General features: G+C 41.6%; 3 protein-coding genes and 1 long non-coding RNA gene across 7 annotated transcripts; 3 read left to right on the plus strand and 1 right to left on the minus strand.

Annotated features, from left to right (window-relative positions):
- Positions 1 to 39,055: 39,055 nt before the first annotated feature.
- Positions 39,056 to 90,175, plus strand: lingo3b (leucine rich repeat and Ig domain containing 3b). Of its 2 annotated transcripts, none has more exons than XM_026149594.2 (4): positions 39,056 to 39,527; positions 80,036 to 80,645; positions 81,399 to 82,142; positions 82,286 to 90,175. In XM_026149594.2, exons 2-4 carry the CDS (start codon positions 80,091 to 80,093, stop codon positions 82,853 to 82,855), a joined length of 1,869 nt encoding a protein of 622 aa, XP_026005379.1. In that variant the 5' UTR covers positions 39,056 to 39,527; positions 80,036 to 80,090; the 3' UTR covers positions 82,856 to 90,175. The 2 variants fall into 2 exon arrangements, with proteins under 2 accessions (XP_026005379.1, XP_026005380.1); XM_026149595.2 differs by lacking the exon at positions 39,056 to 39,527 and adding an exon at positions 72,953 to 74,883.
- A 5,764-nt stretch (positions 90,176 to 95,939) lies between these two features.
- Positions 95,940 to 97,041, plus strand: LOC113010802 (uncharacterized). The gene is made up of 3 exons (XR_013903460.1): positions 95,940 to 96,313; positions 96,502 to 96,564; positions 96,916 to 97,041. It is a non-coding gene; the product is annotated as an uncharacterized LOC113010802 (long non-coding RNA).
- A 2,733-nt stretch (positions 97,042 to 99,774) lies between these two features.
- Positions 99,775 to 116,850, minus strand: onecut3b (one cut homeobox 3b). 2 transcript variants are annotated; one of them, XM_026150735.2, is made up of 2 exons: positions 114,707 to 116,850; positions 99,775 to 104,700 (listed from the first exon to the last, which is right to left on the minus strand). In XM_026150735.2, the coding sequence occupies exons 1-2, from the start codon at positions 115,797 to 115,799 to the stop codon at positions 104,324 to 104,326; spliced, it is 1,470 nt and encodes a 489-aa protein (XP_026006520.2). In that variant the 5' UTR covers positions 115,800 to 116,850; the 3' UTR covers positions 99,775 to 104,323. The 2 variants fall into 2 exon arrangements, with proteins under 2 accessions (XP_026006520.2, XP_080149500.1); XM_080293374.1 differs by lacking the exon at positions 99,775 to 104,700 and adding an exon at positions 108,073 to 108,536.
- A 10,352-nt stretch (positions 116,851 to 127,202) lies between these two features.
- On the plus strand, positions 127,203 to 135,504 carry LOC113011278 (organic cation/carnitine transporter 2-like). 2 transcript variants are annotated; one of them, XM_026150744.2, is made up of 10 exons: positions 127,203 to 127,742; positions 127,937 to 128,040; positions 129,006 to 129,160; positions 129,933 to 130,104; positions 132,194 to 132,335; positions 132,519 to 132,613; positions 132,740 to 132,954; positions 133,054 to 133,236; positions 134,256 to 134,391; positions 134,702 to 135,504. In XM_026150744.2, the coding sequence occupies exons 1-10, from the start codon at positions 127,365 to 127,367 to the stop codon at positions 134,772 to 134,774; spliced, it is 1,653 nt and encodes a 550-aa protein (XP_026006529.1). In that variant the 5' UTR covers positions 127,203 to 127,364; the 3' UTR covers positions 134,775 to 135,504. The 2 variants fall into 2 exon arrangements, with proteins under 2 accessions (XP_026006529.1, XP_026006531.1); XM_026150746.2 differs by lacking the exons at positions 129,006 to 129,160; positions 129,933 to 130,104 and having other exon boundaries at positions 127,226 to 127,742.
- Positions 135,505 to 136,227: the final 723 nt, after the last annotated feature.

Raw genomic sequence — 136,227 nt, forward strand, 5'->3', positions numbered from 1 at the left:
TCAGCAGTACTTATCCAGGATTTTTGAGGGTCTTCTCTGTACAATGGGTGCTTTTCCGTTTATTTTCCATCCGCTCCTTGTGGCATTTTCAGAGAAATTATTTCTTTTTTTAAGCCACTTAACACTGACCTATGAATCTGTCAAGCATAACAAAGGTACCTAACTCACGGGATGAATTAGTGTTGAGTCTACACATAACAGAAAACAAAAAACAATGCTAGTAACAACCAATTGTTACTAGCAGAACCCATTCCAAAAACATATCATTTGTTCCAATTTCTTTAGTTGAATAATACAATTTGTCAGGGAAAAAATCCTTATTTTTCACCAACAAGGTGACTCCTAAAGGCCAAAAACTTGGTGTGCAGTGTCTCCTTAAGAAATGAGAGAAAAGAAGGTCTAAAAGGTCTAAAAAACAATTTACAGATAGATAGCACAGAAACTGTAAGTCATGATCTAAGAAACGGGGGAAAAAAACCTTCAAAAATCTGACAACAGGAGCTGAGAGATGAATCTGGCGCTTCAGTCGATCCATCTACTGTTTACTGAAGCCTCATCAGAAATGATCTCAGCAGAAGAAATCTCTAGAACTACTCTTGAAGTCTTTTTAAAGAAATCATGAGAAACTGTACCTAAGAGAGTTCAGGCTGGGTTGAAGAATAAAGGCTGTCACACCAAATTTTGATTTCAAGCTTGTCAGATTTGCACAGACTCCACTTTTACTTTTTTTTTTTATTTCAATGTATGTTTCCACACGTTTCAGTCAATCACTGCACCTTTCTCCCATTTTCCTAGCTAAATATATAGACATGAGGAGTGACTCAAGTCTTTGCACAGTACTGTATGTTCAAGTAAATGTGAAAAGTAGGCCAATTCTCGACATTGCAACTGGCAGCAGAAAGCGTTCAGCCATATCACATATTGCCTGTCAATACTGAGTTTTTAACTTCAAAACAAACCTTCTATATATGATTCATAAAGCCACTTTATAAATAATTTATAAATAAAATGTATAGAGCCAGAATGTCTCGGGTGGAAAAAGGACATTTTTGAATGGAGAAGCATGAGGATGTTTAGGCAACATAAGGCTTTAGATACAGGATTCTTTGCTGTTGCGCTTTTCTTGTCTGATTTGTGTACACATCTGCTGCTGCTTCATGATTTGATCTTTTTTTTTCTCCCCCCCCCCCAAAACTAACATGGCCACCATTTTTCTCTTCTTCCTTTGAGATATTTTACCCTCCATGCTCCTTGATACGTCTCTCCCTCCACCATGTTTGTGTGTGAGCAGCCTTTTAGTCGGCCCCCGGTTGTCAACTGATTGCAGATAATTACAGCTATTTGACTGCAGCATTCACAGCCAGTCCTTTCTGGAGGCACTTACAGAGGGAGAACATGCCAATCAGACCCTTAACTGCCTCTGGGGATAACTGCAGACACAATGGCACAGTGAATATGACAAAATGAAAATCATATATTTGACTTATGTGGGTGCTATCAGGCATTCACACATAAAGCTGTCCAGCATGGACCCAGTGAACACCTCAGTATTAAAACACCAAAGGTTTACATTAAAAAATGCAGTATTTACCTCCTGAACATTAAGTGTGTAGCTCAGTGCTACAACTCATTGAATACTCCTTTTTTCAGGCATATTTGAGACAGAAATACTTCTTTATGGTATCCACCCTTTAAATGAATGTCTTGATTTAATATTGAAGACTCTCAACCAGGCATAATTTGGAGGTGGCTTCAATGGAAATTGAGTCCTTTCACAGCCTAGTTTTGAGGAGTCTGCCCCATTCTCTTCCACATTATGAACCTAATCCTGGTTTGAAGGAATGTAATTGTTCTCGAGCTGTCGTACATTAGCAACATGCCTCTCAGCTCGACTGCTATATCCAGAGCAGTAGGAATGAGTCAGACTCGTTATGATGACAGCTCTCCTCATCTTTCTCCTTCTCCCTCTCTTTCTCTGACACTTTTCTCTCTTGCTGTTCTTTTTCATCTTTGCTCTTTGTCTTCCGCATCCTCCCTCCCTCGTTCGTTCTCCTGCTTACATAAGCTCCGTTGTGCGCAGCGACAGCACAGACTTGAGAACTCATAACAGTCCTCACTCAACAGGAACACCCCTTCTGTCTGTCTCCTTGTTTCATGGGGAGCAATGACAGCTGCACACTTGACCGCGGGCGAAAGTAGATAATAGCAAGAGAGATCAAAGCAGAAAAGCTAACACAGACCCATGCAATTTTTTTTGTCTCCTCTGCATCCCTCTCTAACATAAACTTCTTCTCTCTGACTCGCACTTGACATACATGAGGTACATTAGTTTCAAAGTGCGACCAAAAGTTCAAAGCAAAAACTTGTTCTTTTAATGTTTGGATTTTATTCAATGTATGATTTATTAGACTGTCAGACATTGTCCCCATGATGAAAGGATGAAAGGAGATACAGGGTCTCTAAAAGGTTGAAAGCACTAGGGGTACAAGGACATCCACACTCTTCTATGAATCTACCAGAAAAACAGAGATGGAAAAAGGATTTGTCACAAAATGATAACAGTTAAATCCAGTGTTAGATATTATTGTATCTTCTAACATTCATTTAGCCGAGTTTCCTGTGTTTAAACAGCGCAAATGGTATAAATCATCATCACCAAATCAAGACTACTGCTTAGTTAAAGAAAAAGAAAAGAACTTATATACTAACTGTGTTATTGAGAAGTATCATGCCTCTTCTTTTCATCATTAAAAAAAAATGTTTCTCAGTCTCACCTCATTTTTGTACATATAAAGTAACTTTGGTCACTGACTACAATGGCAACAAATCGCAAGAGGAAAACATTCATCTCTTCTGTAACATTTCTCTTATTATATCTTGTTAATATATTATAATTAGATTTAGTAGTCTATGTAGTTCTGTGTAAAACTAAGTGCAGCTCATGATTCAACTGCTTGTAGAATCAGCTTTGGCAGCATTAACTTCAATTAATTGTTTTTTGTATGGCTTCTCATTTTGCTGTGGAGGAATTTTGGCCCAGTCGTCTTTACAGTGTTGCTTCAGTTCATTTGTTTATGCACAGCTTTGTGAGGATTCCAGCATTTCAGTGAGGTTCAGGTCTGGACTGTTGCTGGGCCATTACAACACTTTCTTTTCTTTTCTTTTCTTTTCTTTTCTTTTCTTTTCTTTTCTTTTCTTTTCTTTTCGAGGCACCCTGTTGTAGATTTCCTGCTGTGCTTGGGATCATTGTTCTGATAGATTGTTGGACATTTGACTCAAGAATACTTTGGTATAAAGAGGAGTTTGTGGTTGACTCAGTGACTGAAAGGTGCTCAGGGCCTGTGCCTGCAAAACAAGCACAAATCAGCACTCCTCCAACACCATGCTTGAGGTGTTTGTGCTGACATCCTTTGTTTAGTTTTCTCCACATGTAGTGTTGTACAACATCTCCACTTTGGTTCATTCTGTCCAAATGAAATTGTTCCAGCGATCTTGTGGGTTTTTTGGGTTTTTTTTTTTTGCTGTCATGTTCTTTTTTGAGAAAACAGGTTTTCTCCTGCCAACATTTCCAAACAAGCCATATTTGCTCAGTCTTGTTCTAATTACAAAGCAGCAGTGACACTGACATGACACTGACAGAGGAAAAAAAGCTTCTGCTGCTTAAATAGATCACCAAATTGGTAAAGTTTGTTTGTTAGTTTGACATGTTGGCTGCTTATGCTTATTCGTGGCATCAGAAACGAGCAACGACACATTACTGACATTCCTTCGCCTGTTGATTTGTATTTGAACTTGATAGCAAACGTTGGCATATCCACATCATTTTGGTTTCTGCCCAATAAATGTTTGGGTGTTTTTTAAAATCTGTTCTAATTTGGTTCTTGTGTTCTCATCGACTAAATTCAAATACTTATTGCTTTAATCACTCATCGTGTCGATTCTGGCAGAAAAGTTTCTAGTATGCCTCCGATGCAGGTGATGAGACCAAAATCCCAAATCTCTTCTAATCAGTATAATGAGGACATCTGAGCACAGAGCAGCTGCAAACATTTTGTTCATATGAGCAGGTGAGAGCTGCTTTAAGACACGCTTGGAAAGAATATGAATCCATACACAAGCAAGGATTAAAGGATTTCTCTTTCACTGACACGATAATGTTGTTCCCTCTACATAAACCCCATGAAAGTCAGTATCATGTATGCAACTGAAACAGCTTGTTGAGTACTTCCAGTTCTTTGGTTATTTAGTTGTTTTACAGCCAGGACTTGCAGGATGGCAAGAATACTGAATACATACACTTTTTGTACCCTGACAGGATCTTTTTCTCTGTCTTGCTCCTCTATCACTGGTCTCGGTTTATACTTAAGGGCTGTGAAATGAGGCAGCCGAAAGAAAAAAGCAGGAAATAGATGAACTGCAGAGGGAAAGATGGCAGTAAGTATGTGATTAGTGAACTGCAATGTGCTCCTGGTCTCCTTCAGGCTTGTATTGTCCTGCAAGTTTGCGTTTCAGATGAACACACACACACACACACACACACACACACACACACACACACACACACACACACACACACCAACAACGCTTTAGTGATGCCAAGTTTTATTGCCTTTACAGCTGATCATGTGTTGTTATTGTCATGGTTCGTTGTGTGGCAGGCAGGAGAAGGACCCAAGATGCAGACTCACAGACACGGGGATAAACTTAAAGAACACAGCTTTAATGCTGGCACGGTAGAATACAGGACATACAGAACTAACTGGGAAAAGTAAACTAACACTCGCGGGAAGACACAGGAAGATCCACACAACATGAGGGAGAACGCGACGCCGAACAGAGGAAGACGCAGACAGAAATACACAGAGGGTTAACGAGGAAAGTGGGAACACACGGGGAACACAGGTGACACAAATAACCATAACGAGACAGGGCGGGGTGAACATAACGCTGACGGGTACAGGCACAGAGGTTCAGACAGGAGGAGAGAGAGCACGGGAAGAACGCAGACATAACGGGCTGGGGAAAACATAGAATAAGGCACGAAGAGAGACGAGGGCTCATAAATACACAGAGGGGCACACAGGGGGTAAGAGTCACGAAGGGAAAACACATAAGGAACAACGTAACAGATCAACCCAGGAAGCATGGCCTAAATAAAGAACAAAATACGAAAATACATGAAAACTAAGAATACTGGGCCCACATGGCCCAGGACCATGACACCTATGCCTTTAGGGTGACCTTGTAACGCAGTAACCAACCAAAAATGTTGCAATTATTCACACCTATCTTATGATGTTTTTACTTCTCTGGTTCTCTTTGTTTATGTGCACTGGGCATTTCAAGTTGCAGTAAAAAAGTAATGCGAGACCAATACAGGAGGGGGGATATGTGACGGCTCTGTACCATATGTATATTGGGACGTGCGCTTGCTTGTGTATTTCTGCAGTGTGGACCTGCAGCTGGCGATAAGCGGGTGATCAATGTATGCCTCGTAATAGTAGTCCAGCACTGTTTCCATTTCAGCTCTGCGTAGGAGTCCCACGGCAGGTACCAAAATAAAATAAGATTACCATTTATTTTTCTCAGTGCAGTTAGAGTGCAGTAATTAATGCGAACCTGAGCCTCATTTATCAGTGTTTTCTTTTCTGTATGCATGAAATGTCACGAGGCTTGACAGAGCACTTGTTAATTTGTAAATATATCATAAGATAATTAGTGCCTGTGTGAAACAGAGCCCAGAATTACCTCCACTTGTGACAGAACTATACATCTTTCTTCAGATATGATGAATTATGAAACAAACACAAACTGTCCATATTTTCATGCCAATGCTTTGCCGAGACCTGTGTTGAGGCAATCATTTACTGCGTATGTGCTCTCTGTAACAATGAGGGCTGTCTCAGCTGTGACTGGCTGTGCTGCTTTGGCCCTGGTCTCAGGTGGTAGGTGGTCTTGCCAGGCAGAAAGCAGCCTGGTCTACAGCAACACACATCATCTATTCCTCTCAGTCTCATTTGCCGCTGTGAGACAGTGCTCTCGTCACTTACCTTTCTCCATCAGCCGCAGTGATTGGCTTATTATCAGATGTCCTGCACAGAGAAAGAATGAGCTATGCATCACTGCACCTATCGCTACTTCCAAACACTCTTATGAAGATTTGTACACACACACACACACACACACACACACACACACACACACACACACACACACACACACACAGAAAAAAAGGCGCCCGTCTTTTGTAGTTTTTGATATGTGTGTCTGCACGCGCGCCTTTTTTGTTTCTGTCAGATATGCTAACCTGGCATGGCACACTTATATGTGAGTACATGGCGTTGTTCACACGACAGAGTGAGAATTTCACAGATAATAAAAAATGCCTGTGCTAATGCTTCAACACAAAACATGTTTATTGTCATAGTTCCATTAGGTGCCTTGACAGTAACTCACATTAAAGACCAATATTACATGTCAAAGGCAGTTTACAAGTCATGGTTAGCTCGAAAAAAATGTCTTCAGTGGCTCTGGGGTAGCTTTCTAAAGCCTCGGGGTGAAGAATAAATGATGTTATTATCAGGGGTAGCTTAACGTGGACTTTGAGCCTGCACGTTTGTAAAGGAAAGTCAGCAGAGTTATAGTAGTTTTGCTTTTTATGACTAGTTTTTATTTTTATAATGTAGTTTCAGTTTAGTTTCCAGAGTGGACTTCAGCTTATTCCGTATTATTTGAAAATGTTTAGTTTTACTTTAGTTTTAAATTACATTCAGTCTTAGTTTTAATCTTTTTAAGCATTATTGAATAAAGGGCACACGTTAGAGGTAAAATTTTGGAAAATCAGTACAGGTATTACATTTAAAACACAGAAACATGTTTCATGTGTAGTAGAAAGCAGAAATAAAATAATTAAATACTTATGAATTGTGAAGTAGCTCTTCCATCCACGCTCGTCCCAATTGTCATAGGCATAGAGATAAGGTGAGCGGGTGGAGCACAATATACAGGACACCAGTCTATCAGAGGTGAAGTAGCCTGCTTATGAAATATTTGCAATAGGCATAAATACTGTATTTATATATTGAAGATTAGTATACAAAAGCATGCTTGCAGGTGCAGTCCCCAAACACTTGATCCAAAGTAAGCTTTAAATAAAATTAAATGTGCACAGACTTGTGTTAGAAACTAACTGATTTGTCCTTGACCTCAAATGTGGTTCAAATGGGTGTGTTCTGTAATTCTGTAGCAGCTTTACGTCTGTTTAGCGTGTGAAATGTATCAACTGCCGCCTGCATGTTCCCTAGTGAAATTGCTTGCAGCAAACACTACAGAGCGCATAAGTGAGTGAAAGAGTGGACAATTTAAACATACGCTTTTTTTCATTGCCAAGCTTGAGGTCAGTCAAGGGTGGACACAAAAAAAAATGAAAAAAAGAACAAGAAAAAAGAAAAACAACTATATGTTTAATACACTGCAAGCTATGGATATACCAGGATGATGGTAGAATGACCAATGAGTTAAGTTAGAGTTGTGTTGGCCTGTTATAATCCTTTCAGCACTTAGTTGGTGTTGACATTTTGCAATTATTGTAAAATGCAATGATTTTTGCTTTTATGGATTTTTTATGTCTTATTTTATGTATTAAAAAAATCACCCATTCTCAAGTGTAATCAGGGATTAAAGTGAGATTTGGCAGGTGGAGGATTGGGTATATAGCAGTGCTGGAAATAAGTCAGAATAATTGGTGAGCGGATTTTTCTTTATGTACAGGCTGTGATCAGCTGGACTTTTCAGCTTCTCTGAGTTCCTGCTGCTCTATATGGATTTAGCCAACTGAATTCAAAAAGATATAAGAGGCTGTTACATGAACTATAAACTCCCCTCTATAAAGCTGGTATATAAAGGTGGAATTCAGTGAGCGACTAATGTGCATTTAAAGGGATTTCTGCTGCTCTTTATGTAACCTAACATTGATCGCGATCACTTGCAGAGAGCTACAGAAAGACCTAGAATCAGCAGGTACAATTGTTTCAAAGAAAGCAGTAAGTATTGCACTCATGGCCTGTATCCGTGCTCAAAAAGCCATTGCTGAAGGCAAAGCATGTTGAAACACATTTAAAGTTTGCTGAACAACATTTAGACAAGCCTGTGAAATACTGGGAGGATATAGTCTGGTCAGATGAGACCAAAAGTGAACTCTTTGGAAGCTATAATACACACCATGTTTGGAGGTCAAAAAGCACTGCATATCACATCAAACACACCGTACCAACAGTAAAGTTTGGACTCAGGAACATCATAGTGTGGGGCTGTTTTTCAGCATAGGGCACAGGCACACTTCATATAACTAAAGAAAGGACGAATGAAAAATGTACCGAGACATTCTTGATAAAAAAAAATCTGCCAATATCTACCAGAGTGATGAAGATGAAATGAGGGTAGAGACACCAATTCCAAACACACAGCCAAGAAAACTCTGAACTGGTTTCAGAGAAAAAACTAAAGCTGCTGGAATGGCCCAGCCAATCACCTCACCTGAATCCAACTGAAAATCAACTGAAATAATTAATTGAAAGAGGGTTTTGTATAATGTATTTCATACATTTTTAGTAAGCATGTTCAATACTTTTTCCTTGTGTCATTTCTCATTATTGCACATAACTTAATTTATAGACATCTAGGGTTATATGTAAGACTCTGCTTGGATTTGATTGCTTAATTAATTGATTTAAGGTACCAGAACCCTGTTCTGGATTGTTCTGCTACACTTTTAACCTCTGGTTGTAATAAAACAAATGGAAACTGCAATAGCTTTAAATGTGCACATTGCATGCCACCACTTTCACTGTAATATTGTAACAATCAGTTTTAAGATGATATTGGATCATGGCCTCTAGGGGGGCTAAAAGTCAGGATATGCAGTCATTTGAGTTAGTTTCATTATAATTTGTATTCATCTGTCTCAGCAGAAATTGAATGCCTCTTTAGACTTCTGAATGTATCTAGCAGCTACATGCATGTTCATATCACACAGACTATGACTGTATCCTGCTTGTCTGCAGTCTTTTAAAGTAAATAGAAGCTATGATACTACATTACATCATGAGTGAGTTAACAGTGCAGTCAAATGTACAGGGAACCAGCTGTTAGTACCTGTCTGTTTATACAACAGTATGCAGTCTATAGGCTTACACGGCTCTTCACTTGGCTGAAGACCACATTTATCATTAGTTAGTCTTTCCTGCAAAATCTTTATGTAAAATCATTCTTAAACTATAAGACAAGCAGTAAGAGTCTGTGCAATGTATTAGCTGAGCTCTACAGGAGGGGTATCTGCGGCAGACAGAGTGCAACGTGCTGGAATAATTTGTCTATGTTTTGAGCTTGAACTGACTTCAGCTATAGTGGGAGGACAGAAAGTCAAAGACTGAGAGAGAAAGGGTGGTGGCATAGGCTCCTTCTACATATTGGAGTCAAGGGGTGCTGAGATTAGTTTGTGTGTGTGAGTGACTATGTAAATCTGAGAGAGAAAGAGAGGCTGTGGGTGTATTGGTTTGCCTGGCTGTATAGGTACAGATATATTTTTCAGCCCGAGGTGAACGAAGGTAACCACCAAAAGCCTTTAAAAGTCTCCTACATTCCTTCTTCTTTATCCTCTTTGCACAATCCTTTCATTTTCTGGTCTCTCCACCATCAAGTCTCCAAACGCACTCTAATTCTGCAGCCAATTTCATATGGCATTTCTGCCAAAGTCTCCATTTTCCCTTCACTTCTGCCCACTCACTTGTCAATCCCCCTCTATTTCATGCTTTATATATTCTGATTTAGACCTTCTACCAGGCTGGTTAATCTCCTCCTCTGATGTTCCAGTCCACACCTTTTATTTTCCTGCTTTGAGGATCTTTCCTGTTTCTCTCCTTCATCCTCTACTTGCCTCTCATCCTGACCTCTTCTAACCTTGCTCTAAGCTTTAGTCTTCCTTTTGTAAACTCAGAGACTTGCTTCCAGTCCTTAAACAGCATTGAACTGCATTGCTTTTTAGAGGGCTAGAAGAGCTCTAGGCTATGTGAGGATGAGTTTAATTTGTGTGTGTGTATGCAAGTGTCGGGGGAAGTTGTAAGTGTTACTCGTCATGATTAATGTGCCATCATCTCCTCCTCCATGCAGATCAGACATCATAAGAAAGGCGTCACAAGGACAGGAAGTAGAGCAGCAGAAAAGTGGAAGTGTTTTAATAAGAGACATGTATTTTACCTATTTTAGAGAGAACATTGCTGATACAGTACTGTGCAAGTGATTCATCACACAGGACAAGTGGGGATGTATGTGATCAGTGCTAAATTCAGTCTGCACCATGGTAGTGTTGAAACATACAGAAAAAAAGAAAGATCCATACATCAGACAATTGATTCAAGTGAGCCAGGGATTACATGAACAGACAAAAAAAGAAGAAGACACTAGATAAGGATTAGGTAGAGGACATGAAACTGAATATGTCAGGGCTCTGTGTGCGGGCAGGCAGAGAGGAGGATCCAAGCGCAGGACTCGAACACAGAATTGTAAATCAGAACCTCAGCTTTATTGCTGACATGAAAACCAAACGTGAAGTGACGTGAATACAGAAACCAAAGAAACACACAGGCATAATCTGAGGATACGATGCAACACTGGGTTGAGGACAACGCAGGGCTAATATACACAGGGTGGTAATCAGGGAATGGGTAACAGAAGGGAGACACAGCTGGGGGAGATCAGGGCTAACGAGACGGGGGAGCTAAGCTGCACACACTAACATAAGACAAAGACTTTCACAATAAGACAGGAAACAAGAAACCACTAAACAAAGATGCAGACACGACACAGAGACAGACTAGACACTGAACAGAAACTGCAATACACATGAGAACCCAAAACCTAAGAACTGATACCTCACCAAGAATAACTGAAACAGATCTATAATGATAATAATAAACAAAGCACCAGAACATCAGAAAATAATTCATAATGCAAAAATAGACCAAAATATAAGAAACTCAAAATGCTGGGTCAACACTGACCCAGAACCGTGACAAAATATACTCGACCGCTCCTGCATTTCCAAATACCACAGTTTCCACTAACTTTACAACACTGTTCTTCAAAATCTCGAGGTAAGGCTTAAAGATTATAGTGCAGGAATCACAGCTGGTTATGGACGGGTTTTTATTACAATATCATTAGCCATAATGCAATTTTTCAAAAACTTGAATGTGGTTTCCTGACTCTAAGTATTAACAGAGTTTCTGTATGCAGACACAATAAATAAAAATGCTGGTACAGAATGTTACCAAGGGTTTTGCAAAATCATCAGATAACATTATTCTAGCCTGACACATTATTCCTCTCAGTAAGGCTGATCTTACCCATTATCAGGCTGCCATAGAGCAAAACAGTGAGAGACTGAGTAGAGGAAGAAGGTACTGGTTTTTAGTTTATATCTGCATATACACTTTGACAGGTACAAGTGCTGAAGTGTTGAATCTGTTAATGCAAATATCTCATTAGCAAATTATATGGCAACTCAGTGCATTGAGGCATGCAGACATGGTCAAGATAACCTGCTGAAGTTCAAACTGACCATCAAAATGGGAAAGAAAAGTACTTTAAATAACTTTGAATGTGGCATGGTTGTTAGTGCCAGACTGGTTGGTCTGAGTGTTTCACAATCTGCTGATCCACTGGGATTGTTGACTACTTTAAACTAACAGGAAGGGAACAGTAACTCAAAGAAATCACTTGCTACACCAATGTATGCAGAAGAGCATCTCTGAATGCACAACGTATCAAACCTTGAACCAGTTGGGCTACAGCAGCAGCAAAAGACCACACCTAAGAAAGGGGAACTAAGGCTTCAATTCACATCGGCTCATGAAGTATTGGCTAATTGTCATGAACAATTAAGGCAGCTTTGAAAGCAAGACAGAGTTCAACCTAGTACTCGAATGTTGGACCTAACAAAATGGTAAGTGAGTGTAACTCTTCACCTAAATGATCTGAACCCAGTATTGAATTGTGAGTGCAGCTGCTTAGAAGAGGGTCAGCTCAGATCTGAATGCTGTGAGTGGCACCTTGTCACAGCATCGTTCACAAATCTAAAAACTTAGTAGTAATTAAATGGTTGGACATCAAGTCAGTACACTGTAACAGCATTATTTGTACTGCCAAATTTGTAGATTTATGAAATCATCTTGATTACCAGTCTAAGGAGCTTGGAAAGAAAAGCGTCTGGACTTCTTTAAGTTGCTTGAAGACGTTTCACCTCTCATCCAAGAAGCTTCTTCAGTTCGAGGGTAAAATGGTGGAGAGTCCCAGATTTAAGCTTGGGAGTAACCCACCAAGAGGGACAATGGAGCCCCTAATGATCCTCTACCTAATTACATGAGCCAAGGTGTGAAAATGGGTGTAGGTCACAATCAGAAAGGGTTTCGGGTGAGCTCATTGTGAAACCTAGCCCCACCCTATCATGTGATTTCCTGATGTCAGATGGCCCAGGATGTAAGTGGGCGTTAAGGTGTCTGGAAAGGGATCTCAAAACTGGATTATAGATGGCAGACAGTTGTTGTCGTAAACCACCGCCTCTGTTCAAAGATGGTCGCTCACAGTGGACATAAATGCTTTTTTTACTCCTCTTTCAAACCATCTGTCCTCTCTGCCCAAAATGTGAACATTGGCATCCTCGAAAGAGTGACCTTTGTCCTTTAGATGCAGATGGACCGCCGAGTCTTGTCCCGTGGAGGTGGCTCTTCTATGTTGTGCCATATGTTTTTGTGAAGTGGCTCTTTGGTCTCTCCAATGTAGAGGTCTGGGCATTCTGTACAGCATACACCACATTGTTAAGTTTGTGTTTAGGAGTTTGGGACTCTCCACCATTTGACCCTAGAACTGAAGAAGCTTCTCGGATGAGAGGTGAAACGTCTTCAAGCAACTTAAAGAAGTCCAGACGCTTTTCTTTCCAAGCTCCTTAGACTACGATGACCTGGATGACTGAGAACCTTCACAGACATCTTGATTACCACATTATCTATACTTGAATAGTACAATCTAATAATGATGAGAAAATGACTGATCAGATTAGGGCAAAATTAAGATTGTGGTTACATAGAAACACACATCTTGAGTTGAAGAATAACCAGTGTCGAGCTTTACTTTTTGTATATATACAGCACTGTCAGTGGTGCTGAACAATGAAATTACATGTATCATCGTGAGGTACAGCATATGGAATAATTTGTGTGGATATAAGATTTGATTTGGGGTTTGGAGTTCAATAAAGAGGCTACCCAATCCATCACTGGAGCTACACTTGAGTCCTGTCTGCATGTCACAACATCCATGTTTGCTTGTACTGGTGAAATACGTTCTATAAATAAATACATAGTACATGGTGATCATCGCTCAAGAGCAGTTCGTCTTGTAATTGGAAGGTTGCCGGTTTGAGTCCCTGCTCGGACAGTCTCGGTCGTTGTGTCCTTGGACAAGACACTTCACCTACAGCCTACTGGTGATGGCCAGAGAGGCCGATGGCGTGATATGGCAGCCTCGCTTCTGTCAGTCTGCCTCAGGGCAGCTGTGGCTACAACTGTAGCTGCCTCCACCAGTGTCTGAATGTGAGAGTGAATGAATAGTGGAATTATAAAGCGCTTTGAGGGTCTCGAAAAGCGCTATATAAATGCAATCCATTATTATTATTATTACACAGGCGAATTATAAAAAGAATAGAATAACTACACAGTGATTTGTAGTTGAATAAATAGGCTAAAAGATGTTTAGGCTTTCATAAACCTGGTACCAGAGCTATGTGGAGAATTTTGTTAGCTTTAATAATGTGGATTGTATTTATTTCTGCTGAACTGTATTAATTAAGTCAAAGATGAGACACTACACACAAAAAAGTGTGTGCTTTCAGCCCTACATTTATTTTAAAACTCCTTTAAAAGGGAGAAACCTCAGTGGATGAATGTTGTGCTTTGTGATAAGGGTGTTGAAGAAATAATTGCAATTCCAGCATCATGGAGGTTTGGGCTTGACTCCAGGTTACACTGCCTGCTAGGACTGCAGAGCAGGTGGATAAAGGGTGATACAGACAGGAAAAATTAATTAAAAATCTCTCTCGTTGCCTTTTTCCTTTTTATGCATACATAACTACTCACTGCTTATGACCACAGGGTTGAGAGGCACAAAACTGGGAGGAGGGCAAAGAATGAAAGGTTAGAGTGGGGTGCCAGAGAGAGAGATGCTGAAATAGAGAAAGAGGTGGAGAGGTAGTAGAGTGATGGAGGTAAAAGATTAATGACAGCCTTTGCTTAAAGGCTCCCATGTAGTTATAGGTGCGAGTGCGTGTGTAAATTTTCTGCTAAAGCATGTCGTGTTTCTCTGCATTACTTTATTTTTTATTGTATGCAGTATTTGCTAGGAAATTTACTGCTGATGGATGTATTAGCCAGTGTAAATGGCAAAAGAAAAGGCAGTCTAAAAATAGGAAACACAGAAAAAACACAACCAAGCAGAATAAAAATCTTTAATATTGTGCATATTCATACATTTGTATGTGATACAGAATATTTTAAATATGAGGAATTTTGAGCCAGACATTACACACACCATGTCTGATTAGTGTATCTAGTGTATTATTTCCTTGGACGCTAATGTCCACGAACCTGTGCAGTATGTGGTCACACATTGGTCCATTTGAGTTTACTCTGGCACTGCCTAGATCAGTTTACTTATTATATTGATCAAAATACTACACAGTAGTGCCTATAGTGGTGCTATCGTCTGTCTTGTGTTCACCCTTACTTCTTTACAACTTCCGCACAAAGAGAGAGAGGTGTCAGGTCGCTGTGTAACAGCTGTAATAGAACCCACAGCTAAACAACATTGTTCTCCACTAAAGTATTAATGTGCAGACTAGTGTTTCCGGTCCTCACGAGCAAGGGTGGGAATGTTTGATAGTCTAGCTGATCAGTTTCACACTTACATCTCAAGACAGTTTTCCCAGATAAATATTATTTTCTCTACTTACCAAATTTATATAGAATTAGGTCTATTATTTGTTGGACAATGAGACTCTGTACACCACTGCAGTGAATTTTGCATCAAACAATCAAAAATTTACCTGAAGTGCAGACTTTCAGCTTAAATTCAAGAGGTTTAACAAAAACTTTGTATTCATTTTTTAGGAATTACAGCCATTGGTATTCACCCATGGACATCACTGAATCTGTTCTGTACTTCCTGTTTTGATATGCTCTGCTAGGTCAGCCACCTTCAGTTGCAGCTTGTTTGTGGATCTCTCTGCTTTCAATTTTGAAAAGCATGTTCTGTAGGGAAGTTGTTGTGTTGACACGAAGTAGCTGACTTGGCCACTAAGGAATGTCTTATTTCTTTGTCTTGAGAAAATCTTGGGTTGCTTTTGTGGTTTGGGCCATTCATACAAATATTCATTTGTACTGTAGCCCTGTACTAGTGGCCCAGTTTTGCTGGCAGTTGTATTTCCCCATGCCATAACATTACCTCCACCGCGGCTGCGTGCAGCGGGGCTAGGGGAGGGTCTGTGCTGACGGACGTGGGTTACTGACCTGGTAGCCTGGCTGCCCCTGGGTGGGTCCGGGATGGGCGTGAGGTTCTGGGGGCGCTCCGTCTCTGGGCTGGGGCCCGGGCCGGGCCTCGGGGGCTTGGGTCCTGGTTGGTGTGTTGCCGGGGTTGTGGGCGGGTGGGTGCATGGGGGCCCAGCCCTGGAGCAGGGTGCCGCCGGTGCATCGAGCCACCTGGGGGGCTCTTCAACTGGTGGGGAAGATTGTCACATCTTGCAGGAGCTCTCCTCTCCTCAGGGGCTCTCTCTGCAGGAGGGGGAGACACAGGAGAGGTGGAGGAAGATCTCAGCCTGGGTGTTTATTGTCTTATGTAGTCTGGAAGATGAGTGGATGGTGGGGTGGGTGCAGTTTTCTCTGTGGTGGGGTTGGGTGGACTGTCCCGGGCTCTGTGGGGCCCTGGTCTGGATGGGCCTGGGCCCCCTTTCCCTGGTGGGTCGCGGAGTATGGGGGTGCCCACTGGGGTCAGCGGGGGAGCTGGCCCCAGGGAGGGGTCACTTGCCCCTCCCTTCCTTCCCTCCCCATCTCCAGCTGCCTCCCTCTTCCCGCTCCACCACAACCACCCACACATGCAGGGCCTTGGAGTAGGGGTATGTCACCAGGGTGCAGAGGAGGCTACCCCCCCCCCCCCCCCCCCGTCCCCTTCTGGCTGCCTCTGCCTCAATTTTATCCCACAACTTAGACATTCACATTACTCACACTCTCATCACACATACATATCGGATCTTGCGGGTGGGCACGATACACCTCTCTGGGGACATCTTAGGCCCTCCAAGGTTTGGAGGCCTATCTCCACCCACCACCACTTCCCCTGCCAGTGGCGGACTCCCTCAGACATCGGTGCGTTGGTGGTTCTTTGTGTCCGGGGATGGGCGTCCAGGTACACACCGGCTCACTCCTTGGCGGCCGCTTATCGGGGCCTGGAGCCTGGGGCTCGCTCGGGCCACTTCGGAGGTGGGGTGCCCCCGGCCTCTCGGCCTGGGGCTCGGTCACTCAGGCACAGCTGGCTGCCGGCGGAGCTCACGGGCGCGTCACTGCAACTCCCCCTGGCTTCTGCTCCGCGGCTGCTGAGTGAGCCCTCATCTGGGACTCTCCTCAGCTCTTTCTGGGACAGTGGCGCGGCTGCCCCTCTGTTGGTCTTCCTTGGTCTCTTGTGTTCTGGGGGCCTCTGGATGTCTGGAGTTTTGATCTCCTCCATACCTGCTTCATGCCCTGGAGGACGGGGCTGTGGCCCCCCACACCCTCTAGCAGATCATTACATGAAGGAACCTTTTGAAAAAACAAGCGCGTCCATGCTCACAGGTGTACACACGGGTGATCACACCCACAAACTACACCCTTTTTGGCTCCTACCTCAAAGCACACTGTGTTCTGTTGATCTTATGTGCTGCACAATAATGTTTAATATTTAGTATTTACTGTCATATTCCCATATATCATTGTGATGTTGTTTATTCTATTACTCTTGTTCTCTTCTGCTTGTTTTCTTTTTGCTTTCTCAGCAGGTGATCCAGGTGATTGATATATGCATTTTTTTTCTTCTTTTTTTTTCTCTACCCATTCTGTTGGTTTTTGTCTTTTGCCCTTCTCCCCCGTCCCTCTTCTCAGCTGTTTCTCTTTCCCTCTTTCTTTCTCCCCTTCTTTCCCCCAGTCAAGTCTGTCCCGTATTCAGTAAGTGAAAATAAAATAAACAATAAAAGGTGAATCAAATGGACCATTACGGCAAGGCTGGGATGGTCAATTTGGTAAAGTAAATCCGTTGGGCATCTTTCTTTGCCTTTAGACAACAATTCTGATGGCAAAAAGAGCCAAACGGGACAGGCCAAAAAACCCCAAAAAAAACCCAAAAAACAAACATTACCTCCACCGTGTTTGACAGATTATGTGGCATGTCTCAGATCATGAGCTATTTATCTGCTTTTCCGTATTTTTCTCTTTCCTTAATTTTAGCACAAGTTCATTTTGGTTTTTATCTGTCCAAAGAATATACCGTATTTCAGAACATCCTGGGCCTCTGGCAAAGGACACAAGCCGGTGGAGCTCACATATACCACACCAAAGGGGTGGTGAGAGAAATATTTTAATTATATTTTTTGCAAAGCTAATCAAACAAATACACTTATAAAGATTTACCAGTTCATGCACATTCACACAAAAGCAACAAATATGCAGAATATTAATATCCTAAAGCATTACAACTCTTTTTATTACGTTATTACATCTAAATATCTGTCTTTGAGATGCACCATAAATACTGCTGGTTTGTTTTCTCCTTAGTGTTATGAGTTTTTCAATTGGAAAACAATTAAAATGTCTTTTACATCATTGTTTAAGTCCATGTGCATCAATCCTCTTCCAGACAGCGAGGATTAAAATAATTTTTCTTTTCCTTTTTCCAGCTTTACCACACTTATTTTTCTTTTCTTTTTTTTCTTTCTCTTTTTACATTTTGCACAAGTGCAAATGGAATAGCATTTTTCAAATGGAATAGCATTTTTTCCTATTCCATATTTAATACCTAAACCAAAATTATCATCAAAGTGGAACAAAAAAAAGACCTGTACATGTACACGTGATCCTTGATGGTTTAAGCTACTTTATATTTTACACAAGACTCTTAGAATATTCCCAGTGGCAGTTTTTTTTTCACAGTTCATATACAAATAGAGCTCATGTGCTAATGAGGTTGTAGTGTCATTTTCTGTTATGATCAGTGATGTAGTCTCAGGGCTGGACTGGCATTTTGACTAGAGACCTGCCCACCAGGTATTATAGGAAAAGCCATAAAGCCTTTGAATGAAAATGAACGCTGTTGTGACAGTGATGTACACTGTCTTGTTGGTATAGGTATGATTTCTATACATTTTACATCAGATAAAAACTTTGGTTGTAAGACTCAGATGATTATTTATTAAAAGCTAGATATTTTAAATGAGAATGAGAAAGTATTTCTTTGTGCCCACCTCTCCCTGTTAATGCCCCACCTGGCCCCCCTGGGAAAACTTTGCTAGACCCGCCCCTGCATAGTTACCAGCTGTCAGCTACTTAGAAAAGGATCCTGGTGTTATTTGTCTCTCAGAAACAGTTCATAACTTCCCTTCAACTCATTCATGTCACCTAAAAGGTAAACCTGTTTCTCCATCACCTGTTCAGCTCTGATGATTCAGTAAGGACATCTCCTGGTTTCATCTTCATGTTTCCCTCTCATCACATAACCAAACCGATATCATGACCAGCAGCTTTACAGCTGTGGCTCCAGCAAACATCAGCTGATACTAGAAATTAATATTAAATAAATTCTAAGAACAGCTGATCAAGCTTAAACGTGCTGCTGTTGTTTAGCGTGACATCCGCTGGTTTCCTCTTTCTGGCGCAAAGTGGGCGATAAACAAACAAGAGAGAAAAGCTGATCATTGATCAGTTTCATGATTGAAGGAGAAACAGGAGAGGGAGGGGGAGAATGAGAGAAGAAGAAACAGCTGTGTAGCGTAAAGACAGAATAACTCCAGCTTTGTGTCTTTTTCCATCCTAGCTGAAATCCGGGACAAACTGTGTTCATTTTCAGCTCAATACGAAACGCCTAATATTTTCTCTGAATACGAGACGATTCCGTCTTTTTACTTTTTACTTAGCTATGAGTAGTCTAGAAAGTTCAAAACTTGCTTCTCTATCATGATGCTAGTGAGTCATGGGTGTATTATTCTGTATAATACTAGTTTTGATTTTAGGAAACAAATCAAATGGAAGGGTGAAAATGAATTCATTAGAATGGATATAAAACTTTCCACCCACAGAATGCAAACCTTAAATGTAAACGCAGTATATTTTTGTGCACCTCCAATACAAAGGCCTTTTTTTTGGTATGGCTGAGAATGAAGCTTAGAAATGATGCAGGCTCTAAGAGACATTTGGTTTGTTTTTAATGCAGACATGGACAGCGTGTGTGTGTGTTTTGTGTGTGCATGTGAGAGTGCTTTCAGTGGGTTTTTAATCAGGGCGTCACGCTCTCAGTCCCGATTAGGTACAGCAGCAGGGCTCTCCAGCCGGCTGCTTATGAACAACAGCACCCTTTAATAAGCAGATAATGTTCTGACACTCGCAGTCTTAAAGAAAACGAACAAGTCTCGCTCTCTGATGCCCTATTATCCTCTCAAATCAGATCGATGCTGAGAGAAAATGAAACCCCAAAATAACAGGAAGGTGAGAGAAGCCTGAGGCATGAGATGTGTCCTTTCACCTAAAAAAAAGGGGAGAACAAGAGAATCGAATATGAGGAGCAACCAATATGATTCAGCATTGTGTCCTCTGGCCTTCCTCATGTCACAAGCTATTTTCAAAGATCATCGGATACGCACACACACACACACACACACACACACACACACACACACACACACACACACACACACACACACACACACACACACACACGCAAACTGCATGGGATGCAACAAACTGCAAGAAATGCACGGTCATAGTAATTGTGTTTTTCTGTTTGTGCATCTGCACTGACAATATGTGATCCTCACACTTCATTCCACATGTCAAAAGACATTACTCTTGTTGGTTCCCATTAATTGACTCATTTTTCTTTCATTTTATCTTTAGCCAGCGTGTGCAAGGACTCATCTCCGGGCTCTGCTCCCATCTATTGGAGACATCTTGGGGAACAGAAAAGGGAAGGTAATGACGATGAATATGCGCATAAATTACCTTGCCGTATGTGCATCTTTTTATAAGCAGAAAAGTTTCACGTGTGGGGGGAGAAGTGAATAGTTTTGTTTTTAATGTGACAGCATTTTAACCGTAGAGGTTGGCAATATGATATATGAGGACAGGTTTCATAACAAAAGAGAGAGGGTGACTATTCAACAACTGCTCCATTGTCTTGGCTGTATGATGATATTCATAAATACAATTCAGCACTAGACACAATAGATGTAATGTGCACCTGGGCATCCACTCAGTATCATACAGCTCAGTCAGACCTACTGCGAAATGAGAAAACTCCAGCGAGTAATTAGAGCGTAACGACACCGAGCTGGTTTAAATGCACTGATAAACTTCTTCTCTCGCTACATTGTTACCAGCTCATTAACCTATGTGTATTTGTCTTTATACAAATAAGCAGCAACATAATGGATACCTCTATCAGAAGCTCTTCTCTGTGACCCAGTGATACAAATAAAATAAATTATTTGAATCAATTCTCATTAAGACATCTTCAGCCTTGCCTGCAGCTTTATGAAGCTGTACTGTGATATACAGTATCTAGCATTGACATGCTAACATCCTTGCAGTGAAAACACACATATTAGGAAACTAACACCTGCTTATTAGCACTACACGCAAACTGCAGGAAAGACACAAATGATTTTCATTATTTTTTCCATTTTTACCATTATTTTTTCAGGAATTATATTCATAAGCCAAGTTCAAAATGTAACCAATTTTCATATTATTATTATTGTTACATTACTATTCCTTGATAGTGCAGGCTTCTTTACAGTGTGTTTTTTCCCTGTCTCCCTCCCCTCAACCCCAATGGGTCACAGCAGATGGCTGCTCCTCCCTGAGCCTGGTTCTGCTGGAGGTTTCCTCCTGTAGGGAGATTTCCTTCCCATTGTCGTCAAGTGTTTGCTCATAAGGGGTCATTTGATTGTTGGGGTCTTCTCTCTATTATTGTAGGTGTATCTGGCCCAGGGACATATATGATGATATGATGACTCAAATAGTTTGCCGTGTCCTAATTTTCTTATTGTCTTGATGTTAGTTATTTATATAAAAGTAGATGTTGTAAATCTTTGACTCAATGCATAATCGTTAGCTTAATTATGTTAGTGGCAAAGATCTAATATCAAGGAAAAACAATAATCCTTTTTTCTTTAGAAACTGGTAGTTGGCCAACTGGTAAGGGAAAATATTATAATTGTAGTATATCATAACTGATCCTGAGTAGACAACTGCAGGGTTTTTTCCCCGCAAAATTATGACATCATAAAAATGCGACTTGTCATTTGCAGTGCTGAACCTGATCCCACATTAATTGTGTTGATGTAGGAACAATACCAACATGAGGATATCAGATTGAGCATTCTTATAGGTTCTTTATCTTACAATAGACAATAAACTGTCTTGAGGTGATTTGTGATTTGGATCTATTTAAATAAAGTTTAATTGAATTGAATTCCAAGTTGACAATGGCTGGAGTCATCAGGCTCAGACTGTGAAAGAGGGGTTCAGCCACTTTCACACATGGATTGGCCACCACAGAGGCCAGACCTTAACCCCACTGGAAGTGTTGGGGATGTCCCAGAGAAGATGTAACTTTCCCACCATCAGTATAAGATCTTGGTGAAAACTTAAGGGAACTCTGGTTGGAAATAAATAGCTTTATTAAAATGAAAGCATGCTGTCATCAGTCAGGCTACAGCACATTTGTGATAAGTTGAGATAGGTCCCAGGTAATGTAATGTATAATGTTTATATACATTCACGGTAAACTCAGAACACTGACAAATTGCACCTGAATCAAAAATAAATATTTAACATCAAGAACTGATGTAGCACATCCTTGGGATCATTATTTAGGACAAGACATTTTGTAATAAAATGCTTGGCTAGCTACCCAGAATTTTCCTATTACCCATATGGTCTGGAGCGACTATGTGATGGAATACTGAATGAGCAACTGTGACAGATGCCCTGTTTATGGCTCTGAATGGAAACTTCTGATTCACGGGGAGTTTGCCTTCTGCCTTCTGTTCATTCCTGCCACAGTTTTTGATAATAATGTTATATCAGCAGGTGATGTGAGGCAATCACCCACAGCCCCACCGCTGACCTGCTGACACTCAATCACTTATATACACACCAACGTTTTTGGAAGTGATGATGTATTACCTATTTCAAGTGGCAGAATTGAGATGTGAAAGGTGACGCAGACGCTTAATTCATTCTCCTCTCGCTCCATGTCTCCTACTGATGAAATCTAAACACATATCAGAGGAAAGTGCTGCTCGGCTCTCTGCAGTGGCCTCGAGAGATTTTTAGATTTGATTGTAAAGTTTTAATTATAGCATAAAAGACCTCAGTGGATCTACTAGCTGACTCCATTTTCAAGCTGCTGTTTCCTTGTTACATTTAGAGGGCCCTTGGCTCCCTGCTGGAGTCCTGACCATCAGCCTTAACAGTAAATTAAGAAGCAGCTAAGCTTTTCTCTTTGAGGTTGAAACTCACAGTGCTTCTTAATTTATTCCCATCTATGTGAGTATTTTGAGGTAAAAAAAAGAAAGGAATATTATGATGCAAAATGCAGGTGTACTCTCTGAATTTGATAATAAGTTCATAAACCTGCATTTCCTTAGGGCAGCCGGGATGGGATCATGCACTTTGAATTTTGGCTGATCAGGCTTTTGTTGTGGATTTATTTTGATATTGTCAATGCCTAGCAAGTTCAATAAAACCAACAGGAAGGTGATAAAGAAGTAAACAAAACACAATCTGTGCGTGCCCACACAGTGCTGAGCAGAAGTCTAAAGGTTTAGTTGCTCTCAACTAAAAATTCAGAGACAAAGCTGCTGTTTTCTCAAACATGTCTCCAGAGAATTAATCTTAATTACTTCGCAAATTTCTTTGGTTTTTTTCTAGGATGATCTTGGTCAGCTCAGTGACTGCAAGGTGCACAGGTCCTGTGGCTGCAAAACAACCCAAACTTATCACCTCCCCTCCACCATCATGCTTAATGGTTGGTAAGAGATCTTTGTGTAAAATATGCTGTGTTTGGTTTTCATGAAATGTGGTGCTGTGCATCATGGCCAAACATCTCCACTTTGGTCTCATCAGTCCAAAAGAACATTGTTCCAGCAGTTTTGTGAGTTGTTCATATGTAGCTCTGCAAAGTTAAGCTGCGTTGCCATATTCTTCTTAGAGATGTTCAAACAAGAAAGCTTGTTTACTCTTTTTCCAATAAAACCCAATTCTGAAAATGCTAAAACACTATTTTAAAGGTAAACAAAACCAGAATGCAATAATTTGCAAATCATAGCATTCAATATAGAAAACATTTTAAATATTTAAACTGAGACATTTGACTATTTCATGAAAAAAAATATGAGCACATTTTGAATTTGGTTGGTCAACATATCTAAAAAAAAGGGGACAGGGAGCAGAAGGCTGGAAAAGTAAGTAATAGTAAAAAGAAACAGCTGGAGGAATGTTTTGCAGCTAATGAGATTAATTGGCAACTGGCAATTAATAATTAACATTAATTAACATAACTGGGTCTTGGAGCATTTTAGAGATGCCGAGTTTAGATGGGTAGAGGTTCATCAATCTGCAGAAAAATTCTATATACAAAATTGTGGAACAATTTCAGAATAAAGTTCCTTAAGTGAAAGTTGTGAATATTTCATTATCTACAGTACGTAATATCATCAAAAGATTCAGAAAACCTGGAGAATTCTTGCAAGGCGCAAGGGACGAGACTGAAAATCTTTGACTGATCTTCAAGCCTACAGCGCAGCATTAAAAACTGACATGATTCTGTCGCAGAAATCTCAGCATGAGCTCAGGAAAACTTCCAGAAATCCCTGTCTGTGAACACAGTTCACTGTGCCATGATCCAGAAATTCTGCCATCTTCTCTGAGCCAAAGCTCATTAAAAATGGACTGAGGCAAAATGTAAAAATGTTCTGTGGTCAGACGAATTAAAATTTGAAATTGTTTTTGGAAAACATGGACGCCACATCCTCTAGACTAGAGAGGAGAGGGACCATTCGGCTTGTTATCGGCACTCAGTTCACTCAGTTTTGAATCAGCCTGCCTGGAGCCCAGGCATTTCACCAACTGCAAACATTTAGCACGCCATGAAACAAAAAATATGACAAAGAAGAACAGTAGACAAGAATGGGACAACATTCATCTCTCAAAAGTCCAGCAGCTGTTTTTAAAAGACATCAAATACAAAAAGAACTTGTTTTTTCTTTAAAATGGTAAGATGGTAATTTCTCAGTTTAAATATTTGATATGTTTAGAGATTAGAGATTAATTAGAGCTTAATGACCAAAAGATTAATGAGCAACCCAAGTGTATTATTATAAAAAAAAATGAAACAACTACGTTTAGAATTTGTACAACAATATTTTTTTTTTGTAAAACTCTACTTTCAGTGTGTAGTCATGTGGCTGGTGCCCACAGACAAGGCAGAGGCAGAGGCTTTAAAGTAAACGGAAACTTGCTGTGTAGGTCTGTTTTAGTGTTACTCTGATAAGTAATTTGAAGGCCTGTGGGTTGATTAGTAAAGACAGGTGGGCTAACCGGTATTTAGGCCATGCAAGACCCAGTTTAGGCCTGTGTGATGGTGAAACCGATGCAAATGAGCTTTTAAGCTGTAGCTAGTGAAACGGCATTCTCTGGAGCTACTTCATTTATCCCCTCATCCTCTCCTAAGCTGGGGATCCAGACAGTCATTGGAGGCTCGTGCCTGAGTTTTGGGAAGCGACGGAGTCATCAGTGACACAGATGCCCTGATCTTCTGTCCATCAAAGCCTCTGTTTTAGGCCTGAAATACGCTCATCTCCCAGAAGCTATGCCCGTCACTGTCTGGGCTCCCGTCAGAAATTTTCTGACTAAGAGCCTTGCGGTCTGCAGTGGCACGATAACAAAAACATCTCTTCCCTGTTAGGCTGCAAGCGCCTCTCCCCTCTCATGGTAAAAATAACATCAGGCCCAGAATATTAAAGAGGGAATGATTTTTTTTGTGATATTTATCGTCTGTAATTGCATTGCCACACCTGATTTTGTGTTCTTTCTGTGTAGCAAGTGGCTGCTACTAGTGGATTACAGTTGCCATGGTTTCTTCTGTTTTGATCATTCTTATATAATGTTATTGGTGACTGGTTGCTGTGAAAAATGAGCACACACACACACGGACGCACGCACACACACAAGCACACACACACATTCTCAGTTTATGTCAGTAAATGTTGCTAACCACCCCCACATTCTTGTCCTTCCTCGAAGAGAGCAGCCCGAGGACAAACAACAGCTCCTCTCACATCATCTTCCTCTCTCCTATACTCATCACACCCTCTGTCTCTTTCTCTCTCCTTATCGCTCTCTCATTGCCTCTCTCAAGTCTTCCCTTCTTCCAGTTTTATTGTCACCATTTTCTCTCCTCCCCTGCCCCACTTCTCCTCAATCCACTTTATCTCTCTCAGTCATAGCTGCATTGATTTTCACAGGGCCGCTCCCCTGTCATATCTCCATATCTCTTAATTCGCACACATTCCTTGTCTCTACACCTTGCAGATTTGTTTTCATTTTAACACAAACACACACCACCTCATGCACACACACAGTCTGGTATCCAGGACACATTACAATGCCTTGCATTCATTTTCTCTAGTCTTACTTTAACCTTTTCCAGAGCCACTACTTACCTAACCCTGACCTTAAAATATGTCTTCACCCAATGGGAACTTGTTTTTTGGCCTCAGAAGGCAGACAGGTCATAATGGGACTATGTAAACAGAGTTAGGTCCTCACATTATGAGTAATACCAAACTTGTGTGTACACACACACACACACACACACACACACACACACACACACACACACACACACACACACACACACACACACACACACACACACACACCAATGTCCATTTTCTCTATCTTCAGCTGTCTAGAGCCAGCCACACACACACACTGTCTTCCCCATCCAGAGATCATCTTTTTCTACTTTTCCATCTCTCTCCTCTAAAGTACACAGCATCTCCATCCCACTAAGCTCTCTTGTCACCCCCCCCCCTTTTTTTTTTTTTTTTACATTTCCTGACACTCCTTTTCATTTCCCCTCTCATCACCTGTCTTTTCATGTCAGAGCCGCTTGTTTTGACTTTCTGTTGGAAGTCACATACACTGGCTCTGACTGCCTGCTGATTCTTCTGAGCGAGGCAATGTGCATTTGTGGAGCCTTCAGGGCGCTCAAGAGCTGCTGAGTGTTTGTGGAGCAAATTGCTGATGATGCCTTTTACTCTCACTGATGCTATCACTGAGAAACACACAATTTGTGCGAGTGTCATTCTGTAAATTTACGTTTATTATGTTCTTTAAGTTTTTAGTGTTCATGGCCCCTGGTTGGTTGCTATGGAGGTAAATGGACAGGCGATGTTACTACATTTTGAAGCATTTAGTTTTACCTTGTGGACCATCTTATTTCCATCTTGTTTCTTTGGAGCTAGAAAAGGCAATATTTGGAGAAAATGGGTTGAACTTAATTCGCTTGGTTAACAAGATGATTTTCTATGTACCCAGACATCTGCTTATTAGTGCTACCATGAAAAATAAAATCATAGATGTTCATTATCTAAAAACTTTTGGTGCACTTAACTATACAGCTGATTATTTGAAAAATGTTCCAAAGTGCGTCATCGAGCACGACAGAGAGTTCCTGTTCAGTGAGTCGAACAACATGAGGTGACACCTAGCAGACAACTAGCCGCCTAGTTGGCACTGAATGTGCCTACACCGTTAACCATGCATAAAGTTAAGCCTTAACACAAATTAATTAGGGGAATTATATGAGACTTCACCTAAAACTTAATCTGCTGATCCAGAACATGTTAACTAACACGGTAACATTTTGGTATCTGTCCATATGTTTGCAGACATTTGCTCAGCAACTTGTGACATCAATATACTATTGATAATTATACATTCTGAGGCAGATCTGATCATTTATATAGTGCTGTGCAAAAGTCTTCATCCACCTCTCTTTTCTTTATATTTTGTTTCCAACAGTCAGTCTTAAGCAATAGTTCTCCAGGCCTCCTGGAGGTCCTTCAAACTTTTTCCTTTGGAGGTTGGCTGCCTTTTTACTGATTTTTAGCCTAATCCCTGTACCTTACCATTTTCATTTTGTTTGTTTGTTTCTTGTTAAACCACTTAACACTGCCCTATGAATCATTCAAGCATAGAAAAGGCACCAAACTCAAAGTATTATGTCCACACATAACAGACAACTTAGCAAAGAGACGATTTTAAATTGTATCTTTAGGCACTTTGTTGCTAGCAGCTTGTCACTAAAACACGAGTGGTTCACCTTGCCCCAACAAGGTGATTCCCTTAAACTTGGGATATCTTCGCATGGTCTGCAGTGTGTCCTTTAAAAATTGCCAACGCTGGACTCGTGGAAGACAAAAGAAGAAGTGGTGGTCCAAAAAAGTATCTCCAGCAGATAACCAGTATCTGAAAGTCATGTCCTTAAGAAACAGGAAAAACAAAAACCTCCAAAACAAACCCAGAAACGTGACCTGAGAGATGCATCTGGCCCATCAGTTGATCCATCTACTTTTCACTGAAGATTCATCAGAAATGGTTTCAGTGGAAAGGTGGCTGTCAAGAAGCCATACTTAAGGAAGGAAACAGGGAGGAAAGGCTGAAGTATGCCAAATTACACAAAAAGTGGACTGAAAATACCAGACCCCACATATCAACATTCCTGAAGAAGTATGGCAAACATCCAACATCCAAAGAAGAGCTTTGAATATCCTTCAAGAAACCCGGAGAACTATTCCTGAAGACTTGTCACGGTCCTGAGTCTGTGGACTCAGTGTTTTTCTGTTTGTATTAGTTATCTTTGTTTTCATGATGTGTTTTGATTCTCTTGGGTTTGATTTCTGTCACTGTATCCCCTAGTTTAGTCCACGTCTGTTCAGTTTCCTGTTTTACTTTGAAAGTCTGTGTACTATGTCAATGTGTTGAGTTTTGCCTCCCCTTGTCTTGTCATGTCTGATGAGTCCCAGCTGTGCTCTCCTCCTGTTTCACATTCCCTAATCACCTCAGTATGTATTTAAGCCCTGTGTTTTTCCCTGCCAGTTGTTGCGTCCTCCACGTTTGTTGTGTGTGTGTGTGTGTGTGTGTGTGTGTGTGTGTGTGTGTGTGTGTGTGTGTGTGTGTGTGTGTGTGTGTGTGTGTGTGTGTGTGTGTGTGTGTGTGTGTGTGTGTGTGTGTGTGTGTGTGTGTGTGTGTCTGTCCATGGTCGTCTTCCTTCAGCATCTCCTGTCTAGTTAGTTTAAGTTGTTGTTTATGCATCGTCCAAAGGTGACTCTCCAGCAAATAAAGCCGTCGTTTAAGTTAATGTTTTGTCTCAGAGTCCTGCACGTGGGTCCAGCCACTGACAGCCACACAACTCACCGTGACAAGACTACTTAAATAAATTACAAGTAAGCTGCTAAGAGAGTTCTAACAGAGGATGAAGAATAAAAGTGGTAAAATATTGATTTTTCAAGCTCACTAGAATTGGACAAACTCTTTTTTGCCTTACATTCTGTATTTCCATCTATGTCTCCACAAGTTTCAATAAATTGCTGCTCCTATTACATAGCAAAAAATAAACAAATAAGGGTTGGCTCAAGATGTTTTGCACATTGTTGCGCCCCTGAAATCAGTTTCACAAAGCCAATTTGTTCTGAAAATATTATGGTTTGAGAGATGAAACCATAACAGGAGCAGATGACGGTGTTGAGAGTCCACTGCGAGGCATAAATTATTGTTATAGTACTTTCAGACCGAGCACCTGGGCAACGTATGTAGCTTTGTGCTTTCTGCTCAAAGCACAAAAGGGGGGGGGGCAGCACATGTTTGAGGTTTTAGGCTGCTTTCTAGCTTACAGGGAGTCATTAAATTTTTCAGGGGTGCAGGACTGTATTCAGCTGTGTACTGGAGGAAGTGAGTACAACTATTCAGGATAAAAAGCTCCCAGTGAAACAAGCAGACAATGCCTTCCAACAGCAAACTGGCACTTCCTTTTATCAGGATGATCCTGGTTGACTTGCTTTTATTCATTGCAAATATTTAGTGTCGTTTTTAATGACAAAGAGTTGTCACTTTTATCACTTGCTGTTCTCTTCAGTCTTGCAGAGCACCAAACCGCAAGCCGTGACTGATTAAAAAAAGCATAGATGAACACAGTTAGCTGCTGAAGAGCCAGACTTGGTATGAGACCAAAAATGAGAGAACATTCATCAGGTGTGGAGAACATGGCCATGTGTCAGCTGGATGTGTAATGGCTTTGTCAGTGTGCCATTACAGCTTTATTAAATTAATAATAAATCAATGCTTCAACACTTTACTGCCAAGTGACCAAAACAATCAGTTTATGTGTTGCCCTGTTCGTGCCAAAGAGACTAAATCCATTATGAGAATTTGATTTGAACCACACATAATTTAAACTCTAACACTCAAAGTGACACAGATCAACTATATAGTTTAATGTCATTTCCTGCAGCAGCCATTGTTGTATACATGATGTGAAAGCACACTGCACAAAACGCTTCAGGCCCATCTGAAGCCGCATGGCAAAATTCTGGACACGAGCTAAAGTGAGAGATGAGGGCATGTGGCGACCCCCGAGGGACCCGCGTAGAAGATCAGTCCATCAAAAACATAATTTCTGAAGCCTGCCTTGTCCCACCTGAACAGACATCCTCATCACTTTTTAGTTATCTTCTCCCTCAACCAACATTTGTTCCCTTCTTCCTCCCATTCCCCCCCTTCTACCCACTCATATCACATCACATTTTCTTCCGATTTTTCTCCTGCTCTCCTGCTCTTTAGACTTATATTTCACACTGTACTCATTCACAACACATCACATAACCGTTTGATGTATTTCATACAACTGTCCATCGTCCCCTCTCTTCCCGTTTCCCCTCTCCTATTTATCTTCTTACCCTTCAATTTCACTGTTGCCTTCCTCCTGCCCCTCCTCCAATCCCCCCCCCCATCCACCTTTTCCTCCTGCTCGCAACCCTGCTCACGTCCAGGTCTGTTTCCACTGATAAGACTCTCAGTGGCACCCACACACACACACATACACACACGCACACTAGAGCAGATAACAGTGTTGTACTGCCGACAGCATCACAGTTACCCGCTATTCCTCTCTTCCCTAATTTTGTTGCTAATGAATGGGCCATCAGGGATTTTTTTCTCTCTCAGCCAAATAAGAGCAGCAGACATGCAAGAATGAGACGGGCAACACGGAGAAGGTGAACAACAGAGGACAAAAAAAGTTACCCTTTTCTCGTAAATCCATTTTGTTTTCGGCTGCACCCAAAGCAAAGTTATTACCTGCCATGGCGTGGCTGGCTCAGGTACAGAGCAGAGAGTAAGCTGCCCTCTCTCAGACACAGGCTGAGCCACAGGGCAGTCAGTTTGTTATTGTTAGACACAAATAAAGTGTTTCTGTCTGAGAAAAAAAAGAAAAGAGACTTTTCTAGATCAACCACTGATAAACACAGGTGTGGACTAGCGCTAAATGTATCACCCACTTGTATGTATGGCTTTTCGCTGCTTACACATTCAAACATCTGCATTTCTTTGAGAATACGTCAACAAAATGAATTAATATGAAACTGAAGAAATACTTTAATTTCTTCTGATTTTGTTTTATTTAAAAATGTCAAAACTGTTACGGAAAACATAATTGAAATTGCAATTAAGCAACAAGCCTTCAGCTGTGCACTTTCTGCTTTAGGTTGTTCTGGCAATGTAGTTTCAGCAAAGGCTAAAAAAATAGAGTTGTTCAAGATGAAGCTGTTGACCAGTGGCATGTCTTAACATTTAAAATAAAGTCTTCTTAACAGTAAATTCACTCCTTCCTATATCTTTTTCTGCTAAACACAGAACCCACTGAAAAACAGGGTCCTGAAGGCTTGTGTTAGCCATAGCTGAGTTTTGCGTGGACTCTTAGTTTAGTTCATACCACACTAGAGTTATATTTGGAAGAGAGTATAAAGTACCTCTTAATGTAGACATATGGATTCTTGTGCACAGAGACTCTGTGAAAACTTAAGAGCTACATCTCAGGCTCTACATGCCTCAGTTAGCACGTTAAACGCTACCGTGACATGACAGTACAATTAGAAAAAGACTGAAGAAGTATGGCTTGTTTAGAAGTGTTGCCAGGAGAAAGCCTTTTTTCTATAAAAAAAACAAACAAACAAACATGCCAGCACAGCTTGCATCTGAACAAATTACAAGACAGATGAGACCAAAATGGAGATGCTTGGTCATAATGACCATAATGCACAGCACCACGTTTGGCACAAACAGCGTAAACACCTCATACCAACTGTCAAGCACAGTAGTGACGAGGTTTTGATTTGCGCTTGTTTTGCAACCACAGTATCTGAGCACCTTGAAATCACTGACTCGACCATGAACTCCTCTGCATACCACAGTATTCTAGAGTCATATGTGAGGCTGTCCATTCAACAGCTAAAGTTTGGCTGAAACTGGGTCTTGCAAAAGCATGAACCAGTCAAAGTCCAGACTTTAACCTGATTGAAATGTTGTGGGGGATCTTAAGAGAGCTGTGGTAATGTAATGTTGTATAGAAGAGTGGGCAAAACGTCATCCACAATGAAGAAGAGCTTGTTAACTATGAATCAGATAGCCAGTGGTTCAATCCTTGGACCTTAGAGTAGGGGGTTGATCTGCACCCCAATTTTCCTACGCCCCTGTTTCACACACCCTGCCACGTAAGGGGGGTTTGTTTTTTTCTGCCTGTCCTACCTTAAACATTGTCAGACTGTATACCGCTTATGATGTAATAACTGAAATAACACAAACAGAATTGAAGAAATAAACAGATAAAGCCTGAACAAGAGGAGCCTGTAGAGAAATTATAGAACTGATCTTGGAAAAGAAAAATGTGTTTGGCACAGTAGTGAATTCAGATCAAAATTCAAATTGCAAAAGCTGCCAGACAGGACAGGATTAAAAACAAACTAAAAAACTCACTCCTTGTACAGATCACTGAAACAGAAGTGCCAAACTATGTTTTTGTGTTGTAGCATTTCTCCTTTTGTTGCTTAGTTACGTAGTTGGGTTTAACACATTGTTTTGCTTGGTTTTGTTTCATGTATGGATTAGGTAGCACTGTTTCTTCAAAGATAGTTGGATTTTTCTGTTGTTTGCTGGCTGTGGTTCATGTCAAAGTCCTCTGCTTTCAGTTACTGGCATATCATTCTTGACCAAGCAGATATTAATAAATAATAGAGTAATAGAGTGAAAAAAACAAAAACAAAAAAACCCCAATGTGAGTTACTGGTAAAGTCTTACAGAAAAACGATTACTTCCAATTATTTATGCTAAAGGTGGTTGTAACCCTAAGCTATTAAATTATTGAACTATAATGGACTTGGAGAAAAAGAAGGACTTGACCTTTGCTTACCGAGCAATAAATGTGTACATTTTTAACACATAAGTCGCCATGCTTTCAGACTTTGACATCCCCAGTATAGAGTTACTTGATGGGAAATAGCTCAGGTAATACAAGCAGCTGGTGGTATTTTTGGCAGTGTACCACAGTCACGGATAAAAATTCCCCCGGCTTTTGATGGTCAGCTTTTTGAACAGACTGAAATGTAGAGAAGTTGCCAAACACAACAGTAATGGACAAGGCGGTGATTAGTTTCATGACACAGCTGCTTACAGGGGTTATAAAGACTGGAACACACACAAACACAGAAGAGACAGCTAATATATATTCATGTTTAATCAAATCTTCTGTTTTCTGTAAGAAGTTGCTCTTGTTGTGGAATTAATTTGCATATTTTGGAGTAAGCCTAAGCCTGTGATTCATGCTGTTAGCCTGAATCATTTCCAAGCGAGATAAAAAACCCTGTTGGGTTTGAACATCAAAAAAATTATGCTAAACAGCTCCATTTATTATATACATTCACCTGTATTTGGCTAGTTATACCTTCCTTGCAGTAGCTTTTAGTCACACCTAGCTCCATTATGCAGGTTTGGTTTCCACCCGATAATTCCTTTTATATTTGTTCCAAGCCATCTGATACAATGATGTCTGACCCACGTCCCACCTGCACTCAGAATTCAAATGCCACCGTATTCTGTCCAAAATGTCAGTGCAACTTAAATTCCTCCCAAATGTGGGCTTTCGAGAAAGAAGACTGTCACTTGGGTTCAGTGTGTCACCCACAGCATTTGTAGTCTTAATGCTAACACTCTGCACCCACTGTGACGGCACATTGTGCACATATCACTGTACAACAACATGAGTGTATCCACCGCTGTTTAAGGCAGACCCAAGGAATAAATTCCACAATTTTAAGTTTTTAATTTTTATTTTTTTATTCTAAAGAAGAGTGTGGTGTTCATAAAAGGTGGTAAATCTGCAGCCATCAGTCTTAGCTAGAACAATTTGTTGGAGTGAATAAATGCATGTGGAGACAGGAAGTATCTCCTCTCGATTTTTACAGTATTTACCAGATAAACAAAGCGGATCAGGATGGTTTTATGTGGAAAAAATAAAGAAAATCTACACAAAATGTATCAAATTGTTCAATAGAACATAAGTAAGCTTGGCAACTGACCAAAACAAAACCCAGGGCAAGGCTTGTGGCTACTGGGGAACTAGCCAGCAAATTTATAATGAAGCGCTCCACTGAACTCTCTAAGGAGAATCTATCCCTGTCCTATATACCCCACTTACACCAGGATCAAACCATGTATGGAAATGTATCAGTTAACTCATGTAGTTGACATTTTCATCCAAAAACAACATAAAGACATTCAAATGACCATTTCTAGACTTTTCCCACTGAAACACAAACATTAAATCTACTCATTATATCTTTATATAAAACAGTACTGGTTACCCCTCTGTTTGAATTCAGCTTGGTACACTCCAAAATCCAAAACACCTGAAGTTCCTGTTTGAAAGTCTCCATCTTCACCATGGTGGTAATGTGGAGCAGAGCACAGGCTACAAACACTTTGGGAATGTAGCCGAGGAACAGTTGGCATATACTTAATACTCAATAGTGTTGGCTTTACACTCACATCTTGAAGATAAACTATTCTGCAAGCTTGATGCGCCAGAATAGGGCTAAATGAGAATACCTCTGTAGCAGCCTAGAGTCTGTAGAGGACATGGGTTACACAGTGGCAGTGATTAAATGTATTACAGAGAAACATTTGTTTGTTTATTCTCTGGTTTTATGTTGAACCATTTGCAAAACTGGAAGATTGTTCATAAAGTACACAGCAGGAGAAAAACACAACCTGCTCTGGTGTTTCGGCCAAGTGACACACATTTGGCTGAAATACAAGCAAATGATATTTTCGCAAGATGTCATTCTATTTATCTGTTAAGAAGTGTATAAAAATGAAATAACCTCTTTATTTAACAAAACAGTTACATAGCTGAGAAACTTAAACCTTAAAAAAGAAAACAACTTATGGCTGTCTGTGACAGGCAGACGACCAACCTCGGCTCGACGTGTGCTGCATATTTACTTAGTTTAATTAGTTTCTCCGTCATCAGATGAGAGCAGTTTTATGCCGACAGTCACTATAGCAGAGGAAATATAGCTAGGTTTTATTCTTAAATTGTAATTTTGTTACATACATGTTGTGTCTTCTTGGGCCTCATGCAAACAGGTTTAGAGATCTGTTGATGATCATTTGGCAATCCCAAAAAAAAAGTCGTATTCCCAGACTTTTTGATGAGCAGTGACTATGACTTGGGTGAAAAGTCTACACCAAAAAGCTTGGGATTGCTTTGGTCACTAGCAGATGGTTACAGTTGCACATATTTTGCTTGAAACACGTCAACTTGTCTGCAAACACTGATTATGTATTCTCTGAGCTGTAGCGAAACTTGAAAGCAGTGTGCAAAAAAAAAAAGACAGAAATGAAGGAAGCCTTACTTCTGCTATCAACACACATAAAAAAGCAGACTTTTACTTTTAAGGCAGACATTCCATCTTTCTGGATTGCTTTGAACTCACAGTTTCTCCACCACTTGCCTAGTAGTTTATGAGTGTTTGCAGACCAGCTGGCCTCTTACATGCAAACTATTGGTCACCGCAGAGACCTATAATAATGAGGAACATTAAATAATTCAAGCTTTCAAGTCAGTGAAGACTCTTTCACAATTTTAAGACATCTTGTTAATTCAGAGAAAAGACTCATTTCTTGTCAAGTAAATGCAATACACTTGCATAGATATCATAATAGTATCAATTGACACTACAGCAAGTATTAGAATTACTGGAGAGTCTTTACATTACAGTATATAGCTCCTTGAGGAAAGTGTTGCTAAGGAAGGAAGAAAAGAATCCATCCATCTATGCAGTCTAGACAGAAATGCCCAAAACTCCCTGTCCCCAGCTACCTCCTCCAGCTCACCTGGGGGACACTGAGGTGATCTCAAGCCCGAAAGCAGGGAAAATCTCTCCAGTGTGTCCTGGGTCCACCCCGGGGAGTCCTCCCAGTAAGACATATCCAAAACACCTCACCCAGAAGGCATTCTGGTTAAAGAAGAATTTTTTTTTTAGTTATCTATAATATTATCTATAATGTTTTTGGGGGTTCAGCAAAGGAAGAACACGTGATCTGATGTTTTAATGTATGTGTGTGGGCAGGCAGGTCAGATTGGCTGAGAGGTGGGAGTGGTAGGTGTTTGCTGGACTTGGCCTCCACCAGGCATCATGACTTGCCCAACCCCTGGCCTCGGGGTCGCAGGCCAGACTTCTCCTTTCCTGTGATGAGCTGTCAACTGACCTCAGGGGCAGTCAGGCTCGAAGAATGGGTTTCTGTGTGTGTGTGTGTGTGTGTGTGTGTGTGTGTGTGTGTGTGTGTGTGTGTGTGTGTGTGTGTGTGTGTGTGTGTGTGTGTGTTTCAACCTCAGTTCCCTGTGATCTGATCTACCCTGACAAGGCAACAGGACTGAACAATAAAAATGTCTATTTTCCTCCTCTCTCATTCGCTCCCTCTCTCTGCATGCTCCAGGCAAAATGGGGGAGGTGATTAAAAAGAACAAACTCACTGGAAGAATGACATTTCATCATAAATCCTCTTTTTGTATATTATACTCACCATTTGTCTTTAATCAGGAGCAGCTCGGTGCATTTGGTATAGAGCTGCTGCAGCAGGATGCAACACCTTCATGCCTTTATTTTAAGATTTAAAGGTCACCTTTCACATTCCCACTGTTTAGCATGATGAATTGCAGTTGTTCCTAGGTCAATGCTAATAAGAAGAGGAGATTGGACCTCTGCACCGAGGGTACTTGAGGCTAGGTCTCAAAGAATTTGGAGTTGGACTTTTCACAAATGCAACTCTAGCCCAAAATGACATACAGTGGGGCAAAAAAGTATTTAGTCAGCCACCGATTGTGCAAGTTCCCCCACTTAAAATGATGACAGAGGTCAGTAATTTGCACCAGAGGTACACTTCAACTGTGAGAGACCGAATGTGAAAAAAAAATCCATGAATTCACATGGTAGGATTTGTAAAGAATTTATTCGTAAATCAGGGTGGAAAATAAGTATTTGGTCACCTCAAACAAGGAAGATCTCTGGCTCTCACAGACCTGTAACGTCTTCTGTAAGAAGCTTTTCTGTCCCCCACTCGTTACCTGTATGAATGGCACCTGTTTGAACTCATCATCTGTATAAAAGACACCTGTCCACAGCCTCAAACAGTCAGACTCCAAACTCCGCCATGGCCAAGACCAAAGAGCTTTCGAAGGACACCAGGAAAAGTATTGTAGACCTGCACCAGACTGGGAAGAGTGAATCTACAATAGGCAAGCAGCTTGGTGTGAAAAAATCAACTGTGGGAGCAATCATCAGAAAATGGAAGACATACAAGACCACTGATAATCTCCCTCGATCTGGGGCTCCACGCAAGATCTCATCCTGTGGGGTCAAAATGATCATGAGAACGGTGAGCAAAGATCCCAGAACCACACGGGGGGACCTGGTGAATGACCTGCAGAGAGCTGGGACCAAAGTAACAAAGGTCACCATCAGTAACACACTACAACGGCAGGGAATCAAATCCCGCAGTGCCAGACGTGTTCCGCTGCTGAAGCCAGTGCATGTCCAGGCCCGTCTGAAGTTTGCCAGAGAGCACATGGATGATACAGCAGAGGATTGGGAGAATGTCATGTGGTCAGATGAAACCAAAGTAGAACTTTTTGGTATAAACTCAACTCGTCGTGTTTGGAGGAAGAAGAATACTGAGTTGCATCCCAAGAACACCATACCTACTGTGAAGCATGGGGGTGGAAACATCATGCTATGGGGCTGTTTTTCTGCCAAGGGGACAGGACGACTGATCCGTGTTAAGGACAGAATGAATGGGGCCATGTATCGTGAGATTTTGAGCCAAAACCTCCTTCCATCAGTGAGAACTTTGAAGATGAAACGAGGCTGGGTCTTCCAACATGACAATGATCCAAAACACACCGCCCGGGCAACAAAGGAGTGGCTCCGTAAGAAGCATTTGAAAGTCCTGGAGTGGCCTAGCCAGTCTCCAGACCTCAACCCCATAGAAAATCTGTGGCGGGAGTTGAAAGTCCGTGTTGCTCGGCAACAGCCCCAAAACATCACTGCTCTCGAGAAGATCTGCATGGAGGAATGGGCCAAAATACCAGCTACTGTGTGTGCAAACCTGGTAAAGACCTATAGTAAACGTTTGACCTCTGTTATTGCCAACAAAGGTTATGTTGCAAAGTATTGAGTTGTATTTTTGTTATTGACCAAATACTTATTTTCCACCCTGATTTACGAATAAATTCTTTACAAATCCTACCATGTGGATTCATGGATTTTTTTTTCACATTCTGTCTCTCACAGTTGAAGTGTACCTCTGGTGCAAATTACTGACCTCTGTCATCATTTTAGGTGGGGGAACTTGCACAATCGGTGGCTGACTAAATACTTTTTTGCCCCACTGTATACCTCACCATCTGATTCAGATGTAGCCACAGCAGTGAATGGCCCTTATCATTTGTTATCAAGCCCATGCACATTGTCAGTTGGCACTTTCCTCTACCTGCTGGCACCCTCGCAAGGCTGTTATCATTCAGTGCAATCAGTGATAAAAAGAGAGCAACCTAGATGATGTAGGAAACGACTACGAATCGTGTAAAGGAGTAAATTAAAATACTGGCAAATTGAGCTCGGTTAACTGTGATTTACATGTACAACCCATGTTTGCTGGATTATTAGAAAAGTCTTAGAATTACCTTTAATATTACTGTTTTCTAAATGACTGCAGTACTAGCAGTAGTAGTAGGAGCACTACTAATCCTCTTATCTATTCTTACAAATACATCTGCTGTTTTTCTGTCTTCTAATCTTTGCTGTCATTCTTTTTATTCTTTATCCAGCCCTGTTGTTTAGAGGCTCCCTCAGCCATACGCTCGGCAGCACACTGAATTGTGAATCCTAACAGCCTGAGCAGTAGCAGATAGAGAGTGACTGAGAAAAGTGAGGGAGGGAGGGGGTTGGGGAGAGATAAAGAGCGAGAGAGCAGCGAGAGAGAGGTGAGAGAGAGAGAGAGATGAAAAGCATGCTAAACGAGAGAGAGGCGCTCATACTGAAGGAGGCAGAGGCAACAGCAACAGCACGCTCCTTTCCCCATTCCTCCCTCTCTTTTCCTCATAATCCCACAGCCATACCGGAGGGAGATGAAGGCTACCCTGACCAGCTGATGAGGACCGGCTGAAAGAGAGAAAAGTCTCAGCGTGAGCCCCCCTTCTTATTTTGGGACGTTAATCAACAAGGAGTGAACGGAGGCGCGTACACACGAGCGTGCCTGCGGGAGGGAGGGAGGGAGGGAGGGAGAAGGAGAGAGAGAAGAGGGGGATGAGTGGTACGTTTGGTACAGCTGCTGATGCCAAGGTCTGAGAGTGAGACAGACTGAGGGAGACCTGAGGCTCGGAGGGCTCGCACGTGCGGAGCGGCGTCAGAAACTTGCGGGCAACGAGAACAGGAAAACAGATTCACATACGCACACAGCTGGACAGATGAGGAGGGATCAGGGACCACGCTTCAGCCCTGGGTATGTTAACTTGTGCAGAACACACGCGCGCACACACACGGGCATGTACATCTTGTCCTCAACAGCCACTGTGATTTTTTCAAATAGAGCGCAGACACACTTGAAATGCAACAGTACACGTTTGCTGGGCTTAAGGGTTGACGACTACCCATCCTGACAAGGCTCCCTACTTGCCCTTAGATACTTGCAGGAAAGAAAAGAGAGTGAACAAGAGAGGTTATGTGTGTGTGTGTGTGTGTGTGTGTGTGTGTGTGTGTGTGTGTGTGTGTGTGTGTGTGTGTGTGTGTGTGTGTGTGTGTGTGTGTGTGATCATGCTTTCTTACTATCGCCTATCTGAATTGTGCACTCAGCTAGAGGTATTTAAAAAGGCTTCACAAGCTGACCAAGTGATGAATGTTAATAAACCTTCACTGATGGAATGCTGTCATGTTTCACATCGCCCGACTCTTCTAGTTATAACATCGCTCATTACATTACCTACATGAGTTATGCGCTCTGCTCACAGTCTGCAGTCTGTTTTTTTATCTGAAATGATAACCTGGCTGAAAAACAGCTGAAGTGAGGACTTGTTTGTTCACTCTGGTCTGAGACATGAATAGCTCTACTTTACCCATGCTACACTGCAGGATGCCATGTGTGGTAACGTGTCATGCGTGGTCATGTGTTATGTCATGTTGTGGCAGGGGGCATATGGCAATGTGTGTGTGTGTGTGTGTGTGTGTGTGTGTGTGTGTGTGTGTGTGTGTGTGTGTGTGTGTGTGTGTGTTGTGGCAGGGGGCATATGGCAAGTATGTCTTAGGTGCTTTAGCTATCAGCCCCCCCCCCCCCCCCCTTTTTCTTTGAATCTAACACCCCCCGCCTCGTTCTCAGTCTCATTCCTTTTCCACCATCTTCCTCCTTTCTCCATTTCCAATTATAGACTGTCACCTCTCTCCCTTTCCTCCTGATCCTATCTCCTGTTTCATTCTCTTGCTAAGCAATTACCTTTACCTGAATCTTCCCCTCTGGACATCATGGCTGGCTGGTTTTTCTGTCTGTCTCCTCAACAATGAAAGTGAAGGATAGGTGGTCATTTCATGGCCATTTTTTAATGGTTGCCTGAACCATGAGCAAAGGAGCAGCAGTGAAGCATGAGCACACAAGCCACTTCATGTTAATACCACTCAGATAGATCTGGAATAGATACATAAATATGAAGCTCAATCTGGGAGGAGTGGGGTGTTCAGTGTACAGATGAATTATGCCTCTAATCATGGAATCAGCTCATTACTTCCTGCTCCTCATTAACTTGTTTGGGTTTCTAACTTTATCGCTGCTCGGTCTTGTCTTCCTGAAAACTAAACAGGAAAAAGAACTCACTCAGACACTGCTGGCAGGCAGATAGCTCCAAGCATACAGGCAAACTTGCTGTTTGTGTCTGAGAGTTTTTTCTGCACTCACGGACTCTTCAGCTACCTCTATTCCTGTTGCTTTACCCTCTTTCTATAATCGCCACTGGTAATGAGCCAGCCTTCACACACGTATACAAAGACATGCACTTATTCCCACCTTCCCACCATCAGTATGACCCTTTAAGTGCAGACGCTTGCCAACTACCTGAAGCATAATATCGCTGTCCTCTCTGCTGCCAAGTCTGCGTAGTGTGTGAAAAGACCAAGACTGGAAATGAGACACTGTTGAATCAATGAGAAGTTAGATAAGAGAAAGAGAATGTCACGAATAGAAGGATGAAGAAGGCAAGCGCGACATAAAATTAAACAGGAGGAGATTAAAGTGATGTAGTGAAAGGCTCGTCAGAGGGATATTTAGGACAGAAAGGGCCGAGAGTGTGACAGGAAAGTGGGAGAATGTGGGTGGAACTGTTTGGCCTCTGTGTTGACAGGTGCTTATTGCAGATGTGTTTTTCCAGTGAGTGGACATGCTGGCAACGTGATAGTTTTCAGCCACCCGTGGGGAAGAAGGTGATGAAAAAGAATGAAGAGGATGAGATCATTGCTGGAAACAAAATCTTTACAAAAGAAAATCGTTTTTTGTACAAGTTGTATTTTATTTTAACTTTTTTTCCCATTATTCCATGTTATAGTAGGTGGGCACAGAGCTTGTAAAGAAGACAACTGACTTTCCAAACACCTTTATTTAGTGGTAGAAGCGAGCTTATCTGAAATGTCTGTGATAAATCCACATTAAAGAAAAAGACTTATTCACCCACATCTATGCCAATTACCATACTTTTCCGAGCAGACGTGCTTTTGCGAGTTTGACTGTTGTGTGGACATATGTCTGTCTGGAAGGGGAAACACTGAGCACTTGAGAACATTGTAAGGTTTACATGTAAAAACTAATATTGTATTTAAAAATTTACCACAAGCTTCTATGCTCATTACTTTTAAATATATTGCCTTTTTAAATTGGTTGCTTCTTTTTGAAACACCCTGTACTCTCAGAAAATAGAAGTTACTCCTCCACACATGTGAGACTTTTTAACTAAACCTAACATAGACCTGAAAGAGCTGAGATCAGAATGTTTAATGAACATGAATGCCTATTTTAAGCCTTACAACTCAGCATTATTATGTGTGGGCTGGGTACCTTTGACATTTAAACCAATACCGGAACCAATTTGATTTATACTCTAAAAAGTACCAGGTTCCTCTACCCGGCCCCAATTTCTCATTCAGCTCATTTACATCAGCAGCACACTTTCCTTTCAATGAACAAGCTCTTTTTTTTTCTTTTTTTTTTTTCTTTTTGCCTGTCAATGAACAAGCTCTAACGTGACCTTTAGCACTGGGCTAAAGATTTCCTGGAGATGGTAGAGACCAAAACTGGAGCTAAAAAGATGAATTTGTCAGATGGCTAGAAAGTGTGACTGTAAGTGAATGACTGTGTTTCTCTGACACTGAAGAATCTGTACAGTTGTTTTCCCTCCAGGGTGGTCAAGGTACTAGACTTTCAAACTCAATACCAATATCCAGGAAAATACTCAATGCTTGATACAGTTTTTGAAAATTTTGACCCCATCCTGCAAGAACAGAAGTAATTGCAAGCAAGTCTTATTTTGAAAAATTGAACCAGACGCTGCCTGTATTTTAAAACTGACCTCACAACTGGCTTTAAAAAAATACGAAACACATTTTGAAAAATTATTGTAAAAGTAGAAAAGTTTATCATCTTGTTCACATCTTCCCTGCAGTGTCTATCTCACCCACTGTTCTCACTGCTCCACCTCAGTCTACAGCTTTTCTCCTCAGCTCTTCAAGACTGAAGTTGTCTGATTCGGCTGCTGTGCTCCAGATTTCTCTCTTTATTTGCTTGGATTAGTTCTCCACACATTCATCTATGGTTTTCTTGCTGGTCTGCACAGTGAGAAACTTCTGACTGTGCCCATTCTCCACATGTCCGTAATCTGCTCTGTCACGGCTCAATATTCCACCCGTGATCTGTTCAGCCTACAGTAATTATTTATCTTTTATTTAACTAAAGTCAACTAGCTACCACGTTAAGGATAACAGGTGGCTAGTGTGGCTATTGGTTAACTGCTAATAGTTAGATGGCTAATATTGACATGTGCACTTCCATGCTGTTGAAACGGGACCTTTACAGACCTCTGATAGTGTTTCAGTGTTATGAATGTCCAGTATTTCACCTGTTATTGAGGGGAAGAGCTTTGTGTCTACTTGTTTGTGTGAAGTTGTTTACACTGTTTGTTGTAAATGAGTGACTCCGGTATTAATTTTAGCATTGATTAATATCTGAGTATCGATTTTTATTTGTCATGGTGAATTGGATTAAAGGACTCAGGTGCAAGACTCCTTGCAGAATGACAGTGGATTTATTTACAGTGAAAAGGTGAGTTAACAGTTCGAGTCTATAATCCAAAAAGGGCAGTGCAGTGATACGGCGACCTCTCCTCACGGTGACAGTGCAGTAATAATCCACAACAACTCCTGGTGCCGGCTCCTCCTCCAATCCTTGAACCCTGGAGGCAGATGAGAAAAAACACACGCTCAATAACGAAAACGTCCTCTCCTTCACAAACCGGGTATGCTAATCATGACTACGCTACCCGGTTTAGTTCAACGTTCCAGCGTTGGTTGTGACTCAACCGCCCCGTTAAATACGTCTGCGCTGGCAAGGTAATTCTGCACAGGTGCGATGATTCTAGCTTAGGACACTCCCCTCCGGTCAACTGCCGTTCCGTGCCACAGCTTCCGGAAGTACATGTTCCAGCAGAAAAACACATGCCCAGGATGGAGAGGAGAACACGACACAGTACACACAAACACCACAACAAATTGGCAAGACGATCAGTGAGGACCGTCTAGCCATGACAGTACCCCCCCATTAACGGGAGCCCCCCGGCGACCGACCAAATTTGTCAGGGTGCCGGCGGCGGAATTCCTTCACCATAGCATCATCCAGAATCGCAGACCGCGGCACCCAAGCACGCTCTTCCGGACCATACCCCTCCCAATCCACCAAAAACTGGAAGCCCCTACCGCGACGCCTGGCATCCATAATCCGCGTGATGGCATAAGCAGGAGCGCCGGCAACAACCCGGGCGGGTGGCGGGGGCCTGGAAGGCGGGCACAAAGGGCTGGTCCGGACCGGTTTCACCTGGGAAACATGAAACACATTATGAATCCTCATGTTGCGAGGAAGGGCCAAACGAACAGACACCGGATTCAACACAGCTTGGATCGAAAAGGGCCCAATAAAACGCGGGGCCAACTTCTTGGATTCAGTTCGTAAGGGAATATACCTGGAAGAGAGCCACACCTGCTGTCCAACACGATAGGCAGGGGCCGGAGTGCGGCGACGATCGGCCAACCTCTTATTCTGCGCCGTCGTCCTCAACAGAGCCGCCTTGGTGGCGCGCCACGCCCACCTGCAGCGTCTCATATGATGCTGAACAGAGGGAACGGCCAGCTCACCTTCAGTGATGGCAAGTAATGGTGGCTGGTACCCCAGCGACGCTTCAAACGGAGACACGCCAGTGGCTGCCGACGTGCTGGAATTGTGGGCGTACTCAATCCAAGCCAACTGGTCACTCCAGGTGGATTGGTTCGAGGAAACCACACAGCGTAACATGGTTTCCAACTCCTGATTCGCCCTCTCCGCCTGACCGTTCGTCTGAGGATGAAAACCTGAAGACAAACTCACACGGGCCCCTAGTCCTGAACAAAACGCCCTCCAGACCCGGGAAGTAAAATGGGGGCCCCGATCAGAAACAATGTCTTGTGGAATCCCATGTAACCGAAAAACATGCTCGGTAAGGAGCCGAGCCGTCTCTAAGGCAGTCGGGAGTTTGGGCAACGCCACAAAGTGCGCCGCCTTGGAAAAACGATCTACAACAGTTAGTATGGTCGTGTTACCTGATGACGACGGTAGACCAGTGACAAAATCCAAAGCAACATGCGACCAGGGGCGCTTGGGGACTGGCAGAGGGTGCAAGAGACCGGCCTGGGGGGCACTGGGGGTCTTATTACGAGCGCAGATAGGGCAGGCCGCAACGTAGCTCCCACGATGCAAGTGGCGGGCAGAATGGGTCTTTGCTTCTCTCCGTCATCCGTGTGTGGTGCAAATTGGCGTGAGAGAGCATCGGGTTTTGTGTTGCGTGATCCTGGTCTGTAGGTTATAGTGATATTGAAACGTGTAAAGAACAGGGCCCACCTGGCTTGACGTGCGTTAAAACGCTTAGCTGCCTGGATATACGCCAAGTTCTTATGGTCCGTCCAAACCACAACGGGGTGTTCACTTCCCTCCAACCAGTGCCTCCATTCCTCCAGGGCCAGCTTGATGGCGAGGAGCTCCCGATCGTCCACGTTGTAATTCTGTTCCGCTTGGGTCAGCCGTCGAGAGAAGTAGGCACATGGATGCAGCTTGCCACCCACCCGCTGGGAGAGAACGGCCCCCACCCCCGAATCCGATGCGTCCACTTCCACCACAAATGGTCGGGTGAGGTCAGCCTGGATCAAAATGGGAGCAGAGGAAAACAGTTGTTTCAAACGAGCAAATGCCTGCTGCGCGGAACTAGACCATAGAAAGGGCAGTTTGGGAGAAGTGAGTTGTGTGAGGGGAGAAACCACCTGGCTAAAGTTCCTGATGAACCTCCTGTAAAAGTTGGCGAACCCAATAAACCTTTGCAGTTCTCGACGCGTCTTGGGTTCGGGCCACTCCACCACTGCCTTCACCTTAGCAGGATCGGCTCGTAGCCGCCCCTCCTCCACAATAAAGCCCAAAAACGGCACAGACTGAACATGAAACTGGCATTTCTCACCCTTGACGAAAAGTCGATTTTCCAGCAGACGCTGCAGCACCAGTCGCACCTGTTTCACATGTTCGGCTCGAGTCTTAGAGAAGATGAGAATGTCGTCTAAATAGACAAACACAAAATGATTAATAAAGTCACGCAGCACATCATTAACCATTGCTTGGAAGACAGCAGGGGCGTTGGTGAGTCCGAATGGCATGACCAGATATTCGAAGTGCCCCAAATGGGTGTTAAACGCCGTCTTCCATTCATCCCCCTCACGAACACGAACCAGGTGGTATGCATTACGGAGATCGAGTTTGGAGAAGATAGTCGCCCCTTGGAGTAGTTCAAACGCTGAGACAAGAAGAGGGAGGGGATATCTGTTCTTGACGGTGATCTTGTTCAGGCCCCGAAAATCAATACAGGGGCGGAGAGACCTGTCCTTCTTCTGTACAAAGAAGAATCCAGCCCCCAGAGGGGATGTAGATGGGCGAATCAAGCCGGCAGCGAGAGAGTCTGTAATGTAGCGCTCCATGGTCTCACGTTCAGGCTTTGAGATGCTGTAAAGCCGGCTGGTGGGTAATGGGGCGCCAGGGTGCAGATCTATCCCGCAATCATAAGGGCGATGAGGCGGGAGAGACACTGCTAGGTCTTTGCTGAATACTTGAGCCAGGTCGTGGTACTCTGGAGGGACGGCTGAGAGATCGGGTGCCTTCACCTGAGCCGCCGGATTTAGGGGCACTAAACTGGGCACCGCTGCACGTAAACAATGTTCATGGCACCACTCGCTCCAGCCTGTCACGCGTCCCTGAGCCCAGTCGATCTGCGGATTGTGCTGTTTGAGCCATGGGAACCCCAAGACCAATGGGGTGCCGGGGGCTTTAAACAGAAACAGGGAAACTCTCTCAACATGGTTACCAGAAAGAACTAAAGTCAGATCAACAGTGCGATGGGTTATTGCCGCTAACGGGCTGCCGTTAAGAGCTGAAACCTGAAGAGGCTCCCGGAGAGGAACCGCGGGGAAGCCCAACTGCCTAGCGAGCAATTCATCCAAAAAATTCTGTTCAGCTCCAGAGTCCACTAATGCACGGCACTGGTGAGTGTGAGATTGAAAAACCAACTTAGCAGAACAACTCAGATGGGGAGCAATGTTCATGGTCGCACCCGTCAGTACTCCCACAGCTACTGACGGGCCTGGTCGTTTCCCCGAGAGGGGCATGCGTCAGCAAAATGTCCCTTCTTTCCACATGCAAAACACTCACCCGTCTGGCGTCTCTTCCTCCAATCTGTGGAGCTCAACCGTGCTCCGCCTAACTGCATCGGCTGCTCCTCCTCTTCCGCTGACCGCGGGTCCGTCCCCTTCCACTCCAGGGCCGGTAATCCAGTCCGCCACCCAGCGCCTCCCGGTGTCCGCTTGCTGAACTCCCGAAGGTGATCGTCCAACTTAATACATAAATTAATCAATGCACTCAAGGTTTTAGGCAATTCTTTGGAAGCCAACTCACGCTTCAGTCCCTCGTTCAGACTGTTCAAGAAAGCTCCCCGGAGCGCCGTCTCCTCCCAACCAGTCTCCTCAGCAAGAATCCAGAAATCCACCGAAAAGTCAGCGACACTCCTCCGGCCCTGTTTCAAAACAAACATCCTATGTGCCGCACTGTCAGGGTTAGTTCCTTTATCAAAAACACTTCGAAATTTGCTCAAAAAATCAGTGTAGGAAATCTGAGGCTGGGAGTTTAGGACCGCTTGTGCCCACTGCAAGGCTCGACCTGTCAACAGCTCCACCATCAGGGTGATTTTAGAACAATCAGTGGCGTAAGCCTGAGGCTGCTGCCTAAACGTGAGGGCACACTGCATTAAAAATCCCCTACTCTTGTCCAAATCTCCGGAAAATTTTTCTGGGACTGGCAACAAATGTTCACGCCGTGGCAGAGGAGGGGAGGGGGGCAGTGGGCAAGCAGCAGCGACGTTGATCGGAGGTGGCACTGGTAAAGGCCCCCCAGCAGCTCCAGGTGGAGATAGCAACATACCTTTTAGCTCTGTCACAACCTGGATTAGCGCTGATTGCTCCTTGGAGAAATGTTGTAACATGTTCTCATGGCGTTCTAGTAGCGCCGCCTGGAGCGACAGCTCGCGCCGCCAAGGTGCCGAGTCCGCTGAGTCCACTTGGCTGGAACGTTCTGTCATGGTGAATTGGATTAAAGGACTCAGGTGCGAGACTCCTTGCAGAATGACAGTGGATTTATTTACAGTGAAAAGGTGAGTTAACAGTTCGAGTCTATAATCCAAAAAGGGCAGTGCAGTGATACGGCGACCTCTCCTCACGGTGACAGTGCAGTAATAATCCACAACAACTCCTGGTGCCGGCTCCTCCTCCAATCCTTGAACCCTGGAGGCAGATGAGAAAAAACACACGCTCAATAACGAAAACGTCCTCTCCTTCACAAACCGGGTATGCTAATCATGACTACGCTACCCGGTTTAGTTCAACGTTCCAGCGTTGGTTGTGACTCAACCGCCCCGTTAAATACGTCTGCGCTGGCAAGGTAATTCTGCACAGGTGCGATGATTCTAGCTTAGGACACTCCCCTCCGGTCAACTGCCGTTCCGTGCCACAGCTTCCGGAAGTACATGTTCCAGCAGAAAAACACATGCCCAGGATGGAGAGGAGAACACGACACAGTACACACAAACACCACAACAAATTGGCAAGATGATCAGTGAGGACCGTCTAGCCATGACATTATTTATTTATGTATTATTGACAACTCTACCCCTTAGTACCAAATATTTACCAAAAGAATGTGTTATCATCTGTAGGATAGTGCACTTATTGTGTTAACTATATGAGGCGCTCATACCCCAAAGTTGTTTTTACATCTTGATGTGCAGGTTGGTAAAAATCAACAGTTTTCTTTGTTTCAGAATTTTTTTCAGCTTCTTGCAGATCAGCCCTCAATTTTGTGAGCACTGTTGTATTCTCACCAATACCAATCATGGAGGAATAAGATATATGTGAAAGGATCAAGCTTCAGGGAGCAAAATTTGAGCATTATGTGTCCACCGGAGGAGACGCGTGAAAAGAGGAAAGATTCTTGTGCAATGAAAGGATTTGATTGAGACAATGACCGGGGGTATGTGGGCTTGCTGAAAGAGCTTTTGATGTCAGTGTGTGCACAAGTGTCTGCACGCGCTTTTGTGTGTATACATGTTTGTGTGTGTGTGTGTGTGTGTGTGTGTGTGTGTGTGTGTGTGTGTGTGTGTGTGTGTGTGTGTGTGTGAGAGAGAGAGAGAGAGAGAGAGAGAGAGAGAGAGAGGACAATAGTCAACCTTGAGGTTAAGAATGAGGTCCAGCATGGCGGATTGTTTTTATTAGATTGCTCGATCGCGAATGAGGTGATTGCACGGACAAGGGCAGAGAGTCACATCCACACCGCCCACGTCTGCCCACACACACGCACATCCATGCTCAGCTACACACACAAACACACACACACAATAAAACACTAGTCCTTATTAAAGTCTTGAATTGCAGTACGGAGGCTCATGTTGCATTAGAGGTCGCTCAGAAACTGAAGTTAATGGTCTTACTTCCAGTATCATTCAGCGTGTGTTCTGTGAGGTTATTAGGCCTTTAAGGTGCTGGCCGCTGGTGAAGCCTCCCATGTACAGCGTAAAGTAAAGGGCATGATTCCAGTCAATAATGAACAAGCAGGCGGCTGCTGCAGGCCAAATAACATGCAGGTGAAAAGTACAACACTTCTGCGGCCTCAGCCTCCTCCTTCTTTCACTTGCTGTTTCTCTTTCCTTCACTTTTTCCTTCGTGATGAATTATTCTTCCTCACACTTTTGCCCTGTTTTCTTCACGCTGCCCTTTCACTTTCCATTTCTCCTTCTTTAATTTACTTTCTCGGCTGCGTTTTCTCAGACGTGACCCCTGAGCGCTCCAGGTTCTGCTGTTCATTCACTATGCACATGGTTTCTGTCTCTTTTGTCTCCCTGCTGCTTGGGTCCGATAGGAAAAGTTTTAAGGTCACCTGCTATCTCTTGCCTAGCTCTCATAATGAATTAGCATTTGGCTTTGCTTCATTATTCAGTCTGACACAACCATCCCTTGAGTTATTCTCAATGTCTTTACAATTAAACGCTCAAATTCAATTTAGCCATGATTAAGTAACTAAATCTCTCCTTTCTAATTACAAAACTCTCCCCTGCTGAGAGATACAAAGTCCTTAAAGGTGTGTCCATCCCATTTTCATGTTAAAGAGTTTAACACCAGCTTGATAGAGCCACGAAAGAGTCTCATTTTGCCGACATTAAGTGCTTGTCTTGTCTTTTAAAAGAAACCTTTCATTGTTGCATGTGTGTGGCGCTTTTGTCTTCCTTGACACCTCACTCTGAACACTCCTAATAAGGTTTCTTGCTCATCCACACAGAGCAGAAAAATAACTGTTGAAGACAAACAGCCTTTTGTGGCAGCATCGCATAACTGCATTTAATGTCACACTCTGCCAACAGCTATTACTATCACAGTTCTCATTCAAAACAGAGAAAAAGGAAGTCATGGAAATACAGAGACTTTGTGTTGACTATGAAAAATACACAGTTTGGCTCTTAGAGTTGTCACATTAAAGCTAGCAGTTAATGACCTTGAACAGGCAGCGCTGTGTTGACGCTTACTGTGATTCTCTATAATATCTGCAAATTTCATTTTATTTGTATTCAACCGGCATTTGAAATACATAAAAATGAACATAAAAATGAGAAGAGACTGTTTTGCACCAGCACATCCAGACTTATGTCATCAAACCAGTAGTTCACGGCAATCTCCACACCTCCACCTGTTTACACCATTGCATGACTTTTGATTCTAAATTTTCTCCAGAGTTTTATCATCTCTCAAAAACCAGACGTCTGGGTACTCATCACTAAGCAACAATGTCTTTGTTATTCAAATCAGCCTGCTGTTGTGCTCAATCAACGGCTGTTTCCACTGTCCAATTGGCCAATTAGAGCTGTACAGACGGGGTTAGTAGCAGCACAGAGCTAGCAGTTTAAGAACATCCATGAAAGGAGTTGCCACATTAAAAGAAAACAAGTGGTAAGACCTGCACCTTTGTAAATAATGAGCCAGCATCCCACATTAACTCATCAATACTACTCAGACCTCAAGAGAAAACCAGATAGCTTCTGGTATCCAAAAGAGAAATCTTTTCCCCCGCCTGCAGATATCTGTTTACACAGATTTGTGTACCAAATGTACCAAATCTAAAATTAAAGTGTTTATTTGATGAAGTGAAAAACATTAATCTCTCATGAGAAATCAGCACTGTGGCTTATGTTTCACATGAATTTTACACTGGCAATCATTACTGAGTGGTTTGGAGAAAAGCAACCAAACAAAAAACAGCTTGGATTCAGGAGAAAGACGGATGGCTGCCCCTCTCTGTGGCTGCCCCTCTCTGATCCTGATCTGGCAGAGGTTTCTTCCTGTTAAAAGGGAGTTTTTCCTCCCCACTGTCGCCAAGTTCTTGCTCATAGCAGGTCATCTTATCGATGGGGTTTTTTCTGCATTATTGTAGTGTCTTTACCTTACAACATAGAGTACCTTGAGGCGACTGTTGCTGTTAATTGGCGCTATATAAAAACATTTGAACAAAACTAAGACAAACTTAAAAGAAAAAACATACATATACTTTTTTGAGCAATGTAGAGAAGCCAACACATAAAGAGACCATGAAGACCATTGGTTCTCAAATAAATTAGTATGTCAGTAAAAAGCTCTGAAAGCTCTGTGTGGCCTTTAAGTTAGGAGTAATTTGTGATACAACATCTGTGTGGTTACCTTTTAAATGAGACTCCAACTACCTTCAACTACCTCACGGGTGTTCAGCTGAATCAGAAAGGCTGACACAAAAGCTGAGCTTGTTTTAAGTCTCACCACCTGTTGCTGTAAAAGGAACTGGTTCCAACAACTCAGTGTGTGTGTGTGTGTGTGTGTGTGTGTGTGTGTGTGTGTGTGTGTGTGTGTGTGTGTGTGTGTGTGTGTGTGTGTGTGCGTGTGTGTGTGTGTGTGCGTGCGTGCGTGCGTGTGTGTGTGTGTGTTTGTGGCAGTCCTCCCATTACTTCACCTGCATGAATAAAGGAATCGTGTTTCTCAGACTTCATTAAAAGTTGATGCAGGTCATGAAGTGTGCGGCTTTGCTCACCGCAGATGCTAATGCAGGTCAAGGAGATAACGTTCATGCGTGCATATGTGTGTGTTTGTGAGAGCGTAGCCATCCCTGCCTTTTGTTAATTGAATGTTGAATGCAGGTTAAATTGTATAATCTTATCTTTTAATAATGCAGCTGAACTAAGGATAACACACAGGATATTGTGGCTCCACGTTCTACTCTCTGCTTCTCTGCTTCTCTGTACTCCGTCTATGTGTGCGAGATAAAGGAGGTGAAAGTGTTATTACGCAGTTGTGTGATAATTAATTTTTGAATTCATGTGACGCCCTGAAGTGACCTAGTTTGACATTTAAACATACTGATGTACAATATTCTCAAAACTGCTGATGCAAGTGATTGGCTTCCACTTCCACAGTGTGTGTGTGTGTGTGTGTGTGTGTGTGTGTGTGTGTGTGTGTGTGTGTGTGTGTGTGTGTGTGTGTGTGTGTGTGTGTGTGTGCATTGCCATGTAATGCCATCTGTAGGCCCAACCTTTTGGCAGGGGGGACGTTATTCATTAATTCTAACAGCATGATTTCGAGCCATGAACACTCTTCAAATGTTTCTGTGTGTATGTGTGTGTGTGTGTGTGTGTGTGTGTGTGTGTGTGTGTGTGTGTGTGTGTGTGTGTGTGTGTGTGTGTGTTCCTGTCTAGCTATCTTTGTGAGGACCAAAATCTGCATTCTACTATACTTGTGAGAACCAACAGTCACTTGTGAGGACACACTCACTGGTCCTCACAATTTTGAAGGCCTTTTTGAGGCTCAAAATGTGGTTTTAGTGTCAGGGTTACAATTAGGTTATGGTTGGGTTTAGGGGAAGGGTTAGGCATTCATTTTTAATGGTTAGGGTTAGGGGTTAGGGGCTAGGGAAACCATTATGTCAATGAAGGTCCTCACTAAGATAGCTGAACGGGCTTGCGTGTGTAGGTGTGTGTGTGTCTGCAGTGCACGCTCTTTACACACATAAGGTCAGTGAGTCTCACTCGTACGCTTCATTTTCCTCTTTCTCTCTCTGTCACTCTCTTTCTCTCTTTCATCTGTGATTCTCAGTAGATGAACGTCTCTCTGATCCATAAGAACTCTGTTAAGGAATGCCGTATTGCTATTGATTCCCTCTCTGATCCCTCAGTTTGTGCAGGCACAACACAAACGGTGCGGCGTTGAGAGGACGGCTCGGCTGATAGCTGTGATGGAGTGCTGTGCCCCAGTCCTGCAAATTGGATTTTAATGATTCAAGTATCATTTTGTGAACACTGCTCACTGCTCCCCACAGACATTAAAATGTGATTTCCTCCACAAAAGGCAGAGAGAGAAACGGCTGGAGAGGAAAATAAAATGTTTTGGAGAAGTTGAAATGCCTTTAAGGGCAATTTACATTTGTGTGACTGTGTTTTAGATTAAAGTCAAGCTAACTTACTAAGCAATCAATAAGCAGAACTAAAACTGACAAACTAAAACTTGCAATTACCAGAACACAATATTTTTTCTTTCACTGGGAGAACTAGCTTTCACTTGATGATTGAAATGATGGGTCTTATGAAATCTAAACATTGTACAGATGAAACAGACAAAGTACGACACTATACATCATAGCTCAAGCATCTGCCTTGTTTTTCTTTTCACCCCTGCAGTCGATCACACCACATCCACCCACCAGGTGTTGTGTGGTTTTATACCTGCCATCTAGCCTTTGTTTTTCTGTCACATCATGGAAGGCTGCTTGCTCTTGTTGTTTCACTCTTGTTGTCTGCTTCCTTGTTGTCCCAGTTTTCCACCTGTAAGCTTCAATTTGCACTTTAATAACCCACTAAAACTGTTTCTGCCTGCCTGCTCATGTCTGCACTTGGGTCCTCCTTCTTCATCTTCATGTACAAACTGGGGCAGAGTGGGCTTGTTGAAAAGGGTAAGAACTTTATATAATCATAATTTATAAACTACAAAACTATGACAACGATTTGAACCATACATTTCCAGTTTGGGTTCATTACTCGATAAGACCTGGAGTTGCCACTTATTTTCAGTTTCTTGTGCAGCTTCTAATATTTCACTGTGGTTCTTCTTCTGATGAGATTTCAGTGAACAGTAGATGAATCAGCTAAAGGATACGATGTCTCTCTCAGGTCCTGTGCCAATTTCTGAAGAACATAACTTTCAGATGCTGTTCATCTGGTGTAGATAGTTTTTTAGTCTATCTACCCATTTATTCTTTTGTCTTCAACTTGTCAACTTAAGGACACAATGCACACCAAGACGCGATATGCCAAGGTTTTGTGCAACAGCTCTTTGGGAATCAGTTTGTTGTCTGATCTGTTAATAGATTCAGCTAAATACATGGGAACAAATGATGTGTTTTGTGACAAGCTGCTAGTAACAAACTGCTAAAGATAAAATGTTGAAATGGTAGTTACCTAAATTTTGTGTAAACACAAAACTAGCTCATCACTTGAGTTAGTCTGTATAATAAAGTCTATGTATAAAGAAATGAGAGGTGGCTCAAGACTTTTGCACAGTGTTGTACAACTTTTCTAGCTTGGGCCATGCTTGAGTACTGATGAGAAACACCAGAATCAGAAGAAATGTTTTCACAACAAATCCTCTTTTTTTTTGTTTTGTTTTTTTAATCGCTTCATGAAAAAAGTACTTCATAGCTGTGGTATCATGAGTGTTTCCTCAGGCACAGAGTGAAGAAAAATCCAGTTTTCTGTAAACTGTATCTGGCTTGAATTATTTTTTCTCACTCCTTTGGGAGTAATTAGTCTTGTTCAGTGTAGATGGACGGATTTTCTCTGCTGTCCTTCAGCGCTGACCCCCTATTCTGCACACACACATACGCACATACATTTCGCTCTGAGGGAACACAGATTCAGACATTACTTCTGCCTCACTGCTACACAAACAGGCTTGCAAAATGCCTCAGGACAGTTCACCATTGGCGTACACACATATATACACAGAGACCCACACATTCGTCCAGGGTCGCATGTTCGTCGTCACCCTTCCTGCAGAACTGGAGGCATGTGAAAGTCACTTGGGCATGCCAGCACATGCGTGTCGTTGTTGTCTTTTATGCATGTCACGTATAATGAAAGGGCCAACAGTTGAGTCACTGTGCAAATGTATTCAATATCTGTTAAAGTTCGTGTAGACCTGAAGGTTAGCTGCCTCTTCAAAGTGATTTGGTTGGCATCTCCTCTCGTTTATACAGCAAAACTGCCTCAAATCATTCACTCCATTGCGTGTTGCCTTTTAGCAAGGCAGTTGGGGCATTTTTGTTTTATTATTTGAAAGCAAAGTACAGACAATAGAGGCTGCAACCACAGAGATCGCTCTGTCTCCCTGAAAAGGTAAAACAAAGACAGCCTGAATTATTAATGTGCACATTTACATTCCCATTTATAAAGAGCAGCTCCTCATCAGCTCTTGCGTGACAGATTCTGTAGCGCCACGTGTCCCCTGACTCACTTTGTAACAACCGCTTGTTAAATTGAGGTTTGTTTAAAAAGGACACAAGCCTGTGGCAATTTGGCTCTTCTTCTGTAGATCATCTTTTTTTCGTAAATTACCAAATTGACAAAAGTTTTTCTAGGTGCTCTCTTCAGAAAAAAAAGTTAAAAGTTACACTATGCAGTGTTTTCAGTTCAGGATAGCAAAATCATCCAAAATCCTCTTTATCATGTACTCAGTTTTCTCTTATTGTTACTATTTGTCCTCATCAAGACTTCATCATGACTAAAGATGCCAGGACATAACTTTAACACTGACCTACACTTACAGTGCTGTGAGATATCTATCCCCTTCCCACCCCCATCGCCCCACCCCATATTTCTGACACTTAAATGTTTCACATGATTAAACAAATTTAATATTAGTCAAAGAATGAATACAAACACTGTTTTAAAATGATAACTTAATTTATTTTGGGGGAAAAAGCTAACAAAACCTACCTCTCATTATGTAAAAAAGAAATATCCATTGGTCTTGAAAAAAAGCCTCCAGGAATTCCAGGGAACCACAGTCAGAGCCTTTATACACAAAAGGAAGAAACTTGGAACAGTGGTGAACTTTCCAGGAGTGAAAATGACTCCAAGAGCGCACTGTCAACTCATCCAGGAGGTCACAAAAGAACTCAAAACAACATCCAAAGAACTGCAGGCCTCATTTGCCTCAGTTAAGGTCAAAGTTCATGATTCAACAATAAGAAAGAGACTGGGCAAAAATGGCATCCACGGGAGAGTTTTTGGCGATACCCACTGCTGAGCAAAAAGACCACAAAGGCTTATATCACATTTGCCAAAAAATATCTTGATGATCCCCAAGACTTTGGGAAAATTTTCTGTGGACTGACGAAACAAAAACTGAACATTTTTTTAAAGTTTGAGTCTGATTACATCTGGTGTAAAACACAGCATTTCATAAAAAGAACATCACACCAACAGTCAAACATGGTGGTGGTAATGTGATGCTCTGGGGCTGCTTTGCTGCTTTAGAGCGACTTGCTGTAACTGATGAAAACATGAATTCTGCTCTCTACCTGAAAATCCTGGAGCATGTCCAGGTTTGTGTCCTGAAGCTTAAGCACACTTGGTTTATGCAGCAAGACAATAAAAACACCACCAAGTTCACTTCTGAATAGCTGAAAAAAAATGAACGTTTTGGAGTTATGTTCAGGTCTCTGAACATGACAGCCGCCCACCCCATATGTACAGATTCATGTCCGCATCCACTTTTAAAAGGCAAAAGATTTCACATCTGGATGTTGGAGGGGTCGGTGGTGGAGTGGATCATTTCACACCAGAGAGCCAAGTTCGAGTCACCTCACAGATTTTCAACTCATTTTGAAGTAAATAATTCTCTTGGTTATTTTTAGCCATTAAAAACTGCTTGGTTTAGAAAAAGATATTGGTTTGCGGTAAAATGCGGCAGTTACCACATCTTTTAAGGTTTTGTTGCCATGGTGATGCCTCCTTGCTTTTCTCAGGACAAAATACATGTTTCTGAAATTAATATCATTCATATTAAATTCAAAACTTTGTACTCACTGATACAAAAAAGATGAAAAAAAACTTGAATTCATGAACATTAAAAAATGATTCTTTTGTTCGTCTGGGCTAAGAGGCTGAATGTTTTTCCTGCTTTTCTCCAGTTTCTCGCAGCATCAAAACAACATCCTAGGCTTTTGTTTCTTTCTGGGACACTGACAAAAATATCAACAGTTTTTCTTCATGGTAAAAAAAACAAAACAAATCCAATCTTTAATCTTTGTAACACATTGTGGCTATAAACAACCTGTAATGCAACACTCTTACACTGTGTTATCCTCAGAAAATACAGGCTGTCTTATTCAGCTAACATCCAGTCCTTTAATATTGATAAGCATTATGATCTGACTCAGCGATGACTAATAATAATGGGAGAGACACAACTTGAACCAAATTTTTAACAGTTTATTAACCAAACAAAGCAAAAAAAACCCCAAACAAACAAAAAAAACGTAACAATATTTAATGTGTTAGTCAGTGTTAAAAGTGTGTCAGCAGCTGGATGAGTGATCAAACATGAAGCGTGTGTTGTTGTGTAGGGTAAACAGGCTAAAGCCAAACAAACAAATACAGTGGTGCTGGGTGAATGAAGAGAAAGATGAAAGCTGAGACACCCGGCTCTTATATGCTCCAGGGAAGCTGGCCGGGCGCTCTCAGTTCTACTAATTAACCCCACCTACCAGGAACCTGCCAGATAACACAGAGAGACTACAGGGAAAAACAGCTGGACCATCACAAACATGAGTTCACTTGGGGATGTTGTTCATGTAATCACACTCATTTAATATAGTTCTTTGGAACCATTCACCAACTACAAGTAGTTAGCATAAACAATATTAAGCTGCTCCACAACCGAAGTAATTAGCAGCAGCATGTTGACCAGAGACCACAGAGCGTGAATGACGTTTGGCGAGTTCAAGCAAGCAAGTGCGAACGAAATAGCTGCTGGTGACGCAAAGTGCACAGGACCCCAGATCAACTTTTTTCCAGGCAAGCGATTGCAGCAACTACCAATGAGAGCAAAGGATACTGTTGATTTACATGCAACCTGCTAGTAACTAGGGTTACCTAGGCAACCAGAGGATGGAATGTCAAACAGAGCCTGGTTCTTCCTGTGTGGACTTACATGTGGCCTTAGGTAGTCAGCTAAATATCAGTCATGTGACCAAGGTGTGGGTCTCTTGTTCAGTCATGACCAAGCAGTAGCCTGTCTGAGTTTCTCCTTCATCCACTCACTCACGATTCTCGGTCAGTCCTTCGGCGGTGGTGAGTCTCTAATTTGAGAGGACAAGAATCTGTGCAGTGAATAGTTTGGTGTGATGGCTAAGTTTACCTACAACACCCTTTGAATGTACCATGACTGGGCTTTTTAATCCCCATAGTGTGGTGTTCAGTTAGCATTTGATTCTCTCTCCTTTCAGTTTTCCTCGCCAGGTGTCAGCCTCCCTCTCAGCTGATTCTTGGTTGATGTGGCGTGTGCTATGGCTTCATGTTTTCGTGTGGGTTTTTACACAAAAGCTCCTTTTGAAATATTTATCTCCCAAACCTGTGCACCCTTTCCCCATTTGAGAGCCTTGTTCTCCCCCTGTCTCTGCCCCTTCCCGTTTCATCTTTGTTTCACACTTTTTCGCGCTCACCGCATATCCCGAGCCGCCGCCCCCAGCCCCCCCCCCCCACCACCACCACTGTCTCCACTCCTCCTTCCACCCTCGCCTTTTTCTTTTTTCTTTTAAACATCTAGTCATGAATTTATTATGTGAATCAAAATAGAGCAATGAGTCTTTGTCCCCTTCGCTGCATGTCATTGGTCTAGAATGAATAATTCAGCCACTGTGGTTGAAATTAGGATCAGGGAGAAAAAGGGAATTATTTTGAAGCAGTGCTATTCAGGCTATTTTCGAACGGCGAGCTGTCAGCGCCTTTCCTGCAGCGCTCACTCTTTCTTCTCCTTCCCCACTTGCTCTCTCTTATTCCTCCCACCAGTTCACTCGCTCTACATGAAGATAGAGACAATTCTTCTATGTCTTCTGCGTCCTTGGGAAGGACTGCATGGTAAGCAGAGAGGATAGGATTGTCTCTGGATATAGTCAGCTGTGTTGTTTGGATGTGTTTTTTTGTCTGTTTTTACATGATGTTTGTGTATTGATAGGTTTGAACATTACCCTGTATGAATCTTTAAGTAAGTGTGAAAACATTATTATGAATGCTGTTTGCTTCTTCTTCTTTTCTTTTTTTTTTGCAGATTTCTGTTGAACAGCTTTGATGGCAAAACATGTAGCTGACAGCTTATGTCAACAGCTTCCTCCCTTTCAGAGGCATCCATTGATCTCATTACAGAGCGCATGCCGTCTCACTGCTTGACACCAATTTAATGTTTGCTGTTTAAGATGACAGTTATCGAATGGCCTAAAATGAGTCCCGCAAGCTCTCGGTTTCACTTTCATGATACTTCATGAAAAGGAAATAACAGGAGAGAGGATGAAATGCTCCTCACTTTGATTCAGATGGCCTTTTCGAGGTCCAAATGCTACACTGACCGCTGCCGGCAATGGATTTGATAACCCTGTGACAGAGGCCATCAAGCAATCTGCCTCCTACACATCCATACATGACGCCATCACTGCCATAAATGCAGACCCTTGGCGTTGTGCGCACATAAGGTCGATCATGCAGCTGAGTACACACACATAGACGCAGATGCACACTTGGATGATTATTCTCTGCCTCCTGGGGCATCATTGAAACTTTTCAGCCATGACCTCGCTAAGAGGGAGAGAGCGAGCGAGATGAGCATTAGAGGGAAAAAAATGAGGGATAAAGAGAGAGTCCTTGAATTTTAACTGGATGCTCCCTAGGGAGAACTCCAATCATCTCTGTGTGTCTTCGGTGCCAGAGTCCCACAGCTTCTTTTAGGAGCTCAAGGACCCTGACAGCTCTACTGTTCTCTCAGGGAGGCGGGTCTGTCATCATTGACTTGATAGCTGCTTTTTGGGAGAGAAATCATCTGACTAATCAGCTGTTAAGGGTTTCTCTTATCAGTTTTTAGTGCGGGGTACTGACATTCCTCCTGCGGTGGCCAAGTCTTCTAGAGAAAAGGATGTACCAGAGGATAAATGTCAAGATCGGTTATCACCCGTGTTTTAAAGGAATTTTCCTGCAATGTGGGGATTTTGCGTACATTTCTCTCACTTATGAGAGACAAATTAGCCAGATTATTTAAAAGGAAGAAAAGAAGTTAGATATAGAGACAAGAGGCAGGGTTTTTTAACAACCAGGTTGTAAAAATATTTAAGTCTTAAGATGGGAGATCTTAACCTTAATGCAAATACAGACTTACAAAGTCACCTTGTGGTTTAATATCAGTGGAAGCATCCCCGGCATACAAACTTCACATGTTACCAATTTGAATATTAATGTTAAAATCATGGTATGCGAAACAAACAATGTCATTATGAGAAGCTGGCCAAATGATTTTGATTCCGATTACATGAAAATGTAGTTTTTTGCTGTTGAGGTGTGTGTGAGCAGACACGGACTGGCAAATAGAAACTGTCACAGTGCTGTGAGTCAAGATAGTCGGGTGTCAATCAGCAAACCAACCCTGACCTATCTGCAAACCTGACATCCTATTTAGTGGCCAGAGCTCGCTCCCCGCCCCCCCCCCCCCTGTCTGGCTCGTCTTCCTTTATCCTCCGTTTCTTATCGCGTGTGTGCACGTGTGTGTGTTTTCATCATTTCACCTTTTCCTCACTTCTCCCGCAGCTCTTATTTGTTCAACAGCGGTTATGACCTTTCCAGAAACTTCCTCCCTTGTGGTCTTTCTCGTCTTCCTTCTCTTCTTCCTCACAATAATCTGTTTCCGTCTCTGAAGCGTTTGCAAAGCCTTCAAAGACATATGTGTGTATACGGACATGTGTGTCTGTGTTTGGAGTAAATATCCTCCTCTGGGATCTCTGGTGAGAAGAGGATCCGGAAAGTGTGATGATCACCTAATGTTCTGTGAAGCACCATCATTTTACACATACACAAAGCTGTTCAACACACAGACACACACACAGATACACATATGCTCTGTTGGTGTTGTACAACCGCAAGCCGAGCGGCTTTATCACTGCTTAGGGATTGTCGCCTTTGTTTCCTCAGTACAGAGGATTCGGCTCTCTCCTCCACATTTCCTGCTTTCTTTTATCCCTCATCTCCAACCTTGTCGCTCTCCATTTCTCTCCCCTCCCCACACCATCCATACCCGTGGTTTTTTCCCCTAACCTTCACCTCTATTTCACCGTCCTTCTCTCTCCCCCCCTTCTTTCTCTTCCTTCATCCCCACATCTGAAACGGTGGCGGCGGCTCTTATTGGTTGTTCCGGCAGAATCAGAGAAATAGACAGCCAATAAGCTTTCAGGCTAACAGGGTCACCATTATCCATGAAGCAGTGCAATTACGCTGCTGTCTACATTCCTGCCATGTACACATATGCCGTGCTTATCCTCATACCTACTCTGCACGTTTCAGCTGTGCATGAGCATCCTTCTTGATGTGGAACAACACATTTATATGATGTCACGGTCTTCCTCTTTGCCTGTATTTTGCAATATGACCATTTTCCTTAAAAAAGAATAAGAAATTTAGAGAGCTTGAATGAAACTGAAGGTGCATTTGGGATCAGTTTATGCATTCAGGTCAAAGCTATGTACATATTCATCATAAATTCTCCCCATGCGAATCCAGCACCGTGCTGCTCTTCAAAGACTGCTGGAGGAAAAGCTGTTACACTGCTCCCCTCCCCCTTCTTTCTGCTTCCAACTTGTTCCTTTTCTTTGCTGTTTACTTGCCACACAGACAGTTATATATTTGTACCAGGCTCAGTCAGTCAGGCTCTGTTTTGTTCTTTGGGATGATGTGGCCTTTTAAATTGCCACTGCTGCCTTGTGATTAAAATAAATAAATAAATTAGGATGTTTAAAATGCTAAATTTCAACCCTCAGACAGTTTCACTGTGTGTTATTCAGCAACATCATGATTTCTGGGCCCCTCTTGTGGCATTTGACTGAGCGTCAGGCCTAATTTGCATCATTAGAATCTCTCAACTGTGGAATAGCTTTGACCTTCCTCCATCATTAGTGACAGAGTGAGACAGAGTGTCTCTCTTACCTCCCTCCCGTCTGCCTTTTTCCCCCTCTTCCATCCATCACACTCACTTCTTTACGGTCCTCCATGTCCATTATCTCTTCCCCTGATGCCCAAATCTATTCTTCACTCATATTGTGGTTATATTATGCAGCTTTACACTTATCTATTTCAATCCCCCGCGCCTCATCAGTTGGTTTTCATCACACTTCGTCCTGCACCCTACGTATTTGCGGTGGAATATCAAGGAAGTGTCGGCTATCTTGCTTTTTTATTCCCTGTCCAGCTTTCACCTATCTTAACGAGCCGGAGAATTGAATTAATTTCCTTGCTTCTGATACCACAGGGACGTAACAGCACACTCACACACTGAAAAACACACGCCCATACACACTGAGTTGTACAGGGTGAAAAAATGGGCTGTTGCCTCTCAGGTGAGATGTCTCCAGGGAAATGTTTTCCTTCACACGAGTCGCCTAGTTATCATCACAATCTGCAGCCGCACGGTTGGCGCTGACAAGAAGACGTGATTTCACTTCCCAATGACCGGCACTGGGGATTGCCGCACCATCTTGTTATCTGGAAAGTCATTAGCCTTTAGAAGGGAAATTACACCAGAAATGAACTCCCTTCATATCCCGTCTAGGGCCTGGTAATGAGAAATGCGATGACAGAGTCTCCTGTTTGCGCCAAGGAGAAGTTTGTCTATCGGTGTGAGATCTTGTTTTATCCCAGTGACCTACTAAATACTGCCCCATAAGTACCCTGAATGGGAAAAGAAAAACACAAATGGGAAAATACCATACTGCCACTACATAAAGCTGATGGCAGTGGCCAGTTTGTGTTTTTTTGTATTTGGGAAGCATGTGTGAGATAATTAATGAGTCATTTCAATCCACACCAGTAATAAGGCCACAGATCCCTAAAGGCTGAGACTAATTCAGGGCTGTTCAGTCACTTGTCATTGTGTCACTCAAAATGATTTCGCGTGTGCTTTCTTTTCAATAAAACAGGTCAACTTTGATTAAAAAAATTTCATCTCCCAGTTTTTTTCTTCCAAACTTGCAACATTGCTGTTAGTGTAATAATCTCTGCCCTTCATGGTTAATTACACCCGAGGTTAAACAATTGCCAAGCTAAATGCTTCTCGTCAGTACGCTCATAACATGTAAACACAGGCTTATTCCTGTGTGCACAGACACAATCTGTGCAGCTCTGTGTACCTTCAGCAGTGCAGGTACCAGACTTAATGACTTGTAAGTCAACACTCTTAATATGGCAGAGCGAGCTCTTCATTATTCCTGAAGAACCATGGTTCATATAAGGAGTGCAGTCCAATATCACAGCAGTGTCTCTCAGATCTGATATGAAAATTAAAGGTTGATTCCACACATCCTTCAGCATGGAGAGTGTGTCAGTATTGGCTCCAACCTGCTGAGTAATCAGGGCAACACTGAATGACAAGACCACTCATAGTGTCGTAACTGTTAAATGATGATGAATAAAAGGCAAATATGTGTGCAGGGAAAACCTCACACTTGACTCACAATCTTGTGATAGGCAGTAAAGTGAGTAGAGAGTTTAAGTTGCCTGCACGTAAGTTTGTACAGGTGACTTTTGTTAGGGTGTAAGCCAGTCTGCTCACTTTTTAGCCCTGGCATCCTACAACTGCTGCCGACTTAGTGGAAAAGGCCAGTGCACACACGATTTATGACCCCTGAACCCACAGATGAAATCGCATCATTAGGAGCTGATGTCACGCAGTGGACTGGGAGTCAACTAAAAAAATCTAAACAGGTTGAGCAGATGCACACTTGAGCACACCTTAGCAGAGACCATATGGTGGCAGGACAATCTAATAAGACACCCAGATTGCCCTCTGTTGCGCTGTTGTTACCACACATACTATACCTATATGTCTGCCTGTGTGTGTGTGTGTGTGTGTGTGTGTGTGTGTGTGTGTGTGTGTGTGTGTGTGTGTGTGTGTGTGTGTGAGAGAGAGAGAGAGAGAGAGAGAGAGAGAGAGAGAGAGAGAGAGCATGCTGTGTATGTTTTTCATGTGTCTGCGTTCTCAGTATGTGTAGCCATGTGCTCAGGTTTGAGCCAGAAAAAAGCAGGTCGAAACACCGCGGGGTGTGAGAATCATCAGAATAGCTACAGCTAATTAAATGTGCCATGCCTTTGAGCAAAACAAAAAGATCCATGTTCACTAAAAGTGAGCACTGCCTGAAATGCTTTTTGTTTTCAAAGCATTTCATTTTTGATGAGACAGAAGACCAGAAGAACATTTAACCTCTTCTGTCCCAGTAACCAGTTGATGGCTAATAATTATTCACTTACATTTTAAATTAGCTTCACTATTCCAGTGTTCTAATAATGTGAAATTAGAACTGAGTGTTCTAATCTCCAGATTTCCTATGACTACATATTTTAAACAAATTTTAAAAGTTTATATACATTATTACAATGGTCCAGCAGTAGACTGGGATGTGGGATTTGCTTATCTTTGCATGACATTATCACATGAATGAAAATGTCACACAGGATTATTTTTCTAGTTTTTAAATAACAATGAAGGTCAGATCCACTGAGGAATATCGTGTTTTAAGTTTTGCCTGTACCAAAAATATGTGATACTAGAATTTGTTTGCTTACAATTCTTCGGTGGATTTGTTGACAGCGAGTGTATAGATGTTAAATGCGGCTCATTCTGGGCAAAACAGGGAGATCCACAGCAAAATAAAAACTTTAACTCAAAGCTGAGCCAAAAACAAACAAATCTGTGGGTGTTTCCATAGGACATGTGGCACAAACAAAGGATAAGTGCAACGCAATTAAATGAAAACAAAGATGGATGCGTGAAAGACACCAGCTGTTCAGGTTGGCGGAGAGAGAGAAAGCAAGATAGAAAGAGAGACACCTTGGGAGGAAAACATTTTTAGACCCTTAAACAGATGAAGACATTCCTCTGTGATGACGAGGCATAGATAATTACCTGAAAGGAGGAAACAGAAGGCAGGCCAAACAAGGACCCCAGGCCATCACATAAAATATAACTGTATTATTACAAAAGTTATTAAAACTTATGAATGAATGTTTTTCACGTAGAGCACAAAGGGTTTCATCCCCAACCTGTTTTTCTTTTCTTTCTCTTGTTTTGACTTTAGACACATTGACTTCAGATGAACAACAACGCACGACATATTACGCAGTGTATGTATGGCTTCATCAGGTTTTCACATCATTCTGGAGGAATTTTGACCCACATTTATTAACAAGAATTCATTGAGGTTTGCAGCATTTATTTGTTCACAGGTCTCTTAAGGTCCCGCCACAGCATTTCAGTCTGTTAGGGTTCCTTGCCCCATCGCCTCTCGCTTTCTCACTCTTTCTCTCACCTCTCACTCTCTCACTCTGTCTCTCGCGCCTCACTACTGTTCCTCGCTCTGTCTCACTCTGTTCACTGGGTTTTGTCAGTCTGTGTCTCAGTGTGTGTGTCCCCGTACTTCCTGCTTTACTTTGATAGTCTCCTGCGGGTGCGTGTCATGTTCAGTTTTGGGTCTTCCGGTCTCGTCTGTTAGATTGTTTCCAGCTGTGTTCCCCAGGTGTTTCCTCTCTGCCCTGATTCCCTCTCATGTATTTATTGTCCGTGCTTCCCTCCATCCAGTGCTGCGATCTCCCTCATTCGCCAACTGTGTGTTCTGTCCTTTTGCTTAGTTTACAGTTTATTCCAGTTGGATGTTATATTTCTTACAAAACAAGTCCAAATCATAACCCTGACACCACGGTGCTTAAAAGTTAGTTTAAGAGGTTTGTGCTGACACGATATGTGCGGCTATGTTTTTCTCCAAAATCTGGGTCCGTGTATTTTGGCCAGATATCTCCACTTTGATCAGATCTGTCTGAAGGACATTGTTCCAGAAGTTTTGTGGTTAGTTTTGTTGCAAATTTATAAAGCTAAGCACTTTCTCTGAACATTGTATGGTCTGACCGTTGGGTGAATTTGCTGGTACAGTGGGGCAAAAAAGTATTTAGTCAGCCACCGATTGTGCAAGTTCCCCCACCTAAAATGATGAGGTCAGTAATTTGCAACAGAGGTACACTTCAACTGTGAGAGACAGAATGTGAAAAAAAAATCCATGAATCCACATGGTAGGATTTGTAAAGAATTTATTCGTAAATCAGGGTGGAAAATAAGTATTTGGTCAATAACAAAAATACAACTCAATACTTTGTAACATAACCTTTGTTGGCAATAACAAAGGTCAAACGTTTACTATAGGTCTTTACCAGGTTTGCACACACAGTAGCTGGTATTTTGGCCCATTCCTCCATGCAGATCTTCTCGAGAGCAGCGATGTTTTGGGGCTGTCGCCGAGCAACACGGACTTTCAACTCCCGCCACAGATTTTCTATGGGGTTGAGGTCTGGAGACTGGCTAGGCCACTCCAGGACTTTCAAATGCTTCTTACGGAGCCACTCCTTTGTTGCTCGGGCGGTGTGTTTTGGATCATTGTCATGTTGGAAGACCCAGCCTCGTCTCATCTTCAAAGTTCTCACTGATGGAAGGAGGTTTTGGCTCAAAATCTCACGATACATGGCCCCATTCATTCTGTCCTTAACACGGATCAGTCGTCCTGTCCCCTTGGCAGAAAAACAGCCCCATAGCATGATGTTTCCACCCCCATGCTTCACAGTAGGTATGGTGTTCTTGGGATGCAACTCAGTATTCTTCTTCCTCCAAACACGACGAGTTGAGTTTATACCAAAAAGTTCTACTTTGGTTTCATCTGACCACATGACATTCTCCCAATCCTCTGCTGTATCATCCATGTGCTCTCTGGCAAACTTCAGATGGGCCTGGACATGCACTGGCTTCAGCAGCGGAACACGTCTGGCACTGCGGGATTTGATTCCCTGCCGTTGTAGTGTGTTACTGATGGTGACCTTTGTTACTTTGGTCCCAGCTCTCTGCAGGTCATTCACCAGGTCCCCCCGTGTGGTTCTGGGATCTTTGCTCACCGTTCTCATGATCAATTTGACCCCACGGGATGAGATCTTGCGTGGAGCCCCAGATCGAGGGAGATTATCAGTGGTCTTGTATGTCTTCCATTTTCTGATGATTGCTCCCACAGTTGATTTTTTCACACCAAGCTGCTTGCCTATTGTAGATTCACTCTTCCCAGTCTGGTGCAGGTCTACAATACTTTTCCTGGTGTCCTTCGAAAGCTCTTTGGTCTTGGCCATGGCGGAGTTTGGAGTCTGACTGTTTGAGGCTGTGGACAGGTGTCTTTTATACAGATGATGAGTTCAAACAGGTGCCATTCATACAGGTAACGAGTGGGGGACAGAAAAGCTTCTTACAGAAGACGTTACAGGTCTGTGAGAGCCAGAGATTTTCCTTGTTTGAGGTGACCAAATACTTATTTTCCACCCTAATTTACGAATAAATTCTTTACACATCCTACCATGTGGATTCATGGATTTTTTTTTCACATTCTGTCTCTCACAGTTGAAGTGTACCTCTGGTGCAAATTACTGACCTCTGTCATCATTTTAAGTGGGGGAACTTGCACAATCGGTGGCTGACTAAATACTTTTTTGCCCCACTGTACATCCTCTCCTGGGAATATCTGAAACTATCTTGATGGTTAGCCACATCTGAATAAGCTTTCTCACTGTAGAATGATGAACTTCAAATTGTCTGGAAATGACCTTATAAACCCTGCCAGATTGATGTATTTCCTCAGTGGGATCCTAGTAAGACAACTGAATCATCCAGACCTACAAATGTCTAAACCGTTTGCTTTTATTGACATTCTCACACTTGAAGTGGATTTTTACTTAGTTAGGTACTAGGTGGGTGCTTTTTCTTATTGCACATACTATACATACAGCTCTTAAGGGAACACACAAGCTATCAAAATGTTGATTTGTGACACCAGGACTCTTAAATTATTATTTTTCCCCTCAACAAATTACACAATGTATGTCAGTTAAGATTTTTAACTGGAATATTTCATTCATCAAGATTTAATGAAAGGCAACAGATGGGACACAACAGGTCTGCAGATGAATTCATAGACGTTTGTTCTACTTTAGCAGAGAACAAACAGCATCTGAAGTGATTCACAGGATGCTGCGGTGTTTTGTTTTTCCCTTTAATCCCAGCCTCCCTGTGTGTATATTTATCACAGTTGTCAAACAGGACTGTCTTCAGCTTTCAGATTACAGACAGAAAGCGAGAGAGGAAACAAAGGCAGAGGAAGAAAATGAGATGGAAACACTGTGTATGTGTGTGTGTGTGTATATGTGTATATATGTGTGTGTGTGTGTGTGTTTGCAAGAAGGATTCCAGTTTAATCTATTTTAGGTGCATGAGGGATTTCACAGAATGGCTGCTGCGAAAGCCGAGATGCTGAGAAATATTTAGCGCTTGCTTTCGGCTATGAATACTTTCAACCAATTTTCATTCTTTACGATTTTCAGTTATTACTGTAATCTGACCGACTAGACTCGATCAGCTGCAACACAAGGAGTGTCATCTGTTTCAGAGGGTTGATTTATCATGAAGTACCTACAGAGTTTCAGGTCTCGTCTGCAGCCAGTGCACAGTAAATAATTACAGCAGAAAGAACTGATGCTCACATATAATCACTTCAGGGGATTGAAACCTGCCCACACTCTCTCTTTGTCGCACACACTCACACACACGCACACTCACACACACACTTCATTGATGTTTATCATAGTCTGGTTGATCTGTACTGAGCAGTTCGCTTACTACAGCAAAAAGAAAAATAACAAAGCCAGCAATGAGTGGGAGCAAAGGGAACAAAGTATCATGAGACATCAAAGAGGTGGGTTTTCACAATATGCATGTTCACAGGGACACTTTACATACAGTAATTACTTGTTAAGTTGCAACAAGAACTGCAAAACAACTGCACCTCAGAAACTGACTTGACTGGAAAAAAATAAGCGAGATGTGCAGAGACCTGTGAAACCAATAAGAAAATTACCTCCTGATTCTCGTCCTTTACTCAGATCAGAAGGTGTCCTCTCTGAAATAGACGTATCCACTTAACATTTGAAGATTTCTTGATCGCTTATAGTCAAAAATACAGTAAAACACATTCGTTTGATCTGTATGTGAAGTGTTGTTTCTCTGGGATCAGATCAATAGAAGTTAATATTGAGAAATATTAATTTTCTCTTAATACTGAGTAATGTACACATACAACATATGCATATATTAAGGAGTGATTCAGATTAATTTCAGCTGTTTTCAGTGTATGATTTCTCCTGTCTGCTGATATCAACAGAATAGAAATAGACTTACAAAATCACTCAGTGTATTAATAAATCACATACATACTGTTTGCATACAGATCTAAGAGAACTGGAGCTCATGTTAATATTCAGGTCATGGTTATTTACTATTAAATCAATAAAACATGTGAATAGTAGGCTGGGTGTTTTGTTTTTCTACTGCTCAGTAGGTTGGTTGGTTGGCCAGGTGATTGGTCTGTTATTTTGGTTGTTGAGTCGATCAGTCAGTCATTTGGTTGGTAGTCTGCTAGCCTTGGGTCTACTGTCAGCAATTACTAATAACTAGTCCATACCAGTACTACAGTAAAATTTTGTCTGTGACATTAGTGTTAGGTGGTTAGGCATTACAGTGTATCATGCATAATTACATTTTTGTGGATATAAATTACATGCTCTTGTTGTTTAATGAAAACTATACAATGCTTTTCTAACATGTTATATGTGCAGAAACTCTAAAAATGAGTCATTTTAGCCTGTTGGTTTGTGGTTGCTAGGAAACGTAGAAATTGTAATGAAAATTGTATGCAAAAGTTTGAAAAAAGAGCTTTATCCATACATCTGTCTGCTTCCCAGGTGTTTGGTGGCTGATCCAAGCTTGCATGACTTCCACTTTTCAATACTAACAAGCTCATTGTGACATCACTAGTCTAGTCCAATCATCTTTCTGCCCACCTTCTTCATGCCAATCAACCTCCACTCTCTAAGCTTTAAATCTCACTGCGCATGTGTCAATCTCCCTGGCAGACACTTTTGTGCATCCCACCTACTCCCCATTTCCACCTCTCTCATGTTACTGAGGTTCCATCGAAGCTTACATCTTCATCTCCACCACCAGCGTCTAGACATACGGGTCCTGCACTAATCCCTGTCACAGCTGGGATTCCCTTCGGCTGTGATGGGCAATCGGAGTCTAATCAGCAAATACCTTAACTGAATTCTGTATATCAATAAATCATGTTCAGTTCCTTCTAATTCTCTCTCCTCATTGAAATGTCTGACATAGATTAAAACCTTCAGGGGCCTAAAGCTGTGTCAGCACTGGAAGCGATTGGCAGCAACATGATGACCAGAGACTGAAAGTCAGTGAGATTTGACGGCCAACCACAATAAACATGATGAGTGAATTGCTTCTGATGTACCTGTCTGCCAGTTGCAGAGCATAAATCTGGCAGAAATTAAAACTTTAAGATATCTTTATATAATACCTGGATGTGTAGCTGAAACCAGATCTGTACCAAAAGCTCACATTAAATAACTTCAAATCTGACATCTCCTAAAACCTGAAAACACCCCACCTCCAGTCGTGATGACTTTTTCTTTTTAAACCATTTTACTTAGTATTCAGGTGAAAGAAAGCCAAGCTACCATACCAAGGTACTTCTGTGGCTATTTGCTGACTAATTGACATTATGTCAGCATATTTTATGGATTAGCTGCATGTGACTAATCACTTTAAGCACCTCCTGTTGCAGCGAGTGAAACTGATACACACTAAAGCTATCACTGTCACAGCATTTGCCAGTCTGACTCCCTGCTGTGTGCGTCACCCCTCACTAAGGTCTCAGTGCTGCTCAAGTTCAAAGTGAAAGCATACACAGACACACACTCGTACTCACACAGATGAAACGACCTTTTGGGCTCATTCCCTTCTAATCCATTTAGCGTTACCTTCTGCCCACACACCAACACAGACAGCTCCTGTCTAAAATCAGGGACATTTATGGTGTTGGCATTTGGTGTGTGTGTGCACATATATGTGTGTGTGCACATATATGTGTGTGTAGTCTTTTTTTAACAAACAGTTGTTGCAACATTTAGATTATTTCTGGCGTGATGAAAGTTTTTTTTTTTTTTTGAAGACGCTGTTTGAGAGCTGGAAGAGATTCTCCTCTTAATAAACAAACAGTACATATATTTTTATTTGTTTATTTCTTGTCTTGTGGGGTTTTAGCTCAGCTTGTTTTAGCTTTGTTTGTTCTGTTGTTGTTGTTCCTCTGTGGCTGTCAGGCATTGTTCTCGATGCAGTGCGCTGGCTTTCTGTTTCTCTGTGATCGAGGCAGACTTTGATGCAGTTAAACAACTGAGGCAAAGGTTCAGCTTTCTTAGTTCATGACACTTTTTTTGCTAACTAACTAACTCTCAGCATCAGTTGCTGTCTCGCTTTGTAGTGCTTGTCAAGAAAGAAACAGAGGTGGAATCTGAGAGAAGTCACAGAGATCTGTGAAGTATTTTGGGGATCGCCTGGTTAGAGGGGAAACAATACAGTAGAATACTGTGAGTCAGAAAGCATCTTTCATTTCATGAAACATCATCCACAGTATGAGGAGACAGTCATCAGCACAGGGTGATGATACGCGGGGTGTGCTGTACACGTCTCACCGTGCTGCATTGTCAGGAGTATATGATAGGATTTAGACTGACAGTGCAGATATGTTACTTTGCATCCACAGCTCAACAGCATGAGCATGATGGTTAGTGCAACCACTGAGACTCAGGGCGAACAAGGGTTTTCAGAGGGGTTTTCAAAACAGGGCATTTCGATGCAGTGTAAAATAGAAATGTAAACAGAATGTAATCATTTGCAAATCATGTAAACCCCTAAATTCATTTAAAAAGAACCGTAGAAAATTGCATGCTAATTTTAAATGTGATCAAAGTAAAATGTTTTTAAAAAATGAGACAGGGCCATGTTTACCACCGTGTTGCGTCACTTTTTTTTCAGACCACCTCTCTGTAACGGCCTCAAAATTGAGGAGAATAATTCCTGGTAGTTAAAAACTGGAAAAAAAATATCTCTGAGCTGCATTTGGTGTCATGTGTTTCTAGTGGGTGGCAGGTCTGGACCGCACGCTGGTTTAAAGTGAAGCAATGATGTTGTAATGTGTGCAGAATGTGGTTTGATAGTGTCTTGGTGAAATAGGCAAGGCCCTCTCTGATAACTGCCTACATAGAAGAATATCCAAATTCATATTGCACTGGGACCTCAGGTCTAGCTAGCCTTACACTGGCCACCTTCATTAGCTGGAAGAGCGATGAGCTTATGCAATGGCGTCTCAACAATTCACAAGAATTGCTGCTCATCCCACAGTGTCAGTCTGATTTTTGTGAAACCTGCACAGAATGATCACCTAATGGGTCTCAATGGGTCTCTTTTCTCAAGGTCAAGCTTATATTTGCTGGTCAGATTTATCATAATTATGACTGTTTGTGAACCTCCTTGACTTTAATTCGAATTAGTTTGTAAAGTTCAGTCAACTTTTCACCTGCTTGCTGCACATCACACATTACAATAACCTGTAAATTGTAAAGGATCATGAAGCAGATGAGCTCCTACGTCATTGAGAATCTGGTTTTAGAGATTCATGGAAAGACTTTTTACCTTGAGCCATTTCAGTGTGTGATATTTGGTTGAGGACTACAACCTGTGATGGTATGATTGAGGGAAGTTGTTTAGCCCCTTTCTTGTTTTCATTGTGTCTTCCATATCTTGTACAGTCTTGATTCAAGATGCAGATGTAGCAACATTATTTCTGCCCGTAATTCAAACTTGTGCCTAGTAGATTCCTGAAAGTGAGCAAGTGAGTGCATCTCAGGCTGAATATGAGCTAGATCTTATATATAGCAATGTGTAGTCCATTTAAACATTACAGCTGCAGTCGAGTCAAAGGTTTTTGTCTTTGGCTCTAATCAGCTGAAGGTCAAAGCAGACTGCATGTCAGTCTCGATCAGTCCAAACTCGCAGACTCTGTGACTCAGAGTACTTCAAGAACGGCGATGATATGGTAGTGTGGCACAGAGCACCATCATGAGTATCATCTCTTTATGCAAACTCAAACAACTGCAGTGTCCTTCACGTTGCATTCTGCAGCTCAGTGAAGTGCAGCTTGGAAAATGTTCTGTTTTTACAGACGCTTTGGGAGCTTTGGTTTATGGTCACAGTGTTGCCGTCACTGGATGTTGCAGACAAATGACTGAAAACTTTGAAGATGTTGATCTAGTTACTACATTGTGTGTGTTCCTGTGTACTTCCTCTGTTTTACTTTTCTTCCGCTTCATATTTTATATGTGTGCATTCCCACTGCAGCTTTGTTCCTCTCATCACTGTGGGGATCCTGTACTGTGAGCCTCTTCCTCTGGCTTTTCCTCTTTGTTTTTTTCTTTACCCGCCCTAATTATATTTTGATTTCAGTTTTCCTTTGTGGTCATTTAGGATTTAAGTTTGGGTGTTGTTTTTGTTTTTTCTCTTTCTGCAATGCAGTCAGGGAGTTGTTGATCCTTCAGGAGCTCTAACTTTGATGACGAGCAGCACAAAAACACTTAATTTGACGTTTTAGGCTTACTTATATTGACTTGCATTAGTTAATATTCACTGTAGATCACAATAATGTGGCAAAACAGAGATTTGTCTGACTCTCATCTTCATTAAAATGCCCCCTTACTTTCCTTTCTTCTTTGGCACTGGGTGCAACCCCACAAGACCTGCTAAACTCTATTCCACACTTGACTTGGGCTTAAAATGGAGTGACTAAGCACAGATTTAATATTGGACTTATAGCTACTTAGCAATGGAAAGTACAAACTGTCAGCTTTCCTCTGATATATAAAAACTTGTCAAGTTAGCGACTCTGTTTGTTTGCAGGAATAAAATGTAAAAGCTTTCTCTAATAACATGCTGACTGCTTGACTGCACCTCCATCACGAAAGCTAAAGTGTGATTTTATTTTTGAGAGGTCTTTATTATGTGTGTGTGTGTGTGTGTGTGTGTGTGTGTGTGTGTGTGTGTGTGTGTGTGTGTGTGTGTGTGTGTGTGTGTGTGTGTGTGTGTGTGTGTGTGAGAGAGAGAGAGAGAGAGAGAGAGAGAGAGTGAAGGAGAGCGAGAAAGCTGAGGAAGAAGGGACACTAAAGAAGGGATATTGGGGAGAGGAGCTCTACGCTCTGCCGGCCAAATATAAAGGCTTGTAAAGGCTACCAGTCAACATGCATGACCTATTTACGGTCAGGCACACTGCCACACAAATACAAATGCACACCAAACCACAATGATGTTATTTTCCCTGCAGTTATTTGGGAAGAGTCATAGCTGGACTGGCCATTGGGCATACGGGCATTTGACCGGTGGGCCGATGGTGATTGTTCGTTTTTATGGGCCAATGATTTTTTTTTTTTTTTTTGGTAACGGTATAAACAATGAAAGGTGGTGGATTGGCCAGATGCTGGGAGACGTGTAAAAATAACTCAGTTGTTTGGTGGTGGCATCGCGGAGCTTCCACAGATTCAGTAACATTAGCAAGTGGTGGAGGCCAGCAGGTGGATGAGAGAAAGGGGAGGCAGGAGGAGGAGAGACCCGAGGCGGCCGCCGGTCCGAGTGCCAGGTGAACTGCTCTTCAGGTAAGAAGTTATGACCTGCAGTCTATCTGGGTCAGATATAAACCAAGTTTAGGTGCAGTTTATTTTCGTTGTGCTGACTTTTTACAGTCAGTTACAATACCTCCTACTGCTACTAGCTAGCATGACGGAGTTTCTATACAGCTGGGTGGGTGCTGTGATGTTACTGATAGTGAACTTTATTTTATTCATAAGGTTAGTTAGTAGAGTTTCCAATGGCTCCTTAAAAATGGCTTTTCCTATAATACCTGGGGGGCCGGTCTCTAGGCCGATTTTTTTGTCCCAGTCCAGCCCTGGGAAGAGTGTGTGGTGTTTATAATCAGACTAACCTGACTGTATAAAGCAGGTGAAACAACCGGTGTCTGAAACATCTGGCTGTGGTCATCAGTGTCTTGCCTGTGCAGTGGCTGAGAAAGAATGTTGCTCCAAAACATCTGCTCATTAGGTCAGCCATCAAATTTTAGTTATTTTTAGCTTCTGGGCTGTTTCTCCTTCCATTCTTCTTTTTTTTCTCCTTGGACAGCTGGCCTGTGACTCTATCTTCCTCGCTGGCTACAACTGTGGGATTTGCCCCTGTTGTTACCATAACATCTGGAAGATGATCATTTGCAGGTTGTATGGCAGCTTTAGGGACTCCTGTTGTGACTTCCGTGCAGGTCCACTGTCCAGGTGCAGGATAAGATGTAAGACTGAGCTTTTAAACTTTGAGGGACAGGCTGCTAATCTAAAAGAAAGCAACTAAAGCAACAACATATAAAAATGTTCTTTCAGTATGTGGCCTGGGAGTCAGAGTCAAGGTGTGTATTTATCACCTGCTCATGAGATGATGCGTAGAGCACTGGGCCCATGTGTCTGATAGAGAGTGTGTGTGTTAAGGAATCCAAGTCTGTCCTTGAGTCAAGCAGTAAGGACCTTGTCTGCCTTGACGATGTAAGCTCAGTGATTCATACTGTGACTCTGCCACTGACCCGTAGGATGACTCTCATGGGGGTGCGGAGACAGGCTGCATCCATCACAATGCCAAAGAGCTGGGCAAGATGTACACTAACACACACATGGAGACACTGGATACACTGAGTGAAGAGTTTATAGTCGTGCAGCGGGCTATGTATGGGAACAGCTGTGTGTAGAGCTGAATGTCTGCCCAGCAACCATGCCCATGCAGGCCCACAGTGGGTAGCTGTGAGGCTGTGTGGGCAACCTGCATCTATTCCACATGGGATCAAAATGGGCTCACGGCAGTTTTGCCCTATGGGGTGCTCTGTGTTTTTTTGTGTGCAAACCCTGTCCAAACCCAAACTCTATGTTCGTATTTTTGCCCTTTCTGCTCTCAAGAGGGAATTCTGTGGGTAGCCCACTATAGGCTGTCTATAGAAAACACATATAGGGCCTATATAGGATATCCCATGTGGGGTCTGTATGTTAGGAAACACAAGACAGGGAAATGTGACAACTGTGGAGAAATAGTGTCAGAATTATGAGGCTGAGATAAGACAGCTGATTCAAAACATCAGTAAATTCTGGTATCAGAGAATATTCAAATTTCTTAAACATACTAACATGTTATGCAGAGGATTTGAGTGGAGGGCTGGTTGGTTGGTTGGTTTTTAGTGAGATGATCTATAGTGTAGTAGTTTACATACTTGCCTAATAAGCAATAAATCCCATGGGAGAAAGCACAAATCTGCAGGGGGCTGCATCTAAAGGGCATCGGGTGTAAAACTCTGCTAAATGAACCATGCAGATATACCTGTTGTGGTGACCCCGTTTTTTTTAAATGAGCAGCTGATAGTTGTTTTCTTTTCTGTTTTAAAATACATTCTGGTCCACACTCCACACCAGTTGGTATCGCTAATATACCATGGCATTAGCTCTCCACTGTGGGGTCTAGGTGGGGCCCCAGTAGGGCAGTTGTGGGTACGCTCCCTATAATATGCCCCATTGTGGGCCTCTCTTTGCTTAGTGTGGGCAACCCACACTGTTGGATATCCCACTGGGACCTGTCTGGGCCCCATAGTGCAGAGCCCAGATGTGACCTATATTTCACGTTGGTACTGGGGCTCGTGTGTCTGCCCACAGTAGCCCCAAACACGCTCTCAGGGCACATCTTCGCTAGATGTGTCAGAATTTTAACTCAAAAGGTTTTTTTTTACAGGCAAATGTTCAACATCTTAACAATAACGTGCCAAAATCTTAACATTTTTTAAATGAGCATTAAATCACAAGTACTGAACTATGTTCTGTGTAACCTTTTATAAACCTTCTCCCCTTTGGTTTTCTTTCTCTCCCTCTCTTTCTTTCATTCTTTCTCCCTGTCCTATCCCCCAGTTATGTCTGTCCCGTTTGTAGCAACTGAAAATAAAATAAATTCATAATTATAATAAAGGTCAATCAAATGGACCAATATGGCAAGGCCATGATGATCCACTTGGTAAAATAAATCCTCTTGGCATCTTTCTTGGCCTTAAGACAACAATTCTGATGGCTAAAGATCCAAACGGGACACACAAAAAAAAAAAAACAAACAAAAAAAAAAACTTTTATAGAACATCCTCGGGGGACCATGAATGCCAATTTACGTTTTCAAGATATTTTGATTTTAAAAAAGGAAACAAAGAATGTTGTCTTTCATCCTGACAGCAGTCAGACTGTATAATCCACACATACAATAGATACCTGCAAAAATGTACTTGTGTGTATTATCACTCCCACTACACCTTTTCCAAATATGAAAAATTCTCTGTGGGTGTATTTACTCTATATAGAGACAATTTGTGAATGGTAGAAATAACTCTTGTATAGTTTTTTGCCTTTTTTTTTATTTGTGCACTTTGTCCGTCTGTGTTGAGCTAACATGTGCTTCCTGTGTTTGTGTGGGTTCTCTCTGAGTCCACAGAGTCCAAAGACATGCAGTTAGTGAGGTCACATTGACTGGTAATTCTAAATTGCTCATAGGTGTGAATCTCAGTGTGAATGGTTGTCAGTCTCGCTGTGTTAGCCCTGTAACAGACTGGCAACCTGTCCCGGGTGTACCCCACCTCTCGCCCTATGCTAGCTAGAATAGGCTCCAACATCCCAGCTGAAAAAATGGATGGATTTTTATTTTTTTATTTCTTGCTGACACTTGTGCTGTTGTAACAGTGTGGGATTAATAAAGTCTGTGTCCCTGCCCACCAGTCTCTAGGCCTGTGTGATTAAGGGTTAAAGATGTAAATTCTTTGACTTGCAGCAAAATAGTGACCAAAAGCACTACTTTTTAACTTCGCGGTTCCTTTAAAATTTCATGTTTCATTTCATGTTATTTGGATGATAGTTGATGGGATGCAATCTAAATCTTTAGCAGGGTAAAAGGTGCAAGAAGGAGAAAAATCATCAGTGTTTCCACAACAGTCACCATGAAGACACGAGGACACAGAACCTGATGTGCGATTTAATCTCATTATTTCAGGACTTTGATAGAATTTTGCTAGTTTTTCTGATCTCTCTGTTTTTCTCCTGGGCACTATTCCACCGAGTTTGCCGCTCTGTTGTTGTGGTCATGGTGAGTTGCTGATGGTTGACAGTGCGAGGCCGAGTTGCTGCTGAGAAGTGGGTCAGTCTGTTTCTGCACAGCAGCTTCTCTGTGTTTTGAGTTTTGTCTCCCAGCGAAAGGAGAGATTGTGCCAGATTTCTACCAGATTGTTCAGATATGGGATCTGTAAACACAGTGTTTTCCAGGCCTGTCAAAAATTGAAGGACTTATCCACCTTGAGGCTTAGTAGATGAGACAGAATCTCTGGAGGATTTTTTTTCCTACAGCTTGAGTTTGTGTGATTGTGTGTGAAAATACGAGTATGTGCATATGTGTGCATAGAATTTGTCAGCTGTCATTTATATTTAGCTTAAATCCCATTTCATCCCGTTTGATCCCATTGATGCCAATGCATCGAAACAGTCGGATATGATTAGGCGTTTTAGAGGCTGTTTTCCTGTAAGAAATTTGAAGCAACGGCCTCATCAACAAAAAGAGAGAGCCTACCAACTTTTGGCTCTTTTAACTGTTTGGCTGGCCCTCTGAAAACTGCCCATTACGCACAAACCAACCCATATATTATTAATCTGTTCAGCTCTGCCTTCCTCCTCTGCCAGCATCCGAGTGCATTTTAACATGAAACAGCATCAGAGTGCATTTTAACATGATACTCCCTGGTGGTGATGATATATTCTCTCTCATATCCATTGAATCTGAAAAATAAACAAACAGTTTAACATTTGGGGGTTTCTGGTCAGTAGTTGTTGTTTGAGAGAAGAAAAAAAACTTTCTTCTAGCCAAACTTTCTTTTTAAATGGCATCTTCCTCAAGTATGAAACTTCTGCTAGCTGGATGGACACAGAGCCGTGTTCCAGATCCAATGCCAGGTGCTCTTTGACTGTCTTCATGTTGAAAACAGTGTGTGGGAGAGATGACCGGCTGCCTGAAGGAATGCTAAAGCACAAATGATTCATCTCTTTTTCCCTCAAAGCATTTTTAATTCATACCCAGCAAAATGTCAAACTTGCATCCAAGCGTACCTGTTCGAATGCATGCAATGGCTCAAACACCTATTCCTCGTCACAGCGTGCATGGTTTCCACACACACTGTGATTATTAAGGAGCTCCATCTTTGTTTATGCACGGTGATTATAATAAATTCATTGTGTTTGTCAAACTGGAGCAGACCGCCTCGTTGCTGGAAGGAGAACGGAGGAGATGCAAGATGCATGAATTCAGCTGAAGCAAGAAGCTCCCTCTCATGGCTCCAGGCGTCCCGGTTCTCCAGCTGAAACCACAGATGAATTAGTGAAAAGACAAATCTTCTAAACTATCTTAAAGCGCTCCTTGTTCCTGTGACGGGATCTCATCTGCGATGTTTAAGTGCTGTGTCACGAAATGCCCCAAATCTCCGCAGTAAATTCTCAACTCCTTTACTTAAACTGCTGGAGACATTGATAATTTACAACATTGTGGATTTAGGCCTGTCTTAATGAGGTTGGGAGCTGATAGGGTATATTATAGGCTCCATCTTCTTACATCCTCTTTCCCTTCTTCATCACATATTTATTCCGTCCTTGTTTTCTATTTCTCCCTTCACTTCTTTTCTGTAACTCCTGTTTTTCCCTTTGTCTCGTCTTGCAGGTGTCTGGCGCACTCACCCTGCCTGTAACAGGCGAGGAGTCAGAGGACCAGGGCCATGACTGGCTTTCCTGGCCATGGTGGGCGTGCCTTAGTGCCATGGCCGAAGCTGTGGCGATGGGTCCTGGCGACTTCACTGGTTACCATGATAACCTTGACACTGCCAGGAAACAGCCACGCCTGTCCGCCACGGTGCGAGTGTTCAGCCCAGCTAAGGTCAGTGTCGTGCCAGCGACGGCGGCTCACCAACATCCCAGAGGGCATTCCTACAGAGACGCGGCTCCTAGACCTCAGCAAGAACCGGCTCCGCTGGGTGCAGGCGGGAGACCTGGCACCGTACCCACGACTGGAGGAAGTGGACTTCAGTGAGAACCTCATCTCCACGTTAGAACCGAATGCCTTCTCCACCCTCCAGAGTCTTAAAGTGCTGAAGTTAAGGGGGAACCAGTTGAAGTTGGTGCCCATGGGAGCCTTTGCCAAGCTTGGCAATCTTACCAGCCTAGACCTTAGTGAGAACAAGATGGTGATTTTATTGGACTACACCTTCCAGGACCTGAAAAGTCTAAAACACTTGGAGGTCGGAGACAACGACCTGGTTTATATATCCCACAAGGTAAGCTCTTAAGCATCTGGCCAGTAGTGAATTGAGCTTATTGATGAAATGGGAAATGGATACAATAATTTGCACTTTATTTTTAAAAAATCCTGGTGTGACATTTTGGCAAAGTCTATTCGTTTTCCTGCATAGATAAAAACACTGATACCAGTTACACAGCATCCATGTAACACATTTCCAGCTTCCCCATGAATAAGTAAAAAAGCACTCAGCTCAGTGTTTGGTTTGTTACTTAGACTACACTTAGAAGAAACCAAACACATCTGAATATTTTTTTCTGTGTCAAAAAATAAAATGATAAATTGAAATATTGTTTTACTGTTATACTGCAATACTTACAATAACAGCAGCACACATTCAAATGGAGTGTGTAAAAAATGATTCTGTTACTTTTATTTGAATTTATTGTTTCTAATTACGTATTAAGAGATTAAGGCACTATTAAAACACAAAGACCTCAGAGAAAACCAGAAAAATGTCTCAGCACTTTTAAAACTCGTCATAATCGGAGCTGGTTGCTATGGCCACAAATCTGATATTTTCCTTTGAGAATGATTATGAAATATTAAAAATTAAACGAGTCCTTTTCTTGGCATGTACCTCACATACAGTAGCAACAACAAAAATGTGTTCTGGTGAAATACTGAACCAAGTTTTGTCTGTTTGTCTTACTTAAACATAAATAAATATATGTATATGTATAAGCAAACAGTGATTCCCAGATTCCCATTATGTTTTTCTTATTTCCAGGCATTCTCAGGTCTGCTGGGGTTGGAGGACCTCACAATAGAGCGCTGCAACCTGACATCCATCTCTGGTCAGACGCTGTCCTACCTCCGCAGCCTGGTCACTCTTCGCCTTCGCCACCTCAGCATCACTGCCCTGGAGGACCAGAACTTTCGCAAGCTGTCAAACTTGCGGGGTTTGGATATCGACCACTGGCCGTACCTGGAGTACATTTCCCCTCTCAGTTTTCAGGGCCTGGACCTCCACTGGCTCTCCATCACCAACACCAACATCACTTCTGTCCCCTCGTCCTCCTTTAAGAACCTTGCCCACCTCACCCACCTTAACCTGTCCTACAACCCCATCACCACATTAGAGCCTTGGGCCTTCAAAGACTTGCTGAGGCTGAAGGAGCTCATCATGGTAAGCACAGGTTTGATGACGGTGGAGCCCCATGCCCTCGGAGGCCTCCGACAGATCCGCGTGCTCAACTTCTCCTCAAACGACCTGCAGACACTGGAAGAGGGCTCCTTCCATTCTGTCAACAGTCTGGAGACCCTCAGAGTGGACGGGAACCCCCTGATGTGTGACTGCCGTCTGTTGTGGATCCTGCAAAGACGCAAGACCCTCAACTTTGACGGCAGAGTGCCGGTGTGTGCGGGGCCGGTGGAGGTGCAAGGCGTCAGCCTCAGCTCCTTCACCGATTCTGCACTCTTCGATCACTTCACATGCCAGAAGCCTAAGATACGCAACCGAAAACTGCAGCAGGTAATGAATGGTGATGAGTTTGTTAAACTTTCTACAACCATAAACAAGGTTGTTTTAAGGTTTTAAAATATTCCTACATATAGATATCTGCTGTGCTTTTTTAAACTTGTGCATTTATTCATCCACTCACTCTTTTTCTCCAGATGATCGCTCGTGAAGGCCAACCGGTGAGTTTTCTGTGTCGAGCCGAAGGAGACCCTCCCCCTTCTATTGTCTGGATTTCCCCACAGCGCAGGCGGATCACAACTAAGAGTTCAGGGCGCATTATAGTTCACCCAAGTGGCACCCTGGAGATCCGCTACGCCCAGCTCACTGACAGTGGGACATACATCTGCATAGCCAGTAACGCCGGAGGCAATGACACCTACTTTGCCACACTCACGGTGCGTGGCCAACCGCTGGATGCCGCCTCAGCCTTCTTTCTCAACCGCTCACTGTACAGCAGCGAGTTCTTCAACGACACAAATCTAAACAGCACACGCGTTTTCCTCAAGTTCACCTTTGACCTGACCACCATCTTGGTCTCCACGGCAATGGGCTGCATCACGTTCCTCGGGGTTGTCCTCTTCTGTTTCCTGCTGTTGTTCGTGTGGAGCCGGGGACGCGGACAACGCAGGAACAACTTCACAGTGGAGTACTCCTTCCGGAAATCTGAACCCGTCACTGGAAGCTCTTCAGGAGGGACCAGGAAGTTTAACATGAAAATGATATGAAACAACGCAGCCAGGGGTCCCTCAGGGGAGGCATGAGCACGTCCCATAAACGTGTTTGACGCACGCAAACGCACACAGCCTCTGACTCGCAAAGAAGCTTGACAGCACAAGCCCCTGTCCGTGGCTCCACTCATTCGAGCGCCCACATCAAAACCGGAGCCACTTCTCAATTTGGTCTGATTTGTGACCCTGATCTCTCAGCAGTTTTATTCAGCTTGTGGTCAAAATTTGCTTAAATTATACCTTAAGGAGTGCTAGCTACTTGTCATTTATGCTTAATAGGCACAGAAGAAAGAAAATATAGGTGATAAGATGTAAATTGGCACGATCACTGGCCTGTGGAACAGTGATAGTCCTGTTTCTCATTTATTTTAATGAGAAATGATAAGGTTTCCTTTTTAATTTCAATTTCTCTCTTTTTTGTAGAGTCAGGGATTTGAAAAGAAATTCAGTTCAGAGAGCTTCTGTCCATTAATCACTCTCTCTAAAGCCTGCCGTGCTGCTAATCATGCATGTAGCTTTAAGCTGTAAGTTTGTACCACTCACAAAAACACATAGCTTTGAAAGACAGTTAAATATGTTTTTCTATTTATTCAGACCACCGCTGAGGAGTAAGGATAACAAAGAGCAAAATGTTTTATGAATATTATCATATGGCCTTTGCTTTTATGCACAAAAGCTGAAAAATAATAAGATTTGCGTAAAGCAAGAAAAAAAATCTGGCTTTTTCTTCTTTGTGAGCTTTGTGAGGTTTTACAACATTAGCTGTGTGAGTTTGGGACGAGCGCACCGGCTGAGAGTTGCTGTAGCTGCCTGTGGCCCGGTGGGTTTGGTTTGAAAGTCGTGCCCACCGGTCACAGGCCACCACTGTAACCATGCCAACCAACACAGGAGGGACCGGGATGGTGGCCACAAGAGGGTTGCTGGGTAGAAGAGGCAGGTGACTTCTGCTCCCTCTGCCCTGCATCCCGTTCGTGCTCTTCTTCAACACGAGAGGGTCAACCTGCCTCCTGCCCCTCGTCCCTGCTGTGTTGGTGGACACCCAACCCTACCAGCGCTGCCAGGGGGGAGCAGCCTGGCGAGTTGGTTCATACCTAGAGGCAGACAGAGGACACACGGGCCCACTAGGAGGTGTTCACATTAACACACATTAACACCCTCATCCTACGAGTGGAAGGCGGCACACGTACAGCCCCTTTTCTCAGGAAAAGTGAAATAACTAGCCTACAGAGTGAGAATGGTTATGCATATTTACTCTGATAAACTGTAAAACATTCCAGCAATACTTTATGTGGAGCCATAAAGCTAAAAGTCCATTCTCTGAGAGAGAAGTGATGTGAATTCGTGAGTGTATAAGCTAAGCCATAGTTGTGTAGGTTGTATTTTTATACAGTAGTGTGTGCATGATTCAGTTATATAATTATTGCCACTGCCATCCTACAAGCTGTCGCAATGATCACAAGACCATCTGCTGTCACCGGGCTTGCATAAAGTTTCACCTCATAACACGCACACACGCACGCACGTGCTCAGAGGAGATAGAACCACATTGAGGTGATTTTTTCTGATAGGAACAACACTCAGCGACACACGGACCAATAAAAATCCACAAATCACAAAGTGCAGCACTCGCTGCTCTCTGTCTGTCTCTCAGAGGGCCGGTGTGCGAATGTCTCTGCCCCCCTAGCCCAGTGCTTCCCCCCCTCCTCACCCAAATCCCCCACACACCCCCACTGGGTCCTCCTTTGGGAGGGGTCCCTGGCTGGAGACCGAGGATTTAAAATGTAAATGAAGTCGTGTAACCCTACCCACGCCATGTGCATCGTATAGTGGAGAGTAGTACTGTGGTTTTAAAAATGGAAAAAAAGACTAAAAAGACAAAAAAAAAATTGGTTTTAAGTGTTCTGTTTGTCCTTCAATTCATTTTCTTTTTCTTTTTTTCAGTTGTTCTCTGTGACCTTTTGGCTGTTTAATGTTCTTCGTCCTCCATGTGGGATTGTCCTCTTCTCAACACCTCATGCAGTAGCACCCTTTCAGATCTCAAGGTGCACGTAAGCCTAAAGCAGGCAGAGCGTTAAGTTCATTCACAGCTGAGATTTGATCTAAAGCTGTTCTGTGGAGAAGAAAAAAATGTTTGCAAGTTAACAGATGAAACTGATAGTTGCTAGTTACTAAAAGCTGTGAAATTAAAACTTTACACACTAATCATGGATTTACCATAGACTGTAAAACACAGCCTGATTCACTCATCCTGATGACAGCTTTGGCTTATTGAATACTCGAATTTGACATTTTAGCTGCTGCCATTTTTTTTTAATGGACATGTCCATACATCACACTGTAATAATAAATGTGATGTTAACTTTAGTTACATGAAAACTGAGCAGCTCACACACTGCAATGTCTTTTAATACAACCAAATCCTGAATGAGAACAAATTAGAGGTGCGCCGATCGATCAGCTGGGGACAGGAATCGACGGATTTTCAGCAGTGACCGGCCAATGAGCCTCATGTGTGTGCGTTTCAGTATGCACAACATGTGCACAGCAGCATAGGCAAATAAGCAAAGCTCACCAAAGTTAAACGCAGGGGAGGAACACCCCAAAAACTTTTGTAATGACAGACCTAATCAGATACTTAAATCACCAAGCTGAACATTAATATTTTAAAGAAACTAACAATGGAAAAGTGGATATAGCTAAAGCTATCCAGAGCCCAGAGAGCCTCGATATGAGCAATGGATCGAAGCCACAAAAAAAGGAGGAAGAGAAATGGGCTGGTGTCCTGTTGTGTGGTGAAATCCTGTTAATATTTATATATATATATATATATATATATATATATATATATATATATATATATATATATATATATATATAATGATGATTAAAAATAATAATAATAAAATAACTAAAAAGAACAAAACATTTTTTTTCCTGTGGTGAGGTAAATATGTCTATTTACATATAGCTATCACTGCTAATGTCCCTGCCTCTGAAGAGAACCTTAAAGTAATGGAAAATATGTTAAAGCTAAATGTTGTTTCATAGAATTTAAAAAGAAAACAAAGAAATAAAACCATGGTAGACTATAGATAAGCGGAAGAGGATGGAAGAATGGATATAGCAATAACAAAAGGCCAAAAGATTAGTTAGATTAGAAAAATAGCTGCTATTTACACATGTCAGGGGTAGCAGAGGGTCTAACGGTGCTTTATATAGCAACTTAATGGTTTGAAAATCATTTCCCCCAGGTAAGAGACACCCTCAGACTCCTTTGCGAGTTAAATCTTGCAAACTCCATTTTTGTCGCTTGTAACGAATGATGAAACCACAGCCTCTCTGTCAGAATGAATAACTGAACAGCTCTTAAAGATTCATGAGGCCGAACAAGAATAGATGAACAAATTAGCCTGTTTTTTTTTTTTAACAGTGTCTTTGACAGGGTCTGCAGCCATTTTGGCTCTGGTGGTGTTGAGAACAGGATGTTGCCTTCGTGGATATCTCTTCTCCCTCAGCCCTTCCTTCTGTGTTTCCATCCCCCGGTACTTCTCAGTGCAAACTTAGGTTTAGATGACAGTGAGAATGTGCGTAGCGATTGTGGATGGTGTTATTGTGTAAACATCGATTTCAAATTGTAAGCGTAGATGAAGGTGTGTTTTCATTTTTTGACCTTCTTCTCCTTCTTCCCTCTTTACCGTCCTCGTGGCCCCCTCTCCCGTCCCCCGCCCCCGTCTTCTTTCTTCATCTCCTCGTTGTCCCTGTTCACAGTATTAGGCTGGAATATGGTTGTGCGGTAGTAGACACGTGTTCACTGTGACTGGTGAGTAAGTGTTGTTGTCTTATGATGTGTTGCTCCTCGTGATACCATCAAACACGGAGCAGTGATTAGATCATTGGAGACAAAAGATGAAAGGAAGGGGTGACCCAGGTTCCCTGAAAATCAAAACAAACAAACAAAATAACAAAAAAAAACCACTGGTTCTCATTTTTCACACACCCATTCCTTAAAATAAAAATGTCTGGAACTTTTCCCTCTCTGCACAGTGCCACTCTGGGATCTTTCTCTGCGTGTGAAACTCTGTGAACTGTACTGTACGTACTTTCTCTTGATGATATCTTGACACAATTTAACTTGCAAATGCAGAAAAGAGGTTGGGTTGTTGCAGAGCCGTGACTAAACGCCTATACGCTCGCTTTCTGCCTACTGAGGTACACTGAGTCATCTTGACAAGGAGGTAGTCCATTCATTAAAAACCTGACACCTCCAGCTGATCGGGGTTGGAACGAAGCACTTGTGTCTATTCAAGCTCCAAAAGCTTGCTTCAAGCTAGATGCTGTTAAAAAAAATGTCCTGCATCTTAAATTTCCTAGCAGAGATTTGCTTTCAAAGGTTTTATTGGTATGCTAAACTGATTAAAAAAAAGACACTTCTCCAAAAAAAAAAATCCTCAGCAGCTCTCCTCAAAAAGGCTGCAGCACACAACACAGCTTTGCAGCTGAGCCGCTGCCTGCCTGACTCTGACTGACAGACTCTCTGTGTTTGTAGATACCAGTGGAGGCGAGCTTGATTCATCTCCTCTGCCACGATTCTTGAGAAAGTAGGCTGAGATATCCCCCGCTCCCTCCGCTGGTTTGTCCTTGCCTGCGGTTGGTACACCGTAGTCTAGACGTCCCATTTACAGCAGGAGCAGAAGCAACCTCACCGTTAGCGTACCTTCCACTGAGGAAACTCTTCAAAGACCCACAACAAAACAAGACGAAAAAAACCCTTTGGACACACACCACAGTCGTGGCGTCAAGCCTGAATTATTCATATTTGGGTTTTTTGGTGTGTGTCCCATTGTTTCCATTCCATTAGCACACTGAGGGAAGCTTTCCTTTAAACGCTTTAAGCGGTTTTCTTACAATTTTGGCCACAACAACATCAAAAGAACCATATTAGTCGTATCTTCAGGACTACATTTCTACATTTTTGTCTCCTGTCATTTCTGATTCCATGTTAGCTCTAAATAAATCCATCTCTTGCTCCGCGTCCTACAGCTGCTGGTTTTGATTGGATTAGACTTGAGATTTATCAGAGCTGAGACGAGCAGTAATAGGATGACAGAGGAGCGAGCCTGGCTTGATTGGGTGATTACTTGGCTTATTAGTCCCATTTCCATAACGGGCCTCTCAGACAGAGTGTCATGCAAATAGACTTTTAGCTGTTTAACAGCATCAGTGTCAGACAGAGATATGACCTGTGATGAGTTTCTCAGGCAAAGAGGAGGTGATGCAAACAATCGCTGTCGCCTGATATAAGTGAGCATGCTGCAGAGCTTTGCTGAAACACTTTAGAGCACCTCAGACAGACAAATGCTTCATCTTAACCTTGACCAGACCCCCACCCACCCCCCAACAGACACACACACACAAACAAAATCACCTCCATTTCCTTCTGTGTGACAATACTGACCCCCAGTGGTCACTGTGAGTATAGGAAACAAATCCTGATGACTGTTGTACCAAAGCAACAGCTCTGGGTCTCAAGCAGGTAAGCGAGAAAATTGACTGTTAGCTTCATAAGTCAGTGCTTCACTGATTTCCTTATAGCCATAGCGTGACCCCTGTCTTGGCACTGGGTGTGTTTCTGCCTGCAGTGGGAGCAGGAGAGGCCTCCATCTCATCAAAAAGCAAACTGCTCTAAGTCTGGAGATTACACACTTAAACCCCCACCACCAGTCTCACCAAACCCTCCCCCCAGAAAACTTCACAGCATTATTCTTTCTCTGTATATGATTAAGTGCTGCTCAGCAAAAGATCAGCTACTCTCTAGAGAAGAAAAAAAAAACAAGTTTCTTTCTTGTGGTCTTAGCAGATTAAATCTATGCATGCCTTTTATATACAGTGATTGGTCTTGCCAAACTCTCACCTACACTTGTACAGATAGCCATGGGTGCCATCGTTGCTGGCCATGGGACTGGCTGAAACGACTAACGTGTGTTTTAATCTGGTACAAGTTAAAGCCAGGGGGCAAAGAGTCACCGGCATTCACGAATATATATATAAAGAAGCATTTGTTTACTTGGGATGATTGTACTTTTACACATATCTATCTTCAAACAGATGATCTGCTCTGATGTGTAAGCTGTTGATAAAGCTATTGATATTCCAAGCAGGGTGGTGGGACTGATCAATCATGCTGTGTGGGGACAGGATTGTTAATGGCATACTTTCATTGATCTATCTTGAATCTTGTCACTCTCTCAAAGTCTCTCTGGAGTAGGAGGAGGCATACAGAGCTCTCATAGACCTGGTTGGCACTCATTCCTAGGTTTCTACACCTCTTTTTTGTTGTTGTAATGATTTCCTCTTAAAACGAGATGGTGCCAGCTTTTATGCTTTTTTTTTTCCAGGTCTGGGGTAATAAAACGCTCTGTTGCCTCTCCCACTCTTTAGAGGAAGCTTTCATTTGGTATAGCTCTGCATTTCTTGGTGCGCTCTGATTCAATACAAACAGGTAAAATAATACTGATACTTAAGGTATCTATCTATCTATCTATCTATCTATCTATCTATCTATCTATCTATCTATCTATCTATCTATCTATCTATCTATCTATCTATCTATCTATCTATCTATCTATCTATCTATCTATCTATCTATCTATCTATCTATCAGCCTGGCACTGACCTCGTTGAGTATCTCAGAACATTTTCCATCCATCACTCTTTGATATTTGTTCCTCTTTCGCGTGATTGTCGCTGACCGCTGAAACCTAGGAATGGGTGCCGAGAGCTCCAACTAAATGCAGAGCCAACGTAAAAACAGCAGCTTATCAGGTCGAATGGCGTTAAAACGATCAATCATTAATGTCAAAGAGACTGTTATACAATCAATACCAAACCTGGACTCTGATCCTCTCCGGCTTCTTGAGCGTCTGAGTGTACGTGAATATTTCTAGCATGTAAATTTTGTGCCATAGCAAGTGGATCCTTGGAGAAGAAGAACAGGAACTGTACATATTAGATCTATTAGCCATATCATGTCATCCAATCTGTAGACCTCCTTGCCATGTCTGACAGAGGAAAATGACTGTTGAACTGTAAATAGTGTAGGTATAGTAAAATAGGATTTATCGGCTGTTTCTTCTCTCCGGGGATCGCCCATGTTTTGCTCAGTCCCATGGCTGCTTGGTCTCAAAGGGAAGGATAAGACAATAATGTATTTGTCTATAGAACACATATGACTTCTTTTTTAATTTAAATGTATGTTTTATATACCGTCTGTCTTGTAAATGAGCTCCTTTTTCGTCATAAAAGCATGATGTGACTCGACTGAATCCTGTGTGCCTCCCTGTTTTGTGTGTGTCACATTAGAGTCTGAGGCTCGTCAGAGTGATTCTATAGCGAGGGTTAGAATTCATATCAGCCAAAAATGTGAAGAAAACAGTGTTATTTTTACTAAGCAAGCAAGTTATCTCCAAAACACACCCGAGTAGTGTTCAAAATCCTTTAACTGTCAAGCTGAAGCTCTGACAATTTTTGAAATATTTAAATAAAATGAACATTTAATATCTGGTTACAGAGAATCTTAGTCGTAGAAGACGTGAATGACGCATTCATTTTGGAGGTTTTGAAAATATGAAGTTTGGGCTTGATGATGGATTTCTGAGAGCTGATATCAACTGAATTTAGAGGGTTTTATAACATTATATACTATTCCCCCCTCTAGAAATCTACCTTATCAATTTTATTGCCGTTTAGCCAACAGTTATAAGATTGATCACACAAAAATCACAGGTTGTTTTAGGAGAAAAATTAAAGAATAAAGACGTTTTCATTTTCTGTGTTTCTATAAACACGGAGTATGAATGTAATGATTTAAAGGAGCACTTTGCAGTTGTGGATCAGATTGTGCAAATGTCAGCAGGAAGCCACCTCATTAAACCACTGAATCATATCAAAATGAGCCATGTTTCATGAAATAATTGCTTTGTTGATATATTGCTGAAGATAATACAGATGGAACACAAATGCTCCTTTAATCAGGTAGTGAAGTTTACTGTAATTATTCACTCAGTGTAATATAAATGCTGTACCTAGACTATGAACTACAGTTTAGATCAGCTACATTAATCCTTTCTAAAAGTATCCAGTGAATTACTATGAAATTATAATTTTTAAAGGTTTTATAATAGGTGATGTATTATTTTTAATGAAAAACACTAAATGTAGGAATAAAGTATGACAACAGTCATACTATTCCCTGATAACCTGTCAGCTGTGTTCCAGGTAACATGGTTGGCATTTCTTTCATTTTGATCCCTTGTGCTAATTCCTATGTGCTAATGGTCTTAATCAACTCACATTTAAATAAAAAGTCTCTACATTTCTGTCAAACTAACATCTAAAGCAAGTACACAACATGTTGGTGTCACAGTTGATGAGCAGTGAACCCTCTCTCTCTGTGGATGCAGTCACACTGAAGAAATGTCAAAGAAGAGAAGAAGAAACTCAACACACTGTAGAGGAGACCGGGGATAGTTGTAACGTGGGTCAGTTGTAACACTTTCAATTTCTCCAATCAGGGCTAAGTTTCAAATGATGTGACTCATCCTGTGCATGCCCAATTCAGTTTTGCTATCACATGTGAAAAATCAGCAGATTTTGTCGAACACAGACAATTTAACATGAAAAAAGTAATTTGTATGCCAAAAAGTAAGTTTTTCTACTTTATTTCAATTTCTAATAGCATTATCTGCTTTGCAGTTAAACTCATCAAACTTAAATTATGTTATTTGTATGTCTATGGGGATATATTCTGTGTAGGTCTTTAGTGCTAATGTTTTAGCCGTTGGCTGTAATGTTAGCTAGTTCATGGCTATAGGAGTCTGGGTCAGTTGTAACAGCAACAGTCTGGGTTAGTTGTAACAATAATGCAGATGTTACAACTTGCCACACTATTACTTTAACTTATATTAAACAAGTTGGGGCAACGACATCAGCAGAGAGAGGTTCACTGGTCGCATTTGTATATGCGGTTAATGCCATTGGCAACACAATTCCTCCACTGTTTGTGTTCCCCACACATACATTATGCAGACCACTGTGTCAGAGATGGACCAGTAGGAAGTACTGGTAGTGGAAATAAATCAGGATGGGTGCAAGAAACAGATTTCCTCATCTTTCTGAAGCACTTTGCAAACCACACCAAGGTAAGCCATGATAAAAAGTAATGGAATTGCGATGCTGGTGAACAACTACATTTTTTCAGCTTCATTGTTATGTTCAAAATTGGTGCAAGAGTTGTAGGTTATAATGCCCACTGAGCCAATGAGGCCAAACTCAAGGAAGACCAACCAAAGTTAATGAAATATTCAGTTGCAGAAAATTCCATAATTTGTCTTTTTTGGGGGGGTTGGAATATGTTCAAAAGCTAGATTTCTGCATTCTGTCACACACACACAGAGCTACATAAATGGATGTAAGTGCATTCATGTGTTGAATAAACAAAGATTACACGTTAATGTTTTGTTAGTACCCTTATTTCATTGTGTTACATTTCACCCCAGGATATGTTACAACTAACCCAGACTATGGGGTTAATTGTAACATTTCACTCTTCGTGTTTGAGACCATACCATGCAATGGGTAATTGTGCTGCAGAGAAAATAGCTGCACTATTTAATAGCAGAGACATGTAAATACTTTGCATTACATTTTGAATCCACTACCTTAAAAGACCTCCAAGTTACAGACAGAAATGTCAAAAATGTTACAACTATCCCCGGTCTCCCCTATTTTAAATTTGCTCCACATAAGGGGCTGAAATCATTTGATGCTTATGTGACTTTGAGGCAAACTATTGCTGAGTAATAGACATTACAGAAATTTCTTGGTCACGAAGAAAGTGAATAATCCACATTTTCATTGTTCATATACAATGACAGTAAAAGGCTATTCTATTCTATTCTATTCTATTCTATTCTATTCTAAAACAATGTTTTCATGTTTTAATGGTTATTTTTGAACAAATAATAATGAAAATAATACACAAAAAACATGCATCTGAATAATAATTATGAGTAGTAAAACATGACATTTAGCAAATTGAACCACGCAAAAAAGCTAATACTAATTCGAGTGTAGTGTATTGTAATGATGGAACCATTTTTTATTTTTATTTATTTAATTTTTTTATTAAAAGTTGATCATAGCTTGAAATTGATATTTCAAAAAGATATATTGTGGACTCTAATTATAGAATGGCCCAGTAATACACAAGCTTATGTCACCACGTTGAACCAAACATTACACACGTTTGTAGATCTTCAGAACTACAATTAAGTCCATATGTTTTTGAACAGTCATTGTTATTTTTACTCTGTACACCACCAGAGAGGATTTCAATTGAAACCAAGATGTGATTGAAGTGCAGACTTTTAGCTTTAATTTAAGAGCTTTACCTAAAGTACCGTAGTAAATGAGTTACAGCCATTTCTATTTTCAGTTCCCAATTTTCAGAAGTTCAAAATTATCTTGACAATTGATGATAGTTAGGCCTGTTATCCTATTATTTCATGATTAATTAAGGCTTTCAAACATCTGGTTTAAAGGGCTCAAAGAGACGTCTGTACAAGTGAAGAAGGCCATCATCAGACTATCAAACCAAAAACCTTTTGGAGAGAAAGCAAAACCTTTAGAAGCAGCAGTTACACACAAGAACGAGAAGGAGGAAACACAACATCTGGTAATGTCCATGGTTTCAGGACTTCAGTCATTGTAAAAATGTTCATTGGTTTGTCCGGCTACTTTTGAGCAGCTGAAAATAGGAGACTAAACATGAATAGAAATTCCTATAGTTTAATAATAACAATTATAAGTCGTGAAAGCAAAGTTTTGTTAAAGCCTTCGAGTTAAAGCTGAAACTGTGCACTTCAGTCACATCTCGACTGTTTAATTTAAAAACCACTGTATGACACATGGAGGTAAAATTACAAAGCATGTCTGATTGTGCAGTTGTACGTTAGGTTTGTGAGCATTAATGTGACACTCTGACAGCCAAAGGCTTCTCTCAAGATTTAGCACCACAGCTCCAGGAACACTCAAACATAAGGTGTTATTAATTCTGGAGACCTAATGTGTTTTAGATTGAACAAATAAATTACACACACTTAAAAAAGCAATTATGTAAATACCCACAACCAATGAGTAAAATAATAACTTTCCAAAATTAACCAGGTTCATTCTCAGAAATTAAACAATTATCCAGGAGACCTTTTTTTTTTTTTAGAAAAAAAGTGTTTATGTTGTACTTTTTTTTAAAAGTCTTTGTTGATAAAAGACCGCAGAGCTACTTATTATAATTAGTCTGTACTTACCCTTGTTAACAAAGATCAGTGTTGGGCAAGTTACTTTGAAAAAGTAATTAATTATAGTTACTAGTTACTTCTTCAAAAAAGTAACTGAGTTAGTAACTGAGTTACAAGATTCTAAAAGTAATTAATAACTTGAAAAGTAACTATTGCTTTACTTTTAAAAAAAAAGAAAAGAAAGAAAGAAAGGTTCAACCCTCTGGGGTCCAGGGTATAATTGGCCATTTTTGACTACTTTTGATGTTTCCTCTACATTTCACCTTTAAAAACTATTTACTTTGTTTGGTATCATTCTTTTCAGCACAACCTCACGTGTCAGCTGTTCTGCATTCAATAAGATGCCACACAAATTATTTGTGCCACTCCAAAAAAATTATTTCTATCCACTATAAAGGAGAACATCACAGCCTGATACCTGCAGGTCTGACAGCAGCAGGTGTATCACTCCTGTTTCTACCTGGAGACAGCAGTCGCCTCATTGTTCTGACACAGAACACAAAACTATCCACAACACTACACACTACACTAACTACATAAGACAACACATTCACTACACACCCCAAACACGCTAAACGTCACAAATATCTCACATCTCAAAACTCGCTCTCTCTCTTTCTGCTGTCTTTATCTCTCTCTCTCTCTCTCTCTCTCTCTCTCTCTCTCTCTCTCTCTCTCTCTCTCTCTCTCTTTCTCTCGCTGTCACTCCTAAAACTTCCTCCACTTCCTAAACAACCAAATATCATGTTGCCATATCATTTTTTGATTGGTCAACATGGTGCATTTTTCTACCAAAACGAACAGGCTGTTTTTTGTTTTGTTTCGTTTGTTTTTAATTTTTTGGTCATAAGCAGAGAGCGTTTGCTAGCGCTGTCCTTAGACAGCAAACATGAGGAAACTATTGAGGAAAAACACAATTTAAAAACTGGTATATCTCACCCTTTTGCTTTGTCATCTTAAAGTGGTCGTGTGATTGGCTAACGACGACTACTTTATTCTTCCTCAGTCAAACAGCAGCACTCATGCGATTGCTTTGCCCCCTAGTTCCAGGTGTTGTGCCAAAAAGTGATCTTCAGGCAGAAAGTGATTGCCGTCCGCAGGCGTGAGCAGCTGCTTAAAGCTGTAGCGCCCAGATTACGGTAAACTGAAGACAGCTTCAACCGTCTGTTTGTTAAAAAATAGTAACGCGACCACTATGGGCGCCGTTTGTAAACTGAAACATGCCGAAATTAACAGCAACATTTTTCCACATTTAGCTCTAAATCTTACAAAAACATGTTTTTTCGAGTCATTTTTTACAACATTTAGTATAATATTTGTAACTTTTCATATTTAAAACAGGATTTTAAATGTTAAATCTAAATGCTAAATGTTAAATGTAAATATTATATTTAAATGTAAATGTTAAATGTTAAATGTAAATATTATATTTAAATGTAAATGTTAAATGTTAAATGTAAATATTATATATAAATCTAAATGTTAAATGTTAAATGTAAATGTTATATATAAATCTAAATGTTAAATGTTAAATGTAAATGTTATATATAAATCTAAATGTTAAATGTTAAATCTAAATATTATATATAAATCTAAATGTTAAATGTTAAATCTAAATGTTATATATAAATCTAAATGTTAAATGTTAAATCTAAATGTTATATATAAATCTAAATGTTAAATGTTAAATCTAAATGTTATATATAAATCTAAATGTTAAATGTTAAATCTAAATGTTATATATAAATCTAAATGTTAAATGTTAAATCTAAATGTTATATATAAATCTAAATGTTAAATGTTAAATCTAAATGTTACGGGAAACTAAATATTTAGCTAATATGCAAATTTATTGTACGGGTCAACGGAAATACCAAAATAAAAGCTTCAAGAAAACCTCCCGCGCTAAAGTGTGCCGGTCGCGGTCAGGTTCTGTGTTTGCGCTCCTCTTACGGTCACTTTTGACTGCCATGAGCTGCTTCGACTATTCCCTACCAGCATGTCCAGCGATTTAGCTGAAAACATTGGAAGAGCCGTTTTGTCGGCCATCCAACGATTCAGCGGTAATGCACCCTCGACCTCACAAACGCCGCAGCACTTGGTAAGTTTATTGTATAGCATTTTGGACGGGTTGATAGCAGTGTTAGCAAAACTAGCAAAGCTAAATTACTTAGCTAGTCCTCAATTATTTCATTTGGTAGGCGGCAGACAGAGATCGAACATCATACAACTCTATTTATTTATTTGGTAGGTAGGTAACAGTCGTTCTTGATGTAAATGTTTCCTTAGGAATCCAGCAATGCACCTGGACCAAGTAGACCTGCCGTCTCCACTGGGATACCATACTGCTCGGTAGGCCTTCTTACACATATCATTTAGCTGACTAATTTTTGTTTTTTCTTTGGTGTAATATGTCACCTTAAATTAAATCCTGTCAAAGTAATGATTCTGATTCTACATACATTTCATCTTCTTAGGGGTCCATCACTAGCAGTGTCACATCACCACCAACAACATTCACAAGTTTTACGTCATATTTTATTACTGTTTTTGCTGTGAAGTGTCTTTTGATTGCTCACTTTCATATTTTAAAACTATTGATAAAATATTACTCTAGCTAATCTGTCACAGTACAATTGCCTCAAATTACCCATCTTTTGTTATAGAATTGTGCTCATTGAGATTTTCTGTGCCGTGTTCTAGGATGGTTACCAAGGAAGGCTTCAGATTTCCAAAGAGGAATTGGAAAATGTTCTTTCCCTGAAAACATCTTTTACTGAAGCTGCATCTATCCTTTCCATCTCCAAGCCCACTCTGTATAAGTTACTGCAAGACTATAATATCTCAAGAGTCAAAATTCAATGTAATCAGTGACCATGAGTTAGATCAGATAGTGTCCCAAATAAAAACTGAACATCCAAATGTTGGAGAAGTGATGCTGATGGGTCATCTGCGTTCCAAAAACATAGTGGTTCAAAGATGGCGCGTAAGAAAGTCACTGCGGAGGGTGGACTCGGCTGGTGTTCTATCCAGGAGAAGAACTGCAGTTGCTCGGCGAGTATATTCTGTGCCTCATCCAAATTTCATATGGCACATAGATGGAAATCACAAACTGATTCGTTGGAAGTTTGTTGTTCATGGTGCAATAGATGGATACAGCAGGATGTTGTTTCTTCAGTGCTCCAGCAATAATCGAGCTGAGACTGTGAAAGCCCTCTTTACTGCAGCTGTTGGACAATTTGGCAGACCCCTGCATATCAGGACTGATCACGGAGGAGAGAATGCTCAGATTTGGGAGGACATGCGAGCAAGCAGGGGTGAAAGCTCTGTCTTAATGGGAAGTTCTGTGCACAACCAGAGGATTGAGCGTTTCAACCGAGACTTAAACAACAACTGTAGCCACATTTATGCACCTATATTTTATGAATTGGAATCACTTGGTATCCTAGACTTAGAAAATGCAACAGACCTATTTTGCCTTCATTATGTGTTTCTACCACGAATCAACCGCACTTTGAAGGAATTCAAAGCTGGATATAACAATCACTCTGTTTCCACTGAAGGTAATAGAACTCCCATCCAGCTTTTTGCCTGCGGAACTCATGTGTCTCATCGTCACAACCCAGAACTTTCTACAGCAGAGGTCTCCATACCCTCCTTGTCAAACTCTGAAAGTAGGTTTGTCCCATTAAATGACAGCGATTTACAAGAGCTATATACAAGCATGGACATGCTGGTAGGGAATAGTCGAAGCAGCTCATGGCAGTCAAAAGTGACCGTAAGAGGAGCGCAAACACAGAACCTGACCGCGACCGGCACACTTTAGCGCGGGAGGTTTTCTTGAAGCTTTTATTTTGGTATTTCCGTTGACCCGTACAATAAATTTGCATATTAGCTAAATATTTAGTTTCCCGTAACATTTAGATTTAACATTTAACATTTAGATTTATATATAACATTTAGATTTAACATTTAACATTTAGATTTATATATAACATTTAGATTTAACATTTAACATTTAGATTTAACATTTAACATTTAGATTTATATATAATATTTAGATTTAACATTTAACATTTAGATTTATATATAATATTTAGATTTAACATTTAACATTTAGATTTATATATAACATTTAGATTTAACATTTAACATTTAGATTTATATATAATATTTACATTTAACATTTACATTTAAATATAATATTTACATTTAACATTTAACATTTACATTTAAATATAATATTTACATTTAACATTTAGCATTTAGATTTAACATTTAACATTTAGATTTAACATTTAGCATTTAGATTTAACATTTAAAATCCTGTTTTAAATATGAAAAGTTACAAATATTTTACTAAATGTTGTAAAAAATGACTCGAAAAAACATGTTTTTGTAAGATTTAGAGCTAAATGTGGAAAAATGTTGCTGTTAATTTCGGCATGTTTCAGTTTACAAACGGCGCCCCATAGACCACACCGCATTTTCTTGTTAGTAACGCCGTTGTAACGATAGGAATAGTAATTAGTTAGATTACTCGTTACTGAAAAAAGTAACGCCATTAGTAACTTGTAACTCAGTTACTTGTAAGGCCGTTATTCCCATCATTGACAAAGATTCAGAAAAACATCACCTTCTGTTTTTTGTTTTTTTTTTTATTTATGTACATTTACTTATTTGGATGGGCTCAGTCTAGATTTTCCACAAGAAAAACTCAATTTTGAATCATGTGCAGTGAAGCAAATCTTAGCTTTGATGTGATATCATCATCGGGTAGTTTATTTTAAGGATGGATGACTCAACTTCTGGAGACCTGAAACTGAGCACGGATGGAAACAAACCCTTATTCTATATATGCACTGTTAGCTTTAATTTTTTTTAAATATTTATCTTATAATATTTATCTTGGACTTTATACAAGTTTAAATATTTTAGATGTCAGCATGTTTAAATTAATTTAGAAAATCAATACAACAAAGTCAGGGAGTTCTTCCTCTTCTTCCTCCAGCTGCTGCCTTTAGGGGTCGCCAGAGACAATCATCTTCCTCTAATGTCCTTTTTCACTACATCCATGGACTTCCTCTGAGGTCTTCCTCTTGTCCTCCTGCCTAGCAGCTCCACACTGAACATCCTTTGTCCAGTATATCCACTATCCTTCTTCTGCACATGTTCAAACCATCTCAGCCTTGCCTCTAATTTTGTCCCCAAACCTTCTGATATACTCATTTCTAATCTTCTCCATCGCTCCCAACGGCTTTAACTCTGCCATCTCCAGCTCCATCTCCAGTTTTTGTGGGCACTTTTTAAACTTACCTGTTTACATTTAAATCCTTATTTACTATAAGTGTAAAAAATAAATAAACAAAGGGGGTGATGGTTGAACTCTGGAGAATAAGAATTTAGAGATATTTGACCTGAGTAGAGAGAAGCTGTAAATTGAGGACCCTCCTGGTTTCTGATCAAACATTTTCTAACAAACACGACCATTCTTGAGCCACCAGGTGGCAGCAGAGTACCACAGTAGATAGTAAAAAGCATCACACAAAAGTAGAAAATCAGTCATCCAATTGCTTCGTTCTTTATTTGTTTTCGTCAAAACACACAATTTACCAACACTGGTTTTCACCTTGTGTATTATTTGCTCGAGTTATTACTTGATTCTTCCTCCAAAAACTGAAGGCAGACCCACATGACTGACACCACCCTTACTGTATCACTGAGATCAGGATCAGAGGAAAGGCTCTCTGCTTGATGGTCGCATGCATCTGTGCACATGTGTGCAGGCATTTGATCAACATCTTCGATTAGATGTCCACTTAACAAGTCAGATCCCCACCACTAGCTCCCTCATTGCCGGGGGAGGGTCCAAGGTGCCTCGACCCCCACCGTAAAGGTCACTCTGCAGAGGTTAAAGGTGATCATGCACACACACACACACACACACACACAAGGAATGAAAGTATCACTCCCCCTCTGCTCCCATCTCTCTTGTGCAGTCAGTTTCTCTGCCCTCCTCCATCGCTCTCTTTCTCTCTCCCTTCATCTTTCCTCTTTTTTTGTCTCCGTTCTATTTGAAATTGATTGTCTCTACCATCACAAAGACACTTGGCTCTGATTGATTGATTGGTAAGGGAAGAGGGAGAGAACATCGACACTGGGGCTTCAAGATCTCTAAGGTCTGACTGAAGGAAAAAGCAAATGACGCCATTTTAAAACACTGGAAGGAAGCGTATTTCAGCTGCCTGGCTGTCCGTTTGTTTCAGCTTCGACTGTTTCCTAAAGCAGACAAACAGCCAGGGTGATCAAATTTAGATTAAATGCAGAAAAATAAAGCAGAGAAACTCCACACTCACACTCGCGGCTGTGGTATGAAACGAAGATATATAGAGATGGAAGTGCAGGGACTACTGGACACAAAGGGAAAGGTTACAACAACAGGGGGAAACACACAGTAATGAATCTCAAAGACATACAAATATACATATTTTATACAAATACACAAACAGCACATAAAACACACAAGGGTAAAAGAATGTACTTGAAAACCAAAACCCAGCTTTTTTTGTTTGTTTGTCTTTCATTTGTTTCCCCCCCAGTTTCTCCCCCTTACCTCCACCTGTGGAGGAACAGATCATCCCGCAGGTTATATACACTAATATAGGATCCATGCATAAAAAGAATTGCTCGTCCCACTCCTAAATGACAGAGGTGCTTTGGTTCGTTCTTTTTGTTTTAATATGTGAATCACTTCAACACACATAGGAAACAATTTTCAAACACAAACGAACAAAAAGAAAATGATGCAAAACAGAAATCATTCTGTCTTTGATGTGTTGTTATTTGTTGATTTCTTCTTTTCTTTTGCTGCATGTGTATTGTGTCATTGCCTCTTTATTTATCCCTTATGCACTTTTCTACACCCATGTCATGCCCCTTCTTTCAGTCTAAAAAAAGGACTCGGTTCAAATCTGCACACAATTTAAAAGAAACAAATAAAAAACTGGAAAGCTGTCAAACCAAAAACCAGTTTAAGCTCCACACTTTGTTTCATAGAAATTATAAATAAAACCCCCCAAACAATCATTTTGTTGTGACTTTAATGTCACGCTCATTGCTAAACATTGTCCTTATTGTTTCACTACATTAAATTTTACAGTCAAGATTTGAGGTATATCAAGATGAACTGTCTACACATGCCTGCCTTGTTGTAATGCTACCCTGGAAAGAGGGACCAGCGAAGAGGGGGGAGCGGGGGAGGATCACCAATGTGCATCATGTGTCGACAGCAGATGGAAGGTTTCTTTTATATATATTTTTTTGGTTTCTGTTTTTTTTTTTCTGTTTTCAGACCAGTTAAATTGAAATGGTGGCCATCGAGAGACAGGAAAGAGCAGGAGTGAAGGGCTTTGTAAACAGCTAAATACACACACACACACACACACGCCGACTCTCGGATTACAAATGACACAAAAATATCTCTGGGAGGAGTGTGTGTGCGTGTGTGTATCGTGAAAAGAGGACTTGGTGAGATGATACGATCTCGTCGGTGTGTAAAAAAAAAACGGAATGGCAAGCGATGGTTTCCCCTCACCGTGTGAAAAGAAGTGCCGAGAGTCCGAAAAAGTGGCCCTTTAAGATCACAAGGACCCCTCCAGTGCTGCACCCCCTTCACCCAGTGTGTCCCCCCTACTCCCCCTCATTTAAACATGTGTGTGCATATTTGTGTGTGATCAGAGCAGTCCATCCCCTGGTTGAAGGAAAAAGGCACTCAACTCTTCCCACATAACAAACAGGCTGTGTTTGCTATGTAGCACGACTGCTCCGTGGAAGTGCGTGCATCCAAATCTGCATCTGTCTGCAACTCTGCGTGTGTGTGTGTGTGTGTGTGTGTGTGTGTGTGTGTGTGTGTGTGTGTGTGTGTGTACATCCCAGGTCCAGTGTGAACACAGCAGGTGTGGATTATCTTTGGTATTTACGGCTGGGTCACTGTCTGGTTATTTTCTGTGAGGTAGCCACACACACACATATTTCCCTCACTAACACTCTGCTTTGGGTTTTAACTTTTTTTTTTAAAAATGCAGTTTTCCTCCGTCTAGACTCCAAAGTCATTCCCAAATAACAACAACCTGTTTCCGTGCACTACACCTCCCAGTTTATGGGTTTATGGAGGAATGTCCCTTGCTACCTTCCAGTCTCATGACGGGCCTCTGATGCTCCCGCCTCCCCTGCTTCACCCTTCCTCCTCCTGTCTGTGTCTCCTCCCTTATATGATTATCTCCCGCTAGAAGATGCTACACAACAAGTGGCTTTGCCCACACACACACACATACACACACAGAAAAAAATGTTATAAAAAGACACAAAAAAATCTGGCAATTCATATGGTGACAAAAGAAAACAATCAGCAGAGGAATGCCGTGACTGTCCATTTCAAAGAGGTCAAAGTTTAAAGATCAAGGAAGAGGTCCTTCACATCCACGCAGTCCGTTTGTTCCATCAAACAGGTATTCACAAATATGCACAGTTTGTCTCTGTTTGGTATCCCTTCCTCGTCTGTGCATAGGATCAGTCCATGACATGATGATTTGTCTGTTTTGATTCTGTTTCATTTTTTTTTTTAAGTTCTTACATTTTGTCAACAAGGTGCTTCTTTATATATTGTTTCAGCACGACATAGCACAATAGTCACGAGAAAGAAACCATGTGTCTATGGTACTATTATTACCCGCATCAATTAGTTGGGGAGGGGGAAAAGAAAATGAAAGAAAGACACATATCAAGAGAGTAGATCAATTGAGAATAGATAAGACAGAGAGAACGAGAGATGAAATTAAAGATTATTTACAAACATTTCCATTGTGTTTCATGTGGATCACATCAATGTTTTTCTTTTCTTGTCTTTTTTTAATTTTTTTTTCTGAGGTATGAAATAGGCAAACATGCCGTATAGTGCTCACAATTTGTAGGTGTGTAATGACACAGACCAGACACTGCAGGGCACACTGGGGGTGGGGGAGGGGGGACTAAGTGGGCTGCGTCTGTTCTCTGATTATCATAAAGAGGCAAACATCATTGGCACTCAGGATCCTATATTGTGACATTTGACCTCTGTGTTTGGCCACTAGAACAGAATGCACCCACCTTCCCTCACTCCCTTCACTCGAGGACAACAGCTTTTTTTTATGTGTGGCATGTCATCCCTGTTTGATTGTTCTTCTTTTTGTAACCTGAAAATAACCTTTCAAGTGACTATGCAGTCTGTGGCCGTGCAGCCACTCAGTGTATATAAAGAAGCAAACATTCAGCATGTGTGTCATTGGATGTTTGGATGAGTGTGTTTGAACCATTTCTCCTCCTGTTTGGTTCTCTGGGTGTTCAATCTGCAGCTGTGTGAGGAGCAACGCCAGCGCGCTGAGAACAGGTTGGCGTGTGGTTAGACTGGGCAGCAGATGGCGCTGTTACTCCGACGTGCAGCGGGCTGAGTGGCTGCAGAGGAATAGTCATAATAATAATCATAATAATAATAATACACCCCCACTGTGGGCGATGTGAACGTTACGCACAGGTAGCGGACGACCTGCGGAGATCGTTTCACATATACGTCACACATAAACGCATCTCTCAATCAGTCTCAGCGTGGCACTGAAACGCGGGTGTAGCTGATCGCAGGCCTACAGATACACCTGCTGCATGATTATTTGTGAAGACCTCTCCAGGCCGGCTGTCTTTAAAGCTACTTGTTTCCTGACGCAAAACCCTCTCTCTCTTTCTCTCTTTTCCATGTTTCCACGCACACCCACAGCGCGGTTAGTATAAATGGATGCTCTTTGGTTTTTCAGGATGATTTTTTTTTCCTGACGGCTACATGTGGTTGTTGGATCTTTGGTTTCAAGAGTCACATTTTGAAAATGCATGTTAGCCCCTAAGAGTGGCATTCGGGTCAAAAGATAACACCGAGAAGGTCTGATCCATCTGCACAGAGTCCTCGGTACTCTGAACAAATGGATCAGTTGAGTGGTCTGAAGCCACAGCGCTCGGTAGCTCTGCAGTGACGGAGAGTCTTAGCGGAAAGGAACCCTCCATTCTCTCTACATCCGTCCTGCAGACGTCAGGCCTTGGAGAAGGAAACAGCAGAGGAGGTACCGGGTTGGATTGGTGAGGCGCCGTTGTTGTTGTTGTTGTTGTTGTTGCTGCTGCTGCTGTTTCCGTGGGATGTGTGCACGTGGCCGTGCGCCCCGAGACTGTGATCCTCTGCGTCCCAGCGCTCTGGACATCGGCGGCGTGAGTTCATGAAGAAGTTGGAGACGGTGGAGAGCTCCAGGCCCAGCTGCTGGGAGATGGTGAGCTGCATCTCCTTGGAGGGCCGGCGGTTCTCTCTGAAGATGGCTACCAAGGTGCGACGCTGCAGGTCGGTGAAGACCAGTCGCTGCTTCTTTGGCACCTGGTTCCGCTCCCGTCCTCGGTCCTCCTCCTTGCGTTTACATGCTGGAGAGAAGAAGGAGACGGATAAAGGGAGGAAGGGAGAGAAGAATAACATGTTATATATGTGTCACATATAGTGGAGCACAAAATACATATGATACAGATAATTTATACATTTAACATAATACTCAGGGAACAAAAATTTCCAAAAAAAATAGCAACAAAAAGCAGAGTGTAGAACCAAAAAGTTTAAAAGTGGTTATTTATGATCATGTTTCAGTGTGATGATGAAGTCCTGATGCTTAAGCGGAATGTGTTTAGGCCTGTATCACGATCCCTAATTGGCTATTTGAAAAGGGCACATTATGGGAACAGATTACTCTGTGTGTGTGAAACAGGAGCATGCGCAAGCTACAAAAGAAAGAATGAGAAGCAGGAAGACATAAGGAGAGGAGCAGATCGAATTTAAATGTTTAAAATGTGATTGAGTCTATACTACGGGCTGCCTTCTGAGTGAGAAGATATTAAACTATATTAAAATAATATCTAAACCTCACATGTTTCTGTTTCAGGTGGGGTTATCCTGATATCAATGACAGAGTTTTTGTAGATTTCCAAACTAATGTTCCGCATTTAAAATCCAATATTATTGCTATTTAGGTTGCCAAACACGCTCTAAGTGTTGAGATTGATGGGTCTAGTTTTGTCCATTTAAATCACAAATTTAGCCAGGGTGAAACTTGTTAACAGCGGCCTTATCTTTAAGCTGTGCCGTGTTTTTCCCTGTTCAAGTCAAATTTGAGACTTGGTTAATTAAGCGGGGGTTTTCTTGCACCATTTATATTAATAACAGGACTGAAAATGAGCACTCAGATCTCTTACTGTTCCTGAATGCTACACTACATATTCTCGTTGGTTACTACCTGCTGCTGCAGCAGAACATAACATGAACAGTAAGACTCAGAGGAGTAAACATCTTGCTCATTGAAGTATCTCTAGACGTTTATTTCAAATGTGTGGTGACATGAGATAAACCGTCAGGCTCCGAGGAGAGGAGGAGAGGAAATATGTCTAAAACCTGTGCAGGCCTGAGTTATAACTCACCTGCATGCGGATTTGAAGTATTTATGTATGTAAACAATTTGGCTTGATTTGTGACTAATCGAGAAATAACGCGGTTATGGTGAATAGAGTAGTGTGATCGTGGATGTGTGTGTGCCTTGCTGAAACTGGTGGAGATGTGAAATGCTGACAAAGAAGCGGTCTGCCGTGCCTGGATGCACCGTCAGTAGGCTCGGCTCTGGCTGTGGAGACTGGAGGGAGTCTGTTCTGTTCTGCTGCCCTAAAAAGCTGCAATGATCGATTTTCCGCGGTTTTCTCCCGAACACGTGGTCCAGTAATCAGGGCTCCCTTCCCCACCCGATCGATCCCTATCGATCCGCGAGAACTCGGTGGTGTGTATGTGCGCACGCGCGTGTGTGTGTGTGTATTGGGGGGACGCGCGCTCGGGCTGGGGATTGTAGCTCGCGAACGCGCCTTGTGACAGACAGATGAGAAGAAATTGTTAATCTTTGGAAGAACAAAGAAAATGTGGCAGTCATCCAGTCTGGGTGCTTTTGAATTGGGGGGGGGGGGGGGGGTCTCAGATAGGTCACTGATTACATAGTTTTTAGGCCATATAAAGTGTGTGCGCGTGCACGAGATTGAGTTTGGGGATGTACCTTAAAAAGCGCCAAGGAATGATCACTGATATCTACACCAGTGCCAGTGCTGGATGATTGTCAGTGTGTGTGTGTGTGTGTGTGTGTGTGTGTGTGTGTGTGTGTGTGTGTGTGTGTGTGTGTGTGTGTGTGCAGGGAAAGAATGAGAAGAAGGAAAGGTGGGGGTGGGGGCAGAAGATAAATAAGACTGGCTGCAGTGTGGAGGTGGTGGTGTATGCAAATGATTGATGACTTTACAGCAGGTTTAGACAACAGCAGTAAACTGATTTGACTGTGAGGTGGGGATCAATATAAATGTGCACATGTGTATGCATGCATGCGCGCGTGCACGTGTGCGAATGGTCATTGTTCACGCTTTGTTACTGCAAGCAAAGCACAATTACCAAGATATTTTTCCTCAGCTGAATGTAGGTTATGTGCTCGTCCCTGCATTGTATCCTCCATCCCTCCTCTCGACTTCCTCAACTCTTTTCCTCTTGTTGTTTTTCTCAATTGTTTTAATTTGCCCCCGGATTGATAGCCCCCATATTGATTGATCCGCACTTCAGAACCATTTCATGGAACGTTTATTCAATTGGTTCAGGCCCAGCCATGCCAGAATCTCCTGAAGGCTCTCTAAGTGCTGTCTCAAACCAAACTCAATACTCCCTAATGTAATGACTGAATGCTAGTGCTAATATAGTGATAATTTAATATGTAATGCCTGTTTTCGAACAACTTGTGCTACCGGCCATTTTACAATGCCAACACCACTCTGGGTCTCCTCCATCAGCTCAGATGCTGCTCTGCAGCACAGAGGCCTGTGTGCAGTGCCTGCAAAACACATCTGCCGAGGAGTTAGCACTAGGCCTGGGCCCGCAATGGTCAGTGCATATCTCAGATAATCAATCAATTTCAAATGAGACTCCTTGAACGTCCCTCGCCGCGGTAAGAAACACAGGACCACAGGGAAGGAAAAGTGGGGGCTACTCATTAAAGCGACCTCTCTTGAGACAAGAACCAAACTGTTATTGGTTATCTTTAGTGTGTCTCATTACTAAATGGGCTTTTCTGAAGAGACAAGCAGTCTCAAGTGGCAGTTGCGCATGTCATCTCCTTCACATGTCCCTGGTGTCAGCGGTGCCAAAGGTATCAGGGCAACCGCCACTTTGTTTAATCTCAACCGCTTACTGATCCAGAGATGAACTCGCTGGCCGTTCGGTGTGTTAAGCTGCACTTGTGCCTCGTTTAAGAGCACCTCGGCTTTATGACTGTGGCTGCCGGTGGCTGCTGTCTCTGCTTTCCCTTTCAGTGTGTGTGAATGTGCGCAAGTGGGCAGTAAGTGTGCACACATGCGCGAACCTACACGTTTCAACACTCTGCTTAGAATAACATAAATAAATCGCCAATTATCCGATTAAAATTGATTGGACTGATATACACTCATTCTGTTTTGTTTCTAAACTTTAACTGCTTGACTTTAGAGGTCCCACACCTGTCACGCACACCACTCGTGACTGGCTCCCGTAGTTCCTGATCCTGTGTTAAAATGAGATTTAAGGCATGCATCTGGAAACTTTTTTTGCCAAAAACTCTGCACAGTAAAGGTCAATTGGAAACAACAAGAGGTAAAACACATTTTAGGTAGTCGTGTGTGAAAGCAGTCGATTAGAGATATTTGGTGTTGTTTTGTTTTGTTTTGTTTGTTTGTTTGTTTGTTTGTTTATACCAGGAAACGAATAGAGTTTTCGTGTGAAGACTCTCTAGCTGGTGTGCATTGAAATGTTTAGTGTACAGGAGGAAACATGAGATCCTTCGATCTCATCAGCTTTATGTCCTCAAGCCTCGAGAGATGAAAGCCAATAAGTGGACGTGAGTTACAATTAAAAGATCATCTCTGGTCTGTGTTTCCTTTGATTTGGGAAAATGAAAATGCACAAGGCAACTCGTTTAATGTTACAGGAGAGTATTATGTGTCTTACCTCTGTGTGTGTGTGTGTGTGTGTGTGTGTGTGTGTGTGTGTGTGTGTGTGTGTGTGTGTGTGTGTGTGTGTGTGTGTGTGTGTGTGTGCAGGTGGGGCGTGAGGGGCAGACGGTGAACTAACCGCACCGTGCTGCTGCTAGTCGACGCCTGGACGGACGGATGAGATCGGGCTTTGTGTGCGGTGAGACGGGCCCTCTCCCGCCCTGGACGGACTACTGCAGGCGAGAAACAGTTTGGTGTCAATCACTCTCTGTCACACCTCCTCAGATGTACGGTTATTGATTATATTGATCAACCTATAGGCCTATTCATTGCATTGCAGGGAAGTAAAGCGCCCGAATGACCCCTGCTCCCACCACAACACTGCGCAAGGCTGAAACCAAACCGCCTCTTCGTCCTTTAAAACGGGCTACCCTCGATTGATTAGGATTGGCTTATTTGAAAGCTGTCGTTTATTTCTCAACTAAAGCCCGTGTTGTCCTGTTGAGACTAGTGATCGGCAGCTTTACAGAGTATTAGATCCTGTCTCGTAGTCCATAAAAGTCATGTAAGCCCTGTAAACCAAGTTTTGCGCCTCTTCGTTTTTCTAAGATTTGTGTTTTTATTTTAAAAACGTAAAAACTAAACGCAGCATTCTCTCCACGGAGCACAAGCCTCAATCAAATATTTCGACAGTTTTTTGAGACCCTGAACACGGCGAATAAAGGAGAACAAAACGAATAAATCTTTGTAAACTAAGCTACAAAGAAGCCGCTGGGAAATGTTCCCGAAACACTTAGAAAGACTTACAATCAAGCCGTTGTTTAATCTAGTAGAACTTTATTTCTTCGATGATGACTGATTCATTTGTAAACTTTATATTCAAGCTTTAAATATTGGGCCTTCAAAGTGATCTGTTTCTTTTTTCCTGTGTGTTTTTTTTTTAAGTTATTATCGCGAAAGTTTAATATAATCTCAGCCTTTGATGTAATAAAAACAAAGAAAAAAAACTGCACAACGTGCCTCTGATTTAGTAAGCAGTGTCCCGTCTGTAACAAACATGCAATAATATCGAACACAAACACACAAACACAAACTAACCAAAAAATATTTTTCAAGCACTTAAAAATACCTCGTGTACTGTAACTTATGAATGATATTATTATCTGGTCCCTATAAACAAGGACTATTTCTCTTCCCGGCCGTTTGGCTTAATGAACAAATTTTCTGCTCAAATTAAAGGGAAATTCTAGATAACGATAAAATGAGTTCTGGCTTACACATATCTCCGAGACAAACGCTCTCTGACACACAGAACATCTGCAGGGACTCTAAAGTCAAGTCAGTTTAATTTGTGATAACTTTTAAGAAAGAGCTTAAAAAGATTAAAAGGTCGGAGCTGAAAAGCTGTAATTCAGTCCTGACTAATGCAGTTTTATTGGTTGGGTGTTTGCACCTTTAACACCGAAATGCTGCTGTGAGGGATTAGAAGGAGCTGTCCTTTCAGCACCACCAGGCCTTTTACAAACTGCCATGAGCAACATAAGGTTTAACAAAACAAGGTGCTGCAAATGGATAATTAAGAAACTACTAACAGATGTTTATTTATATGTTTATTATTTAACACAAGTCCTGATTTCTACTCTAAAGAAGGTAAATTTGATATATTTCAACCACATATCCTCCTTATGGGCATCAGTTCTTAAACAAAATGCATCACCTTCTTATTACCACACATCTTTTTTCTATGTATTCTGCAACCAGCTCATTTTTATTACTTGTATGCGAATTAAAATATTTGGCTAGAGGTTGTTTTAAATGTTTATGAAGCTATATAGAGCTTCTTTTTGTGTTGTACTGTATTGCCAATCTAAGTCGCAGCACATTAAGCTGCAGTCATACAGTGTGTCAAAATATTTGACACCACTGTGCCAGGAATGGCTATTCAAAATGAGTTCTGTCTGTTACAGAGAGAGCAGGGATGAATTAAGGCTGGGAGGCAAAGACTCTGCTCTGCTCTGCTGGTACAGAGCCAGAAGAGAAGGAAGGGGGGAGGCATAGAGGGAAGGAGAGAGAGAGAGAGAGAATATGAGAGAGCCGAAGAGAGCAGAAGAGAGGAAATCAATACCGATTCAGAGCGAGTCAGATAAGCCTGAACAATGTATAGTGCAGACGCACTCTATAACCCAGTCTTACACACACACACGTGTGCATGTGGAAGCATTTGCACAGACATACGCGCATGCATGTGTGCACACGCACTCAATGAAATGTGCTTGCAGGCCTTCCATAAAGATGCATTACAAACCCCATAAAGCATAGCAACCTTTAAAATCAAATGACATCACAACCTTGGATTGCTTTGAGGATTCGCTGACTTAAACAGAAAGCACTTACTCTGTCTCGGCAGGCAGCTGGATGCTCTGGTGCCCTTTGTCTACTGTAAGACCCTCCTAGGCTGTGATCTCTTTGTGTTTGTCTTTAGATATCAGCCTTCAAGCCCTGATTTCACTTGTTACAAATCTACAGTCGTGTTTCTTTTCTAGCTTCATAAATATCTGATTCGAGTTCTCAGCAGTGGGAGTCTACAGCATCCTTGTTGGTGTCAGAACTGTGCTATTGATGTTTCACAGGATGTTTAGGGTGTAAACAGCATTTTTGAAAACCACTTACACACCCTGTGCTGTGGGGTTTAGGCAGGAAGACTTCTGTGTGGTCCTCAGCTGTTAACCACAGATTTGACTTTGCTTACCTAGAAGATGCTGTTACAAGTGCTAACACAACCGCTGTCTGCCTCTCTCTTTCTTCCCCATCTCGCCTCCGTCTCTCTTAAACTTATCAATTATTAAGGTCGGTATTGATCCTTTCACTACCCTGCCTCTATCTGGCTGTTCACACAAAGCCCAAACCTGCCTGCCCTTACTCAATCAATGGCATCTCCCAGCTCCTGCAGCCCTTTTTTCCACATGTCAGTTTTGCTTTTCTTGCTTCTGCACTTAAACCAAGTTGACTGAAGTTTTGTCCATTCCAGTTTTTCCCATTTGGATTCCTCAGAAAATATGAGAAACAGAATACCGACATTAATCTCTCATGGCACGAGTAAGTTTGATGGGCATTAAGAGATGGCTCTGGTAAGAGGTAAGATGATAGAAAATGGCTCAGTGCATTGTTTGACTAGCTCTCATTTATCCTTTCCTCCACTGAGCGTTTTGTTTTTTGTTTTGTTTTGTTCTGTGGCGCCGAGCTCCTCGAGCCAAACAACCTGCCCGTCTGCCTGTTGCCAGGTTAACCACTGAAAGATTAGTGATATTATTGTCATGTGCTGCAGAGAAGAAGAGAGGAGAGAGAGAAACACAGAAGGAGAGCACCAGGGAGTGGGAGAGAAGGGGGTTGGGAAGGGGAAACGGCCTTATTGATCTCCTATGTGCAAAGCCAGGCAAACACTGAAAGGACAGAGCAACACTATTAATGACACTCAAAGCCTCAGCTTCTAATCCTCATCTATCTATCTATCTATCTATCTATCTATCTATCTATCTATCTATCTATCTATCTATCTATCTATCTATCTATCTATCTATCTATCTATCTATCTATCTATCTATCTATCTATCTATCTATCTATCTATCTATCTATCTATCTATTGTGCCCATTTTTATTGGATTGCATTATCTTGGCATTTCACTGATACAGTGAAATCTTATTGGTTTGGACAGCTATTCCTTTCAGTAGCACCATCTCATAACAAATATGTCATTTTAAAGGGGGGAAAGGGAAACATTTCCTATTTGTTTTGTTAGTTTTTGTGGCTTTCAGCTTCACAAACTCTATATTCTCTACATTTTCTTGTTTGTACTTGTCCACGTTATCAATCCCCGCCCCAGTTTACAATCAATATTTCATCAGAACAGTTTGTGCAGCTCAAGGTTGCTTTGAAATAGATCTGGTGATCACATCTATGGGCTGCAGTAGTATTTTTCACATATTTCATTTTTTTAAAATAAATATTTAGGTCTACATGTTTAATTTTCTGAATGGACACCGGGTTGGAGTGTTAGTGATTCAAAGTTTGAAGTTTTAAAACACTGAAAATCACAGTTTCATTTTGCTGTCCTGAGTTAAATTTTTTTTAAAAGCGAACCCTGTATCATACCTGCCCCTGTTCTAAATGTAAAGCTCGTGCTACATGGCACTAAATGAAAAGCGGGAGAGATCTTGCGGTTATTGCGTCTTTCAGCTCCGATACGGGCATCGATCGGTGTGCCACATTTAAAAGGGAGAGTGGGAACTGGCGTATTGATCAGGCAGCCTGGGGTCACCCCGCTATTCTCGCGCGCAACTGGTTGGCCCCACCGAAGCGCGCGCGCGTGCGCACGCACAAACACAAGCTCGTAAAACAGGCGTCTTGGGAGGACAACTATTTCGAGGTTTTATTGTGAATCAATTGCGATTTGCTGTGTGTAGATCAAAAACTACAGGCCTGCAAATTTAGTTTACAACAGCAAGTGTGGTGGACGCAAATGTGCTCCAAGTAGTCTCTATCAGGCGATATAGTGGGATGCAAAGGTTTGGGTAACCTTGTTAATAGTCATTATTTTCCTGTATAAATCGTTGGTTGTTACAATAAAAAATGTCAGTTAAAAATATCATATAGGAGACACACACAGTGATATTTGAGAAGTGAAATGAAGCTTATTGGATTTACAGAAAGTGTGCAGTAATTGTTTAAACAAAATCAGACAGGTGCATAAATTTGGGCACTGTTGTCATTTTATTGATTCCAAAACCTTTAGAACTAATTATTGGAACTCAAATTGGCTCGGTAAGCTCAGTGACCCCTGACCTACATACACAGGTGAATCCAATAATGAGAAAGAGTATTTAAGGGGGTCAATTGTAAGTTTCCCTCCTCTTTTAAATTTCTCTGAAGAGTAGCAACATGGGGGTCTCAAAACAACTCTCAAATGACCTGAAGTCAAAGATTGTTCACCATCATTGTTTAGGGGAAGGATACAGAAAGCTGTCTCAGAGATTTAAGCTGTCTGTTTCCACAGTTAGGAACATATTGAGAAAATGGAAGACCACAGGCTCAGTTCAAGTTAAGGCTCGAAGTGGCAGACGAACAAAAATCTCAGACAGACAGAAGCGACGAATGGTGAGAAGAGTCAGAGTCAATCCACAGACCAGCACCAAAGACCTACAACATCATCTTGCAGCAGATGGAGTCACTGTTCAACCATTCGGTGCACTTTACACAAGGAGATGCTGTATGCGAGAGTGATGCAGAGGAAGCCTTTTCTCCGCCCACAGCACAAACAGAGCTGCTTGAGGTTTGCTAAAACACATTTGGACAAGCCAGCTTCATTCTGGAATAAGGTGCTGTGGACTGATGAAACTAAAATTGAGTTATTTGGGCATAACAAGGGGCGTTATGCATGGAGGAAAAAGAACACAGCATTCCAAGAAAAACACCTGCTACCTACAGTAAAATATGGTGGTTCCATCATGCTGTGGGGCTGTGTGGCCAGTGCAGGGACTGGGAATCTTGTCAAAGTTGAGGGACACATGGATTCCACTCAATGTCCAGGAATCAGTGACAAAGCTGAAGCTGCGCCGTGCTGGATCTTTCAACAAGACAACGGCCCGAAACACTGCTCAAAATCCACTAAGGCATTCATGCAGAGGAACAAGTACAACGTTCTGGAACGGCCATCTCAGTCCCCAGACCTGAATATTATTGAAATCTGTGGTGTGAGTTAAAGAGAGCTGTCCATGCTCGGAAGCCATCAAACCTGAATGAACTAGAGATGTTTTGTAAAGAGGAATGGTCCAAAATACCTTCAACCACAATCCAGACTCTCATTGGAACCTACAGGAAGCGTTTAGAGGCTGTAATTTCTGCAAAAGGCGGATCTACTAAATATTGATTTCATTTCTTTTTTTGTGGTGCCCAAATTTATGCACTTGCCTGATTTTATTTAAACAATTATTGCACACTTTCTGTAAATCCAATAAACTTCATTTCACTTCTCAAATAACACTGTGTGTGTCTCCTATATGATATTTTTAACTGACATTTTTTATTGTAACAACCAACGATTTATACAGGAAAATAACGGCGATTAACAAGGTTGCCCAAACTTTTGCATCCCACTGTAACTATTCCTAGAGATCCGAGGGAAACACAAATAGATTTGTTCGCTGTCTTTACACAAATCATATTCGCTTCCGGTTGAAGGAATTGCGGGTATGGCTAATTACGTTGATGAAGCTGCTGTGCCTCTGCGCACCTTTGCTGGCTGAACTGTCCGTGGTGCTGAATCCTTCTATTTTATTTGAGAGGCGACGGTGGAAGACTGAACGCTTTTTATGTGAAGCAATAATGCTGAAGGGATTGTATATTACCTGCTAGCCTGAGAGCAGACATCCGCTGAAACTCGGGCTCCTGCAGCCACTTCCACATCCTTCTGAAGGTCTCCCGTCCTGACTTGAGCTTACTCCAAGGTTTGGGGTTCCGTAGCAGGTCCGAGAGGGTGCCCTGCGACCGGCTTAAGATCCTCTGGGCGAATATGGCCTGCGGGATGGAGTAGCGCTTCAACTCTGCTGTTATTCTCTGTGCCACCTCCTTAGTGTTGATCTCCTCGGCCTGAATGCCTGACCCTGATACTCCTTGGCTGGGTCCATGGCCGTGTCTCTCCCGGTCCCCCAGCATTACTGCACCGTTTGCTTGCGAGTGAAGGTGACCGTGCGGGTGATGATGCATGCCGCTGATGTTGGAGATCATGCCGTGGCCATGTCCCCCTAAACTCCTGGCCAGATGCTCTTGGTCACTTCGGGACAGCATGGATGCGTGGGTCTCGAAGCCTGACACCGGAGAAAGCATCTTGGGGTCGGCGGGGAGGTGCGCGCTGGGCCCGTAGGCTGAGAGCGGCTGCTGGGAGTTGTGCAGAGAGCCCAGCCCGCTGGAAAGCGGGGACAGCGAGCCGTGGCCCATACCGGACACGGACATTTCTTTAGAGTAATGACTGTACAGATTGCCCATGGAGGTAAGACCACGGTGGTCGTCCCGCATCAGTGTGAAGCTCCCACTCACGTTCCCGGCCGAGAGTCGTTGGTGGGCGGCAGCATGGTGGTGTGAATGCGGGTGGTGAAACTTGTCCGCCACTGTGGATATCGGAGGTAGATGCTGCAGGGGGGTTAGAGTTGTGTATGTGTTGCTAAGGCTCATCCCGGTTTCGCACATGCTGATGGACGGGTGCAGGTGTCCGGACAACGCGGACGGGTCTGTCCGGTAGTCTCCCCCAGACCCCTCCAGAAGCGAGGGCATGCCGGAGACCATGGCCGACCGCGCGCCGGGAGCGTGCGAGACCAGATTCCGGGGAGTAGAGCTGGGGGACGGCGATGGCCGAGCATGCGGAGAGTTCATGAGGTCTCCCGCCTGGGAGTGTGACGAGACGCTGTGAAGGTTCTCCATGGTGAGCTCCATGGCTGAAAGCATATATGTTCCCTTGTCCCACCCTCCCACCGTCTCCCCCTGTCTCTCCCTCTCACCGCTCTCTCACTCTCACTCAAACACACGCACGCTTTCTTACCCTCTAGCCCTACCGGAGCAATAAAAATACCAACCCGTTAGAATGCCAATCCATTGATAACAATTATCCGACCAGTCCGGTGAGGCGAGGACGAGTTCTGTTCTGTCTGAAGCAGACACGGGACCGAGCGCCTCAGCGGCGTCGTGGCGTTCATGTGGCTAGGAGCTCTCCAGGGCTGTATCTCATCTCTGGTCCAACAGCGCTTCCACTAAGAGCAGGCTGAGCCTCGTACCAGAGAGCTGGGAGCGCGCATCTGTGTATTTCAAATATTGGGCGGACACGAGCAGAGTCCTCCTCGCGGTCTACCTGTCCGAGTTTAAAACACAACGAGTCTAAATACAAAAAAATTTGAAAACAAAAAAACAAAATATCCGAGTTTTATCTGAGTCTGCATGATTATAGTTTGCAGAAGATTTAAAAATCCCCCATAGAGCAGAACAACCTTTGTCATTTGATAGCGCGTGCATGTGCGCCTTCACCTGTGTGCGCGTGGCAGACAGTCAGGACAGGTGAGGTCCAGTGACACGAAATTTGTGTAAAATACAGTTGGTATCTGTTTATGGACGCGGGAGTTCCTAACAGATAAACTTTGTTTTCCCACGGACTGTATGGTTTTGCATTTATGCGCTTAGTGATAAACCTGATCGAAGTATTGATTGACAGAGATTAATGACGTGGCACAGGCCGGTTAGGGTGGTGGAGGGGGCGAGTGAAGGAGGTCACAAAGTTAGGATCGCAACGTTGCAGACCAATAAGAGAAGAGCTTGCTCGTTTGTTCACCAAAGTTCAGCAAATAGGGATTTTCACCTCAGTGACGGATGCGCAAAATGACGAGATTATTTTTATTCCCAAATCGTTCGTCAAGATTTTACAAATTAAAAATTAAATAAATAAATAAATGACAGTTTAGGTAAATGACGGGAACATTTTAACAGGTAAATAAATTTACAGAACCGATCAGAGCACAGCTTCTTGACTTTTGATCGCGTCTTAATTTTATATGAAATTAGTGATTTGAAGCAATTGAAAGTGAAGCTGTAATGTCTTTATTGAACATAATAATAAGAATAAGAACAAGAACAAGAACAAGAACAAGAAGGAGAAGGAGAAGAAGAATTGTACACTCATCTTTGCAGACATATATTTATTATTATTTGTCCCTAATTGGACACTCGGACAGTTTCTCGGTGCCGGTGACTGATGTTTATACCATCCGCTTCATTCAGCTCCGACCGATATGCAGATGCTGCCCGTCTGTGTGTGTGTGTGTGTGTGTGTGTGTGTGTGTGTGTGTGTGTGTGTGTGTGTGTGTGTGTGACTTGTAAACGGTTTCCTTAGACATCTCAGTTTTAATCTTGTGCCAGATTTGTGTTTATTTATTTATTTATTTATTCATTTATAGTTTTTCGAGGCCAACGTGTTTGTATTATAATATTTTATGTATTTGTTTTGTTTTATTTTAGACAGAGAGAAGTGAAGAAACCACAAACCCACGAAAGAAAGACGTGAGAAAGACATCAGCAGTTTTAGGCCTCATCCATCTGTACTGCGGTTAATTTATTACAGAACATAAAATAGATTTTTTTTAAAGGCAGTGTGAATGAAGTCAGCCAAAGTACCAAATTAGGCAAGATACAGAATTTTAAAAATAAATAAATATTATTATTATTATTATTTTACCTTATAACCATTTCTGAAGACATTTATGATGAAAATTTATATTTTTTGTGACTGCATGCTGAACTTTGCTTGTTTTTCGATTATTTTTTATTCAACGTGGAGCTTTATTTACAGGCCTAAAAATAGGAATTGTGGGCTATATTGTAAATATTTCACACCTTGGAACTGTTCGAAAGTAAAATACTTATATGTGATAAGAAAAGCGGACACACACACACACACACACACACACACACTTGTTTTATTAGCAGAGGTGTGCTTTGCCCTCTGTGGCTAAGCTGTTTTTTTGTTTTGTTTTGTTTTGTTTTTTTGTTTTGTTTTTATTTATATTTGCAGATGTATTTTTATCAATCAATAATACTGATTGCTATTGGCAAATAATACTTTTTTAGATATAACTATAATATAGAAGGACTTTTTTTTTATTAAAATTAAATCTTCCATTCCAACGAGTCTTTCTGGATTCCATAAAGCTCCGTGGTTAAGGCCCCCCCCCCCGCCAAGATGATATTGATCTCATCGCTCTATATATCGATCATCGATCATTTCAGCCTCCATCGGTGCTGTTTCCTAAACACTGAGGCATTTGTTTGAGATCGTTTCAGCGGTGACCTGTAGCGTGTGAATGTTTGACAACAGAAAAATGCTGAAAAATAAATGTCAGCTGTTTGTTTTCTGTTCAAGACAACAGCAAAAAATAAATAAAAAATAAAACATAAACTCAGCGCGGTTAATAATAATATCCGCCTTGGCCTTTAATTTGGATTCTTGCATTGACGAGGTCCACAAGCAAGAGTTTTTCTTCCGTTTTTATTGTTTCATTCGTTGTCGGTATGTGGTACCAAGCCGGAGCTAAACGATCGCAACACATTACACCACACTTTTACGCGCGCGTGTGTGATTGCCAGTGTTGGATGATTGTCAGTGTGTGTGTGTGTGTGTGTGTGTGTGTGTGTGTGTGTGTGTGTGTGTGTGTGTGTGTGTGTGTGTGTAGGATGTTGTAGCTGTATATTCCTGGATTTTTCAGCCAGGTATATTGTATTCAGTGCAGTTTTGATAAACGCAGTGTGGATCTGAGAAAAGTCGCGGTTCCTGTTACATATACAGGGAACCCATTATAACAGAGCAGTAATAAATGTAGCACAACACAGGAAATGATTAGAACCAAATTAAATGTTTCATATGTAGCTTCTGGATGAAAAGAATCTGCTTTCTACAGTTCATCAGCAGAAAAAAAATACATGGTTATAATAATACACAGTGCAGATATTTATCAAAGAAAGACTGACTAGCAAAACCAAAAATGTCCTCAGGCGCATCATTGGTTACCCCGCAGCCTATTTATTGGCAAACACAATAATGGCTTCAGAAACTTTGCTGTATGGTTATCAAAACATGTTAAATTAACTGCATTCTGTGCAAATCTATACTTATTGATTGTAATTTTGTTTCTGTGAGATATGCAATCCACAGCCAAAAATCTAAGCCGTCCACGTGAGGCAGAAACACGAAAGTTTACAAAAAAATATACAAATTTGAAACGAGGTTTTCAGCGTTTTTTAGCTGGTGTGTTGTCAGGAACTGGTGAACGTGCAGCATCCTGTTGGATAAATCCAGCACAGACATTTCACACTCACAGTTGGGGAGCAATAAAGTAAAAGAGTGCATGAAAGAGTGTATATAACGAAGGATTAAATGATATATATAAACATTTAAATTTATCATTTAATTCTTTGTTACTTTTTAAGTAAATGCGTTTTAATTTTCAAATATTGAGTCAGTCAGTGTCACAGTATATCTTTTTAAAATTCACATAATGAGAAATGCTTTGATAAATTTTTTTAACTTTCTTTGCTATCAGAAGAAACCTCTCTCAGTTTTTCTTACAACATGTGAGACATTGTGAAATTAGCATGATGTTGAAAACCTTGTTTGGAGTGAGGAAAATAAATGTAATCTCCAGTGTTCTGGTTTAAACCTGATATGAAACACTTTATAGATTCATTAAGCGGCGTCTGGGTTTTGCCTGTAACAGTTATATTGCTGTAGTCTGCATATTTTCTAAAGCCTGCTTCTGTCTATAGATAAATTAATTTAATTCGTCTTTGGGTGAGGGAACAATAAAGCCTAAAGACTGAAACTCTGTAGCCTCACTATAGAAATATGTTGGCCTTTTTTTAAATGCAATACGACAGAGAAAAAAATGGAATCATTTAAATATAAGATCCTCATACTTCTGTAGTGTTTGTAAAACAATTAAAAAAACAAACAAACATAAGACTTAAAGTGCATGTTTGCTTTTGCATGTTTTGGTGCTGTTAAGGACTGTGAAGGATCTTGTATGTCAGCATAAGAATGGTTAAAGAAAATTAATTTTAATACTGAAATACAGAATACATATTTTAACTCTATATTTTAAAATCAAGGATAAACTCCCTGCTTGAGATCCTGAGACCCCACTTTCTCTTTTATTTCTAACTCTCTTTTTTTCAGAATTTCCCAACACAGTAATGGCAACATTTTCATCAATCACATTTCTTTATCAAGTGAAAATGCACAGGAGTACAACTTCTCTAGCATCCATATCCTCACAGGCACCGGTTGCTAAGTAACAGAAGGAGAGATGTATTGAGATTGAGATAGAATAGTCAATCAATTCTCCTGTGAGGGCTGTGTGTGTGTGTGTGTGTGTGTGTGTGTGTGTGTGTGTGTGTGTGTGTGTGTGTGTGTGTGTGTGTGTGTGAGAACGCCTGCTGCTGCAGTTTGTTGCAGCCTTTAAGAAAAACACTGAGAACAAATGTGTGTTTTCACAGCTCAGAAGTGATGCAAAAGTATTTGAAATGTCTCTTTAGTGTAAATAATGTAATCTTCCTAATGGATCACAAATGCTAGGAGAGACCACACTTGTCATTTTTAATCCACGAATATAATGAGAGCGACATCTTCAACCGCTTTATATCCAGAGGTCAAAGGTCACCTCAGCTCTCCTCCAGGGATTTGATCAGTTTTTCATCTGCCATTAGAGGCTTTTGGGGAAAAGTCTTATCTTCACCACACAGAAGTGAAGCAACAGCTTGTTAGGCAAACATGCCACTGGAAAAACCTTGTGGCGCCCAAAAGGGGCGGATTGGACCTCATTTGTTTCTCCCAAATCAAAGAGCTCCACCAAGAAGAGAAATAAATAAAACATTCCTGACCTCGGCAGACTTTGTTTGTCCTGAAACCAATGAAACAGAACAAGACGCAACACATGACATGGAAATCAGGTGTTTGTGTTTTTTTAATTGTGTGTTTGTGGAGCTTTCTACGGATTAGGTGTGCTGATTTTAATACATGGTGAAACAAATAAGGGACTTGATGCTTAGAAAGGAAAATACTTTAAAGGTTCTGCAATCTCTGCAGCCAGAACCTAGTGATTGCGGTCTGTGCCTGGGAAGATGACATGGAAAATGCACACGATTTTTTTGCCAAAGGCACCAAAAGGATTAACCCAAGAACTTCCTGTTTTATAAATTTGGGCTATAACCAAAACAACAGGAAAGTGAGGATGTAAACCTCTTTTGTGAGCCACCTTCATGCCTGCTTCCCTCAGGTCTCCTCCAGCAGGAGGCGAAGAAATATGCCGGTTTCATACACTCCATCGATTTTCCCCTCGAACAAAGACAGACAGGGAGAAAGAGAGAGAGCGATGGAAGCGGTGAGCGGAGAGCAGAGTGAAAGAAATGAAAGATAGATGAAGAGCGTTTACCTCGATGGTAAATTTTCTTGTTTCGTCTGCCCGGTGGAATATATCTGGCAATTACTGGCAACTAGAGAAGGAGATGCGAGGATGTAGCTCTATTATTGGGCTAAATTCAAGGTTCTGTGTGCGTACTTCTGATGGGAACATACTCATCAAGCCGATGTCGAGCTCCAAACGTTGAAAAAGCACAGTTTAATGTGAGAGTGAGTGTGACACAGGGCAACACAAACACAGAGCAACAGGAAAGACGGCGAAGAGAAGTTGGGGGGTTGGGGGGGGAGTTGGGCTGGTGTTAAGGTGATTAGTCTGGTGGGTTGGCGATAGAGAGAGTTGATCAATAACCTATCGATCGCCCATTGCAAGTGTCAGGGGGGTAGTGGGAAAGAGAGGGAGGGTGAGAGAAAGGATAGGGAGGGAGTCAGCCCTGGCTTGACTTTTAAAAATCCTTTACTCCGCTGATGACAAATAACCCATTAGACTGCAGGAGAGCTGGAAAATGTGAAAATCCCCCCCTGCTGCACATACACACACATACATACACACACACACACACGTGCACCTGCTTTGCCCCAATGTTGCAAATATTTCTCGGTTTCAAATAAGCGTGCTACAGACCGTTTTTCAACAAAGCCTGCGTGGAAAGGAAAAATCATTTCTGTAAGTAGTGTGGAGGAACTATTGAGCTCAGTGCAGAAAAGTTACTTAGCAGACCATTACTTCAAAGAATTCCTCAAGGCTGAAATATTCACTGGAGCACGGAGCACTCGATACCCACCCTAAAACCTTTTCAAATGTTCTGCAATAAGTCTGTTAGAAATGGGTGACAAATTTGAATGCGACCGAAAGCAGTGCAGAAACAGAGTGGGCTGTTTGCGCTCAGATTTTTCTTTAAAGTGAGCAGTGAGTTTTGAGTTGCAAAATTATGTAAAAATGAATGTGTGTTTTATCGGTGTGTGTCTTGTTTGTAGCTTTGGGGAGATAAATGAAATGAGGTCTTGTTAAAATAATGAGAGGTGCTGAGAAACGGTCTCTTGGGCGTCCCCTTTGAGCCAAGAACAGCGTTAATTAGTCTTAAAAAATGAACACAGAGAGAAATTTATTTTTCAAAAACTATTAGGACCGGGCTAATGAACCCATTTGACAGTGAAGGATGATACTGCATCCCTGTTTTTTACGCTCAAGTAAATGGACTGGTTCTTCTATATCTTATTTTCTACTCTTTTTAGGCAAAACATGATTTATTCCCTTCCCTCAATTAGATCTAACATTCACATCACTTGGGGTTCAGTATCTTGCCCAAGGATACTTTGGCATGCAGACTGGAGCAGCCAGGGATCGAACCACCAACTACCTCCTGAGCTACAGCCACCGTGTATGTGTCATGTATCATGTATGTGTGTCACCAAGAAAGGGGTCACGGTGTTACAAGGTTTGTTGCTCCCTGGTGTGGTCCAGCCCTACAGGATGGGGTCAGAGGTGAAGAGTCTCTGAGTACTTGGAAAAATCAGAGTATAAAGGACGGCAGCGGAGGACTGAATGGTTATTGAATAAGCCATTATTTTTTATTATCCACCGGAAGTCTTTCATGATGGGTTAAAGGGTCCGAGATTGTTGTCAGGATTTGGTGTGTGTGCATGACGTGTGTGCAGGGAAAGAAAAAAACAACAGCTCTTTTCTCATCATGGCTCTCAGTTGTAAAACACTTTCTCTTTGCAGAGGCTTGGAGTTCTGATGGCAGACAGACAATGATGGATTCTCCTCGCGCTAGGCCTCAGTTCTCAAACAGCCATTATCATTACGGACCCTGCTGACTGCAGGGCTCATTTGGACAAACGGAGGGGGCTGTTGATATTTGAGGGAAGCCACGTGTAAGAGTGATGAGGAATACATAGCCTCTTTGCCCAGTTCCCTCTTTCTCATGCACACTCTTCTCTCTCTCATCCTTTTTCCAGCTTTCATTTGCCCTATTTTTTCCCGTTTTACTTCCCCTGCCTCTCTTTCTCTCGCTCTCTCCTTCCTGTGTCCTTGTCTCCTCTGTGTACCCCCCCCCCCCCCCCACACACACACACACACACACACAAACGTGTACGCTGCCCTCTAAGACTGCCCTGCCCCCACACAGTGTCTCTCTCAAATTAATGTGAAGATATTGACAAGTGATGGGCTTAGAAGGTATAGATCATCAGGAGGGAGAGGAAAAGAGAGACGAGACCAAGCTGAACTGCTCCTTACTAAGTGAGGGCTTTCCCTGTTGCTACCCAGCAGCTTAAGTCTGTAAGTGGTGGCTGCAGAAGTGCAGCAGTTAATCAGGTGTTTCTCATACTCGGTCTTCAAGAAAGCGTGATGGGTGGAGGCGAGAGGTAAAACAATGACTTTTTCAGGCTTACATACACAAAGTATAAAATAAAAGCCAGGCACATAAATATGTGTCACACTTGCACACTACTCTGTGCAAACTGGATAAAGCTGCTAACAAAGGGCAGAGGACCACTTGGTCAATATGCCAGTTACCCAGATGAAGGTAAGGAAAGGGCAAATCATAGCCAATCAGTGAAGAGCTTTCACTGTCCTCTAGCAAGAGCTGACCCCCTGACCCTATTTGATGACCCTCAGGCCAAAGGTCAACACTCCAGGGGTCAGAGGGCATCGCCATAGACTGGCCAGAGAGGCACTGTCATGGCAACAGCACTGCCTAAAGAATGGTAAGGTGTGGCCAGCATGTGGATTGGAAGATGGGGATGTGATGGTACCTGATTTGTTACTAACTTAAATTTGAGGGGTTTTCCGTTTTATTGTTGTGTACATAAAATACATTTTATACCTCTGCTCTGGTACCTATGGAAATTTGTTAACCTGGGTTCTTTTCTGATGTCACGGCTCTCATGTCTTTGATTTGTCAGCGGTTTAACCGCTTCACTCATTTCCCTCATTCAAATGTGTGTTTGAAACTCAAGGGGAGTAAATAGACAAATTAATCAAATGTGTACACAAGAACTTCTTTCTTCCCCAATAAGTCATCTAAGTCATCCAAAGTCTGGTAAGATTAACGTTGTGACCCTTTACAAGGAGCCTGAACTTTAGCTTTAGAACAAGTGAATTGCCCCTTGTTACTAAACCCTAAGTAATAAGTGAGGTCAGTTTTTTCAATGCTTAAATCCTTCATATTTTAAATAAATTATTCCAGTTTACATAACTGGTATTTTGTATTGGACACAGCATTTACATATGCAAAAAAAGATTCTTTCCTCATGAAGTAAAAATTTTGAATAAAATGTAACTGGACTATATAGAAATCAATAGGGAAGGAAATATATAAATTAATACAATTCAAGGAAATATTCATGGTGTACCAATCGCATCATTTTCATTATACTAAAATCCATTAAATTCAAATACATTGTTCTTCTGTAACAAAATCACATAGAAAATGTTATATGTAATTAAATTACTATAAGTCAACAATATATATTTTAAGTGCATTTTTGGACTTCTGTGTTTCATATAAAGCCTGTTCTGGATGTTTATTTCATTCTGTTGCTTCTGTTAATCACCTGTTTTAAGAGCCGGTGTACCTTTTGTACCGGAATCCATGCTGGGTTGCACCATCTTGTGGTGGTTGTGCGCACAGCTCCTGTGGTATTGCTGCTTCTATTAAACTTAGCTGCTAGTATATCAAGTACAATTGTGTTAGTCCATTAATTCACTTATGGACTTTTAAGTTGGTTGCCAACATAGAGATGTACTTGTCTGGTTCCAGTGTAATATTAAATGAGCAAATGGTAAACTTATCATTACTCAATAGTCCACGTTTTTGTCTGGGTTCAACCTCACCTCATGGTACAAACAGCATGAAATAGAAAAACTGAGGGGTAAAGTTTTTCTATTGACCTTTCCTGCTCAGCAATACTCAGTTGAGTAAGCCTATTTGTAGGCTGTGTAACTCTGTAGAGGTGTAACATGTGGACTAAAGTGAAAGTAAATTAAAGTGAACAAAGGATATTCAAAAGTCCTGTCCCTAATTGTACACTGTAGCGCTGTCAAAGTAACTGCTGTTTACTGCTAACAGGCATGTTTCCAGTAGCGCAGAGGCATTGAAAAGAGAGAGGTTGGTATTAGAATTTGCCCTGAGAGCACAAGAGCTACAAAACTTTCAAAGAGAAATTGGGCAATGCTATTAGCAGTTACAGGCCTGCTGCAGCCGATCCCTCATCTCCCTACTTGAACCGTCACTCAGGTTATTCAGGTACAGTCAAGAAGGACAGCACATCACGTTGCTCTTTCTTTCCATGTGTGTGTAGGAATATACATTACTGTGTGTACAGCTACATAGGTAATGCATATTCAGTTCAATTAAGTTCTGTTTTATTTATATAGAACCAAATCACAACAAAAGTTGCCTCAAGGTGCTATACACTGTAAGCTACACACCCAACAATAATACAAAGAAAACAGAGAAAAACACGATGACCAAGCCCTTAGGCGACAGTGGGAACGAAAAAGTCAGTTTTAGCAGAAAGAAACGTGCCACTTGTAATTTCATTGTACCTGTGACAACGACAATAATGACATTCTGATTCTGATTCCAGCAGAACCAGGCTCAGGGAGGGGCGGCCATCTGCTACCACCGGATGGGGGTGAGTAGGATAAAGGAGCCTCTGTGGAAGAGAGCCAGAGATTAATAATAACAAATAATTAAGCAGCCTACTCCTATTGCAGCATAACTAAGGGAGGATTCAGGGTCACCTGATCCAGCCCTAACTATATGCTTTAGAAAAAAAGAAAGTTTTAAACCTAATCTTGAAAGTATAAGCTGGTTCCACAGAAGGGGCCAATAAAGAGAAGTTAATATACAAGAAATAAGCTCTCTTTTTCTAGTATCTGTCAATATTCTCGCTGCAGCATTTTAGATGAATTCAATTTTCAGGGAGTTTTCAGGACATCTTGATAATAACGAATTACAGTCCAGCCTAGAGGTATTAAATGCATGAACTAGTTTTTTAGCGTCACTCTGAGATAGGATTTTTCTAATTTTACAGATATTGCGCAAATGGTAGTCCTATTTGTTCAATATGTGCATTAAAGGACATATCCTGGTCAAAAATAACTCCAAGATTCCTATCAGTGTTTCTGGAGGCCAGATTAATGCCATCCAGAATGGACATCTGTCTAGAAACCGCATTTCTAAGATTTTTAGGTCTTTATGTCTTTAAGACATTCCTGCAGTTTAACTAACTTGTGTGTGTTATCTGGCTTGATCCACAGATAGTCATATGAGCAACAACAATAACATAAAATGTACATTTAAAAAAAGTTAAATTAACATAAAATAATTTGATTTTTTTTTAAAATAAAAGTTATGGCGCTGTTTATAAAAATTAGTAATTATGTAATTAAATAAAAGGCAGTGACAAACAAAAATAAACAAACAAAAAAAACGTGTTTAGTCTGGATTTATACGAACTGAGATTTGGAGAGCTGGTGTTTGATGCACGGAGCAGGAAAACTGAGAACAGAGTGTTTCTCTGCGTTCACAGTCAGTGTTTATGGTTTCTAACCCTGCGGCAGCATGTGGGAAGAGAAGTTCCTGGCAATCATACATTTTATTCCGACGTTGATGTGAACGCTTGTTATGACTAACTAGGCTTGGTATTAACATTGACAACTAACAGATTCGTTTATAAGACAGCTGTCCGAAATCCCGATTGATCATCGAGCATTCAGCGAGCAGGGAGTTATCAGTATGTGTAAGGGAAAGAAGTAGTCTAGTGGCAGATGGTATCCTTACATAAGCCAAATACGCTTGTGCAAGCGTTAAAAGCTGCCCTTCCAGTTTTACCAGGAAGGAAAAGTGTGCTTTGTGGGATGAAAGGTTCAAAAGCAATTCAATGACTGAAGAGTACAGTTACAGTCTGCAGGTGTCTGCTTTTCTTTTTTCTTTTTCTTTCTTTCTTTCTATGCACGGCATGTCTGGTTTGACATGTTGCATAAGGTATCTTAAAGCAACTCTCTAGAAACAGTTCGCTTGCGCTTCTCCAGGTTTTTTGCGAGCATGTCAAATGGAAATATCAGAGACTTTGACGAAATCACGTCTTTTCTGGGCGACTACGGGCTCTTTCAAATTCTCGTTATGGTTCTGCTCAGTGTAAGTACAATGCCCGCAGGATACATGGGTGTAATTGTGGTTTTTGTTTCGGATACACCCGAACATTATTGCAGAAGCCCAAACAGCTCCTCGCGCAACGGCACAGAGTGGGAACAGGAGAATGGTTTCCATGACCGGGGCAGCTGGATGGGACCGGGCAGCTGCTCTCGATACAAGCTCAATGAAAACTGGACAGAAAAAGCAGCCGGCTTCAATGACACAGAACAGTGTTTGGACGGCTGGGTTTTCAGCACTGACAAATACACCACCACCATCGTTTCTGAGGTTCAGTACTGCCTAAATGATCACTGACAGTCAGCCTGTAGTACACGAATTGTTTCGTATGGCTGTGACATTAAAAGACTTCGAGAGCTAAAACATGTAAAAATTGCTTCATGTATTCGAAATAAACTCACTTTATTCTATTATTTTTGTCTGAACGTAACCCGAATAACCATATTCTCTCCTTTTAACTGAAGTGGGATCTTGTGTGCGACAATGCATGGAAAGTCCCTTTCTCCACCTCTTTCTTCTTTGTGGGGGCACTTATTGGATCTTTTATTAGTGGACATCTATCAGACCGGTAAGTCTGTCATATAAAAATATGTAATCAGCCTTTGTTTAAAAAACGTTAAGATAAGGAGGCTGAAAGATATCGTGGCTTTAACAAGTAGCCTTTGTCTTCTTTTTTTTCACGAGGAAAGGTTAAAAAAGTTTTTTTTTTTCTTACCTGGGTGAATTGAAAAAAAAAATCATAAAAAGCTTTTGATATATGATTGCTAAAGTGACCTACAAATAAAACTAGTTGCTTTAAAGTTTTAGGAGGAGAGTTAAATTGTTTTCAGAACAGATAAGTCATGTAAAAATATTTAATACTGCAGTCTGAAAGATGGAGGAGTGTGGCTCAAAGAGGCTCCTAAATTTAGGTCTGTGTATTAAATGTGCATGTTCTTTTGTGTGAGTATGTATTTCCTGGCTGAAAACTATCAAGAGTGTATTTAGAACTCTGCAGGTTTGAGGTTCAAGCCTGCAGAGCTGTTTTCATGTCATCTGAGGCTTGTGTTTGTTTCCAGTTTGGATTCTATGATCCGCTTGTCTCAGCAAGTTGTTTGGTAAACGGATCAAAGATCTGGAAGCAGATATTCAGTCTAAATATCCAGGTAGTGGGCAACAGAGCAACATAGTGTACGCACTACTGTGGTAGAAGGGAATCTTTTTCTTAGTTCATAACAAGCAGGCAAAGCTACAAGTAAAGATTGTCTCTTTCACTTTTAGTTATTGGTATTTGGGTTGTTTTTTTTATTTTAAATTTTTTTTTATATATATATATATATTTACATATGTATTATTTGATGAGCTGAAACCAAACAATTTTTAGCAGTGGTGCTGACAGAAAACAATTAAAACCCATACCATCTGAGAGAATCAAAAAAATAGAGAGAAGTAAAACTGATAACCAGCCCAAACTCACTATGATACTGTTATGTTTTCATGACATTACATCTTTACATCTCTGTATTCCCTATTTCTGCATAACTTTTCTTACAGATTTGGTAGAAAGCCAGTATTTTTTTTCACTATGATCCTACAAACAGTCACCGCTTTGATCCAGGTCACCTCCGTCAGCTGGGTGATGTTCACTATCCTCAACTGTCTAAGAGGACTTGGCCAAATTTCCAATTTCATTGCATCACTCGTACTCGGTAAGGCAGCCCATTTGCTCCTATCACACTTCAAGAAGTCTCGGCATGTATTCTCCAGGGCTGAAACAAAGTGTAGCACAGAGCCATGCTTCTGTTCCTCAGCGTGGCGGTGGTTCAAAACCCATTGAAAGGTTGTGCTGTACCAATTCATTTTGGGTCTTAAAAACCTGGTTGTATTGTGTTGAGGCAGTTTAAAGAAGCATTAATCACTATTTCTTGTCTTTTTGTTAAACATATCACATTTACCTAACACAGAGGAGACACACGTTTCTAGTAGGGTTACATCATCCAGCGTAAAAAAAAAAAATTGTGCCAAACACGTTGATCCTTCCGCTGTGGTGACATTTTATAAATAAAAGGTCAGCCAATAGAAGCTTTCATGTGAACGAGCAGAATTAAAGTCTACATAAAAGTTTCTTTAACCCCGAGAGGTCTAATCAGCATCTGTGGTGATCCTAACCATAATTTATTATATTATTTAATTTCTTCTGACTATGATTGCCGACTCCTGTTTGTCTGAACAAAGCTGTATTTTTCAGCTCCAGAGGTATCTCCATGAAATCAGATAAAGTGCCTCAAGCATTGAAGGAGCATCCTTTTGATCTAAGGCTGTGCTCCTTGAAAGAAAGGCGTTTTGGCTTTTTGTAGCTTACTTTTCATCTCCAAGGCTCTAGGCTAAAGTAAAATACTCCTTTAAGCCATTGTCTCAGAAAACCAATCCTCTCATGTTTCCTTTCATTAAAGCCCAATCCTTCATCTTTGTCTTGTCCAGGTTCTGAAATGCTGAGTAAGTCTGCCAGGGTGACCTACATTCTGCTGGGACACAGTCTTGGGTTTGGCTTTGGTTATGCCTTATTGCCCCTCTTTGCTTACTTCATACGTGGCTGGAGGATGCTGCTGGTTGCTGCTGCCCTCCCAGGCTTCCTATTTATTCCAACGTGGTGGTAAATCTAATGGATGATGATTCATGTAACCAGTGCACAGAGAATTTTATTAGGACTTTGTGCACCCCTGCATTTCAGTGCATTAATCCGATATTAGCAATGCAATTTTAGAGAAACATGTCAGTATTCGGGTTTTAGCATTCAGTTAAAGGTTACGTAAAAAATCTGAATGGGGAAAGATTTTACCATGATATTATTGTAAGTGCTATTGGCTGTTTTTAAAAAAACAAAAAAACAAAACAAAAACATAACATAAGAGTCTCTTGGATTAACTCTAATAAAACATATATAATATTGTGGTCTGATGAAAATGACCAGAGCAGCTGGAGCTGATACAATGACATAGCTAACTCACATAACTGCTGTTTATATTTGTGGTGTTCACGACATGCCCAGCCTTGTCAATAAGTAGCTATAGGTTCCTGTTAAACAAAACTGGAAAACTGAGTCCACAGTTACTTGTTAAACTCAATTTCCATGTGATGCTGCATGTGGATGTCTCATAACAGCAACTTTGCTTCTTGTTATGAAAAGTATAAAACATATTCACATACATTATAGAAATATTTGATCAGCGAGTGGAGACCAACAGACGTGTTACAGCAGGCAACATCAAAATTTGTGCATGTACTATTTGGTTTCACTGTGAAAGTAACTCTGGAACGTTTGATGAATGCAGAGTTAGAACAGAAGTCAGTCAATGCCTGCAAGATAATGTTTTTGTTTAGTCAGATACATTACATGTACATATTCTGTCACTCAGCGTAAGGAATTAGAATATTTTTTATTTATCCTTCAATCTAACCAGCCAAGCTAAACGAATCTATTTTTTTTTGGTTTTATTTGTCTTTGTGTTAATATATAACATAAAAAACTGTTCAAGGGCAAGTTGCATCAAAGCAAACCAGAAGATTTCTGAAATAATGCCCTTTAGGCAGGCAAGGCCAAATTAGGGAAATTTGAAAATAACCTATCAGCACAAACATGTCACGCCAACTGTCAGGCACGGTGGTGGAGGGTGGTGATTTGAGTTTGTTTTGCAGCCACAGGATTTGGGCACCTTGCAATCACTAGGCCGACCATGAACACCTCTGTATACCAAAGTATTGTTAAGTCAGATGTGAGGCCAGCTGTCGGACAAATAAAGCTTCATCCAAATTGTGTCATGTAACAGGACAATGATTGAAGCCACAGCAGCAAATCTGCGACAGAATGGCTGAAAAACAAAAGAATCAAGGTGTTGCCATGGCCCAGTCAAAGTCCAGATCTCACCCTGACTGAAATGCTGTGGCAAAACCTTAAAAGAGCAAATAAACGAATGCCCACAAACTGCAATGAACTGAAGCAACATTGTAAAAAAGAGTGGGTCAAAGTTCCTTCACAGCGATATGAGAGACCCATAAAGTCATGCAGAAAACTTTTACTTCAAGTTATTGCTGCTAAAGGTGGTTCTACAAGCTACTGAATCACAGGTTGTACGTAGTTTTCCAAAGGACTGCTTAGAGTCAAAACCAGTGAAAAATATCTTTTTGACAGGAGTGTATATATACTGGAGGAGTGTCCACCACACAGACAGAGAGAGAGAAAACAACAACGGACCCAACCCAGTACAGGATCTAAATAAACAGGAATAATGAAATAAAACAGATTAATGAACTTAATTAATGAACCTCAAAATTGTTCCTCATATATACTCTGACATGTAGATTTAGTTACATCTGGTATCACACAGTATATCAAATCCGTACATTACTGAACTGGCGTTACTGAAAACTGTTATGCTGTCAAATCCACTGAGGGTTTTGCTGAGTGATGCAATAAGTCTTTCGTTTTCTTTTAGAAACCAGAATGGCACACACATAAAACAAAGTCCAGCCTCACTATCCTTTTTACGAGCGCATGAAACTAATTTCTCAAAAGCAAAGTTCACTCACGATCAGTTCAGACAAGATAACACTGTTGTCAGTCAGCCTGGACGACATTTGGGTGACAGTTGTGATAGATAACACGTGTTTTCACTGAATCTGGAAAAATCTTGTTTTGAGGTGCATGTTTTGCTACACGCTTTTCACTGCTCTTGTGTGTGCAGCTTGATTCCTGAGTCGCCTCGTTGGCTTTTGCAGAAAGGTCGAGTGGAGGAGGCTGAGCTTGTCATACGTAAGGCTGCCCAGTGGAACAGAGTCCCCGCCCCTGAGGTCATATTCAGAGCTGGGGATTGCTTGGAGCTCATGGTACCATTTTTTTTTTTTTATTTCCTTGAGCTATGAAAGCCATTGTGCTCCAGTATAAAATATAACTTAAATTGTAGAAATCACACAATACTTTTCCACCATGCAATCTGAAATTATTATATATTCAGTGTGGACAGACGACTTTGCTCTATAATGTTCTGTTTCTTTCTGTGTCTAATTCAGCAAAATAAAGATGAAGAAGAGCAGACATACACTTACATGGACTTGATGCGCACCCATAACATAAGGAACATAACAATTTTAGGTGTTTTCATATGGTAATGGGCTTTCCGGAAACATACAGTAATGCCAGATATTGTGTTGCATATTTTAGTAGCAATAATTATGCTGTCTAATGTAAAACAAACTTGTATTGCTGAGTCTTGATTATGCTTTTTTTGCAGGATCTCTGTGGCCATGGTCTACTATGGGCTCTCTCTCAATAGCAGCAACCTGCATGGAAACATCTACCTCAACTGCTTCATTTCTGCAGCCATTGACATTGTTGTGTATGTAGCCACCTGGCTTCTGATTGATAGGGCTCCACGGCCCACTTTACTCTTCACCACGCTGATGTTCTGCGGTATCATGCTTCTGGTTATAAAGCTGGTTCCTGAAGGTATGTGTACAATATTAGCAGTGCCAGGAATTAACTAGAACACTCGGTAGATTAGCACTTTGTTTAAACTTTTTCTAATCACTGCCTTTTTCTTTCCAGACATGCCCATCATGGTCCAGGTGTTGGCTTTGGTGGGAAAGACTGGTGTATCTGCTGCTTACTGCTTTATCTACGTGTTTTTCACTGAGCTGATGCCCACTGTGGTCAGAAACATGGGCTTGGGGATCTGCGCCACAGCTGCACGAATAGGAGCTATCATATGTCCTTATTTACTTTACATGGGTAAGTGTGCTTTCTTTTTGTTTTTCGGTCAGAGAGCTTAGGGGAGGTGCATGGGCATCAAAGCTGAAGCAACAATATCCATGTTCGGGGCTAATCTGGCATTTTAGTATTTCAGTTAGTGTTTCACTTTGATAACAGGGGCAGTGGTTAGCATTGCTGGCTCACAGCGAGAAGCGTTATATCCATGTTAGGGCATTTCTGTGTGGAGTCGGTACATTTTCCTCATGTGTGGGTAGTCTGGCTCCTTCGTACAGTCTATAGACATGTGTGGGGTTAGGCTAACTAGATGTGAAGCATCTATGGTTGTCTGTCTCACCCTATGATAATTAAGTCTCCCAGCAACCCTAAAACGGATAAGCAGAAGAAACTGGATGGATGGACTTTGATTGGACAGCCTAACATTGCATCCTGGTTTGATCATGATTTCTGTAATAGGTTTGCAGTTCATGAGCCTGAGTGAAGGAAGCCGTGACAACAGAATTGACCTTAATGTGTAAAATCAACAGAGGCCACTTTCAAATGACAAAGTCCACTTTAGGATTGACGGTTTAATAAATAACACTATACATGCAGTTATTATCAGAGGCCTCATCCTCATTTCTACTGTGACCTAGAGTTGTCATGTGTGATTTAAGTGGTTTGATTAAGGAAGTCTGTTTTCCACCTCTCTTGAAATTATTTTTAGTTGGTTACAATTTTGTATATTCATTTCCCCAATGGTTTTCTCATCTTCTCTGGACTCTGTATATCTTTTTATTTCTGAAATACATCTTGGTAACCTGACCTCCTTCCATTATTGTGTACAAGAGAATGTGCTAACACCATTTTTCCCTTTTTCCGTTTTGTTTTTTTGTTGCCAGTATATTGCGTTATTGATCTGGTTTTAAATGTATTTGTAAATGTTGTAATATAATTCTTAATGCTTGTGTATTGTGCACATCTTCATGATGTGGAAATCCTTTTAACAGTGAAAAGATCTCTCATCGTTCCATTTTAAATGCCTTTTATTTTTCTTGCAGGTCTATACAGCAAGATCCTTCCCTACATCATTTTTGGCACAGCCAGTATTATGGCTGCTGCCGTTAGCATGTTGTTGCCAGACACCAGAAACAGCAAACTCCCTGACCTTCTCATCCAGACCAAACACATCAGACGGTATGCTGTTGATGGACGTACCGAGTTCAGATTTCCCTTTTATTTTAATGGCGTAATGTTTGTGGATGGGAGTACACTATAACCATGACCTGAAATTAAAGGATCCGGCTTTTGATAATAAGTCTGTTACTAATGTATTTGTATTATGCAGTATATATAAACACACTGGCTCGCATCAGAAAAATTTTAATTAAAAGGAGCAAAAATTCTTCAGAGCCAACTGAATCGCAGCATTTTTTGTGTGTGTGTGTATTTTAGCCATTCTTATTTATCTGTTCATTCTGCCTTCGTTTCTCTTTATATCTTTAAGCTTCTCCTGCTGTTCAAAGGAAGCTCTTTCAACCCGACCTGATGCAACTGAAGGCTTCAAAGAAGTGAACTAGAGTGCCATCTACTGAAAGGAAATCACACAGCAAGTGTGGAAGGACCACATGCATTTGAAGATGAACTACATGTATCGTTAGCTTTAAGATGTGTCTGTAGGACTGTGAGAGGTTAATCTGAAGAAAGTTAACTGAGCTTCTTTGTTCTTGTCATGCAGAATTAGTGATATACTTAAATTCCTGGGTTTACACTTTCTCCATCCAGAGTCTTAAATGGTGCTTTTGTTTTTGGCCTACTTGATTGTTCGTCTGTTTGTTTTTCAGAATGTATTTTTATGCACTCTTGTATTTACAACATTTATTAAAATAAACTGCATCTCACAATGATGTAGACAAAAAATAAATTGTGTAGATGGTTTTGAAATAGATTTTCCTAATTTGATAAGTCTTCATGTCTGTCCAGTTTTTGCTGATTTAGAAAAACACCCCTCATTTCATTATATTGTGCTAGGAAAATCAGATTTATTGAAACGTGTGTAAAAATACATTCGGAATACAAAAATAGTTTGCACAATTCTAAAGAGCCTGAAAGTGGTACCACCCTTATTTTTCAGTATGTCCTGAACTCTTTTAAGCTTTCTTAGGAATAGTTCTCCAGGGTTCTTGAACAATATTCAAGCTCTTCTTTTTTGTTTGTTGGCTGTATTTTGTTCTGTTCCCAGTGCTGTGGTCCAGATTCTGATGAGGAAAATCCATCACTTCCAGTGTTCCACTAAAGACATGATTTTCAGATTGTGTTCATTTGTTTCTTCAATTGTTTTTCTCTGAAGAACACACTGCACACCATGCTGACATGCTGTGTTTGAGCTAATAGCTCTTACAACACTACACTGGTTTCAAAGTGCTTTTTTTTGCTTCCATAATTCATAGGTCAGTGTTAAATGGCTTAATACCATAAAACAGATACATAGTCTTCTGAAAATGGTCAGGTACAACAACTTGGCCAAACCTGTGTGAAAAATCAACCAATGTCCAAAGAAAAAACAGAGGGTCTTTCGAAAGTCTGGAGAATTATTGCCCATGATAACTTAAAAAAATAACAAAAAATAAATAAATACAAGAAAGGCTGGCAGCGTGGAAGGATGAAATAAAGAAATGAAGGCTGGCTTGAGACCTTCGCACGGTAATGTACATTGGTAATCCGAGAAAGAAGCGCAGTCACAATAGAAAGTCTCAGGCCTCCGTTTTGTGCTTCAGGTGAATGGATGAATTGTTAGCCAATCAAACAGGCAGCTTGGAAGGCTATAGATCCGAAAGACTTTCAAGCAGTACCATCAGCTTCACGATTATTTATTTATATAAATAAATATTTGAAAACCCTGCATTCCGGATAGTGTTCTAAAGAAATAAGTGTTATTAGTGCCTTCAAAGATAGATCCATATGTCTTTGAAGGCAGGTTAACAAATAGAATGAACTTTAAATCTTTTGTTTTTTTTATTATTTTACAATATT

This window comes from Astatotilapia calliptera, chromosome 18 (assembly GCF_964374335.1).
Source record: "Astatotilapia calliptera chromosome 18, fAstCal68.1, whole genome shotgun sequence".
Classification (NCBI taxonomy): Eukaryota; Metazoa; Chordata; class Actinopteri; order Cichliformes; family Cichlidae; genus Astatotilapia; species Astatotilapia calliptera.

What these genes read in the sequence shown, in the direction of transcription:
- lingo3b (XM_026149594.2), top strand. Translation starts at nt 80,091, where the DNA reads ATGACTGGCTTTCCTGGCCATGGTGGGCGTGCCTTAGTGCCATGGCCG. An exon ending in TGGTTTATATATCCCACAAG is followed by an intron (nt 80,646 to 81,398) that starts GTAAGCTCTTAA and finishes TCTTATTTCCAG; the next exon opens with GCATTCTCAGGTCTGCTGGG. An exon ending in GCAACCGAAAACTGCAGCAG is followed by an intron (nt 82,143 to 82,285) that starts GTAATGAATGGT and finishes CTTTTTCTCCAG; the next exon opens with ATGATCGCTCGTGAAGGCCA.
- onecut3b (XM_026150735.2), bottom strand. Translation starts at nt 115,799, where the DNA reads ATGCTTTCAGCCATGGAGCTCACCATGGAGAACCTTCACAGCGTCTCG. An exon ending in GTCTGCTCTCAGGCTAGCAG is followed by an intron (nt 104,701 to 114,706) that starts GTAATATACAAT and finishes TCTTCTCTCCAG; the next exon opens with CATGTAAACGCAAGGAGGAG.
- LOC113011278 (XM_026150744.2), top strand. Translation starts at nt 127,365, where the DNA reads ATGTCAAATGGAAATATCAGAGACTTTGACGAAATCACGTCTTTTCTG. An exon ending in TCCTTATTTACTTTACATGG is followed by an intron (nt 133,237 to 134,255) that starts GTAAGTGTGCTT and finishes TTTTTCTTGCAG; the next exon opens with GTCTATACAGCAAGATCCTT. An exon ending in CAGACCAAACACATCAGACG is followed by an intron (nt 134,392 to 134,701) that starts GTATGCTGTTGA and finishes TATATCTTTAAG; the next exon opens with CTTCTCCTGCTGTTCAAAGG.